The following is a 144,179-nucleotide window of genomic DNA, read 5'->3' on the forward strand; positions in this document are numbered from 1 at the left end:
ACAACACAATTGTCCTCATTTTGTTTGAATGGGTCACACATCGACACGACGGTGAACTCCACGGCAAACACAATTACGATGACGTATTATGACTATATATAGTAAAACTGTTATTGCGGTTGTATTTCTGATAAGGTGTTCTCCTAAAGGTCCGAGGTCCATTAGTTTCCATTCTAAAAACATAGCTATATACATCTTTTCTCTTGCTTATGAAAAGTCTCCAGGCCGAAGCAGAACATTCCGTTCCTCAAAAGCCCTACCATCTAATTCTGGAGAGGGCGTATGGGGAGGGGACATGCCCGGGGGATTTGGCCGTTTAGTCTATAATTATGAATTTAAACAAGGGCCAAGACAAGAGATATGATTTAAAACCAACTTTGGAGCCGGCAAATAAACAAGGAAACAAACAAATAATGCATCATGCAGTTATTGTTGCCTACATGTATGCACACAACACAAGGGCACTCACAATAGGCAATTGACCCCTACTGGTAGCGCTGTGTTGTAGATATAGAAGATGGAACTAGTTAGCGTCATATATCAAAAAGTATAAAAGCTATGATTTTAGTACTTGCTCTATGTTTCAATTACTTATTCTTTTCAAAACATCTGAATTTTCAACTCGGTACACGCTTTAATAACGGGGGACCATACATTTGTATGAAAAAGAAATCCTACCATCTATATCCAAACTCCCGTGTTATTCCAATGCACATTTTGCTTCACCGGGCCGCCCTGGCTTGGTCGCATTTGGAAGAGGGGTGTCACGAAACCATAATAGGTACAAATTTAGTACTTTCTGTCAATCAAGTATGATTTATTCTCTACTTGTTAATCTTTAAATCATTAGCATAGTCCTTATAATAACGGGGGGCCGCCTTGATGAGTAAATGACAGCAAACCATTGAAAAATATCCCAAAACTCGGTCAGTGGAGCTCACCGCCCGTAAGCTCCCGTACATGTCAATAGCATCATTATCGATTGGATTAGTCGACCGTAGCGGACAATTCGATCGCTCATTGGATTGATATTATCACGTGGTAATAAATTTGCACTGGACAATCGATTACTATAATGGTTTAGAACTTACCAACTGCTAACAATGTTTTTGGTAGGCGTACTAGATGGTCTGATAAACCCCCGGCTACCAAAAGTAGTCTTGGTACTGGTACCCCCTCCAGAAATAAACCAGTCAAAGTCATGATCATAAATTTCCAGAGCGTGTGCAATAAAGTTGCCGAATTAGCAATTTGTCTGGATGTAAACAGTCCCGATATTCTCATAGGAACAGAGTCATGGTTGACTGATGACATCAGCAACAGTGAAATTTCCCATCAAATTACTCTGTTATCCGTAAGGATAGGCCTCTCAATGATCATGGCCAAAGATACGGTGGTGTTTTCATATGCATGAAAAATGACATTATCATGTCACATCGTGCCGATTTAGATACTGAGTGTGAAATACTCTGGGCACAACTGGAACTAGTCGGTTCCAAAAGGATTCTCCTTGGTGCTTTTATAGACCCCGGAATCAGGAAGTGATATCTTAGACCAACTACAGTTATCTCTATACAAGATTGATGTTAACAAAGATCGCAACATATGGGTGGCTGGAGATTTTAATCTTTCACATATTGATTGGGAGAACTAGACCACCATCCCGGGTTGTCCCAAACCGCGATTATCAAGGAAGTTGCTAGAAATAGCAAATGACTTTGGTCTAGAGCAGTTAGTTAGAGAGCCAACTCGTGGTTCTAATATACTAGACCTCTTCTTTATGTCAAACCCTACCTTGATGGACAGAGTGAGGATTTTACCTGGGATGAGTGACCATACTGGTATCCCACTGGTCACAATTAACACCCGTCCTAAAGTAAATAGGTCCAAACCTAGGAGAATTCACCTTTATCACAAGGCAGATTGGTCAGCCATTAAAGAAGATCTCACAGACATAAGCAGTGACTTTCAAGATATCTGTTCAGATATGGTCACAGTGGATGATTTGTGGGATGACTTCTGCTCTAGGGTCAAAGGTACCATGGATAAAAACATCCCTACCAAGGTAGTTACTCCTCACAAAAGCCCCCCGTGGTTCAATCGTAATGTATCACGGATCTACAGGAAAAAGAAAAAAGCTTTTATTAAGGCCAAACACTCAAATAACACCGATGACTGGGAGATCTTTCGATCACTTCGCAAAGAATTGAACCGGCAATCGCGTCGGAACTATCGTCAGTATGTCAGAGATACATGTTCAGAGTCAATGAAGAAATTCTATTCCTTCATTAAGAGTCTAAAAGAGACTCCTTTGGTGTCCCAACTTTAAAAAGTGATGGTACTCTTATCTCTGAGAATGTCAAAAGGCTGACATTCTAAACCAACAATTTGAGTCGGTCTTTCGACAGGAAATAGTTGATAATCTCCCACACATACCAGGCCCAAAGTTTCCATGCATGCCTGACATACACATATCCACAAATGGTATCACAAAGCTACTGACCGATCTTGACCCAAACAAAGCGACAGGACCTGACGGCGTGCCTGCACGTATCCTTAAGATGGGGGCAAAGGAGATTGCGCCAGCCCTGGCGACCATCTTTCGGAAATCACTTGAGACAGGAAATTTGCCTGAAGATTGGAGGAGTGCCAATGTTACTCCAATCTTCAAAAAAGGAGATCGCACTAAACCCTCCAACTATAGGCCGGTATCGCTTACCTCTATATGTTGCAAGGTGATGGAACATGCCATCCATTCGAGTGTCATGAACCATCTAGACAAATATGATATATTGAATGACCACCAACATGGCTTTCGCCGAAATCGATCATGCGAAGCTCAACTGATTTTGACCATTAATGACTTCGCCAAATCCCTCGACAAGGGGCGACAGACAGACGCTATCATAATGGATTTCAGCAAGGCATTCGATGTGGTAGCACATCAAAGGCTTTTGCTGAAACTTGCCCATTATGGTATACAGGGACCGACTCACACATGGATTACCAACTTCCTGATGCATAGAAAGCAAAAGGTTGTTCTTGGAGGTGATGCTTCGGACTGGGTACGTGTCCAATCAGGCGTTCCGCAGGGCACAGTGCTCGGTCCGTTGCTCTTTTTATTATATATCAATGACCTACCAGACCAGATCACCTCCACCGTCCGACTTTTTGCTGACGACTGTGTAATTTACAGACCCGTCAGCAGCGACGCAGACGCAGACCTACTTCAACGTGACCTTGACCGACTTTGTAGCTGGGAGCAGATATGGTGTATGGCGTTTAACACTGACAAGTGTTTTGTTTTAAAGATCACAAACTCCAAACACCCCAAACAACACAAATACTCATTAAACGGTACATTCCTTGAAGAAACAAACTCACATACATACCTTGGTGTTGATATTGCTAGCAATTTGAAATGGAATTGTCACATCAATCGCACAGCTGCAAAAGCTAACAGATCGCTGGGTTTTATCAAACGTAACTTACGGGGATGTACTGAGGAAATCAAGAACATTGCCTACAAATCACTCGTTAGACCTTCGCTGGAATACTGCGCAGCAATATGGGACCCTTACACCGTGGACCAAATCTACCATCTTGAAGCTGTGCAGCGCAGAGCCGCCCGCTTTGTCAAAAACAACTATGACAAGCGCAGCAGTGTCACCGACATGCTACAAGACCTGGACTGGCCGCTACTTGCTACCAGACGGAAGATATCTCATCTAAGCCTATTCCAGAAAGCACACGAAGGTCACCTAGCCGTCCCAGTTCGAACCCTACTGCACCCGGTAACGCGCTTTACTCGCAAGTCACACAGCAAGTCATTTATTCAACCACAACCATCCAAGGACTGCTACAAATATTCCTTCATACCACGATCCGTTACGGAGTGGAACTCACTACCAGAAGACACAATAACCATATCTGACCCAATCGCATTCAAAGCTCAACTACAGCAGCTGTTCAAGTAAATAAGCAACAAAAAGCACACACACCGCAACCGGTTCACTTTTCCCCACTTGGGGTGTTGAACTGTAAAGAACCAGAACCAGAACCAGAACCAGAACTGCATATCTCGGTTTAATCTTCACTAAGCGGGTTTATGGCTGGAAAGGTCACGGTGAATTTGCTGTGGACATAACTGCACTATTGAAGTTGGCTATCATTTCTTTTTGGACATGAGAGTGGCAAATTTAACAATTTATGTAGAGCTCCAATAATTCCGGAAGGTTTTGGTAAAGCTGATACGCGTAAACATTTCATTTTTTACTATGACATGGAGTATACAAATGGATTTCAATTGTTATTTTCAATTTGCTAAATGTAAAGGTTTGGTGACTCTGAAAAGAGCCGTTTACTGAAACCTTTAAATTATTGAAACCTTTACAATTTAGCAGATAGGCGAGGTCTGCTTGTTTTCTGTAGACAAAGCAGTCTTCAGTAAACGGCTCTTTTCAGAGCCACCAAATCTTTAAATTTAGCAGATAGGCGAGATCTGCTTGTTCTCTGTTGACAAGGGGCAGTCTCTTTTCAGAGCCATCAGTAGGCAAGGGGCGGCCGTACATGTCTCATTCTTAGGTACTTTGTCCTGAAGAAGTCAGAACTATTCCTGACGAAAGCTTGATAGTTCTAAACTTGTCCGACGGCGACCCCGCTAAAAACCCACTAATTGTTGTGAATTCCCGTCGTAAAAGCCTAACCCACAATTTGACAAATCTTCCAAAATCAAAACGAAAGACTGAAATATCTAAATTTCAATTAAATTCGTCAAAATGCCATTTTTGAGTATTTCCGAAGCTACAACTTTTGTTTATTAAAATGCCTTTTTTTTTTCAAACATAGGGGGAAACAGTTCCCTTTGAGCATTTCCGAAGCCGACAACTGTTGTACTTTTGTTAATTAAAATAATTTTTTTTTTCACATATAGGGACCCAAAAACAGTTCCTTTGGGGGTTCTCAAGGCTATTTTTTTTTATTTTACATTCATTTTAAGTTCAAATTTCCGGAAATTCTCTATACGAAGGGAAGGTGGTATGATGAAGGTCAAATAACCGCACCAAAATGTGCATTTTTACCCACATTATAATGTCATGCCGATAGCTCAATTTCAGCCAGAGGTGGATGTTGCCAAAGGCCGTACATTGTACGGCCTTTGGCAACAGAGCTCTTCATCAGCTTAATGTTACATTCTTAATGGTTTATTGTAGCTTTGGCACGCTATACTCATCCATATCAGCTTGATATTACTTTTATGACAGTTATGGCACGCTATACTTATACTATTTATCAGTTTTGTGTAACCAACACTGGAACCAAAACTCTTGAACCGTATAGCGAAACAATACCTATGAATGAACTATGACCCAATTTATATGCAGCAATGCAAAGATATATATTTATTTGCTTAACGAGTGGTGGTAAAAAAACTACGTTATGCACACCGAGCATGCCGAGCAGGAAAAACAGAACGCATGGGCAGCATTACAAATCACTTGTCATGCTTGTTGACTTTTAATAGTCACATGAAAGATACGATTTAGACTTTGACTGGTAGACCTTACATGCAGCATTTCGATACTGGCACAGAATTTGTCATTATGATCATGATACCGGTAGATGTTATGTTGATGAACAACGCATTCAGTGATGTCATTAAGCTATATGTTGTCGACTTTGTGGAAGCTCTGTTTATTTGATATTAACCACTGGTAACCCACCAGATCAAAGCAATAATCTTTCTAGAGACAAACTGAACCGTTTCTGCATCTGTTTGAGTTCCCTTATTCACAGAATCATCTGTATAGCAGTCAGTCGATCATTCTGTTCATGTGATAGAGATCTTCATTTGTCTAAAGTCTAAAGATCACAATGGCAATGTCTCTTCCACCTGAGCCTCCACCCTCCATAGGTGTGATTGAGGATGACCTCACATGCAGCATATGTTACTGCCTCTTCACAGAACCAAAGGACCTTGATTGTCCGCATGTTTTCTGTTTGCAATGTCTGCAAAAATGGACTAGAAACAAGCCTATCGTCGAATGCCCTGAGTGTCGACGGACCACTCTAGTCCCAAATGGTGGTTTGGCTTCTTTACGCACCAATCTGCGTTTACGAAACATGGCTGAAAAATATCAGACTCACGGCGGCCGGAAACGAAGCAGCGTTCCAAGGTGTGAGATTCACGAAGGAGAAGCAAAACATTTCTTTTGCGAGACTTGTAAAGTTAAAGTATGTCGCTATTGTCTCGTTGTAGATCACCCCAGACCAGAACATGAAGTCAAAAGTGTTGGTCATAGTGTCAAACAAAGAAAACAGGAAGCTGAAAAGCTGTTAGATGATCTTAACTTTAATGTCGACAAATGCATGTCAGAAAAAGCGATCATGAAAGAAATATTGCTTCAAATTGACGCTGACATTGCCTGTGAATACAGCAAAATTGATGAGCGAATTCAAGCTATCATTTTTGACGTGCAAGCAAAAGGAAACGCTTTGAAACTTCACGTGCGAAGAAATTTTGAACATCAACAAGAACATATTGAAGAACAGATGCAGTATCTTGGAGAACGTGTCAAAACCTTGACAGGAGCTCACGCGGCAACGCAGAAGTTAATTCAAGACACAGAAGATCATGACTACATGGGGAAGCACGAACTTGTTGTTAGTAGCTTACACACGGTACTAAATACCAAACTAGACCACAAAACTGGACCATCTACAGAATCGTCATGCGTGTTTCACCCTGGAGCATCCATATCCGAGACACTTTTACTCGGACAATTAACAGTACGACGCGAGTTGCAACTTCTCGCAGAATTCGGTAAGGGGTCTTGTAGAAAAGCTCAAGGAATCGCGTCCAATCCAGAAGGCTCCATCTCAATTGCAGATTCCAGCTGTGGCAGAGTTTGCGTGTATAAATTCGAGCATGGAGAATACAGACGTCAATTTTGCTTAGGATCCTCTAAGGTACCACCAGGTAAGCTCATCAATCCTTCCGACATCGCTGTTGGACAAGATGACAGATTTTACGTAACAGATCGATCCAAAGCTGTCGTGAATATCTATTTCCCAACAGGACGTTTTGAGCGCGCCTTTTCTACGTGTGAAAAATCAAACACCAAAGCCCAACCAGTGAGTGTTGCAACAACTCCTAGCGGCCAAGTGGTAGTTGGAGAGTCCAATAGGAATGCTATTACGATACACAGTCCAAACGGAGAGTTGTTGCGAACATTTCACACAAATATCGAGGGTGTCAACCAAATCGCGACTAATGGAAGACAAATAGCGTACGTCAAAACAGACGTCGGCAAAGTATGCGTGATAGATTTTGAATCGGGAGAAACTGAAGTGGAATTGTCGGTTGCCAATGCCACTGCAGCCTGTTTTGACGATCAAGCCGGGAGTCTACTGATCGCAAAAGCATGCAAACAGGCGGGAAGTGGGACAATAGAACAATACTGCCTCAAGACACATAAGCATATAAATTGTCTTGCCAAAGATTTGTTTATGCCTCTCGCGTTGACCATCACCTCAAATGATAAACTTGCTGTAGCGGACTGTTTATCTGTAAAACTGTATAACATCGTTTGAAAACACTGACCATGCTGACAAGAACCTCAAGTGCTACTTTTGTGCAAGACTTTTCCAAGACGTGTCTACCTCGGACAAATTGTTCATAATTGCTTCACTACGAGTATAAGCTAAAGCAGTTCTATAATTATAATATAATACATTTTTGTAAATATGTATTGAGGTATTAGTTCCAATCTCATCCCCATTTCCCCCAAAATGGTAGACTTTGGTATCGGAGGGAAATGCCCATATTTCAGAGATGCCAGTGGGGTTGTCTAAAAAAAGAGGAAACAACATATTCCAGTAACCAACTAAAGCGTTGCAAGCGGAGCGTCAACGGCGGGGGGCAGTGGCTGCCAAAGACTTCCTTGCGGGGTCCAGGGAAGCTCCTTGATTCTAGCCATTTTACAGGCCAAGGAAAGGCTATTTCCTTATTCAAATTTAAGGAATTTAATTATGAAAAATGTTCAAAAAAGTTATTGTAAAAACCAAAAACCGTCTATGTAAGTGTAAAACCGATATAAACCGAAAAATCGGTTTTTTAAATCGATTCAATTTTTTTACAACATTTTTAATGTTTTTCCTACCAGTACACAAATCTAACACACACCCAAACCTTACTACAGATATAAAAACCCACCCAAGCCCAACACCCTTGCCCCAAACCCCAAAATGGAATCACGGGTAAAATTTCAATTTCACCCCAAAATCAGACCTCTTTGTAAGATGTTTAGTAAATGCATGAATATAATAAAGTTTCAATTACATTATTTAGCCTCATCTCATCAAAATGACAATTTCTTATGGCTAATAATAGGAAGGAGAAACCTTTCACATAATTTTGAAAATTAAAAAAAAAATCTAAAATCTAAAAATACCAAAAAAATACATTGGAGTGCCAAAGCTTTTTTTCTTCTGGGTAAGAATTCTTGTCTTACATGCAACAGCTTTTTTCTTGCAGTTTAGAAATTTGATAAATAGCTCCATGCATGCATTTTGTATATGATGATATGATGACCTATTTATCAAATTTCTAACCTGCAATAAAACAGCTGTTGCATGTAAGAAAAATTCTTACCCAGAAGAAAAAAGCTTGTGCACTCGAATGTATTTTTTCAATTTCAAAATTATGTGAAAGGTTTCTCTTTTATTTTGTTAGCAATAAAAACAACAATTTCAATAAAATGAGACACATACATTTAAAAACATTAAATATAAGTCCGATTTTCAGGTGAAATCAACTCCCTAATTCCCTTTTTTGGGGTAAGGGCAAGGGTTTTTGGGTTAGGTTAGTTAGGCTTGGGTGGGTTTGTGTACATGTAGTAATTTCTTTTTTTGGGGGGTTAGAGTTTATGAAGGTTAATTTTTTTTAATCAGGCTATCATTCTTTAATCCTGTTAATATTAGTGAATAACATTTGTTTTCAATTAACTTAAGGTTGGTCTGAACCCTGGAATTATGGAAACTTTCGGGCCTCATAACTGCTAAATTATTAGTCTAAAGAATATAAAAGTATACATATTTAGAATGGCAGACTTGACAAGTTCTTCTGTGAGGTCCAAAATGCTCATTTTGGCCCCAAATCCCCAAAACGGGTTTTTTTAAAATTAATTTTTACAAACTAGATAAAAATATTTAGGAGCCGTTTTTTCATTTTTTTTTATTTTGACCAACTTCGAGAAATTTGCACCAAAAATGGTCAAAAATGCTGAATTTAAAAAAAATCATAAAGCCAGATTTTCGCCCAAATTTCAAATATTTTTGGTGAAGTTGGTCAAAATTCAAAAATTATTTTTGCCAAGTGGTTAAAACCGTGGTTTTTTCCACCTCCGGCAAAACCTGCGAACCCTGGTACCTATACATGTACATACTCGATTCTTTCATGTTTCCGGCTCTTATGCAAGTTTCCATTTTATATTGAAAATTCATATTTTTATTATTTTACTACCTTGGATAAGTAATCAAAATAAACATTTTACAATGGGATATTATAATATTAAAATGAAAAATGATATAAAGTTTGAATGTTTTTGAGTGTTTCTAAAAAGCCTATTGTAGCCAATAAACAGACAATTCAATCTTCAACAAATTAATCACCAAGTTCAGGAAATACCCAGCAAACACAAAACGTTTGACTGAAAACGTTTTCATGTTGGGTTATATAAAGGGTATAAAACGTTATAATAACATTTGAAAACTTGCTGCAAAACATTCAACATAATGTTATTTAAGTCTTGACAAAATATTTTGCAAACAATATTTTACAATATTAACATTTTAACAATATGCTTAAATGTTGTAGTCTTTTTTCTTGTACCATTTTTATGACATACATGACATTTTAAATGTTCAAAAACGTTTTGACTGAAACCAAAACACAATTTTAACCTTTTAACACATTTTGTGTTTGCTGGGTAGTATAAATAAGAAGCTGTGAGAACATTGTGTACAATTTATCAAAAGATGTCACTTTAATACAAATTGATCCTTTTGAGGAATGCACATTTACAAAATTGAACAACAGTAGTGCCTAAAATGTTAAAGCCTACATCATGCACATTTTAAAACTGCTAACCACATGAAATAGTAAACCGATACAAACTTTGTGTCACAATCAAGCAAAATGAGTCACTTACACTATGGACCACAATGGCCTCATCCTAATGGCAAAGTTCAATAACCTCAATGAAACAATCATAGTGCAAAATTTGACCTCAAGTTGCAGAGTACAAGTTTTTGTACCCAAATTTTCAAAGGTCATTCAATGAATGAACAAATGTATTGGGGTCAAAGAACTGTGCCCTGTTAGATGAGCATGTTGTGGATCCTAGTGTTATATGATATCCCAGCGATTCTAATTTCTGACCAAAAAAAATGATCAAAATCTTTTGCATCTACATTTGTTATTGAGACAATAAAATATTAGTCCAGGAAATAAAGTCAAATTTTGGTACGATATTGTAGACATTCTGTTCAATTGCTTGACAAATAACTTTAGTTCAACCACATAACCATAGCAACAAATAACAACAAAACATTGTGAATTGCAGGAAAACAACACTGATCATCCACCTGATAAGGTGAACGTCCTACATTTTGACTCGTTGCACTATGATCATTTAATTTATATACATATCTCAAAACTGCTGTATGGGTTCATTTTCCAGTCTTGCCAAAATTTGCCAGTTGAATTTTCCCAAATTTTTCATAACTTCTTACAAAAATATTAACAAATTTTTGGGATAATGTGATCAACACATTAAATAAGTTTTATGTCATAATGTGTATGAGAATGGTGCAAAAGTTTTTTGGTCAAGCTTATTTTGACCAAATTTTGAGTTGAGGTGGGGTAAACGCGCATCTGCATTAGATTTGAAAATCTTTGAAAGCTTCCAGACATTTTTTGGTTGGCTCAAGTTGTTAAAAGAAAATGTGATAATGTGACACAATTGACCCATGTGCCATTCATTATTCTTTAACTGAAATATCCTCAATATGTAGTGCTCCTGGATCACATATTGTTTACTAAATCCAAGATTGCTAGTTTGATTGAAATTGATTCACACTGGAAACCATGTGATTTTCCTTCTTTTAACTAATGAGTACAGTTGAAGTGAGCAATTGCAAATTGAAGATCAGGTTGACTATTTCTCAGTTCTCGACTATGAAGCCAACCAGCTGCGCTCCAGGAGTGCTGCATGTTGATGATATCTCAAATAGTTCATTTAGTTCTACATCAATGGATGTGACTGGGAGACCTTGGTGTTAAATAAATTTACACAGTGTATACAATTACACGTAGACATGAATTCGAACCTATTTTGGGTATTGTCTGGTTTTGTTGTATCTAGTTTTGAACTATGCCATACAATCGGGACAAATTATTGCTGAAAACAATGCGGAAAAGAAAACATACAAAAAATATTACTATACAATAAATACATAAAACATAAAACAAGCATGTACATGTATGACTAAATATGCCATTGGAATAACCAGTATGCATTTTCCAAACCCACGTTTCAATCTTAAATTCCAAACAAGAGTAGCGAGATTGCGATTTCAAATGTAGCATCGAATGTACATGGATCTATTCAAAATCCTGTCACAGGAGTGGTTTTGAACAGATTTCGCTTACGTTTGATACGTACGACGTACGTTTGGAAATCGTAATCTCTCTATTAGTATTATCTTGATTTCAAATGCACTATTAATTCAGCATAAACAAGTTATCATCTTTTCACCAAGTTGAAATCAAAATATTTCATTGATACCAAAAACAACACAGTCCATTGTACCACCAACCCACTCTGTAAACATATCAACACTACTACTTTTAAGTAAAGCTGTAAAAATGGTACATATGTGGTGTGATCAAGTAATGAAGTCGAACATATTCAATTTTCAGTTTTTTTACAAGTTTGTATAAAGCAAAGCTACATTTTGCAGAAAACCCCTTTGAAATTGAACATTTAGTTCCAAAGATATGAACAGGTAGTGTTTCCAAAACAATATGTAACAAAAGAAAAAATTATTCTCGGCTACATCTGCAAATCAATATATCCGACTTACGATTGATTTTGCTTGATCACATCACATAATTATAATGAATTTAAAAACTGAATTTTGATTTTGCTCTACAAGCGACTCATTTAGCTTGATCGCATAAAATATATATTGACCATTATCTTGATCCAAAAACGAGGTTCTCCCTGCAAACGCTACGCATGCACGCCAGAAGATGTTTGCAATGCTTACACGTTAATTATGTATGCATAGGGACGCAACATGTACTTTTGGGTAGAACCTCATTTTAAGATTACTGTGCAAAAAAACTGCAAAGGGTCAACAGAGAGCGAGAGAGATACATATGTATCTGATATGTGGATTCCATCACACGAAGTATATCCCCAACTTCCAAAGATTACTTCTTGATGATCTCAGAAATCCTAGATGGCAAACTTATCTGCTACTCCCCAAAATCAGTTTTGATGAGTTCAGTGCAAGGAGTTATGGTGGATTTGGGTGTCTTTGTGAAATTTGACCTTGTCTCAGTTTTACCTTTCAGATTCCTTTCTTTTGTGAATTCAATTGCATCTTAACACAAACATTTTTACAGACTCTACACATATTTGTACATTTCCTGAAACTTTAAAAACTGTTGTACCAAACTTCTCAAATTAATAATTGCAAATTTTCCAATTGACATAATTTATACATCTAAAAATACAACAAAACAAGAACACAAAATTTGATACAAAAAATTAAAATTGGCAAATTTTGTGAATTCATATTTTATGAATAATGAATAACCAATTATCAAGAACATGGTGAAGAAGCTTAGCAGTGGAGGTACTGAATTGTTTCAGAAATACAACACAATATCTTAATGTAGGCATATCTTTTGACAGTTATTGTATTATGTAAGAACATTTGATAAAAACGCTTTACAGAAAATGTTTTTAAAATGTCGGGTTATATAAATGGTTTAAAACGTTTTTATAACATTCAGAAATCATTTGTGAAAACTTGGATGCAAAGCATTCCAAAATAATGTTTTTAAGTGTTGACAAAATATTTTGCAAAAATGTTTGCCAACCAATATTTTGCAATTTCATTTGACAACATTTAGTTTTTTTCCTACAAAACGTTTTGAAATGTTTTTATGACCTTTATAACCCAACATTAAAATGTTATGAAAATGTTTGCACCAAAGCCAAAACATGTTTAAAACACGCTAAAAACGTTTTTGTATTTGCTCTTTATGATAATAACTTCTTATCTGCCAAAAAGAATGCACAACAACATGAAGCCTAATGCAAGAGTTTTCATTTGAATTGTTACCTCATAAAATATAGTTTACTGTTCCATTATGTGATAACTCTGTTGTGATATTATCACTGCCTACACAAGATAAACAAGGTTGTGATGACCAAAACTGATATACCATACATGTACAGCAGAGAAATCTTTGAGATTTTTATTTTTGTGGTTAGATTCAGAACTGCCAATTTAAACAATCTTTTTTAATGTGTAACTGTTTGTAATTTTGAATATGAGAAGCCGCAAAACTGCTTTATTATAGTTCAAATCACTAAATATGAACACCACGAAAATATCATACTTTACAGTATTACTTATTTGCAAGTTGGTTTTTACAAAATGTTATATAAATACCAAAAGTTCGACTTGTTATGTATACATATTATGGCCCACTCTTCCACAAATACATTAAGTCTAAAGGTCATCCTTATGATGGTGAATATTGCATGACTTGTACTAGAACAATACAATATTTACAGTTCTGTCAAACTCAGCATTGTTAGTTCTTCAGTCTCTTTTTGCTATGTCATTGCGTACTCTGTAGAACAATACACTTCCTGGTGGGTGGGTGGACAGGTTTCAAACCACAATACAAAGTCACACCTACATGTTGAATTACATTCTTGTTTTGTCCTAAAATGGACCCATTTGCATTTCCTCCTGTAAAAAAATCAACATAAACAATAAATGAATTAATAATATTGTAAGAACAAGAGTCAAGATGAGCTGGTCATTAAGGGATCTGGAATGAGCGTTTTGAGCGTTTCAACAGTATTTTTTGTGGGACATGAGAGCACATCAGACATATCGAATTCCATTCTGAATACGAAGAATGTCTTTCTGATATCACATAATTTTCATTTTTTGAAATTCACGATATAATACAAATTTTATGACAAATTATTAAAATTTGATATTTTTCACATTTTTGATATATAACAGTCCTCGAAGTAAATTGTATAAATCTAATGATGTATTCTTAAAGTGTTTGTAGCTGGGAGGAAAAGCTGACGATCAATTGAAAATTTTCACCTTTCATATATTGAAGATATGGATTTTTTTCCCAAAAGACCTATTTTTTTTGGTGTTTTGGGCAACAAAATCCATATCTTCAATACAAAAGGTCAAAATTTTCAATTGATCGTCAGCTTTTCATCCCACCTACATACACTTTAAGTATAATCATCAGATTTATAAAGTTTACTTCGAGTACTGTTAAATATCCAAAATATCAATTTTTAATCATTTGCCATAAAATGTACATTTTTCGTATTCAGAATGCAATTCGATATGTCTGATGTACTCTAATGTCCCACAATAAATACTGTCCAAATGTTCATACCCCATCCTTTAAAGACCAATACAGAAATCTTGAAAATGCACCAATGACCCTGGTTTGAATTATGGTACATTCTTCTAACATGATGTGATCAAGCAAATTGAGTCTGAAGTCAGAAATTATATTTTTCTAGTTTGGAGATACAGTCCTGAAGAAATGTGTCAGTAAGGGGACGAAAAAAGAAAACCCTGTTCTACGGGCTCGACCGACCCAGATTTTGAACAAATTGGGGGAAAAAAAAATTTCCTGTACCAATGAATGCCGACCCAAATTTCGGAAATTTCAGGAACAAATTTTTTTTTGTTGGTATTTTCTCAAATTGCAAATTATTTACAGATTTTGGTGATTTTTTGGGTCATTTTCCAAAAAAGAAAAGAAAAGAAAAGGCTGACCGACCGACCCTACTTGAGAGGTCCGTCCGCCCGTAGAACATGGTTTCTTTTTTTCGTCGCCTAATCCCTTTGTTTTTGTAATAACTGAACTGAATAAATTTTGAACAAAAGGTAATAGAAACATGGGGATTTCAGTTGAATCAAACTAACCCAATACTAATATTGGAAATATCAAATTTGGTATTTGGATTGACATCGGACTCATTTTGCTTATAAATCACATCACAAATAGCTCAATTAACAACAACAACAACAACAACAACAACAACAACAACAACAACAACAACAACAACAACAACAACAACAACAAAATAATTTTAACATTGATAAAAATGTTGACAATAATAACAATGATTATAATGATAAACAACAGAATACATTCCAAGACACACAATGAGTTTTAACACAAATAAAAAATGCAGAGCTTTGAGCTCTTACAACAACAACAACAGCAACAACAACAACAACAACAACAACAACAACAACAACAACAACAACAACAACAACAACAACAACAACAACAAAGTGATGACAATAATAATAACAATGATGATTATAATAATAATAAACAGCAGAATGCATTTCAAGACCCAATGAGTTTTGACACAAATGAAAAATGCAGAGCTTTGAGCTCTTACATCAATAACAACAACAATAAAATAATTTTAACATTAATAAAAATGATGACAATAACAATAATAACAATGATGATTATAATAATGATATTGATAAATAGTAACAGTCATAATAATATAAACAACAGTAGCAATATCAACCTCTTCAAAAATTGTGTTTTATTAATTAATGAGGAAATTGGCTAACATTTCCCACCCACAATTCTCTTTTATCTACCTAAAACAACCTGGCATACATTTTATACTTCATTGTTGTTTTTGAAAGGATTGACAAGTTACCAGAAGTTGACTTTGGAAATCTGTTCATGGTTTCCATGACAACATAACAAAAATATAACCTGATACTGATTGACCCCTATTGTATTATGGTTAGTTGAAATGGCTCACAGCTCTCTAGAATCACTGCACTGACTTAGGTCTTTGATTATTTAAAGTTTATTAAAATCAAATTAAAACTTGGAGCATGTGTTTCTAGTAAGTTGCAAGTAGGCCTATCATGAAATCAAAACAATGATATGCAAAGCACTACTCCGAAATCTAGAATAATAGAGCATAACTTTTTTGAATTAAAAAGCTGTGTTGTCTTGTTATGCCAGATGAAACGGGGCTTTATCTGAATCCTTGAGTTTGCCGTAACTGGAAAATTAAAATGCCAGACTTGATCAATGTTTACTTTCAAACAAGAATTCACAATAAAATATATAACTCATTATGTACCCAAAGGAATGTAACATCTAAATACCTGTATTTGGTGCATAAGGCCAAAAAAAAAAAAGGTTTGTCTCAAAGCTTGCGCGCGCATTTGTAAACTCACATTATTTGAAGAAAAAAATGCGGAAATTTTTTTTCATTTCAAATTTTTTTTTTTTTAAATTTTTCCGGAAAAATCTGCCAAACAATCAAATCAAAAAACAATCATTTGTTTTCAAACCCCTCGTGAGCTTTGAGACAAATCTTCTTTTTTTTTTTGCCTAACAAAACTGTAACAAAGGAAATAACTAAAACTGAAACTATAATAATAAGGGAAATCAAGCCACTTCCAGTGTTGTATAATTGATATCAATCTTGTAGTAATAGATTTGTAAGGAATAGACTCAACCAGGAAGCTATTTATATCTGGTTCATTGGCATAGGGCAGTGATATAGCCATGGGGCAAAGGACGCAGCTGCCCCTGTGAAAATAAACTAATCATATGGGTAATATTTTCATTATCATAAAGCTATTTAGATTTATCATAAAACTATTTAAATGTATGGATTATTTTTAGCAATATATGTACAAGATTATAACTACAGCTTAGATATTTTCAAAGTGGGGGGGGGCTTGACAGTCGTAATCGTAACCACGTACAGCACATTTCTTAAATGGCCCCCTGGAGTTAGTTATCTAAATGATGAAATGGCAGTGATGCAATTCTCCCCCTCCCCATCCATTGCCAACAGATCACTGATGAGTTACATCACTGACCTCACATTATCCCAACACAGGGAATTTTTTTTTTCTCTCCCAAGGTCTTTAACTGCAAAATTGAATTGCACCAACATTGTTTCTTGTATTAGTGAGAAAGTGCTGGGGTACAAAGCCTGATTCTTTTAACGATTTCTTTTGCCATGATGATGTATATAATAAGCTTTCTTTTAAAAATAGTTTTCTCAAGATTTTTTACAAATTTGTCATTTCTGTTAAGGTGTATGCCAAATAGGTTTCAAATTGTTGCTCATACCACACCAAATCTCATATTATATATTGTGCTGTTGCGCTTTTGCAACTTGACAATATATGTGTGCCTGCCAACTTGTGAAATCTGCTGATACATAATATTTCCCCTTTAAATATGATAATTAGTTTAGGATCAGTACTACATCAACTGTTTATATGTGTGATGGTTGAAATATAATCACTAGGTGAAAGAACGATGGACATTATGTCATAAATATGGTATGATAATTGATATATGGTATGTATAAAACACAACAAATTGCATGACATGGGAAAGAGACTAGTCACTGATGATGATGATTGGAAAAGAAGGCACTGAAATATAACAATAGAAAACATCTTATGAACTTTTAGTAGTTAACTCTGAAACAATGAAAATGAAAAATCTTATTAAAAAAAAAAGATATTCAAATATCACTTATTGATTGGCTTATACAACCTGTTGATTCAAATATTATTAAGTAAACTAAAGCAGCCACGTCAAAGATGTAGGCAACAATCTTCCTTTTTCAGAGACACCTTTGGTAAGGAAAAATATGGCTGAATTTTGCAGATACCAATCAATATGAAAAACTATAAATCAAAGTGTAACAAAACTCCAATGTAAAATCAATTTTCTCAAAATAAAATTGGGAAACAAGAAATTGATGAACTCGAAACAATTCAACTCTAAACTCGGGACCTACTGAATCAGAGTCATCTTCTATGTTGGGTTCGTCATCTTGAAACAAATCTGGCAGTACGACTCGTCTGTAGCGCCGATTACGATTCAACCTACGAATCGGGGTGATGCTTTCCCCTACATCTCCTTCCATTTCAAGGGGCACAATCTCTTTGGTGGGTCTTTTGGAAGCGGAAGTGGACTTTCGGCTACTTTCCATCTGAAGACGCATACGGTCTTTGGAAGAGAGCTTGGAAGCTGACATTTCACCATTTGCTCTTTTGGGTGTCAGCCTAAAATTGCGCCCCACATCTTGGGTTCTTTCCTCTTGTCTTTGCCTTCTTTGCTCTTTTGCAGCTTTCAGTTTGGCAAGTTCTAAGCTACGTATACGGGGACTGAATCGAACTGGCTACATTGGAGGAAACGAAGAGGACATTTTGAAAAGGTTTAACACAGTACACTACCCTTTGTTTGCTCAGTAATAATTCAAGATGAGTGAATGTTCTTAGCCACCAAGTAGTTGTAAACATAATAATTTGTAATAACTCAAGATTATCTTTATGAATTATAATTCTATATAAACACACAATCCCATGAATTGACTTTCCTATGAATAAAATTAGGGGTATTTATTTATGCAAAATTAGCTTTGAAATTTTGTTATACTAAACTTGAATGAAAAGGTGGCATTTATCAAACCACCTCAGTATTTATCAGTGAATCCTGCAAGTCATTGTATCAAACAAGTGGGAATTTCCCTTGATTCAACCGCCTGCCTGTCAGCTAAATGATTCAGCAAGATTCACTGAGATAACTTAATGTTGATATCAGTCATACTAGCAGTTACAAGACCTCAAAATTCAATTTTCAAGCACACTCACTAGTCACTAGTGAGCAATTTATACTCGATCCCTTTTGGTGAAAATCTACTCCTATGCACGCTATATGTTTACTTCCATTTTCAGAGTATTGCGTCGAGCCAATCATTTGATACCCATCGCTTTTGCAAATCGACATCACTTAAAGGGGGATCCAGTTGACCAGGCAAACTTTCAAGGATACCCCAATTAAGTAGGCTTAAAATATAATCAAGTCAATGTTCACCTCTATACCACCAACTTTGTACAGCTCCCAACTTAATGTGTTTTCCAGATATTTGTAGCGGTAAAAACCAACTACTGAAAGTCTTGACAATAGGCTAATTTTTTACATGCTTATAATAGGAAGTATAGCTCCAGGTTAGAGTACCATAGGACATCCATGCATAGTTTCAATATGGAATTAATCAAGTGTCTCAAGTAAGCTTAGATTTTCACCAAAAGCGATCCAGTATAGCGGCAGGTTAAGGTACATTAGCACTTCCATGCATAGTTTCAACATGGGATTACTCAAGTGAACTAAGGGAACAAACCAAAAGATCGATGACGTCCTATAAACGTAACTAGTTTCATTTCTCAGCAGACCCCCCCTCCCTGCCAGAAACGTAATAATGAAATGTTGAAAATTTTGACATAATAATAATAATGACACATTATTCAGACCGATGTTTTTGTACAAACGTAATCGAGTATTTTTACCCCCTCCCCCCTAAACGAAACTAGTTTCGTTTATAGGACATCATCGATCTTTTGGTTTGTTCCCTAAGTAAGCTGTGTACTTACCAATACTTGCATGGCCTGGCCTTCTTGGAAATCATCTTCCTCTTCTTCTTCCTCCTCCTCTTCATCTTCCTCCTCCTCTTCCTCATCATCATCTTCTTGTGGATGGTGCGCAGGATGTCTAATAGATGGGAGAAAATAGCCAGTAGTGGTTAAATTTTGCTAATTGAAGACACAAAAATGGATCACAACATAAAACACGTAAACAGCAAATAAAACCCAAGTTTTCTGTGAAATGATGTACCCAAAAGATGGAAAACACCGAAAAATGAAACAAAAAACTGAAACATTTTTTGTTATTACCGTACTGACCCAAGATTTCTAGTCATTTTCATTCTGATAATAGGAATTTGGACATGATTGGATTTCCAAACCAACATGTAACTGGCAAATGACAAAATAATGTCACTTTCCAAAGTGAATATTGCTTCCTTTCATATTTTCTTGCTAAGAATGAGGGTTTTTTTATCTTCAATTAATATGCACTTGTGCAAGATTATCATGCAAATTTGCACTGACAAAAACTTGGTCAATGAACTGTCAGATCTTTTGGTTGGTTTCTCACAAAATAGGGCATGACATTATGAAAAACATAAGGCTCTCTTTAGGACAGTACAGTATGTTGGAAAAACAAAAATAGAAACAAACATGAGCAGCATGTATGCTGTATTAATTAAATTAAAAATGATAGTATTTTTCATGTCAAAACAGTCTCATAGACGTTTTAAGGTAACGGAGATCGAGTACCAACTGCAAATAAGTAAAAATCATATACTTATTTTTCATAATGAAAACATTATGAATGTTGTAATTTTCACTGACATAATATCAATGTGCTAAAAATTTCCATAAAAACAGAAAAGAAAAAAAAGAATAAATGTGATCAGAGAAACAATATGAGAAATGTTAGTAGCAAATCAACATACTTCTGTAACAAACAAGAATTCAACAAGAGAGACATTGCTCTAAATCAATCAAAATAAACTAAACATAATCGCCAATACTGTATACTCCCAACAAGTGTAAAATATAAAGCACTTGATATTCAACTTATGATCACCTAGTCCTGGGAGACTTTCGTGTTGGAGCAGGTTTGCTGCTCCCATAACTGCGTCTGTTTCGTGATGCCTTGTTCCTTCTCTGGCTGCTCAGCCAGGACACCGTAGATGACTGAGAAGGATTTTGTGCTCTAGTAGGGGTAAAGAGTGACTTTGGATGAATAAATGGTTACAGGCACAGTGAATTGCTCAATTAGAATTCTTAAAAAATCCTCAAAAATCTGATTTTTGGAACATAACATAATCTGAAGTGATATGACTAAAAGTGTCTAATAAGAATTTATGTTTTTTGTTTTGTATAGACACTGCCAGTAACATGCAATAGGATATTCCAGTTGAAAGCCATATACCTCCTATGGAAGACAGGACCTTTATCTCCCACACACAGAGTTACCTGACTGGGTGACATTATTTGTATGCATTTCAACTGGAATTGCCCATTTCAATGGAGCCTCGCATGTTTTCTTTCTTCCTTTTGTCAATTTTTCACATCTGGAAAAATACCTAATGAAGATTTCTCTTAAAGCCATAGTTTACGGTCAAATTTTTATTTTTGTCATTTGTTGCCAAAATGTATGAAATTTTTTCATTCAAAAGCTGTCAGGAAGGTTTTCTGGTCATTTCAAGCCAAAATAACAAGGTATCTTGGCCGCTTCACTCTGATTAAGACATATAATTCAAAATTGCTGTTGGTCTATAAGCACAATGAATTTTGACTGATTCAATTAGGTGTAAGTTGGGACATGTGTAAACATATCAAATATGCCTTCCCGATTTTTAAAAAACTATTCCAACAAATTTCAAATATTGTGTACACTCTTGCTGGAATCACCGATTACCGTTGATTTACCATAAATACAAGGAATTTAACTTCATTCTTGAATAATCACATGCAATTATTAAAGTTATAGGCTATATGATGTCTGAGCATATAATTTAACAACTATCAACAAAATAAGTACATTTTATTTTATCATGGAAAAAGTTGGGGAAATTGCAACAATATTTTGCAACAACTCATTTTATACTTACTCAAAGTCCCTTTCAGACCCTTGAGATGAAATTTCTTCTTCAGCACGAAGACGTTTGGCTAATGAACTGACTTGATGTGGCTGCATTTGCATGTCATATGCTGGATGAGAGAGAAATATTCAATACAAAAATCAGCACTGTGAACCTCCATGCGATACGTCTTCGCTACTTTCACCAAACATTTGACAAACATAAGTAAGGCAGCGGTGATAATCTTACACAATGATTAATCCAAGGGCAAACACTTCAATCAAAATAGTAAAAGAAATATCTTAGGATATGAAAATACCCTTATGCATAGGTTTACATCTTTGTCCATAACATCTGTGTAGGTACTTTTCTACACATTTAAAATGGAATGCAGTGACTACACGAGAAGCTAAGTGTCCCAGGTTGCACATTTTTGAAACCATGAAAGAATGGTAAGTTAAAGGATGTACCAGAGCAATTCTTACAGGCCAAAGTGCCTGTATATTTTTCCTTTGGTGTTTGCACTACACCCATGGAAAATTTGCATGAGTCTGTTTGATCTTGTTCCAGGACCCATTTATGCACGTAAGTGGTGAGAGGCAATAGAGGTTAAGGACCTTGTCTCAGCCCATAACACTGTCTCAAAAATGGTTCACACCATCCTAGCACTGTAAATCCTATACAGTTCACAACCTTGCAATGATAAGTTGAAGCCCGTTACCTCTGCACCATTGTGCCCTCTACATTTCCACAACAAAAGTGTATCATTAGGCGTAAAATATTTTTTGGTCCTATATAGCGCTATCAGTGCCTGAAGAGATACAGATGGCACTTTTTTTGTACCTTGAAAATGTGCACAGTGCATTTGTTTTTTTATTCAAATGAAAAACAATAACACTATGCAACTGTTAATTATTATGCTTGATATAATTTATTACATCTCCAGGGAGTGATGTTAAGAGCCATCGGTACCTAACCGGGCACCAATAGTTCTAAAGGACCAAATTGGATGTGGTGCCTTACCTCCTTGCATAGCTAGTTTCCTCTTCACACCACCCTTATGTCTTCTGTTAGGTTTCCTTGGTCTTGTCTCAGTCACGTCACCAGTAAGCTCCCATTGTTGTAAACCATTACGGTAACCTCTCAATGCGTTCCATACATCCTCATCTTTCTCCGTCATGCCTTCTTTGAGATGCTTGTCAAGGAATCCTAATCTATTATGTGATAATGAATCAAAATTAAATCCAATTGTTACTATCACTCAAATATTTGTTTGATTCGTATTATTTTTAAACCTTTTGAATAAGAGAAATGAATTTAAATCAAGAGCTCTCAACATCCACACTGTTCATTAATATTCATATTTTTCATGATTCTTGTAATTTCTTTATAATATGGTATTGCATATTTTTCTTGTAATATTTGTGTAATAAATGTATTTAAGTGAATTACACCTGTACATGTATGTCACAGGGCCTCCAAGAATAGCAGTGCTTTTACACTGAAGGAGCTACCCTGTATAAAGAAAGTTGAAATGAATAATAATAATAAACAATTTCACAAAATGCCATAGTATAATTATTTTGCTTGCTTTGACAGTTGGATAAATTCTCATTTTAAAGAATCTGAAATATCCGACATCCATTACATCAACATAACAGAGAATTTGGTTTCAAAACACATCATGAATAACTATTGCGTTGTCAAAATACATTCACTTCAAAAATATCAAATTTTGAACACAAGTAGACTATCCGTCTTTAATGAGCTACACTATATCCTATCTTGCAGGCATGAGACTGCACTTTCCTAAAAAAAACTGAAAAAACTGAAAATGTGCGTGAAATTGGTCAAAAAGTACCAAAAACAGGCTGAAATTAAATAAAGTTGCGTAAATTTTGACTATAAAAAAAACTGAATTCAGTTTTTAAACTGAAAATTCTCATGCCTGATCTTGCCTGAAACACATCTAATTGATGCCTTCTTGTGGCACACACAATGCCTGCTGATCACTAGGAATGTCACAAAAAATGGTTCCTAATAACGCTGTTTTCACACTCTTGTACCAACATTTTGAAAATGGGCAAATGCTATCAAAAGTGATCATCAGTTGTAGCTTTTGCTTCATTAATTTGCATAATATATCCAACTAGAAGCAACCAAATGGTCAAAGCAGCTCACATAATCAGCGGCATAACTAGAAATTAGAATATGTTCAACTCCCAATGCATTTTGCAAAAGTGATAGTTGGTCATGTTTTTTGAGGTGGGACCCAATTGTGTCACATCTTGCAATTTGTCAAAAATCCACTCCTTTTTTGTATTTCTGATTATAATTCAAAAAGTTTTCACTCAAACTATGTAAACATATACATTTTAAAAAGCATATATTGTCAGGATTGCAAATCTGTAAAGTTTGAGTGGATATACAGGGTGTACCAAAAATATACAGGGTGATTCCATTGAAAAATACTGAAAAAAATAAATTTCTTTGCCACTCCAATATTTCTACATAGTATATTAAAATGGAAAATGAACTTCATATTTGGAATGTACACAGTTAGTCCTTTCATTAAATATATAGTTTGTGCTATATTTGTTAAGCCCATTGTGTTATACAGGGTGTGAAAAAAGTTGTATTTTAAATTTTTTTAATTTATGTAAAATTTCCCTAAGTGCCATTAAATTTGGAAAATATATTCAAAATAGTTTAAAGAATTGCTATAATATCCAATTTAAATATCCAATTCCTATATAGCGTGTTCCAAAAATCAATATACAGTGAATAATTAGTAACAAGTACATGTAGGCATATACATGCACAATTAGCCTACATCAATAAACTATTTAACAATAACCAGAGATCAATATGTCATCAGATTAAATCCTTTGACTGTAATAATCTCCTTTGAGAAGATATATTTTATATTTCAAAGATAAAACAATATTTAAATTGATTTCATATGCATGCATGCAAAATTTAAAGCCTGTTGTATTGCATGACCCACATTCCATTGCATTAATAAAAAGCTTGTTAAATCCCTAATTACTACCTTTATTAAGATTAACTAGGCAATTATAGTTATAGAAAGTTAGAAAATAAGATTAACATTATGCAAATGCATTTTTACTTCTACTAGGCAACAAAGTGCAGAAATTTTATTAATGAACACCACCTCCCATTCGCATTACACAGGGCTCCTCCGCTTCCGGCTCCCCCACTTCCGGCACCACCCCTGACTAATTAACTTAATTAAGCTGTTGTAATTAATTCATTCATTTGTTTAATTGTATTTGTTATTAATTCATTAGATTAATAATTTATCTTCAAAATAAGACCAAACCATTTGTTCATAATGAATTTTAGCAAAAAATATAGGAATAAGTAGACAAAATGATTTAGCAAAATGTGACAGCACCACCTTTTTTAGGGTCCCAGTATAAAAAACATGACCAGTTATCAATCCCTTCATTAGCTCTGTGCTCTGAAAATGGAAATACTTGCAGAGTATACATGAAAATCACTTTCTTGCAAAACACAGAGTACAAATTCTGCTTTACAAAAGAAGTTGAATATTTTGAATTATTTTAGCATACTCTGTGCAATACCCTAACTACAACCCTAATCCTAACTCAACATCTATCTAACACACATGGTCCCTGAGGGAAACCAGGGTTATGCAAAATATTATAATATAAAAATGAGTTTGATTTGAATACTTACACAACTTTCTTGTCCTGTTTCATGAGTTTAGCTGTGAATTCTGACAGAATCTCCAGGTATCCTAAATTAGGTGGTGGGCCATCTGGATTATTGGGGTCCTCTATCGGGGTAAGACCAAATAGGATGCCTTCTCTGTAATCAAAAACAAACATGATATAGACAAGGTCATTATTGGACTTCTCTACAATTTCAACTTTAAAAAAATGTCACACGATGGGTTTACAACATAGGTATCATTTTTCAAATTGAGAGGATGCATTTCATGTATTAAACTCGAGTGGTGCAACATAGTGGCTAGGTAAGATTACCTGAATGGGTGACTCCATTTAAAATCTACACCCCCTGTGTGGAAATGTCTTCCATAGGGGTGTATGGACATCCAATGGAATGACCTAATAAATGATTTTTATCCGGGTGCGCCGTCGGATATCACATTACCGGTGCAGCCGGTCAATGTGTGAAAACTACAGTATTGGTGCAGCCAGTCACTGTGTGAAATTGGTGACTTCATCAGTCCATCCGGTCGTGAAAGCCTACAAGCTGTATCAAAATGATTGGTACCCATCAGTTTTTATTGATAATGGATGAGCCTGACACATCAAATTTCAACATAAGATCCAAATAGTCTGTAGTGTAATTGTAAAACAAGTCATAAACTATACATTCTGGACATTTCAAGAGTATCCAATGTTGTATTTGGAAGAGACAGGCTTTTCAATAAACATCAAAATGGATGGGTACCAATCATTTTGATACACCCTGTATCCAGTCCACTTACTTGAATGACCTAATGTCAAACTTACTTGTGCAAAGCTGCCACTGCATCTCTGGTCTTGATTTGATCCAAGCCAAATGTCAGTGAGAATCTTCTGGCCAATTCTTTGATTGCATTCAGCTGAGATTGTGTCCTGGCTTCATCATAACCTTCCTCACTCTTCATGTCCTTGAAGAGCTGAAGAGAAAGGGAAACCAAAAAATTACTATAAAAACTCACTGGTGAAGGAAATGACATTTTACTATGAAAGCTCACTGGTGAAGGAAATGACATTTTACTATAAAACCTCACTGGTGAAGGAAATGACATTTCAGCAGAAATTTCTGAGAAAAGCAGTGAATTGTGAAAAATGTAAAATCAAGGAAATGTGCTCTATACATTTCCTTTGGTTTAATTATTACAAGCACATCCCATCATCAATTACATATATTAATATTGGAGTTTGTGGTCCTCACTCACCAAAATGTACATCTGTGTAAAACTAGCACCGATCATTGTAAATGGCTACACAATGTGTAAAAGAGAGCTGTTGACATACTATATAGTTACTACTAGAGACAAGCGTTAAACTTCTAATAGCAAGATATTTTCCACCACAAATTACTTCCACAATTAATGGAATGACTATAAATAGAATAACAAAAAATTGTATCTCTTTAGAGTTGATTGAATTGATCCCCAAGATGCAAATTATTTTATAGATTGCAAGGTTTTTCAATATTTTAATAGGTTGATGGTAAAGTAGTCAAAAGGTCACAACCTGATACAAAAGTTCTCTCATTGAATGAAAAAAAGGGTTCTTTCTTAATTGTAGTTGACAGTCACATGGGAATAAATTTGTGCTTGGAACTAAATTTCCATTTCATGATTGATCACTGTCAAACCTTTAAGAAACCACAAGTATACTTTGTTTGGCTTATAAAGACAAATTATAATTGAAGGCCAAATTAAAAAGACCTACGCAATACGGCATTTTTGGTTTGGTTGACTGGACGTCATACGCAACTTGTCTTTTTAATTCAGTCTTCAATTATATAAGCTGAGCCAGCTTAAGTTACCTGTGTTAAACTAAGACCAAGTGTCCTAGCACAGCTGATCTTGTTGATTTCCCTAGATTTGGCCAGCGTCATCTTGATGATGTCACCATAATCATTGTAATACTTCATGTAATGTTTAAAGATGCCTGCAGCGTTTTTCATCTCGATTATGTTGAAGACTATAAGCTTACAGAAGGCTGCTAACAGGTTACGTCTCTTGTGCAAGATTTCAATTTTGTGCGAGTCGTCTGCTTCCTCTTCATCATCTAGAGACAGAAATAAATTTGATCATTCAAAATGTAGAAAGGCAAGAAACATAATAAATGTCAATTGGATCTTGCAAGCAATTACTGCCTTGCTTGATATTTCATATCCACATCCATGGGCCTTTCATCAGAAAGTAACTGTTGGAGGGGCAAAGTTACTTACAAAAGGTTTATCCTGTGAGTGACTCACTGGGTAAACCGGTGTAGCATGATTTAGACAACAGAGAAGAGGCAATTACTTATTGTCATATCTGCAGAGCAACTTTCAATAGGGGGTGTACGGATTTCAACTGGAATAACCCAATGGAGTAAACTGTGAAGTCATTACAGGCATAATAGCTAAGTAAGGAGATCCTTACCAATAAGAAATATATTGTTTGATAAAAACAGCAAAAACCTGTTTTTCAGACAGTTTCATCAGTGAACTACAGACTTTCTCAATGCTGGTGTTGTTGTGATCCAACAGCTGACTGGTGGGAAGTGATTAGCATCCGGTTGTGATGTTAGACTTGGTTGAAGTCTCAAGCAGTGAATCATAAATGTGACAGATTGTAGACCCCTCATCTCTGTTCACAACTCATTGACCCCCTCCCCCTGATCGGAATTTACTCTCTAATCCGTTGTGCTTTCCTGTCACCTTCTCTGAAATATATTTGACTCCCTCTGATGAAACTGTCACCAAACACAGTAATTTTTTCACTTGGTTTTGTCCAAGTTAACTTTTTATAATCTACAATTATTATACCCAACCTGATGAACCCGTTGGGCTAATCCATTTAAAATCCACACTACACCTGTGGAAGATTTAGCTAAAGTCTTCCACAGAGGAGTATGAGTTTCAAATAGAATAGACATTTTGGTAACTTCCATTTGAAATACTCACTCCAGTGGTGGAAGAAATAGGTAAAGCCATAATACAGGGGGCCCATTCCATGTCAACTCAGGGATGTGCACGCCTTTCCTCTTCAATTTTTTCTTTTTCTGTGTGGTGGTAGATATTGATGAGAAAGTAAAATCCTGAAAATTTGAGCTTCATACTCCATTTAGCTTTCCCGTGTCATTTATTTGATATTTTGGGGTCAGCGTAAAAAATGTGTACAAGCTCTAGCGATGTTTGGAGGTCCATAAATGTATAAAGGGAACCCTTTAAAACTGTGAAAAGTATGTATCCTGGGGTACTTTTTGGTGTAGAATTCAAATATGCTATCAGAAAACTTGTAACTCCTTTACTTTAAAAGATACAGGGCCCTCAAAATGCAACTTCGTCAAACCAGGACCAAATTTGGGGGCGTCAGAACTCCAAAAGTAAAAATAATTTTAGCGTCAATTTTTTTGCCAGTCAGAGCCCTTTGGTAGGACATTACTCTTATCCAATATTTAGCATATTAGAATACATTTAGCTGAGATATTACCCATACAAAACCACTTTTTTACATTTGACCCCCTGAAAACCAATGTCAGACAATTTGCCCCACCATCAACTTCAGGTATGTTGAAGATATGTTCTTGGACAACATTTCTGAGAGATATTAGCTTTAGATTCTTGATTTCAACACAAAGTAAGTTTGCCTTCTCCATAGAGTTACATGAAATCACTATACATGCAAAATCAAAATGGTTCAACTTTATACATTTATGTGACCTCCAACGCTGCTCTTTCAGGTTGTATTTTACGCTGACCCCCTAAATTTCAAATTGATGCCACGGGAAAAGAAATGAGTATGAAGCTCAAATTTTCAGGATTTTACTTTCTCATCAATATCTACCACCACACAGAAAAGAAAAAATTGAAGAGGTGCTATGTTTTAAAGTTCTTTATACATTTAACATTGCCTACTGCTATGACCCTGGAAAAAGCACATCCCTGAGTTGATATGGAATGGGCCAGGGGAGGATATGGTTTTCAAAATGATTAACCCTGACCAATTACATTTGAAAAACACACTCCCTCTATTGAAGATATTTCTAAAATCTTCCACAGGGGTAGTGTGGATTTCAATTGGAATAGCCCATTTCAAGATGCTTACCTTCTTCCTCTTCCTCAATGAATACATGTTCCTGTACAAAATCTGACAGCATATTCTGCATATTCTCACTGGGTACATACACCAATGGACTGAGCATGGGATTGATGGCAATCTGACGACTGAACACCACCAACAGATCACATATGGTGATGAAAGCTTCCTCTTTGATAGTATCACTGCTGTCTAGAAGTAATGTGGAACAGGTCTTGATGAGTTCACCACTCTGCTTGGTCAACTTCTGCATATCACTCTGAAACAAGAATCACATTTATTCCAACCATTTGCATTTCCATCAGGTCTGTCTTAATATGCTTCGCATACAATTAAAATGTCAGTGGCGTTTTTACATGAAATTTCCAGGGGGGTAATTTCTTGACTATATAGACATTCCTGCAATTGGCAACTTCTTGCCATAAATGGGGTGAACAACAACATCACATATTAAAGAATGACAAAAACTAGAAGGGTATCACATGATAATTTCATTATTTTATAATACCCTTCTTGATCTCACTTTTGTTGTTTTGTAATGCATGATATCAATGTTCACCCCATCAACAGGATGTGCTTATTATAAGAATGGTCTATAGGTGATGACCCCGGAGGTGACGTCACAAGCCGTTGACCTCTGTTGACAACAAATCCGATTCAGAAGTCAAACCAGCAACAAAAATAAAGACTCTCCTCCACATGTTCAGCTTCACATAAAATGCAATTTTCGCCAAGTATTTAACCTTTATTTTACCGAAATCGGCCCAAATATTTGCTTGATTCGAGGTCAAAACAGAATGTAAACAAATTGAGTCAACTCTGCTACAAGTCTTCAACTAGTCGCTCTGCTCCACGATCTAGTGTAGGTTGAAAAGCCTAAGTGTAGGCACTGTAGCGTCATATAAAATAAGTACCCGGATGGCCGGGGTCACCTATAGCACCTAATAATTAACCGAGGTTTGTAACAAAAAAATATGCAAATGCTTGCATGAAGACAGCATATTTTTGAACAAATTGAATTCATTCTCACCTTATCAGGATTGACATCGCCCATTTTACTGAGTTGCCAGACGATAGCATAATGTGTACATGCAATAGCTTGGGTGAAGATATCTTCAGGAAGGTTGCCACGGTTACTCGTCTTCTTTACAAGACCATACAGACTCTCATACAGACCCCAGCCTGTCAGGTCATGACAACTGAAAAAAAGAGGGAAAAATTTAGATGATTAAAATCACTTGATAAACAATAATCGTCATAAACGATGACATTACAGTTTCTAGACAGTTAGTCTGGAAAGTGACCTTGGGACTGGGCACAGTGGGTAGTTTTCCTGTTCATTTGAATGGAACGACGGCGAGATTCTGCAGCAAAGCTTTTTCTTTTTTTTGCAGCTTTGTAATATTATTTAAAGAGTTTCTGTTGATAATATCTTCTCTTTCCTTTAGTAAATGCTTTCAAAATTAATATGGGGTTTTTATAACATATTAAAACTCCCAATGTATAATAATTTATCTACATAAGTTAGGAGTAACTTTGCTGATATTTGTCTACAAAGTTGCTATCCTTTTGTCTATATAATGGTCCAATACCTGAGTGATTTACAAAGTCAAATTGATAAGTGGTTTACAAAGTCAAATTGATCACTTTGTGGTCTTGTTATGGTGGCACCCACAGGTCATGTGCAATTATTTTCAATTAATTTATTTTAATCACCTAAGCTTCCTGAAAAATTAAGATGCCTTTGGTGCCAGCACAGAGAGTATATTCTCAGATGTACCATACTTGACTTAGCGACTGGGTGCATAAGTCAGTCATACTACAATATACTTATACTACCATGTCTTTGTTTATTCTGTTTTGAAAGTCAAAGTGAACATTGCCAATGTAATTCATGCTACAGAAAAAATATTTAATTTGTGTACATCGTGGAACATTCAACTTCGCTTGTTACTCTGCGACTATTCATGCTAATACACAAGCATCCAACGCTACTCTACGCGTCCATATATGCGAGGTTTTCTGCGTACAACAGCTTACAACGCACAGCCACGCAAAGAGTATGTTCCACGATGTACACAAATTAAATAATTTTTCTATAATAAATAGCCATTGCAACTCCAATCCAACCAGATTTGTGTGATTATTTCCATCCACTGTCACACCTACCTGTAAAATGCTGTGATTCTCTTGAGACTTGATCCTAAAGCATAGATCTCATCATCTCCTGGTTCACCAACCTATGTCAAAAGTTAACCAAATTATTTCTAAATACTAATGTATGGTATCAATGTAGTTTCTGTCTGTGGTCACACCAAAGCAAAGAGAAGGTATTTGCTATAAAACTTTCTTAGTGACATCTTTACAAATTCACAATTTTTGATATAAGAGAGACTAGTAAATAGTACTATTGTTATTCTCTGCATTAACCCATTGGCACATGCAAAGCACAGCATATTGTTTGTGCATACTAGCTGTCTTTAATTATGTGACAAATAAGTATCACACACTCACATGTCTGACAACAGATCTCAGACATGGTTGAGTTAAGCTAAAAGCACAGTATTCCATCAACCAAAGTTTGGTAGTGAACCGTGCTTCATTGAGGTAAGACATGCTTATTTTGCTCTGAGCTTATCTTGTTTGCTACTGAGTTCTATTTGAACTTGCCTTCAATTTTTGACTTGAATTTGTTTATAAACTACAGCATGTAGTTTTCGTTGTTTGCTTTTATATTTTGTTGTCTGTCCCTGAAGAAGAGCAGTTTATCTGCTCAAAACGTAGGTTGTTTTTTGTCTGTTTTTTTTGTCTGCTCCAGGTTACTTTTGTACTGTTTTGCTGACACTTCTGTGGGCTCTAAAATTGACAATTTTTGGCCATCGAACTTTGCCTGTTTTGTACCTACATTGGTTGTTTGGTTTACCGAGTCTGTTTATGTGCACAGTGATTTACATCATTGATCCTTGTTGTTTTTGCAGGTTTAGCACTTTTGTGAGCCTTGGAACTGGTAATTTTTGGCTATCAAACTTTACCTACTTCCTATGCCTATATTTGCTAGTTTTGCCCCCCCCTGCATATTGTCTAGTTTGTATTTTACTTGTTTCCCCACATCAAGTTGGTGTACCTTGCTCGTTTTCTTTCCAAAAGTTTCTATATCGTTCCTTCAAAGCCATCAATCACAATACAGCGTTGTATCACCAAGTACTTCCAACAATAATATTTACAAATTTCTCTTTATTATCGCTATTGTTAAGCAACTAAGTCTGAATTCAGCTTTTTACGTTTAAGAATTCAGATTAAGGCTTGCATTATGACTTGAGGGTATGGCAAAATCACCATCTTAATAACCTGATTCAGTTTATTGTCTTACATCTTGGAAAGCTGCAGCACTTCTTGTGAATTTCTCTGCCAGACTGTCAAGTAGCGTACTTCTAGCTACATCTACTCTGGGTGTTGTGCTGTATTGTTCACCCATTAAACATTCGTAGGTTTTGGCTGATGCATCTAGCACCTGGGAAAAAGAAAAGAGTCACATGGTTACAAATACCAACAAAATATGTCAATTCAAAACATGCAGGATTGTAGGAAATTGCAAAATAACTACACAACACGCACTGCACCCTAAAATTTTCTATTGTTCAGATCAATGTAATGGGGTAAAAGTAAAACCACTGGCTTTGCCACGTTTGAAGCAATCCTAATATTTGCTTTATCACTATTCATGTAGGCTTAAATGAAGTTGATTGGTTACACATTAGGTAAGTCAAACATAATTCACACTCTGGAGTAAAAGTGATGGCTTAATTTACGGTTTACACATCCGATTTACAACAGTTGGCCATTATACTCTATATTTTGTAGCTACTCTGTTCATACAAAGTATCCACAGACATATTTTGTGACCATCCAACTTATGCATTGTCCCTACTTTTAATCACACTGACCTCTGTCTCTGTGTGTTTCTCTACTATATCTCTCATCTGTGTGAGCAGGGCATCCAGATGTTTATCCAGTCTGCTGGTGGTATAGATCTCTACATCAAAATGCTGGGGAATCTCCAGCAGGTTGGCTACCTTGTCCCAATCTGTGTTGTACTGCATAGTGGTAAGCAGATTAGCAATTATGAGATATGATTAGTCATCTGATTTTCATTACGATTAGTCATCTCATTACATTACTAGATACAGGGTTCGGTTTTTCCCGGCAAAAGCCTGTTGCAAAAACTGGCAAAAACCTGTTTTTGCCTGGTTTAAACCGGCAAAAATGGCAAAAATAGCAAAAACTTACATATAGTCAGTCAAGTATTAAAAAGTAACACAGAAAGCTCATAAATAGTAACAGTAAAAAAACATATTTTTTGTCTTGTCCTTAAAATGAAAACATTTTGAATTTGATATGACACTTATGCACTAAGAATGCTAAGTGCACTAGTGAGCAATGAATATCCATACATTTAATTTCTTAAAATGTTACTTATAATTACCAAATCTTGCTGTATAAATCTAGGAAATTATTTTTGTGACTTAATTATTTGTTTTGAATTGAAAAAAGTGAAACATTTATCAGTTTTTGCCATTTTTGCCGGCAAAAACTGTTTTTGCCAAGTGGCAAAAAACCTGCGAACCCTGACTAGATACAACAGATGTAAACGAGATTAAAACATGCAAATCACTGAAATTACACACATATTTAAAAACATACACACTGGGATGTGTGTGCTTAAAATGATTTGCACCTATGTAAATAGGGAGCCCCCATTCCATATTATCCAGGTAATGGATAACATCATGCACACTTGATTACTAGTACAAGTGACCAAGGAGAGTAAACCATATCTATAACCATGATAAGCCCACAAAATGTTTCAAAATGCCTTTTAGCTCCATATGCAGTTTTCAGCCTGACCCATAGCATGGTTAGTTTGGGCAGGTTTCCGCACAAAATATAGAAATCAAATTGGCATATAAGATCACAAAATGACAGTCCCAATCTCCACCGCATATGACTATGTGATGGGAGTGTCATCTCTCACATTAATAGTCTGTACTTCAATAAGGCTCATCTTAATCTGTCACTGTGAAGGCTGTGTTGGTCCAAAACAATGAGATAAACCTTTATTTGCTATTTGCACAGATCCGCCATCTTGATACCAAAACAAAGATCGCTGCAAACACATGCGCAAAAAGATCATTTTTATTTTTCACGTTTTTCTGGCAATGAACCAGAAGGCTTTTGCAAAACATAGGCCTACGCGGTAATTAAATCACACGTTTGACAGGCGTTATGTACACACAACACGCACTTTGCGGGTAGAACCTTGTTTTGAGATGACTGTGCAAAGGGTCAATTATTGGTGCTGTTGATGTGACCGACATGATCCAACCTGTCTAATGTTGAGTTGAAAACATATGAAAAAAGGTCCCTAAAATAATCGCAACCAGGTATAATAGCCTCTTGGGGTTATCACTGCCATAACTCAAATATGTTCACCATTAGACTGTATAGATCAGACTGGTCATATTTGTCACAAATAAAAGATGGCATGGATAGAAAATGGCTCCAATGCATCATATTTCTTACTTTTGCCAGTAAATCTGGTAGTTTGATAATGAAGTGCTCTGATAATTTCATTTTGTCATCCATTACTCCTTTCTTCTCTTTGCTGGTTAACATTTGCTGGGAAAAAAAATAATCAAGATATAAAAATATGAAAAGTTGAAATATACACCTGATGGTTTAATTTGATTTATGTGACTTGCATATCACTGTTCCATAATTGGCAAAATTATTTACATAAAAGATCTGTAGAAATACATTTTGCAAGGATAAGAACAGTAAATTGGTTGCCAAACCGCTTAAATTTAAGTTTCCCAACCAGGTTCTAGCTAGCCTAAGTTGAGTGCTGGTTAATTTTACTATCCAAATTAGATAGAGTGCTCGCTTGGGGCACAATCTTTTTAGCGAATCTGAGGGATTGGGGAATAGGCTAGGGGAAAAAAAAAAAAAAAATGGGTGTTTTTTTACAACTTTTATGATGAAAAAATCATTTGCCACCCACTGTTGCTAGAACCCTGTTCCTTATACAATTGTTTCATGCTGTAAGGAGTTATCTGAGTGAAATGAACGAATAAGCACATCCACATAATTACTTATAATAATAAATGACATGGATGGAACTAGTTAAGTAGAACTGATCGCACCTCTGTCATGCACCTGTATCATATAACACAGGCTATACAATTAGTTGAAATATGGTTGTCCTATTGCAACAATATGCCAATGATTGTCTTGTACCTTTTTAGCAGAGCCTCTTCCTACTGGAGGATGTCCATGTGCTGCCTGCCTTACTGCACTCACCATGATCTCTATCAGTGCTGTCTCTTGTCGGTAGTCAAGAGCTATGGAAAAACAGGAATGATTTCAGTTAATATCGAACACTGCTATATGCATAGTGCTTGTAACACAATAAGATAGACTCTTATACCATGAAGGAAGTCTTTTCAAATTGCTGGACCAAATAAGTTCTTTTTTTTAATCTATTCAATTTTATCCAAGGAAATAGTAGAAACACTTTGACAAGTTTTTATTTTTGCCTTAAGTTTTAAAAACTTGTCACCAGAGCTGCCAACCTTCTAAAACAGTTTATTTGAAATCAGTCTTTCCATACAAAAACCCAATATTTTTTACTCTTTCATGTACTAAAGTATCAACAGTATTCTACTTTTTCAGTATCATTTAATGATATTTTGGCAGTTCTGCTGGACGGTCCAGTGCTTAGCAGGCTATGTGCACTTGTGAAATACTTCCTTGACATACTCCCCGAGATATATTCAAAATGACATTGAGTTGCATCTTATAGAACAAAACAAGTAAAAAATAATATAAAATACTAGTCTTGAAGACAGATATTCATAGATCATATCATTTTTCACTCTATTGTGGCAGTGACGTCAACACGTTGAGGCAATTGTTTCGCGCTTCGCATCTATGCAGCGTCTTTAAGCCTGTGCATGTGAACGCTAGCGCTTTGGGAGGACACAATCGATTTGTAAATGGGAACGATCAAGTGCGCGGTGATGTCACTGCCACATCAAGTTGGAAAATGGTATAGTGATAGTGACATGATCAAATTAGGTTCATCAGACCAAAGACTGACAGGTAGAATTGAGTACATACCTTCCTCTCCTCTGCCAGGCTCCTCCAGTAATAATTCTGTCATACAGTCCCAATCTCTCACCATATCATTGATATCCCACAGGGCATCTACTAGATACGCAGCGTGCTCATGAAGCTGAAATACCATCAAGTTACAACATCATTTTACAGAATATATATAAACATAATTGTGAAAATGTAGCTTTAGAATTATATTATGATAGACAAGGAACAATAGGTGACCACAACAAAAGTGTAAACATATTCAAAGTACCTAAAACAATGTAAATAAATAAGAATTCTCATCAGGCAAGTTTTCAAATGAAACATTGACAAAAAGGAATAAAACAAGAGTAGTGAAAACAAAATAGTGACAGCAGTCCCAGATAGGTCATCCGAAGATATGGGTAGTGAACATCATACAAAGTAAACATTCATGTGTGACCATTTTTGTTTTCATTTTCAGCATATTCTGGAAATGGGTCAGTTGGTCTTTTTTGTTTTCTTTTCTGTAAAGTTATAATGACCCTAAGATTTTCATCAAAAGCTTAAAAAAAAAATTTTTGCATACATATTTTGACATATTTTCAGTCAAAATCAATACATACTGCACCAAAATGGTTGATTTTATATATGAAATCTGCAAAAAAAAAAAAAAAAAAAAAAAGATTGTGCTGAGGTGATCAATGTTTAATAAATAGTCATTTTCTATAAAATCTATTTATAACACTCTCTTACCTCACTTTCAATGAAAAACTGCACCAAGTCTTTAATAAGCGGTGCATTTGTACTGCGTCTTTTGGTCCTCTTCGCTTTACTGTCAGGGTCTTCTCTCTTGAATAACCTCTCATTAAGGAATTGACTAGCGGCTTGTGCTACATTACGACTGGATGAGTATACCAACTGGTAGACATTCTCACAATCTTCTGCTGTCAGAATGTCTTCATTATGTCTGCAACAACAGGTGAAAAATAGTTTCAATGTTACAAAATGTTATTGAAATATTGGCTAATTACTATTTCAAATACAATTCGTCGGCTGTATTCCACAGTGTGGCGTATAGCGGGGCACTGCGAAAAAACAACTTTTCGAAAATCAGGTTTGAAGAAATCAGACATTCATCATATTTTGTAAATGATTTTCTGTAGTAATCAAAATAATTGTATTTTTATATATTTTTCAAAATAATTAAATACATAATATTGCTGGTAAACGGAAAACAATAAGTACCGGTACAAAACTATACGTCACTATGGAAAACACGCAAAACCCTAAACTAACGTTAACCTTACGCCACCTCGATCGTCGTGTAATCCCTATGACGTTACTTTTCGTCGGCTTCATTCCATAGTGGCGTACAGGTCCAATACGTCACTATGACATGTAGCGAGGTGTACGTCACTATGACATGCAAAGTTTGTCCTTTTTGCTGATATTTCTTAATTATAAAATGTGTATAAAAAGTGGCGTATGGTCGATACGCCACTATGGAAAACAAAAAATTTCACTTCTTAACTATACACCACATTTAATTAATTAATTACTAATTAATTAGCTAATTTTGACTGATGAGACTTAGAAAAATGAAAGGGAACATCATTAAAAACATATGTGCCAATTTTCCAAAAAATGACCAAAAATCACTAGATACGCCACTATGGAATGCAGCCGACGAATTTACACTATAATCAGAATTTCAAATGGAATTGTCTACTGCATATCCCATGGATAGGATCCCATATTACAAGATAAGATATGCAGACTAATATTCATTCATTATGGAAGAGAGAATAAATTGACTTACTTGAGAACAAGAGTGACAACTTTGATGGCTTGTACAGCAACATCAGTCTCTTTATCCAAAGTCATTGCAACGATCCTATCCTTAAAACGATTTGTGAAGAGTTCCAGTTTGCTGACCAGATCTGAGTGACCAAACAAGGCTTGCAATGCTGACAAACACTTTAACCGCACATCTCCAGTCTGAAAATAACATTAATATCAATTAATTATTAGTTGGCATACTTGATGGATGATGGGCCAATTGCATCACAGGCTGTTTCTTTACTGTTATTAATAACCTTGCCCCTTCCACCCCAATCGCTACCACAGAGTCCTGCTGGCTTGTTAATACCTTTTCATGTGATCTAGAAATTGCCTTTGAAGAGCATAATTTATAGAAAACTGTGAATACTAAACATCAAGTTTTTAGCTGGAGGTTCCCGTACCTTTTATGACTGTACATAACCTTTGAGGGGGCAAAACTACACTCGGTTTCAGAGAAGAATGACAGTCCCTTGCTCAGATTGACGCAAGCGCCCTATTAATGAGCGACACACGTGGAACTTTGTTTGCGCTGACCAACGTTTTGACGTGTAATCGGCCAAGCAGAACCCCACTTCCGTATTTATGCTCTCAAAATGTAAACAAGTGCCATTCTTCTTTGACAGAAACTGTAGGATTTCAATGTTAATTCAAATTAAATGCAGAATCCAGAAAGCTCATTCCAAGCATATCATTTGAAGAGACCTGTTGCCCACAATAATACATTAGAACTTGTGGAAGACTTGACGATCGTGGAGTGAAAATGGGCTTATCTTCACAGGAAATAGTTGATTCCAGTACTGTTTACATCAATCTCCTTATTTTGATTCACATTGATTTCATTGCAAAGAATACCTTGTCATGAAGAGTCCAGCCAAGGTATTTCAGATAGCTGTCACTGAGAAACATCTCACTGTAATTCTTCATCCATATACCAATCTCTCCCATACAAATGGATCGGATTTCTGGCTGCGTATCACTGCAAGGTACAAAGTAGCACTCAGTTAGGCCAATAAAAAATAACCACTCAGTTCTACAGATGGACAGACAGACTTGCCAAGTATGTACCATCTATGACCCTTAAAATTAACTTTTTTCCCTTTTCTTTTTTGTAAAGGTATTTTGAACATTTCCCCTAAAAAATTTCAGTCAAAATCAAACCACTACAGCCAAATAAAAAAACAAAAACAAAAAACCAAACAAACACAGTAGTTTTTAATTGCATACAGCTAAAAAATCCCCAAAATTAAAAATCAGCATTGGTCTGGCCCGTAGAGCAGGTGTTTTCCCCGAAAAAAATTTTCTTGAAAAAAAACAAACACAATATTTTTGATCTTTCTTATTAAGAAGAATTGTTTGCAATTTGAAGACTACCTGAATGACATTGAAAGACAATGATATTACTCATTCCAATAGACAAATGTTGGTGGGCAATAAATGGTTTAACACATCTTTCCTCTCATACCATATTTGCCAGTCACACATGCATTTTCTATTCGAGTACAGTGTACATGGTCTGAAAATTTGTGAGTGAATTTAAGAAAATTTATATCAATAAAATCTTAGTTTTTACTTCAATTCTCACTTGTTTCAAACAGGTTTGCTTAATTTTATTTGTTTAAACAATACATAAAATATTCCTCTATAACATTGCAAACTAATAAAATGCTCATGCCCCCTTACAGAAGTAACATCCAAATGAAAGGCAAATGTTTAATTTTTCTTACCGATATCTATGAACAAATACACCCTTAAATATATTGTTCATCATCTGTTGTACCTCCTCTGTATTCTCCAGAATCTCCTGTCGTTTGGCAAGTAACATCTCAATACGCTCGCTGGCACGCTTTGAGGTCTGTTTAGCACGTTCTGCTTCATGCTGTCTCTGCATGTTGTCGAGATTGACGCTCAAGTTGAGGGCGACATTTACTAGTGCTGTCATAAGTTTCATAGCTAAAAGAACAACAGACGAATATAGTTATTCTCTTCCACAAAGATTTAGCAATAAGATTTTATCCTGTCACATGGTAAGGCCAAAAAAAAAATTGTTGTGTTGCCCTCAAGTGGGAAAATGGGAAATTTGGGACGGACGGTCGGATTTCTTTTATTTTTATTTTTTTAAACCTTCAGTTTTTAAAAATCCCCTCAAATATTAAATAATGCTTCTTCAATTAGGGACATTTGTCAATTTTGACTTCTGGATACCTGTTAGACATCAATTAAAGACTAGTCTTTCAATAAAATATTAATTTTAAGTGAAAAAGTTTTTGAACAAATCTGTAAAATCATCATTCAAAAAAAAAAAAAAAAAAAAAAAAAAGCCGACCCTGATTTTTCAGGATTTAGGTCGGATGGTTGAGGGCAACACAACAAATTTTTTTTTTTTGCCTAATTAGCGATGAGCCAATCCAACCTACATCTGAATCGAATTTTACTTGCTAATTGGCTGATTGGATCACAATCTGTACGATACCAAAAATAACATGTGTAACACTCCTTGAAATATTAATACGGGCGCCCTCTATAATTGGCACTTATCAACTATGACGGATGGCAAATAAGATGACATTAACCTCTTACCTGCTAATGTGCTGGTATGTCTGAATGCCCTGACCTGTGAGTCACATAACCCTGTTAGTAATGAGATGATGTTATCCATCATGTACTGATCATACAAGATGCTGTACTGACATTGTCTGACAAGAACGGCAATGAAATCACAGAAATTGGTGCGGAATTTTTTGTACAGGGGTCCTGTCATGATGAGAGGGTAGTCTCCACTTTCCTGTATGGGCATGAGAGAGAAGTTCCAAGAAAAGTGAATTTAAAATGCTTCATGGTGCAATGCAAGAAGTGGCACACGCACATACATGTGTAGCTATCATACAATTTGTTTTTCGTTTGTTTGCTGTCGGCAAGGTCCTGAACCCCCCCCCCCAATTCTCCGCCATGATTGACAGGGCCCAGAAACAGGACAGTATGATTGAATTAACAGCATTGAAAGATAACAAATACAATATTGCAAAGAATTATTATACATTGTAAAAATACATTGTAAATAATCTTACATGTACATTGTTTTATTGTAAAGATGGATGATTAGGACATCAAATTATCAGTAAACATACAATTTGCATACCTCATCAAATTCCTCCGTCATTCTCCTGATGATGTCACTGTGTTCCATAGTAGAGTGCATCTCAGGCGTGACGGTACCTTTGCAGCCTGAGCTCTGGATGAAGAAGTTGATGATATCTAACAAAGCTGAGTCTCTGTTGACCTTGTATCCCTCAATCCACTCATCTACCACAGTCTGGAAGGTAACAATTTGTCATAAAATTCTTAAACATTTAAGAAACCTGTGTAATTACAATAGGTCCTGCCATATGTGACGCGATCAAGCAAAATCAGTCGGAACTCGGCAATATTGATTTTGATAGCCAAACAAAGCGAATATTTCCTTTTGTTTCCTCTTGTTTTGGAAACACTTTAATTGCTAATATCTTTGGAACTGGTTGTCCAATTTCAATGGGTTTTTCTGCAAAAGCAGCTTTGTAAATGCTATTTAGTAGCCTATAAGAAACTGAAAATTTAATATTTCCGAGTTCCGACTGATTTTGCTTGATTGCATCACATATTGTTACAACACCATCACACCACAAGCATTCAATGTGATGCAAGTACAGTGATGTAAATGGGTACCAGATCCACTTCCTGAAAATCGTAATGGCCCATCATCCAATTCCGGTAAATGCTTATAAAAATGGTACCATATCCAAAATATTTATATCCCTGCTGAGACAAAAGAATTGGTCAAATTCAGTTAATTCCATCTTGTGCAAATCTAGATTTTACTTTTCCTGATCTTTTTATTTATATATCCAGACTCCAGAGTGACTTTTTTGTTTTTGTTTGGGGCCCATTGAACACCAAAACGGGTTGGAAACTGACTGCGAGCTACTTGTACGGCATGGCTCTTCTGTACATGGGAACGACATTTTAACATCCCCTTATGGCTCATAAACCCAACTCTAAATGCACCATGTGAAGAGCTGAAGTCTGAATTTAATCTGCAGATGTTCAAAATTTAAATTTTTCCAGGTCAATATCCCAGCATATTTTCCCCCACCGGGAATTGAACCCGGAAACTCGAGCCACACTCTTCCAAAAGAATGTATTAGCCAAAGTTGTGCATTAATCCTCTCACATGATTGACCAAGCTTGTACAACTCAGTGAGAACATCCATGCACAATGATTAGATAATCTTGAGACCATACCTGTAAAGCTCCTTTGCCTTGCCTAACAATTTCAAACATGGTAACTGGTTCGCCATCCTCGGACTCATTATCTCCTCCTCCTCGCTTACTTTTTTTCTTCCCTCTTTTGCTGCCCTGAAAAATATATAATTGTACAAAATATTAGCTCAGTAATCAGCAGTGATTACATGCGTTACCAACAGGTCGTCATTGATGTATCACACTCCTTACCAAATGCCTTACAGTATTTTGAAATATTTTTGATGATGATGAAAAGGGTAGTTTGATTGGTGGGCATAAAAATGCATTTAAATACTACTACTACTACTATAGTGTTCTTTAAACCTCAAAGTGCTTTTTTATGTTATCTGGAATTAAGTGTTAATATTCTGAACTATGTATTTCCACTGACACTTCCTGGACATTTATCAGCATAGATCTACCTCACCTCAGGCTTGGGGAGCAACTTTAGAAGCACTTGCCACCCCAAACCATAGATCCTTAACCTCAAACTATTTTGCTATGATTATAATCTCAATATCACAATCACCCTGAATGTCCTAATCTTACATTGTAACCTTTTTCCTAACCCTAACTATCATAATAATCTCCCAATCTTGCTTTGCTCTTATGACCTACAGTTTGTGTCTCCTTCTTCCTCTTCCCTTTTCCTCCCTCCTCAATGTCGCTACCATCTTCAGACTGTCCCTGGTGCATGGGATCACCTTCCATTGCTTGTGGTTGCTGCATCATCATAGCACCAGGTTCTTGTCCCATGAGAGCGCCCTCTTGCATCAGTAGTCCCCCTTCCTGGCCAGCCATGTACTGTGGCTGTGGTTCAGGCTCCATCGGGGGCATACGCTTGCCACCTCGTGTGGCTGGCATTATGACGGCTCCTGGTATCTGTGATGTGAATAAATTATCAAATATCAGTTATCTATCTACAGAAACACTGTTTATGAAGATGAACAATTAGCTTTCATGATGTAATTCAATCAGCTAATCAGCACACAGTTACCAGTGTATGTGCTAAAGTGGGTCCTTAGGCAATACACCCAAGCTGCTGAAGTACTCTTAGTTCTGCAATTATTCTGGATTCACTTCAGGCTCATAAATCATTTTTATTGTGATCAGCATTGGTTTATTGACTAAAACAAACATGCATTTACCATTACGACACTACTGGATTACATGCATTATGATGTTATACCATTACTCCAATAGGCAAAAGCATTAATCCAAGCAATTAGATGCATTAAATCCGGGGCACATCAAAAATTTTGGTGGGTATGCTCCCCAGAATTTTGAGGGGTGGGTCTTTGGGAGCTGATGGCGTACCGTAAAGGGGGTCTTTCGAGCTGCGAACCGGGCTGTGAACGAGTAAAATGGGGTCTTTTGGAGCTGCAAAAAGTCAAAATCAAGGGTCTTTCTTGGCTTTTTGGTTGAAAATTGCCTGAAAAAACAAGAAATATTAGGAATGAGCAATTTTTGGGTCTTTTACAGCTGAAAATATCAAAATCATGGGTCTTTCGGAGCTTTATTTTGGTCAAATATAGGGGGTCTTTCGGAGCTGCGAAACCCAAAAAGGGGGTCTTTCCGGGGGAGCATATACCCGTATGGTCATTTGTGTTGAGTGCCCCCCCCCCGATTAAATCTCCCTGAGTCCCTTTATTAATCTTTGCAGCAACCCACAAAATGCAAGCTTGTAGGCCTATTTACAAGCTGTACATTTCTGCAATACTGGTAGCTTAAATGTGTCCATGTATGATCATCATTGTATTTGTAAGCACAAGATTTAAAATTAATATGATAAACACAACATAATTAAAAACGAAAGTCTTCACATTACCCATCATAAATGCTCATGTATTGTTATGACATTGATTTACAAGGTCATGTGCTGCATCTTGCTAGGTCCAATTTGCTACCAATTGCTACAACAAACTCTAAATTGACAAAGATTGATACCAGTATTTTGCAAATTTGAAATGATCAGTCAGAATTGCTAGACATACAACTTGAACTCACTTGCCATGTGAAGCCCCTGTCAATTATCTGAAGTGCTCATACCAAGAGCGGTTTATTCAATTGTTAATTTGAAATGTATGGACCAAATGTCATAATAGACTGGTATCAATTTTTGTCAATTTGGTAGCAATATGGAACCAAATTGGAGCTATGACCATAGGCCTACATGTATGTACCGGTACATTTGTAATAAAATATTCTGCACCCAACCGTATCGATCAAATTGTTATAACATGAGCAGGTTTTGATTTATGATGTCAGGATTTTGATTTATGATGTCAGGATTTTGATTTTGTGTTGTGTTTATTTGTAATTTTGTATGAAAATTATTGTAGTTTTTGTGCACATTAATATTCAACCCAATTGCAGGTTTGCACCATCTCCAAATTAACCACACTAGCTTCAACCATGTTACAAATCAATACGTAACGTAACATACATCAAATAAAACAAACACAATGCACCATGCATAAATTCCAAGTTCTGCTTCGCATGCCAGAATGTATAATGTGTACCCAAGCTAGTTATGTATATGTCTGGTTTTATATTGTCATGCCACTTGCACTTTGATGACAATTTTGATGTCAGCGGCAAACCATTGGCAAAACACTGGCTTTCAGAGTCAATGTGCCGCTGAGTGACTGCCACTTGCAGGAAAATGCAAGCAGCATTACAGTATGAAACCATGACTTCTTGTACCAGGGTCGGATCCAGGAACTTTTGATAAAGGGGGCGCCTTTTGGTCGACGATGAAAAAAATGTGTTAAAGGGGGTTACCCCCTCGAAAACTCAACGGTTTTGGCCCATTGTTTGCTGTTCATGGCCGAATTAATATTTGTTCCTTTTTAAAAAAAATTTCTTACAATTTTTGTATTTTTAAGTTACCGGCGCCCTTTGCTAGTAAAAAAATTGAGGGGGCGCACGCCGGCTGCGCCCCCCCCTAAATCCGCCCCTGTGTACTACAGTGCATTACAAGTTACAACCAACATTCACCATTCCACTTGTCCTGTGTAGAAGATACAATATCATAAAGATCTTAATGCATCACAAGAGCCCAACTCAACATTGTATCTTGTCTCCATATAGATCGGATTTTTGAATGATAAAAAATCAAGTTTTTTGACTACCGGTACTGTTGCCTTTTTGATGTCCTCCATTGCACTTTCCAAAAAACCCCAGAGGCAAGCTTAAAATCATTCAAAAATCACTCAAAATACATCTCAATTTTGGGTTCAAATTCAACATTACATAAGCATGTAAGGAAGTACCGGTATCATATTTTTGCGGCAAAATGTACTTCTAATTTTGTCCTATTTTCTGATACACCATGGCAACACACCCTTCCAGATCTCCAGTGTCCCCAAATCAAATACAGTCCTGAGTCCGGATTTCAGTAAGTCAGGCCTTTACAATGCTTGGAAAATCCTTTATGAAATTGAACTCTTAACTGAATCTAGGGTTATACAGATTTGAGTTTGCCATCACCATCACATTTCTTTTGCACTATTTTGCATTTTCCTTAATTTCTTTAAATTCATTTCCCCCATTTGATAAGCTGTTTACGCTATTATTCACCTTGCTTTTTACATTACAAGTCAAATTCTGTGGTCCAGTTGATTTGGACTGAGAAAGCAACACATGAACCAAGCTTGTTGCACGCATGCAGCTTTAAAACAATGTCAGATTTATACTAGGGATGACCACAGTGCTGTACGGTGCAACCATTTTAGGCGCAGTGGCGACTAGATTTTTTCTGATGCGACTAAACCTTCAATCCATGGCGACAATGGCGACCAACTGTTGAAGCTTTTAATCGCCAGCAAATGCAAAACACGGATGATAATATAGGATAGGTCAAAAGTTTTGATTGTTTTTAAGCACTCAAGATGGTGTCAAAATCAAAAAAAACTTTTTATTTGATGGAGCTTTTGGGAAACAAGAAGGATGATGATGAAACAATTAAATCAGGGAATCCAACAGCAGTTGATACTTTTAATGAACCTACATGTAGTAGAACCTGGAAATGGAAGTAAGCCTAAAAAAACTTAAAATTGTTTTTTTACTTGGGAGCAAAATTTGGGTGCCTAAATTGATAAAGTTAGGAGCCATTGGCTCCTCAATCAGTTTTTGCACCGTACAGCACTGGATGACCATGAAAATTTGAAGCCATGGCATCTACTTTCATGCTCCTGCATAACGCAAATATGCAATACTTTGAAATAGTCTCCTCCGCAGCCAATTTGGTTACGCTTCCTCTACACAAACAGTCTGCCAATGACCATGTATACGCCATTTCTGGTTGGCTAAGAGGGTAATAATGCAAAGTCTAAAACAGAATGTAATTAGAAACGATACATCTGGGAATTTGATTGCCAGTGGGTTGAACTCATGGCTGAATAATCAGATGGCAAGCAGCACATGGTGGATGACATCATGGGAAAAGTGTTTGGCCAATCAAAAAGAACTCATTCGTTATCATTGGCAGGCTGTTTGTGTGGAGGGAGTGGAACCAAACTGGCTGCTGACTATACTTTGAAACAGCTCTGTATGTACAGTTAAATGAAAATATCTGGTTTTTGAATGACTGAAATATGATCATAAAAGGTTGCAAAGTTAAAAAAAGGTTGTCAACAAAAATAGAACAGAGATATGATCACGATTTAGACCTTAATGTACCATTTCCTAACCTGTTTGCAACTTAACACCATGAGTATCTCATCAACCAACAACCACATACATTGTAGCTTGCATAATATACACCATTTAAACATCCAGCCACATTTTTGACCACATAGATACATGACCTTTCAACTTACCCCACTCATTTTTTCTCAGGAATGCAAAATTACACTTTACTAGACAAATTATGTAAAAAAATAAATAAAAAAAGAAATGATTATCACGATATAGCCATTTTAATTTGTATCCCATTTTGTTTTAAATGCCATATGTGTACAGTGAACAGACCAAATTATCTTGAATCACCCTTCAAGGAATCAGATAGCAACATTTGTAGTTTTGTACAGTATTTTTTGTGGGACCTGAGAGCACATCAGATCAAATTGCATTCTCAATACGAGAAATTTTAGTGCCGGGTGAAATTTATATGAAATGGCAAAATAAATTGAAATTTTGATAAGAATTGCTAATTTTTATACTGATTGTTCATCGATTTTAAAACATTTGAGACTGGAGTGCCGGGTATTTGTGCTCAAAATTAACTTGAGTGCCGGGTGGAAATTAAGAATGCCAGGCGGGTCCGCCCGCCACCGCCAAGCGTAGCTACAACCCTGCCAAGGATCCCATTGACCAACTCAAACAAAATACCGCTGCTAGACTGGTCACCCGTACAAAACCTTCTGAACACATCTCTCCTGTTTTGTTTGACTTACACTGGCTCCCTGTTAACTTCCGGCTTAAATACAAACTTATGTTGCTCGCTTACCGTGTTTTCAATGGAATTGCTCCCCCATACATATATGAACTTCTTGACTTTTACAACCCTTCTCGCCCCGGTCTCCGTCTCCGCAAATAAAACCCTCCTTGTTCAACCTAAATCATCTCGGTCATGGGGTGATCGCGCCTTCTCTGTGGCAGCCCCTCGCATATGGAACAGTCTTCCCAATTTTATTCGCAGTTGCTCGTCAATCGAGTCATTTAAATCCTCACTCAAGAAACATTTTTTCGAACTTGCTTATGAGCTGGATTAATTTGTAGTTTACTATGTTATTTTTTACTTCATGTATCTTGAAATGTACTATTGTTGATTGCATTTGTTCCTTGTTTCCATTTTTCCTGCTGGTATATTTTGTTTTGCTCTGTATGCGCCACGAGCGTTTTTGCGGATCTGCGCGCTTTACAAGTGTACCGTAGATTGGGGTGAATAGGGACGCAGGGGTGAATAGGGACAAACATGAGAAAAGTTTTTGAAATCTCATTTTTTCACATTTGGTTAACACTTCTTTTTTTTTATTTCCACATATTAAATGATCAATCAAACAGTGTTCAGAAAATGGTTCAGCAGATGTTGAAGAATAAATTTAGGATACAGGGTGTCCAAAATAAAATTATCTAAAAAAAGTTCTAAAAAATGGGGTGGTCAAAACTTTCCTGCTCCCACGGCCACTATTTTAGAAAATGAGCTGGAAATTCACCAGGACCTAGCCTGTTAGGTCTTACAACTTTCTCTAAAAGATTATTTATTAATTCTGACAGGAATTTTTATTACAATTTTTTAAATATTTTTCAGGTAATGTCACCTAATACGGGGTGAATAGGGACACCCTTGCCACAACCACCCTTACCCCACCACACCCTACACTACCACCCTACCCTGCTCCACCCTTACCCCACTACCCTCATGAACCTACCCCACCACCTTAACCCTACCACCACCACCCTTAAATCACTATACCACACCCTGACCCCACTAGCCTCATTAAACCTACCATCCCCACCGCCCTAACCCACTACCACACCACCCTACCCAGGCTACCACCCTCATCCACCCCTAATACTATCATGCCACTGCCAGAACTCACTACCCCACACCCTACCCCAGCACTCCACCATCCTACCCCACCCATCTACCCCACCACACTATACCCGACCCCCCCACCCTATCCACTGCTCCACCACCACCACCCTATCCACTACCTCTACCACCATGATACCTTTTCTTATGCCCCACCACCCTGATCCCACTACCCCAACACCCTACCTTACCCACCTACTTCCCTATCACCCAGAACCCTACCCCAGCCATCCTTACCCCACCACACCCTACCCCTCCTCTTTTTGTACTTACGAGCCTGATCAACGTTTGTCAAGAAATCAGATTTTAATCAGTTACATGTATGATGGTATGAATTACCTTGACATGTTTCTATTGTTTTTTAAAACTCACTTGGTGTCCCTTTTCCCTCCATGTGGGGGTAAAAATGCAAGTACACTCCTTCAAAGTTGTACTTTCCTTATCAAAACCAGTGCTGTCCCTATTGACCCCAAGTCGGGGGTCAATAGGACACCAAAATTGTATTTAAAAAATATATACCCCCACATATATTCAATTTTTTATAATGGTGGATTAAAGGCATCATGGGTGGACATAATATGCCCTCAAAAGTTTGGCTCATGGGGCTACAGGAAAAAAACTACAATCTAGAGAGTGCCAAAACTGTCCCTATTCACCCCAATCTACGGTACATATTATTATTATTATTATCTGAAAAGTTGATCCTTAATAAAATTTACATAAAAAATGGCCAAAAAAAATTAACACTGCAGATTGCGCAATAAAAAAAGGCAGCATGCATATTAATCACTGTACACCTGGTCATAACTTTTAGGCCAAGTTTGGCAAGCATGCAATGCAACATACACCCAAACTTCATTAATATTTGCTCAACAGACATGATTCATGACCAATAATTTTTCGACGACGATGCTAGAATACCGTATATTGCTATCGTTTTTTTTGTACGACAACATTTGCATTTTTTGCAACAGATGTTATTTCTGAAATGTTGAAGTTATTTCGATGAGTCAACTGTATCTTTTGAGTAAAATTTGCCTCTTTTGAACAGCCTAAAATTTTTTTGAAGTGCAATTTTAGCAACATTTTTTATGCAATCACCTGTCGTGATTGGCTGTGTTCATAGTGTGTTTACTTCTGAACTTCAATTGCTTTACACTGTGTCATGCTTCAGTGAGTCCGACTAGATTTTGAATGAAAATCTCTAGCCTCGAATATGAAGATGATAGAAAAATATATCCTCAATCCAGGCCACTATAACAGACGATGGATAAGAGGATAGAACATGGAGCTATCTCAAAACGCGTCAGAATTAGTGAAGCATATGACACCATGCAGTCATGCACCATGTCCATGTAAATCAATAGAAATTCTGAAGTAAACAATGCCGATTAGTGGTGATTACGACGGGTATAGCGCCTGAAAAAGCTGAAAATGACACGTCGGCAAATTGTTAGCATCTTAACCTCTTAAAAATTACTAATTAGCAAACTTGACCTGGGACTGAATAAGTTTTAAAATCGGCGACAATTGAAGTACCGGTACCGTTTATATTTCCACACTCTATGATAGAACATGAGAAGTCCATCTTCTATCCACACAGTAACTATCGTGCTGCCGTGGATAGATAGATATGGATAGATTTCTCGCTCAAATGTCATGAATGTGAAGGCTTTGCCTCGGATGGTGAGCAAATTTCATTAATTTGTGGCTAGAGCAGTGAGAATGAGACAATTTCTCTTTTGACTGTTTGACTGTGAGGGAGGCTTGCTCAGCTCAACAAATTTTGAGAAAGTCCACACGATATATACATGTTATTTCATTTGGCCTTATCTTACTATAAATAGGGAAATGTTGTATCTATGTATCTATGTATGTATGTATCGCTATAAAGGCTCCGTCAGTTTCGATCCAAATGTCGCCAAATTCATACGGGAGATCGAGGAATATATACGGAAACGTGTTTAAACTTTATTTGGTTGAAAACGGTCAAGAATTGGCTGCAAAAACAGTGAAAATATGGGTAAAACGGGTTTTTTGTTATGAAAATCGGTTGTCAGCATACGCGGCACTGCAGCTGACCGGTAGCGCGTCGGCGCCTCGTGCGTAATGAGCACTACGCCAATGGGCGCGAACGGCGCAGAGCCACGCGACTGCGAGCCAGAGACCAGTGGACATGATAATACGGAAAGAAGGAAAAATAAAGGACAAAAAGGTACATGGACGGGTCACGGGATTATGATAAGTATTGATAACGGGTAAACACGTCTGCAGACACGCTATGAGAGGACGTAATAAATACGGGAAAAAGATGTTTGTTGCACAAACAACATGAAGCGGTACTATAAAGAAAAAGAAAATTAAAACTAGAGCAACTGTGCCCTTTGCAAGGGCACGAGGTAAGTTAGGCGGATGATTGTGATGATCTGATGAAGCAGCAATACTGTGCTGGATAAGATAAGGATCATTGCATTTAAATTTCAGCTCAATTGAAGCATTTTGAAAACTTGACCTTTGACCCCTTTATTGCCCCCTAATGACCTTAAATGAATCTTAAACTATTTTAAACATGTTTAGAATGTCATAAGGATCATTGCATTTAAATTTCAGCTCAATTGGAGCATTTTGAAAATCTTGACCTTTGACCCCTTTGTCCCCTTAATGACCTTTTATGAATTAAAAATATGTTTAAATTGTTTAGAATGTCATAAGGATCATAGCATTTAAATTCCAGCTCAATTGGAGCATTTTCAAAAACTTGACCTTTGACCCCTTTATGACCCTTAATGACATTAAATGAATATTAAAATATTTTAAGCATGTTTAGAATGTCATAAGGATCATTGCATATAAATTTCAGCTCAATTGGAGTATTTTCGGTTAACATGACCTTTTTTGACCCCTGTGACCCCTTGGATGACCTCCGACATTAAACAACCCATAACTTTTGTAGCCATTTAAATTTCAGCTCAATTGAAGCATTTTGAAAACTTGACCTTTGACCCCTTTATTGCCCCCTAATAACATTAAATGAATCTTTAAATGTTTTTAAAATGCTCAGAACATCATAAGGATCATTGCATATAAATGTCAGCTCAATTGGAGCATTTTGAAAAACTTGACCTTTGACCCCTTTATGACCCCTTAATGACCTTAAGTGGATTTTATAATATGTTTTAAATGTTTAGAATGTCATAAGGATCATTGCATTTAAATTTCAGCTCAATTGGAGCACTTTGAAAAACTTGACCTTTGACCCCTTTATGGCCCCTTAATGACCTTAAATGGATATCAAAATATTTTAAACATGTTTAGAAAGTCATAAGCATTATTGTATTTAAATTTCAGCCCAATTGGAGCATTTTTCAGTTAAATGACCTTTTTTGACCTCTGTGACCCCTGGATGACCTTTGACGTTGAAAACCCCATAACTTTTGTAGCCATCTACCCAATACTGCTTGTGACTGAGTTTGGTCGAAATCCGATCAAGGATGTGGCAGAAGAAGCAAATTGTGAGAAGAAAGAAGAAAGAAATGCAAAGAAAGAAATAAGTTAGGCTGCCCGCCTAACTTAAAGAAGAAAGAAATGGCAAGAAAGAAATAAGTTAGGCTGCCCGCCTAACTTAATGAGGACAAAAAAGTACGAGTAATAGGCCAACGGGTTAAAGTAACTAAATGAAACGGGAACAAAACAAACAAGAAAAGAAACTAATCAGGAAATGTAAGAAAAAAGAAGCTAAAATAATGAGAACATAATTAAATAAAAAACATGGAAACGGGAAATCACAAGCAGCAAATAAACAAAGAAGCTAAAGGAAATGTAAGAAAGAACATATTTAGAAAATAATGGGAGCGAGGTTAAATAAATAAATAACATGGAAACGGAAATTCACAAGCTAAAGCAAAAGAAACTAAAAAAGAAAGTGTAAGAAGAGACAGGTTTAGAAAAATAAAATGTACCTTTTCAATGATTCTACCTGTTCAGTAATTATTCCTGTTATGGTGAACGCTCCCATCTAGCGGGGACCCGCGCGAAGCGCGGGTATCCCGCTAGTTATTATAAAAATCTATCATTCATGATTATAGATTCATTGTCTAGCTTTATGGTATGATACAACTCGTAGAACTCATTCATCACTGATTGTGATGAATCTTAGGGATTCATTGACCGTGCATACTCACACCAAATCAGGACCTAATCACTCACTCAGCCAATAAACCAACGTGCCGTGAGGCTATCATAGTAGAAATAGAATAAATGATTCAGTTACACGAATCGATATTCGTCCGTCTATTTCTTCAATCACCATCTTCAAGCCTCAAAGAAACTCATCCCAGCAAGGCCAAGCAATATCAGTGAATCAGTCATCTCCGATCCAGGCCGGCAATTTCCCTACCAATACTTTATTATGTACCCATCACATAATTTGAATTACAATATCCCCCAATCCAACAAAGACTGCTACAGAAAAGATATCCAATGATATCCCTGCACTATCCCTCAATGGAACTCTCTCCCTCCTGTCCAGAAACAAAAACAGCAGCTTCAGCAGTTCAGTGCTTCAAGACTATGCTGCAAGACGCCACCAATATTAACACCAAGTAATGCATGATGCGGAACTGCACGTCAACTAGCCCCAAACATCATGGCCCTAGGCTAGACTCCTTCCTCACCATAGGGCCATGAATGCTGTACGTACGTAGAAACGGGCACCGTGAACTCACGTCGCCCCACTGACGGCATCTATTTATAGGAAGAATTCAAAACACGGTTGTAACATTGACGCACATTGCAACCTTATGACTTTGTACCCACATCCTAACCCTGATATGGATCACAGAGTACCTACACTTGGTTTGTATTGAAGGAATCAATAATGTTAAAGGAAAACCATAGCACAGACCATACAGGGTCAACTTTTCAAAATACAACCTTTTAGTTTTATCTGTTGTGAATTGTGCATCAAAAGTCATGTTACAACCGTTATTGTGTTGCAACCGTTATATTTATGTGGACAAAATTATCAAAATGTAGGTAGGGCATTGAATTTTTGCTCGCTATCTCCTTACTTATAAAGATTAACAATGGCCTAAATTAGGGCAATAAAACCTAGGGGGGTCTCATTACTGTGGAAACACCCATGATCATGATGATGTGCGACATCCGTGATTCGGAAGTCACGTAAAGCCGTTGGTCCCGTGTACAAGAAGAGTCAAAACTCAAACCCTACCATGTGCAGTATTTCGTGCACGTTAAGTGTGACAGAGGTCAGAGCTATTCGAAAAGAGAAGGGGGACCGTCACCATCCCTGGTTCTGATATCTGCAATCAATCCTAGGTTCCAGGATCGTGCATAGGTATACTGTGCACGTAAAGCCTGTGCGTTGATACTTCCTTCCACGTATATGGAAGGAAGGAAAGAAGGAAGATACAATGAAAGTATATAGTCAAATGCAGCAAACCTTCGAGGCTTTGACTAGCGCGACTACCGGAAAAATGTTGCAAATTCGGCGCTAACAACGCGTACGGCGCACAGTTCATTCATAAATTTCCACTCGGCAACAGCAGATCGCCTCAGCAGCCAATCAGAGACAAGTGCGTCCAACGCAGTAAATACGCGATGCAAACAAACAATACTCGCTCGTCAAAGGTTTACTGCATTTGATTTATAGGTAAGCTTACTGCATTACAGTCAGTTGATGTAGTAGTATTAGCGTGAAGCATCGGTGTAGTCGGAGGTTGATGCAGTAAATCCAGTCTTTCAATACACAGCCAGTTGATGTAGTAGTGAAGCATCGGTGTAGACAGAGATTGATGCAGTAAATCCAGTTTTTATTACCAAGCCAGTTGATGTAGTAGTATTAGCGTGAAGCATCGGTGTAGTCAGAGATTGATGCAGTAAATCCAGTTTATATTACCAAGCCAGTTGATGTAGTGGTATTAGCGTGAAGCATCGGTGTAGTCAGAGATTGATGCAGTAAATCCAGCTTTTATTACCCAGCCAGTTGATGTAGTAGTATTAGCGTGAAGCATCGGTGTAGTCGGAGGTTGATGCAGTAAATCCAGTCTTTCAATACACAGCCAGTTGATGTAGTAGTGAAGCATCGGTGTAGTCAGAGATTGATGCAGTAAATCTAGCTTTTTTTTTTTTTTTTTTGATGTAGTAGTATTAACGTGAAGGATCGGTGTAGTCAGAGATTGATGCAGTAAATCCAGTTTCTATTACCAAGCCAGTTGCACAGCCAGTTGATGTAGTACTTAGTACTAGCGTCCACCTGTAATGTAATACATGCGGGAAGCATCGGCGTAGTCAGAGATTGATGTTGTAAATCCAGCTTTTATTACCCAGCCAGTGTAGTAGCGTGAAGCATCGGTGTAGTCGGAGTTTGATGAGACCATTGTCATTGTATTGAATTGTTCAAGATGCAGAATAGCCAAGCTTCAACCAAACCAAAGAGATCAACTACAAGAGGGAAATCCAAGAGGGTCTCTACTGTTTAAACTTCAGCTTCCGGCTCCCATCGGGAAAAGGGCATTAGTATGCATGAACCTGTACCTCTTACTTCAAGTCAGAAGCCAACCACGAGACAAAAGCAACGACAGACCAAATCCAAGTCCAGAAAATACAACAAAAGTGTACAAGGGCAAGATGAAAATGCGGATGAAGATGATTGTACATGTGCAGGTTGCGGAGGCCTAGTCAACGAGAATGTTAAAGCACTACAATGTGAGTTTTGTGGAGTATGGTCTTGTTTGATTTGTACTGGTGTCCCAGAGACCGTGTATGACCTGGCTATGGAGAACAAGATTCCCGGTTTCGTATGGACTTGCAAATCCTGTATTAACGCAATTCCAACAATCAAGAACTTGACCAAGATTATGAGTGGAGTGAAAGAAGAACAAGTATCATGCAGAGAAGATATCAATGTTTTGAGCACCAAAGTCCACAAGTTAGAAGACACTATAGATGATAAAGTGCAGCAAGCTGTAGAAGAATATAGAGATAGAGAAAGAAGAAAATGTAACATTATTATCCATAATGTACCAGAGTCTAACCAAAAGGAACCCAAAGACAGAATTGCTGATGATATTGACAAGGTGGATGATGTATTGAATACTATTAAAGTGAAAGATGTTACACTAACATCAGTGGTGAGATTGGGAAAATATGTTCCAGACAGAAGTAGGCTACTGAAGGTTACTCTGGACAGTGTATCCAATAAGTATCAAGCATTAAAAAATGCTAAGGATCTAAAAGAAACTTTGACATGGAATGAAGTTTTCATCACTCCAGATATGACTCCCAAAGAGAGAGAGAAGAACAAGATTTTACGTGATGAACTAAAGAGGCGTAGAGATGCCGGTGAAGACGACTTAGTGATAAAGAAAGGAGCTATAGTTCAGCGTAAGGAGCGTACATCAAGTACACAGAGGCATAGTGTTATGAGATTGCAGAGACATGGAAAGGAAAGAGAGGGAGATACTAGTGAAGAGGAGATAGTATATTCAAGTGGCGGAGAAGATACAGCTGTGGCCAGCGATCTTTTTCGAAGCTAATCATGATTCTAAGAAAATAAGAGACGACGGGAAGCACATTGTACATGAGTTGATTGATGTTGCACCTTTAAGCACCCCGTCATGCCGTTTTGAAGCACAGCACAGCACCTGATGATAAAATGCAAGATATGAATGGACTTGCTTGTTTGTATACAAATGCAGATAGTCTTCTCAACAAGAGAAGCGAACTGATGGCAGTAATCTCTTCTGCCAAGCCTGACATAGTTGCAGTCACTGAGATATACCCCAAAGTAGAGGTGAAGATTGATAAAGCAGAGCTAGAAATAGATGGGTATGATTGTTTCATCTCAGGACTTACAGGAAGAGGAGTATGCATTTATTTAAGCAAGAGTTTAAATGCAAAGCTAGTTGAAGATTTGACGATTTCAGATTTTGAGGAAAATGTGTGGTGTGAAGTTAGACTGCAAGGTGAAGATAGACTTCTTATTGGATGTGTGTACAGAAGCCCAAACTCTACTGACATAAATAATAAGAAATTATGGGATCTCATCAATGATGTATGTGGAAGGACATTTTCCCACCTACTTGTTGTTGGTGATTTCAACCACCCAGAAATTGATTGGGAGTCTTGGACTTCAAGTGCAGGAGACAACCATGAAAGCTCTCTGTTTCTAGATTGCCTGCAGGATAATTACCTCCACCAGATAACCAATTTTGACACTAGATACCGCATAGGACAAAGGAGCAGCCTATTGGATCTAGTTATTACCAATGACGACACGCTGATAAGTAATTTAACCAGCGGCAGCCCACTTGGAAAGAGTGACCATGTCACCCTATTTTTCACGATGGATTGCTCTATTGAAGCTGACCAAACAGATAAAGAAAGATTTTTATATAACAAAGGTGCATATGATTCACTGAGAAAGGATCTAAGCAATATTGTCTGGGACGAAGAATTATGCAACCTTGATGTTAACGAATCGTGGATATTCTTTGAGAATAAACTTAAGAATGCAATGGATAATCACATTCCTAAGACCAAACCTAACAGATGTGAGAAAGAGCAGAAGAAGTTCAAGCCACTATGGATGTGCAAAGATACTATGCAGAAGGTTAAGAAAAAATACAATGCCTGGAAGCGCTATACCAGAACAAAGGACTACCAGCACTATGTGGATTACACTCATGCAAGAAATGAGGCGACCAAAGTTGTAAGGAAAGCCAAGAGATTGTACGAAAGCAAGCTTGCAAAGGAAACCAAGGATAACCCCAAAGCATTTTGGAAATATGTGAGGTCAAAATGTAAAGTGAAGTCTGGTGTAAAAGACCTGAAAAGGATGATGGTTCAATGCGCTCATGCAGACAGTGAAAAGGCAGAGATATTGAACTCATTTTTTGCAAGTGTATTTACTGATGAAGATTTAAATGACATGCCAGAACCTGATATCATGTTTAGCGAAGAGAAAATCCAGGATGTAGATTTTAAAGCCGAAGAAGTTTTGAAGCAGTTACAGAAACTTAAGCCTGCAAAATCGCCGGGGCCTGATGGCCTACACCCTAGAGTGTTGAAAGAAGTAAGCAATGAGATTGCCTATCCACTGAGTGTAATCTTCAGGAAGTCAATGGATGCAGGAGAAGTTCCTAAAGCTTGGAAAGAAGCAGAGGTCACAGCTATTTTTAAGAAAGGTAGTGCAGCTGATGCAGGAAATTATAGACCAGTCAGTCTAACCTCAATTGTGTGTAAGATAATGGAATCAATGATAAGAAACCAGCTCATGGCATTCATGAAGGAGCATAATGTCATCAAAGACGAGCAACATGGGTTTAGGCAAGGCCGTTCGTGCGTAACTCAACTTCTAGAGATTATGGAGATTTGGACAAAACTACTAGAAGAAGGTGCTAACATTGATGTAGTGTATTTAGATTTCCGCAAGGCTTTTGACTCAGTTCCCCATCAGCGCCTTTTGAAGAAAGCCAAATCACATGGGATAAACGGCAAGTTGATTCACTGGATTGAAAGTTTCCTGGTTGGACGCAGACAACGAGTATCGGTAAATGGAGAGAAGTCAGCATGGGCCTCAGTGAAAAGCGGTATTCCACAAGGCAGTGTCCTTGGGCCAATACTTTTCATACTTTACATCAATGATCTGCCAAATGTGGTGAGCAGTTTAGTAATGATGTTTGCTGACGACACCAAGGTGTTCACATCGGTCAATAATGATGCTGATCGTCATAGACTGCAAGAAGATTTGGATCATCTTTGTGATTGGTCTGCTAGATGGCAGTTACAGTTTAATGTTAGTAAGTGTGGCATACTGCACTATGGGAAAGATGCTGAAAACTACACCTACAGTATGAATGATGGCAGTGATAAGAGAGACCTGAAGATAATTGATGAGGAAAAAGATCTTGGAGTCCAGTTTGATAAGACACTGACCTTCGGTAAGCACATAGGAACAATAGCAAATAAGGCAACCAGAGTTGTTGGTGTGATTAAGAGAACTTTTGACCACATGGATGAGCATGTATTCAAGACACTATACAAGTCCATGGCTCGACCGCATTTGGAGTATGCGAATAGTGTAGGGAGCCCCTACTTGAAGAGAGATATTGATAAACTGGAGAAAGTACAGCGGAGGGCAACGAAAATTGTACCATCACTACGTGATATACCATATGCTACAAGACTGCTTCTTTTGGATCTACCAACACTGGCTTATAGAAAACTTCGGGGTGATCTCATCCAACAATACAAGATTCTGCATGAACCACAAGATCTTGAAGTTTCGAAGATGTTTGATATGACGAGAAATGTAGAAGGCCTGAGAGGTCATGATCTGAAGATTAATAAGCAGAGATGTTTTTCGAGGTTACGGCAAAACTGCTTCTCACAGAGAGTGTGTAATGTGTGGAACAAACTCCCAGCAGCTGTTGTTCATGCCCAATCCACCAACATCTTCAAGAATGGTATTGATGAGTTTCTCACCAAACATATTGACATGTTTAGCTTCTCCGGGTTTTCAGCACAGGACCAAATTATGTGGACATCCAGATAAATCCTGCTCTCACATCACATATCCCTCCTTCCATTGCATTCAGTACTATTGCATTAAGTTATGTGTGAATATGGACGGGCGTTATAAGGCTAAAAAGCCTTCCTTTTGCAGTGCCCAACTCTACAGGTATACAGGTATACAGGTATACACATACACATGTACAATGCATCGAGTCGAGTGTTATCGGCGACTGCAAAATTTAACAATCTTAAAAAGCATGTCTTCGATATCAAACGAAACTACATTTTTTATAATAACACAGATCATTTTGTATTCTTATAAGATTAGGTTGACTTACCTGATCAATTAATCAGTATGCACGGTATTTACCGAATTTTGATTGCTTTGTTTTCGCGGGAAATGAGAAAAAAAATCTACGGGATTCGGATAAACGGGGTCATAGGTCACGTGTAATGTCAATTAGACAGCGCCCTCAATCATATTTTATTCAGGGTGGCTCAAAAATAGAGTCGACCCAGAGAGTTTGCGAAACACAGTTCAAAAGCAGTTAAGTTCAACCTCTAGGGGATATAGCGGATTTAAGGCCTACCGTAAAATGTGGTAACTTTGGGCACTTTTCAGAGTTTTTAAACCAATGCTTCCAAACAAAACCAATTCTTTTTCTAATTAACTCTTTTTTATGACATTAGGGTTCCCTTCTACACCTTGAAGTTGAAAAAGATTTTTAAATAATTTTGTAAGGGTGCCCTAGGGGTTAAAAATAGCCTGACCAAAGTTACCCCGCATTTGGGGCAACTTTGGTCAGAGTATTACATTCCATGATGAAGAAAAAAAAATATAAAAAATTGATCTTCGCTGTATATGGACAAGTTGTGGTTTTTTGTGACATTTGACCCATTGCAAAATTTATCAAGCATGCACACATCCTTGCTCACAAATATCGATTTTAATTTTTTCTGAAAAAATGTATAAAAATGCTCATTTTTGGTCAAAAATCCCGAGGAATTTGGACATGAGCGACTTTTATTTCTTCCAAATATATTTCATAACAAATTGACACCAAGTACGACTAAAACAATATTGCTGTACGAAAATATGACCATTTAAAAAAATATATTTGACCGACCAAAGTTACCCCGCTGACCGAAGTTACCCCATTTTACGGTATGTATTCAAAACTACTCTGCCATTTAAAAAGCCTATGGAAGTCGAAGTTAATGCGAAAATCTATGGTGAGATGTAATTTTTTTAAATCTTTCGACAGCCATAGTGTTAATACTAACAGCCCCTTAGATAATTAGGCAGTGGCTTGGGGGGGGGGGGATTTCCACCCCCTCCAGCACCTTTTGTTTGGCGACAGAATAAGTTTATGGTACAAATGCGCGAAAGAATTGCCATATTGAAGCTGGTGAAATACAAAAATGTAGGGTAAATTGGGGTAAATGGGACGGTGGGGTAAATGGAACGCTGAGAATACAATTCCCTGAATCAAAAAAAAAAAATGGGCAACATCATACCGAGTGTTCCATTTACCCCAACGCCATACGTTCTGCTTTCGTTTCATACCCCAAGCGTGGGTTTACTCAGTATTTGAGTGGAAGAAAATCTCAAATGTTGTCACTGACCATGAAGTGGTGCTACGGTTCAGTGAACATTACTAATTTAAGGGTATTGATTCCTAAATATTTGAATATTGTGCTGAGAGTTGTCTTACAATATTGGCAATATGTTTGTTATCTACAATAACATAAATGTTTTAAACAATAAAATAGCAGATTTTAATGATGAAATTATGCAAATTAATATGCTAATTAGCTAATTAATTAGTTTGGTGTTCCATTTACCCCACAACAGATCCACTTGAGGTAAATGGAACACGGTTGACTGACTTCAAATATATATAACATGTTAATATTTTTTTTACTAATTGGTTTAATTATTATGAAAATCATGATATACTACAAATAACTAATTCATGGTAGATTAGGCCTCCTATTGATTTTTTAAAAATCTGAAAACCATTTTTTTCTGTTATGTAGGCCTACCGAGAGAAAGTGTATTTTTACGCGGTATTTTACCATGTTTATAAAAAAACATGAAAACAAAGTTATTTTTGTTAATCTTTTGTTTAGTCACAAAATACATGTTAAATAAAATATTCTGATGTCTTTTCAGTGTAAATATAGCTATGAATGTAGGCTCCTTGCAAGTAATGCCGCTTGTTCCAATTACCCATCCCACTGTTCCATTTACCCCAATTTGTTGGGGTAACTGGAACACCATGACCATGCATGTATTTGGACCGATACAAGAAACAAAGCCATAAAATGGGAGTTCATCTGTTAAAACAAGTTGTAAAAACATAATATCTACTTATTGAAACAAACAAAAATCATATATGGATACCCTCCTGACCACAGAAAGTGATTTATTGCTTAAAGGCTTAATGTACGATTTCCTTCAAATTTTAAATTTGTCATTATATACTCAAAATGCTGAAATAATACTAGTAATAATGATCGGTAATGGTTTCTGTCCATTTTGAGCTGAAATAACGAGGTAACGTGAAAGAAACAATGCTTGTTATTTTGGCCGTTTAACACGCAGTTCCATGGGCGGACATAAAGTCATAATTTCTTGAATTATGACTTTATGTCGAACTTTGCTCTGTTTACCTACAAACACAACAAATTTGGCTGATTCCATTTAGGTGCAAGTTGTGACATGTGTAAACATTACAAATATGCCAAAAAATCAGGTTTGAAAAAAATTAACCAAATTCATATTATAAGATCGTACATTATGGCTTTAAGGGTGCAGACTATAGGAATAAAGACCAATCGAACATATTCTTGTTTATGCCATAATATTGTAGTCTTTCAACCCTTTCATAACTTCAGCTGTGTAACTTACGAAAATTCCCGCTAAAAAGTGGTTCTTTTAATTTTTGAAAATCTGGATTTTTCGTACTGATCATACTATAATGATCACCAGACAATAATGTTCTAATCACACTATAGACTGTGTTGACATGAAACGTCAATTCAGTATCGAAGTTACGTAATGTTACTATGTCAACAGGATCACGCTCTTGAGTATTGAACCACGATCGAAACGATCACCACACAAAGTGTATGGCACTCGAAGGCATATCAAAATAGCGTGATCCGGTAACCAAGATAATTACGTAACCACTTCGATGCTGAATTGCCAGGCAATTTCGGTCAGCGCACTGAATGGTCTATTGTTCTATTGTGTCCGATTTGAGCGCTGACATATTGGAAAATGTTGCCAATCAATCTTCATGAGAGTGTACATTCCACGCCCAATTTTCGAAATTGGGTGACTTGTGCTTGGCAGGTGTAAAATACATCTGAATGGGCGTTTTAAATACGTAACGCATTAAGGAATTGACATCATCGAATGGCTGCCTATAGTGCTGTTAGTGTTAGGCCTATGTGTGTGTGTGGGGGGGGGGGGGGGTGTTTAGTTGCTATAATAATTATTATAAGGCCTACATTTATTTGTTATTCCTTTCTTTTCCTTTCTCTGTACTTATTCTTTCCTTGCTAAAGTATCACTCCCTCTTCTTATCTCCCTTCCCTTCTCCATCCCCTCATACTTGTTGTCCCTCTTTATCTCTTCCTCCAGCCCCCTCTCATCTCTTCCTCCCTCATCCCCTCCCAAGACCTCTCACAAAAAGAGCTGCCCCCCCCCCTTCAGTACGCCACTGTTTATGACATTCTCCTTCTTAAAATAAAATAAAATGTCAATTTGTGAAACAACTTTTATATAGGCCTATACCGGTATACTTATTATATGTTACATGTATACGTATAGCTATTACCATTATACAGTAATAGACATGGCAGCCTTGATCTGAATCATTCAGCAAGTGCATTCAATTTATTTAAATGAAGCACCTACAGTCAGTGGGGTCACAACGAACTGCATCAGCGGCTAATGTGTGCCTTTTGAGCTTACGGCTACTCAATTACACCCTTGAGTGGTATGACAACAAAAGGTACTTTTCGTTATAGTAAGCGCTTACACGCGACTTTCGTTTGATCACTTATTGACAGTAGTCTGCTAGGTAAAGCGTTAATACACTGTCGGGTCAGCTTACCGATTTAATGGTGGACGCTCTTTGTCCCAAACAAAAGGTACCTTTCGATGAATAGCTTGTCAGATTTCAAATCGACACAAGTTTTCAATGCGTTACATAATCTATTGCCTCTCCATTCTTAATAGCTCCATGATTTCGGTCATATGCCCACGGATATGTTATGTTCAGTACGGTGTACCATGAGTAACATGCTAACTTAAAATAATTTTTGCAAACTTTGATAATTTTTTACAAACTCAAATGATTTTTACAAACTCAAATAATTATTACAAACTATTTTTTTGTGCAAACTTTAATATAATGTATTGTGCATGTAGAGGCCCATTTATTGTCTGATTTCTGTATTTAGATCACGCAGGGGACGCACCATTAGATTCTCAGGGGTGCATGGGAGAATTGCAGGGGGGCAAGGCAGATTTTTTTTTTTTTAACGGCGAATTTTGTATTTTTTTATCGCCTCCAAAGGGAGGATTTATTTTCCATCTCACTAGTGGGCGAAGTTGTTTTTTCGTCTCACTAGTGGGCGAAGTTTTTTTCTTCAAAAACTCCCATGCCCCTGGAAATCAAATGGTGCGCCTCTTAACAACAATTGAGCGCTATTAATACACATTAATGTTTTTAAGCAAATAAAATTCCAAAATATGGTACGTTTTCTGTCTTTGCTTGCCACGTGGTAAGCCTATGTTGAGGTTGCGATTATATGTACAAAAAAAATTCAAGATGGATACCAACAAGTCGTGTGGCCGAGCGGTCTAAGACCCTTCTTTAAAAAAAAAAAAAAATCATATTATCGCATCGCGCATATACTCAATCTCGATAGCCTGAGTCTCGCTGGGAGTCTTGCTCTCTCGTGAAAGTCGAAAGTTTGCAAAAAATATTTCAAGTTTATAAAAAATTATTTGAGTTTGTAGAAAGTTATTTGAGATTGTAAAAAATTATTAGAGTTTGTAAAAAACTATTTGAGTTGTAGAAAATCATTTCAGTTTGTAAAAAATATTTGAGTTTGTGAAAAATTATTTTAAGTTTGCATGTCCCTCATGGTACACCGTAGTTCAGGGACCGTGCTTTTAAAAACCCGCCAGATCGCAATCAGGCCATTGACCTGTGTAGTGGTCATACGTTGCTCGCTCAACCATAACAGCATGACTGTCCCTAATAGCTACTCATTAATAATGCGTTGCATCAGGTCATGGACTCAATTCAATAATTTTAATCCTTTCTTTGAGGTCAGAAAGATGAAAGGGAGACCTTGAAAAACAGATGCGTGGTTCTAGATAATATTTTATCATCCAAGCTGGTTATCTAGGATATTTCTAGGAGGCGACACTTATTAATTCATAACGCTCACATCTTTCTTCATCCAATGGACTTTGGAGAACTGCTGAGATAATAAGTGGATGTTACAATCTAATCGGTTAATCGGCATAGTTGATGATATCTGATTCTGATAATTCACTAGTAGCAGCAAAATTACAGCGCTTTGTATCCTCTGGTGCGCTATATAAATCTTATATGGATTAATGTTATTTATTTATTTTATAAATATTTCTTTTAAACACAATCTAATGTGATGCTCACTACATGTAGAAGGCCTGGTCTGCAAACGTTCATTTCATAAATCTAGTAAAGATAAAGCTTCATGTTTAGTGAAAATGAAATACCAAAGCTGGATATTATACAATCGTGATGCATTCCTTCTTGTTATGGACGACAAGTATTAACTTTGATGTTATTATGGCAATATCCATTCCCTTCTCAATTGATTATGCTTTCTTTTCGAAAAATAAACCATGAGGTCTAGAGGCCATGATATAAACCTATATTCGGTATGCGGAAACCTTCCACGGTTAGGGCGGCGCTTGCACTCGCATATTCACTAAACTGCCGCCTCCTTCAACCTTTATCGAGGGGCGAGTTTGAGGTTTTATAGTCATACATGTAGGCCTACCATTTTTCACCCTTATGGCAGTCAACGTCAGCGCGTTGAAGCAGCTGTTTCGCTCGCGCATCTATGTGGCGTCGTAAGCGTGTGCATGTGTACACCAGCGCGCTGCAGCGCTTTGACCGAATGCTAGTAATTATTTGGCTGTGCCCAATTAACTAAATCCTCCAAGTCCTTCAACATCTACGCACGGTCATCGGGTTGTGCTGAATAAGGCAACGTGAAGGATAGTGGGTAATAAAAGGCGCCGCAATTCTGGGTCTGGAAGGATTCAGGCTATCACTATACTACCACATCAGGATGAAAAATCGCATATCGCAAACCAGCCAAATTTGTCATAGGTTTGAATGCTAGTAGGAAAACCGTGAATATAGGGTCTCAAACTCTGAAACATCTGAGCAGAAACGTGTCCTTTTTCCTATTTTAAAGTGAGTTTGTAGCTGTCGCCATCTTTGGAATATAATACAACATTCTCTGGCCAAACATCGGGTTAAATGTAAGTAAATAGTTAAAATCGTCTAAATTCAATAATATCAAACAGCCACGGACATTAAGTCAAGGCTACATGAGAAGTTTGGTGTAGGTCACGCATTTCCTTGGTATAAAAAACAGCCAAAAGGATGTCAAAATTCCCTCTTTTTATCACAACGCGATTTATTACGAAACAGCATTTTCATAGGGCCTACGCTGGTTCTGTCAATTCTAGTTTAAAATCTGTTCGTCACATGCAGTCTGATTTGGTATCTATGTTATCATCAAAGTCTTGGGAACTAATGTGGACAGTTGTTTTGTTTAAAAAACGGATACTGTTTAAAATATCAGTATTTACGCGAGCGACATTTTGAGTGTGTAAAATGCATTGAAAATGGTCGGCTAAAGAGTGCATAAATTAAAATCGCGAACAGTAATAGCAACAATAACTATCTACATTCCAAGCGGAAACGCTTTTCATAAGCATACCCCACTTTATTCAGCAATCGCTGAAACCTAAATATGCAATTCCAGGCGATTTGTAAAAAATAGCGTCAGCATATTTTACTTTGAATTTGGGACACCGAAACAAATGCTTGCATTGGTGCCAGACTTATTATAATGATACGATAATTAGGCCCCCAATAATGGCTTTCATTTTAACCGTTATTTATTAAACTGAGATTTTTACTTTTTGAGAAATTAATGAATTTATCGAAAAACTTTTCGGAGAACGCTACTTTAATGAACCCATGCCTTAAATAATCACTCATGGGGCTAAATAGCCAAATATGAGATTCATTTGGTCAAAAACCCACACACATATTGAGGGGGGATGATTGTATGGACCATCACCCCATGGCAAAATATTGGAATATAACGGAAAATCTGAAAACTGATACTGAAGACAGCAAGGCCGCAGGGCCGGCAGAGCCGAGGCGTGTTATAGGCCATGTTTTTGGAACATTATTATTTTGCACGTTTTTTGCTTTGCTGGCTTTCTTCTATAGATAGCATTTAGGGCCTACAAAGCAAATAATTAATACCTCTATTTTTTTCCTCTATGTTTAATGGATTTTTTAATGATTATTATTTTGACTATCTACTGAAGTTAACAATGACGGCGGGCTTATAGGCCTAAGATAAAAGGTAATTTCTTGCGTACTGAATCATCATTGTTTTTTGTTTTGTTTTTGTTTTGTTTTTAATTTCTTGTTTTGTTTTGTTTCTTATTTTTTTCCTTCCTGTTCCTGATAATCTATGCTATATAAATGCCGTTTTAAATTTTGGTCAGCTTCTTCATTTTAACTTTTCTTTATAGCTTTGCATTCGGCCTATTGGCTATTTTTTTTTATAAGCGCGCTGCCAATTATAGGGATTTTGCGTACCGGTACTGAATCCTCAGATTTGCCGTACTGAATCATCATCTGGAACGCGTGTTAGGCAATGTTTTTTGGAACATTATTATTTTGCATGTGTTTTGGTTTGCTTGCTATCTTCTGTAGATAGCATTTAGAGCCTACAAAGAAAATAATTAATACCTCTATTTTTTTTTCTTCACGTTTAATGATTTTTTTAATGATTATTATTTTGACTAGGCCTATCTACTGAAGTTTACATTGACGGCCGGTTTATATAGGCCTAATATAAAAGGTAATTTCTTGCGTACTGAATGATCATTGTTTTTTGTTTTGTTTTGTTTTTGTTTTGTTTTTATTTTGTTGTTTTGTTTTGTTTCTTATTTTTTTCCTTCCTGTTCCTGATAATCTATGCTATATAAATGCCGTTTTAACCAGAGAAGATGTAAAGAAAGGAGATAGATCCAGCTATCCTCAAACAAAATATGTGTGTTGCCGCTCATTCAAAAGCAATCACGCTATTTAGGTTTAACAATAAAATACAACAAAAGGGTTCGAACCCATGACGGGTGTGATACACAAGTTGCTGCTTACTATAGTTTTAGGGAAAGGTCAGTGTCTGTATACCATCAATACTATGCATACCATGCATGCAGATCCTAACATGCAGTTTATTTCAAATAAAATATGACCGAAGTTCCATGGCAAATAATAATTTTGCACGCTTGGTTACGCTTTCAACCTCTACGATTTATGATACAGCCTATTTTCAATTATCAAAATATATTTATTAGGTTTGCAGGAAATGACAGGAAAATACATAAAACAATAAAATATAGATGATCAAAAATCATCCCTTTTCTAACAAATTCCTAAAACACTCTCCTAAATAATTAATATATGTTCCAAAATGGACGGATTTTTTGGAATCTTTACAAAACTACATTTCTTTCTTATGCCACGTGTGGCATCCCTTCAGAGCAACATCAGGTACTTAACACATACGTGTCATACTTTCAAGGGATTCTCTATAGAAACATTGGATATGGTTTCAATTCTGGAGTGAAAATTAATCAACCGTACGCGTAGTCGGCAACACACATCACATCAAAGGCTACTTTCAAGTAGATGTGTAACTACTTGAGAATAAAGGACTATGAATAGGTGCGACAGGATTACCTACGGGATTATCTCAAGGATATAATTCCGTTCTCCCTCCTTCTTTTTCAACTTTCCTGATTTTAACATTTCTTTATAGCTTTGCATTCGGCCTATTGGCTATTTTTTTTCTAAGCGCGCTGCCAATTATAGCCGTTTTGCCCCGGATTTTGCGCACTGAATCCTCAGATTTGCCGTACTGAATCATCATCTGGAACGCGTGTTAGGCAATGTTTTTTGGAACATTATTATTTTGCATGTGTTTTGGTTTGCTTGCTATCTTCTGTAGATAGCTTTTAGGGCCTACAAAGAAAATAATTAATACCTCTATTTTTTCCCTTATGTTTAATGACTTTTTTAATGATTATTATTTTGACTATCTACTGAAGTTAACAATGACGGCGGGTTTAGGCCTATATGCCTAAGATAAAAGGTAATTTCTTGCATACTGAATCATCATTGTTTTTTGTTTTGTTTTGTTTTTATTTTGTTGTTTTGTTTTGTTTCTTATTTTTGCCTTCCTGTTCCTGATAATCTATGCTATATAAATGCCGTTTTAAATTTTGGTCAGCTTCTTCATTTTAACATTTCTTTATAGCTTTGCATTCGGCCTATTGGCTATTTTTTTCTAAGCGCGCTGCCAGTTATAGCAGTTTTGCCCCGGGATTTTGCGTACTGAATCCTCAGATTTGCCGTATTGAATCTAGAACGCGTGTTAGGCCCCTAAGCAATGATTTTTGGAACATTATTATTTTGCATGTGTTTTGGTTTGCTTGCTATCTTCTGTAGATAGCAGCTAGGGCCTACAAAGAAAATAATTAATACCTCTATTTTTTTCTTTATGCACTGCAAAAACAAGTGTTTATATTTAAACACCATATTGTGTTTATCAGAGCAACACTTAATAAACACATAATTCATGTTAATGGTCTAACACTAATGTTAATTTTTCTAACACTAATGTTCATAAATTAACACTTGGTGTTCATGTTAAAGGGGGGTAACCCTATCGGTTTAGGATATGGATTCTCTTCAAACTTACACACAATGTCAAATATTGTCCCCTTTATCAATCTATGTGAGAAAACAGGAACAATTTCAGCATAAATGTGAATAATTAGCATATTAGCAAGCCAATACACTGGTACGCGTGCATTGCATTCTGGTCAGGCATCTCGAAACAACGCCCGAGCGCATGTCCCGGTGGAAACAGGAAGTGTTCGCCTTGGTACTGAAAACCGGCTCGCCCCTGTACACTTTTATACCCTCTATTCATACTGATTAATCTTAAAAAACATTACATATCACTGCGCTCATTATCATTCTTGACAAGATAGCCCATGCTGTATTTACTTCGCTTAATTATTTCTTTATTTTTAGCTATATGATGCACATTTTCACATATTTATGATTTTTCTTTGTTTTATTTTTTAACTAATTTTTTAATGGGGGAGGTGCTCTCATAATTTTTTTCATATTCCTCGTATCATGCTTGACAATATAGGTCATGTTTCCTTATTTATTTCGCCTCTTATGTATTTCTTTATTTTTGTTTTTGTTTTAAATCATTATAGCGCCATCTATAGTTTGACATTAGGGGCCTATTTGATGTATTTTGCGGACGAATTGGTACTGGGGTGAAGTCTTCCGAATCTATTCCGATTTCATTCTATGACTACCCAAAACTCCCGTGTCGTGTAAAATGCGAACAACTGGTATACCTGTAAAAACCGCTGTGTTTCATGATTTCTCCGGAAATACATCGACTTGGAGCGTCAAATTTCAAGAAAAAAAAGAGAAAAATAGTATCTATTATGTGATACCAAAACCTCATCAACAATGAAAAAAATCGGGGGATGATGCTGTCGATCGGGTTACGGACCTTTAAGCGCGCTGCCAATTATAGGGATTTTGCGTACCGGTACTGAATCCTCAGATTTGCCGTACTGAATCACCATCTGGAACGCGTGTTATAGGCAATGTTTTTTTGGAACATTATTATTTTGCATGTGTTTTGGTTTGCTTGCTATCTTCTGTAGATAGCATTTAGGGCCTACAAAGAAAATAATTAATATCTCTATTGTTTTCCTTTATGTTTAATGGATTTTTTAATGATTATTATTTTGACTATCTACTGAAGTTAATAATGATGGCGGGCTTATATGCATAAGATAAAAGGTAATTTCTTGTGTACTGAATCATCATTGTTTTTTGTTTTGTTTTTAATTTGTTGTTTTGTTTTGTTTCTTATTTTTTTCCTTCCTTTTCCTGATAATCTATATGCTATATAAATGCTGTTTTTAATTTTGGTCAGCTTCTTCATTTTAACATTTCTTTATAGCTTTGCATTCGGCCTATTGGCTATTTTTTTCTAAGCGCGCTGCCAATTATAGCCGTTTTGCCCCGGGATTTTGCGCACTGAATCCTCAGATTTGCCGTACTGAATCATCATCTGGAACGCGTGTTAGGCAATGTTTTTTGGAACATTATTATTTTGCATGTGTTTTGGTTTGCTTGCTATCTTCTGTAGATAGCATTTAGAGCCTACAAAGAAAATAATTAATACCTCTATTTTTTTCCCTTATGTTTAATGATTTTTTTAATGATTATTATTTTGACTATCTACTGAAGTTAACAATGACGGCGGGTTTAGGCCTATATAGGCCTAAGATAAAAGGTAATTTCTTGCATACTGAATCATCATTGTTTTTTGTTTTGTTTTGTTTTTATTTTGTTGTTTTGTTTTGTTTCTTATTTTTACCTTCCTGTTCCTGATAATCTATGCTATGTAAATGCCGTTTTAAATTTTGGTCAGCTTCTTCATTTTAACATTTCTTTATAGCTTTGCATTCGGCCTATTGGCTATTTTTTTCTAAGCGCGCTGCCAGTTGTAGCAGTTTTGCCCCGGGATTTTGCGTACTGAATCCTCAGATTTGCCGTATTGAATCATCATCTAGAACGCGTGTTAGGCCCCTAAGCAATGATTTTTGGAACATTATTATTTTGCATGTGTTTTGGTTTGCTTGCTATCTTCTGTAGATAGCAGCTAGGGCCTACAAAGAAAATAATTAATACCTCTATTTTTTTTCTTTATGTGTAATGATTTTTTTAATGAGTATTATTTTGACTATCTACTGAAGTTAACAATGACGGCGGGTTTATATATAGGCCTAAGATAAAAGATCATTTCTGGCGTGCTGAATCATCATTGTTTTTTGTTTTGTTTTCGTTTTGTTGTTTTGTTTCTTATTTTTTGTCCTTCCTGTTCCTGATAATGCTATATAGGCCTAAATGCCGTTTCAAATTTTGGTCAGCTTCTTCATTTTAACATTTCTTTATAGCTTTGCTTTCGGCCTATTGGCTATTTTTTTCTAAGCGCGCAGCCAATTATAGCCGTTTGCCCCGGGATTTTGCGTACTGAATCCTCAGATATGCCGTACTGAATCATCATCTAGAACGCGTGTTGGGCAATGATTTTTGGAACATTATTATTTTGCATGTGTTTTGGTTTGCTTGCTATCTTCTGTAGATAGCATTTAGGGCCTACAAAGAAAATAATTAATACCTCTATTTTTTTCCTTATGTTTAATAATGATTTACTGAAGTTAACAATGACGGCGGCTTTATATATAGGCCTAAGATAAAAGATAATTTCTGGCGTGCTGAATCATCATTGTTTTTTGTTTTGTTTTTGTTGTTTTGTTTTGTTTCTTATTTTTTTTCCTTCCTGTTCCTGATAATGCTATATAAATGCCGTTTTAAATTTTGGTCAGCTTCTTCATTTTAACATTTCTTTATAGCTTTGCTTTCGGCCTATTGGCTATTTTCTTTTCTAAACGCGCAGCCAATTATAGCCGTTTTGCCCCGGGATTTTGCGCACTGAATCCTCAAATTTTGCCGTACTGAATCATCATCTAGAACGCGTGTTAGGCAATGTTTTTTTGGAACATTATTATTTTGCATGTGTTTTGGTTTGCTTGCTATCTTCTGTAGCATTTAGGGCCTACAAAGAAAATACTTTTAATACCTCTATTTTTTTCTTTATGTGTAATGATTTTTTTAATGATTATTATTTTGACTATCTACTGAAGTTAACAATGACGGCCGGTTTATATAGGCCTAAGATAAAAGGTAATTTATTGCGTACTGAATCATCATTGTTTTTTGTTTTGTTTTGTTTTTGTTTTATTGTTTTGTTTCTTATTTTTTTACTTCCTGTTCCTGATAATCTATGCTATATAAATGCCGTTTTAAATTTTGGTCAGTTTCATCATTTTAACATTTCTTTATAGCTTTGCATTCGGCCTATTGGCTATTTTTTTTCCTAAGCGCGCAGCCAATTATAGCCGTTTTGCCCCGGGATTTTGCGCACTGAATCCTCAGATTTGCCGTACTGAATCATCATCTAGAACGCGTGTTAGGCAATGTTTTTTGGAACATTATTATTTTGCATGTGTTTTGGTTTGCTTGCTATCTTCTGTAGATAGCATTTAGGGCCTACAAAGAAAATAATTAATACTTTTTTTATATTTCTTTATGTTTAATGATTTTTTAATGATTATTATTTTGACTATCTACTGATGAAGTTAACAATGACGGCGGGTTTATATATAGGCCTAAGATAAAAGGTGATAATTTCTGCATCATTGGTTTTGTTCTTATTTGTTTTATTTGTTTTGTTTTGTTTTCTTTCTTTTTTCCTTCATGTTCCTGATAATCTATACTATATAAGTGCCGTTTTAATTTTTGGTCAGCTTCTTTATTTTAACATTTTCTTTATTGTTTACATTTTGCTTATATCTCAAACACTGGGAAATCCCATTATATTAATATCCAATTGATATTTTCACAATAAAATTATGATGTAATCTGGGAAATTCCCAAGAATAATTATTATAATCATTAACCTTTCACATTACATCACTTTCTGTGGGTTTTTCCCAACATGATGTCATATCCACTTTATATTATCAGGGATTCCCCCAATGGTGCAATACACAGTGAACGTTCTGGAAAAGGTTAGGTAGCCTGGAAAATTATATAGGGCTACCTTTAAAGTAGGCGTGATGATATCTACAGTGTATTAAAATATAACAGTGATCAGACATGAAGCAGAAATCGAACATCAACATTTTGGAGAAAGTAAAATTTTAGTTCCAAATTAAAAATCTAAATTTTGTCAGAGCCAGCGCCGTAATTGATTAGTGTCTTGAGCGCTCTTCTATAATTATTGATATCTAACCCATTTCTCCAATGCTTAATTGACAAAATTCCCTAAAAAGTAAAAGTAAAAAGAAATTTTAATTTCGGATTCTTGGTTCTCAAGTGCCACGAGAATGGTTTCAGGCGGGTCAAGGAGTGTCATGATGGGTCAAAGGGGGTTATGGTGGGCCAAGGGGTGTCTGTCAGCATGGGTCAAGGGTATTGGAGTGGGGCGTCAGTTGGATCAAAGAGTATCAACTGTCATGGTGCGTTAAAGTTTGTAAGGGTGAATGGTGTCTAGTTTGACACCAGGTTAGTGTAAAATGAATGAGAAAAAATGGAATACAATAAAAAACCATAAACCTAATAAATTATGGGTCCCTATTTTTAGGGTCACTCATTTCTCCAATAAAATATGCGTCGCTTATAGTTATACGTTAATTTGAAAATGTCAGTTATTGCTAAAATTCGCTTGGCGCGAGGTCCATATTGGTGCGTGTGCGTTTTTAAAACGTTTGAAACAGGTCATGTTTGGGGGTTTGGTTTTGGTAAAAAAGTTTTAATAACATAATATCAGGTAATATGAAGGTCATGAAAACGTCTTTAAAACGTTTTGCATTAAAAAAACACCACTACAACATTTTAAAAATGTTGTCAAAATGTCATTGTAAAATGTTTTTTGCAAACATTTTTGCCAACACTTAAATAACATAATGGTTGAATATTTGAAGCTAGTTATTAAAAATGTTTTTGAATGTTATGAAAACGTTTTACACCCTTTATATAACCCGACATTTAAACGTTTTTTGGCCACCTTTTCTAATCTTCTGCGAATAATGTTTATGAATAACTTGTTTGCTGGGTTGTTATCCTTGCTTTCATGTCCTGCGGGGCTCTTCTGTATTGGAATTCAATTAATTGTAAGTCTTTACTATGGAAGTCAGTGGCATCAGACCTGCTGGGCTTGTGGCCATTAGGCTGCGTTCACATAGAAGTATACTATTCGGGTATACGGTGCACGTTTTGCAGGTTCACGCGTATAGCTTAAATCGAGCAAGGCAATTTCATAGTACCGGGTCACATAAGGCTACGATCGCATAGAAGTATACTATTCGGGTATACGATGCACGTTTTGCAGGTGGACGCGTATAGCTTAAATTGAGCAAGGTAATTTCATAGTACCGGGTCACATAAGAGCTATTCGAAAAGGCCGTATACCTGCGTTTAGTATAGTATAGTGGGAATCGCGCGTGTTCGATTTTAGTGCAGCGTATACCGTCCAAATTTTAAAAACCTAAACCATATGTGGGTAAATTCATTTTTTTAATAGATGCACTATCTAATTCTGCACATTATGACACCTCATTGAATGCAATGTGACCTCAAGAAGTAAAGTTACAAGCATTTGATAAGACGAATGGGTAAACTGACATACTCGCTGTTCGCTATACGAAATACGCTCATTCGATCAGGCTGAGTTCACATAGTATACTCGGATAATACTCCTATATGAACTCAGCCTGATCGAATGAGCGTATTTCGTATATAACGAATACCGTATACCGTATACTTCTATGTGAACTCAGCCTTATGTATAGGATGGAGTGAGGCGTCTGGTATAGCGGGGTTGTAGCGGGATTGTAGCGGGGCTGTATACACTCTAAATTTTGCACATAGGGCCTGCACTTTGGCTCGACATTTGAAAGGGGTATGAATTCATTTTTGGATACGCCCCTATTATAATTAGGTAATACTCGCACACATTCCCTATATGTATATACATGTACCACATGTAGTAAATCTGTCTGCTTTGTCTGCATTGTGCCGTTCTTAAGCAAATAGTTAAACACGATTTCATCAAACATTATAACAATAGCTCTTTTACAGTGTGCAATCATCCCGGGCAATAATTGGGCAATAATAGAGGATGTGCGTGAAATTATTGATTGGCTCCATACAAAGGATTTGAACCGGTGTCCTTCACCGTAATCATGGCGCAATGCAGTGCATTCAATCAAACGTTGTCGTCAACCTATTTGATCGTATAGTGCATTTGTTATGTGTGTGAGACGAGCTGTCGCGGTAGATTGCAATAGCTTGTAATCATGGTTTTGTTGAATGAATTTGAGTACTCCGCCATATTTACAGTATGATACGTCATAATCTAGGTGATTATTTGCATTGGATGTCTTGAATACGCTGGCGAAGTTGTGTAATAATCGGATTAATGCTATAACAGTAGGTGAATACAAGTTTTGAATATCGCGTTGCAAAGCCCTATTCAGTGATCCCAGCGAAAGTGGGAAAAAAATCAAATTGTTACTTTCATAAATTTTTTTAATGAAAAAAATTGGCAAAAAACCAAGAAAACGGCAGTATCGACGAAGTTGATGCCCCATTCAAATACATGTAGCTAATTTATATATACTGTCAGTATATAAATTACGGATTCACGTAAATGCATTATTTTTGTCTTAAATAGGCCTACTCGGCTTTCGGCTGAACCACTAGCAGAAGATACCAAATTGATGTTTTATGACCTTTGAAATTCTTTTTGTTGCGAGTGACATGGTCAGTTCAATTCACGCCGAGTGTCCTTGACAGGTTTGACTCTGCTTCAGTGGTCATGAAAGAATTCAAAAGATAACCTCTGCCCCAACAATCCCAAGCAATTGTCTGAAACTGCTCTTCGGACGATGTATCATAAGAACTCAGTCGTCAAATGATGATAGTCATATAATGACCAAAAGATTATTACTGACTATATCATTGAAGACTGAGTTCCGCAGTCTAATACAAAATCTGAATTTTGATGATTTTTACGATCGTCCGGATGAAAAAACCACTGAATGGGCCATTAGTACCCTCCTCTCCTTACCCTGGCAATATGAATAAAAGAAAAATAAAGAAAAAATTAAATAAAACAAGAAGAAAAAAAAGTCAAAGAAAAGAAACAATAAAAGAAAAACAAATATGAAAAGTTCGAACAATATTTGGTTTATAAAATTAATGTGACCGTGATGAGGCTCGAACTCACCACCTTCCGATTTAAAGTTCGAAGCGCTCGTGTACCAAATTATGATGCCTTTCCAAGTGAGCTAGAAGCTCCTGAGATACGAAATAAAAATAATTCCATAATGGTACAGTGCAATAGAGCAAAAATGCCCCATATTTAAAAGCTATATAATTTATGAACAATATACACTACACATAAAAATACTAATACAAGGGAATTTCAACATAAGAATCCAAACAATTAAGTACCAACATGCACAGCTTTGTCCTTATATCACATTTGGGTTTTTAACAAAATGTTATCAAACCTCTACTGTGATTGGCAGCTGATAATGGCCATCCATTCAGCAAGTGGCTACTAACTGACCTTGACAGGCTTGAATGAGCACTGTCATCTGCTACAAAACCATCACACTCTAGGACCAATGGTCACTCCATAATGCTACAGAGAGCACAGTACTTTGACAATGGAGTGAAATTGTTGATTAGGTGCGGATTTTAAAAGTACAGCTTCTATGCGTGTATAGCAAAAAATTGGAATAGAATGTTTGGAATCATGTAACTAAAATACTAAATGCATTCTGCAAAATGTGCTCTGACCAATATATAAAGCATTTCATTAGCTTTAATTTGACATATTGTTTGACATGTTTGGAATTATGGTAAATCATTAAATAAAATATTTATTAATTAATCAATTATGTCAATTAATTAAAAATTTAATGCAAATATGCATATTTTCTCTGACAGAATTGTAGGATTTGACAAGAGCCATCTTTCTTGTAAGTTTGATTCTTATAACATACCGGTATCGTATTGCGTCCCGTTATAGTTGCAGAAAAAATACGCGTGCAGGACACACACACGCACACCCACCCCCACCCCCAGGGGATCGTACCGTTTTACAATCGTATAACATTCATTGGCGCTAGTAGTAAATTCCAATTTTCTTTGCTTTACCTCACTTGTTCGGCTCAAAAATTAAAGGGGACATATCTGACAGTAAAAGCTTACATTTTATGGAAATTATGTTTAACTATTTGCTTAAACAGCACAAAACAGATAAAGCAGACAAATTTACTATGGGCCTATACGTATGCCAGGGACTGTGTTGAAGGGACTGGAAACGGCTTCCACCCATTGTCCCATGCGGGTTGTTGGTTTACAAATTATCCTCAGTTGAGCAAGCATGAATAATACGTTGATCGTAGCCCGAATAATCAGTCCCAGAACCAGTGGCGTAGCGTGGGTCATCTGATTGGGGCACCGACCATGATTGGGGGAGCGCACCGGGTCTGATTGGGGGCACAAGCCATTTTTGGCAATTTTCCTATGGGATTTGTAAAATTTTGCAATCGATTGGGGTGCGGGCACGTGCCCCCCCCATGCCCCTATGACGCTACGTCAATGCCCAGAACAAAATATAAATTTCTGACATAAGCGTGCTCTGGGTCTGAACTGTTTCCGTTTGAAATCTTGATGGCAAATTGGACAAAAGAAGAACATGGTTCTACTTGACCTCCTGAAACTTCCGGGCATTCCGGGGAGGGGTCAATCAAGGTCACATGGGGTCAAATTTTCAGAGTGCTCCAACTATGCCAAGTAATATATCAAAATACTCGTATGGTCATGAGGATTCCAAAAATGTATATATATAGTTTGTTATGCGTCAGACCTTTCTACAGTACGACAGCAACTTTGTGACCTCTTTTGTTCGACAGAAAATTTATACGGGTTGGTGAACACGGGTTACGTAACACAATGTTGAAATTTTAGCCGGCAAACGCTTTTTATCAAAACAGCTCCAGAAATGGAAGACACGGGTCGTATATTGCTCCATTTATGTACCCTGACCACAGATAAGATATCAAACATTTGTGTAAAGCAACAAATAACGTGTAAAAGTTGAATTAAATGGGAACAAAGAAGCTTGAACATGTCCAAAGTAGCTCGGAAAATGAGAAAAATTGCATGTCACGAACACAAAAATGTTCATATCATCCAGCAAGAAAAAACGCCGGAATCAAAAATGGGTGTCATGTTATAGAATAACTAAAGTTAGCTTGCCTGAAAATTTCATCACTTTAGGTTGGGGTAGGCCTATATTTCTAGTCGCATATTGAACATGTTGAAATGTTTATCTTTGTGCGTGACTACTGTCACGCCATATATTGTACGGGCGATGTTTTTCCTGCAAAGAAACTTTCATTGTCAATTGTCCATTGCTGGTTATTTAACTTGAAAATAATACTCCCAACGTTCAAACAATTTTAAAAGTCAGTTAATTCATTCCAGAAATAGAATACACGAGTGAGCCACTGAGTGGGAATAACATTGCTATTATTGTCACCGAATTAATCATATCTCTGGTATGGCTTAGTGGTAAATACATGTATTTGGAAGTTCGATCTTGGTTCGAACCCCGCAAGCACCTCTCTTTGATTTTCGATTTGATTTTAACTCATATTTTTAAATCCTAGTTTTCATATTTTATTAAAGCCATAATATACGATTTCAGGCAAATTTGAAGTTTTGTTATTCCAAAAATTATAACAATATTTATAATATTAGTAAATAACTGTCAGGAAGGTTTTCACGTTACATTTGAAGCAGAAGTAGCGAGATAAAAATGAAAAGAAAACACTTAATATCTTGACCGCTTAACTGTGGTGTTCTATGGGGGACTAGTCTTAATAAGTTAGTTGCTCTATCTAGACAACGAACTTGGCTGATTCCAATTAGGTGTAATCCGAGGTGTAAGTTGGACATTGTGTAACAATTACAAATATGCCAAAATATTAGGTTTGAATTCGTGCATCTCATGATTTAATATGTATGCATAAAAGCTCATAAAATATGTTGCCGATAGGGAGGGTCTAGTCCAATTAAAAATCGTGAAAATCTGTGTTGACGTTCCTTTATTTGATAGGCCTATATATATATTCTTGAACTTTTAAAAATTACTTAAGTTTGACATGCTTTATTTGATTATTTCATATTGAAAGCTACTGAACTTAAATGCATTTTTTGTAAAAAAGATATGAACTCGAATGTAGGATTAGGCTTAAACATGCGTTTCTGTGGCATCCACATCTCTCATACCACATTATTAAAATATTATTTTGTAATATTAATATTGGTATCTCAATTGTAAATTATTTGGCTTTGCATTGTTACTAATTTATTACAAAATGTTTTTTTCTATATCATGTTATTTATATGTATGTTTGTTGAGATGAAAATAAAACTGAACTGAACTGAACTGAAATAAATCATGAAAAAAGTGGGCCTTCAAGCTGACATTCATTAGGCCTATATTATTAAAGACAAAAGGGAGAGGAAAAAAAAAAAGAAAAACGAACTGAAAAATTCCACATAATCGATAAAATAACACGGGAATCGAACTCACAACCTTCCGCACTGCACACCTTCGCTCTGTCCACAAGCCATCGCAACTTGTTCGGGCAAAGGGTATTCTTTTGCTATCTTATTTCTCGTTCAACATGTTCAAGGATCTCACTCAACAACAATCTTTTCAAAACTGCTTGTACTTCAGTTAAATGAGATGATACTACCTTCTTTGACGACTACAATATTTTGTTACACAATAGAGTATTTTGCATTTATAAAATATATAACAATAGACGTTTTTAATTGCTATATTAATCAATATAACATGTATAATAGACAGCGCCGGCTGGGATCCATTTCGTGAAGCATCGTGACACTTGCAACGTGCGCTTACGACACGAGGACTCAAAGAACGCAACTTTTCAACCTACGACTAGGTTATTCCACCGCTCATTTTCGCTGAAATTTTAATACAAGCTGTGGTTAATTAATGTTTATCATAACAGAAAAGCATTAGACCGGCGTTTCCTCAAAGCTGTAGATATAACCATTTTTGTTATCGTGACATGCATTTTCTCTCATTTGTTAGGCTACTTCGCGCACCAAAAGCATTTATTTTTTCCACAATAATTCAACTTTTACACGTTATTCTTTGCCTTATACTCATGTTTCATATCTTATCTATGGGCTCAATATGGAAATGAAGGGAGAAACGACTCGTGTATTCCATTTTTTTAAATGTTTTCTGAAAAACCGTATTTTCCACCTGATTTTCAACATTGCGTTACGTAACAGCAGAGGTCACGCCTGTAAAAATTACCGGAAGTGAGCTAAGTTGCTGTTGTACTGAATAGGGTGCTTGCACGGAAGATCATAAGTTCAAATCATCCTCCAGATACGCTCCAGAAGACATATGCAAATGCATGGAGTACAATACCAACCACCTGTAAACTGGTATAGATCAAAGTAAATCTTTGTACTCCATGCATTAGCATATCTTATGGAGCTTGTCTGGAGGATGATTTGAACTAATGACCATTCGTGCAAGCACTCTATTTGACATAACTTTAGAAATATTTGAATAGGGCAACATGAGTAAATAATAAGAAAACAAACATCACGCCCTCGATGCAACTCGCATGTAATCGAAGGCCATAAAAGATAACCTGATAACAATAGCTTGACAATAGCTATCTATAATCCGTTTCGAGTCCCTTCATACACAGTCCCTGGTCCAATGCACATACTGTGTGTATTGTTCCCGGGTATAGTCAATGCAGTCAAGCAAACATGTATTTTGAAAAGGCTATAGTGTATCAGGCCCTATGACGGAAAATGTAGTTTTGAACAAATGGTTGAAGCGTTTGTTGTGCTGTCTTGATGCTACGTACTTTGAATAAACCTGTGTACATACAGTGCCTATAATATGACAATATAAATCTAATAAAACATCCATAAATGTCATTTGTCTTTTGGAAATGGGCTCGTAATTGGTAAAAGTAATTTCTTGACTATTTATATTGCACATAATTCCGAAAAGAAATTGTCTTTTTAACAATTACGAACCATTTACCAAAAGACTAATTTTGACACATGTGGACATTTAATGGTAATTATATCACATATAAGCACTGCATGTACACAGGTTTATTCAATGTACGTAGCATCAAGAGAGTGCAACAAACGGTTCAATCATTAATTTGTTCACAACTACATTAACAGTTGCAAAATTTAGAGTGTAGAGCCTGTAGCGAGGCGTGATCAAGGTTTTCCCATACATATTCGCCGTAGAAGTAGTGATGTAACAGGATTTGTTACCATAACAATGGGTTAACACTATTTTGGAATGTATTGCCCTGCACTATAATCAGGCCGCACTCATTACCTGTGTATGTGTACAATCATTGATTGAACACAATAAGGCTCTTTTCAAAGTCACCAGTCTTACAGGTGCGAGTGAAACATACAATGGACTCCGCATAATAGACTCATAATGTCAAATTTCTTTACGAATTACGATCCCGGCCGTGTGCCCGGTCGTTATCCCTGTTCTTCGACAGCGTAACGACTAGTGCAGGGCAATTAATTCCAAAATAGTGTAAACACGAGCTCGGTCGTTCAACATAGACACCCCCCCCCCCGACGCACAGTAACCGCAGTCTATTGTCCTCACGGAATTGGAGCCTAAGAGTATGGTGTTGGGTTCAAGTGCTGATCATGGTGGAGGATAATTTTAGAGTCGACTTTTCAAAATTAAATGACTCGACTCAGATTTTCTCATTTCCCCGTATAGATTATACAGTAACTCGACTCGACTAGGGAAATGGCTAGAAATGGCTCGACTCGACCATGAAAGGACTCGACTCGTTATAACTCTGTTCCATAGTATCCGTCTCTTTCACAGCACTGCCATTTACATAAGTCTTTGCCTCAAGATCTTCTTCTGATTGTGGTATTTGACTTTTCTGTTTAGATGATTTTACAAAATGAGCCGTGATCTCTTCGAATGTTTTATTTTTTGTTTCAGGTAAGTACCAAAATAATAAGATTGTAGCTATTAATAAACAGCTGAAGTATATTAGGAAGGTGTATCCTCCAATTTCTTCCTGAAAAAAGATAAGAAAGGATTATGCCATTGATATATTAATGAATACTATGGTTATAATAATTATACACGTTGCGTTCATATGCTGCTGGATTAATGGAATTTCGGGTAAAATAGGCAAATTGATCAATCTACAGATAGTATAACACAACCCAAAACATCAACTAAGGTCATTAAAGGAGGACTCCGGCAATCACAACATTATGCATTAAATTTTAGAAAAATAATTATCAAGCACGAATCGCATGGTTTTATTAAAAACAAACTCATAGTGACCATAAAAACGAATAAAAACATCCGTCTCTCAACACGCGATATTCAAAATTCCCGGGCGCCGAAATTGTGGCGTGCAATGACGTCCCAGTATTACAATGAAAGCTGACGACAATTGAACACAAATAACCATTACGTCATTGCACTTAGACAATTTCGGTGCGGGAATTTGGAAGAATATCGCGTGTTGTAACTTGAGAGCCGACTGTTTTTATTCGTTTTTATGGTCAACACGAGTTTGTTTTAAATAGAACCATGTGATTCGTGCTTGATAATTATTTTTCTAAAATATAAGGCATAATGTTATGATTGCCGGAGACTCCCTTTAAACTTTCATAGCATTCTATACCAAGTTTGAAATTAATCGGCTAGTGCATTTAGCCGGGAAGTAGATTGGACGGTACACCCTGTACATGGACATTAGCCCTTTTTCAACTTGTTTTGGACACTGTTAGGGTCTACTAGCAAGAATCTAACAATATTAGTGAAAAATGGTCCACAAACATGACAAATAGCTTCAATCATTTTGCAGCATCAGACATCCAATAACATCTATAGAGTCTATCTGCTGAATCATTCAATAGACCTACACAAACTTCGACCGTAACTAAGTTGCCGGCCAGCATTCTATCGTAAAAAAGACGATTAGTATTTCACGGTTGCCGTAACTATATATGTACATTATGCGAAATAGCATTTAGACTTATTTATCTGTCATTAGAATACGGCTATTTACTATTAAAAAATTGGAAAATAGCTGAAAATGTTACACTTTATACACAAAACAAGTATAGGCTAACGGTAACGTGCCTATTTTCAGTGAAATAGTAATTAAAATTTACGGTAAATAACAGTAAAGTGTACGGGAAAGTACTGTAAATAGAGAGGTTGTGATGTTACCGTCCACGTTGTACCCCTTGCGCCCGTTCATTCGCACGTTCATTCGCATGTTCATATCACATGACAATGCTGTACATCTCAATTCAAGTCATTGTACAGTATATGGTCACATGAGGGTGACAAGTCAAATTATAACGGTCTATAAACCAGGGCTAATATGCCGTTTAACAATCATTTTTCAGTGTTTCCAGAATATTATGATTGCAAAGCAATTTACAAAATAAATGAATAAATAAATAAATAAATTGGAAGATTAAGGACTTTAATGTCAAAATTGATTTTTTTCGTGGGGGGGGGGGGGTAGTCATACTGCATAAATCGCGACATGCGGTACAAAACAGTCCGCGGTTTGTGTCCGTCGTCCAAAATGTGAAATAATATACGACCGATCTCACACACATTTTCAATGTTTTTAGTTTTAGACGGGTGTACGATCACGACGTATGGGAATCGCAACCTCTCTTTTGTGTTATGTCATAATACATACGTTTAAGAGTGGGAATGTAAGTGCAACGAAGGTCATTGCCCACCAAGTTGTTTGAAACATTAGGCTCAAGGCCGCTGGCCGTGTGCTTTGCAACCAAACCTCCGCTGCTATTAGATTTTTAACACTCACTGAAATGACAATATAAACATCGGAGATAAATTCATTATATAAATCCGACAGGGAGCGGACAAGTTAACTTAGGCCTACATGTTACATGCCCAGGCTACATATAGGCTATTAGGCCTACTTGGGCCCCATTAAAATTATTGGATTGCCGTTCCCCAGCCCCTCCCGGTTTCGGAGCCACTGCTGTTATTATATATCCAAGATCATCGATCAGTGACGGATACATACTTTTATTTGGGGTTGAGCGTAAAGTGAATTCGGTTGGGGGGGGGGGGATTTTTTTAATTGTTTTATTGTTACCTGGACCCAGACCGAAAATCGCCGTAAATATAAAAACAATCGCGATGGTCAACCATTTCATCCAATCGAGAGTTTCCTAATAAAATAATAAAAACACAGAAATAATCATGGTAATGTATTTGTACCGTGTTTGAACAAAATATCAAAAATATATAGTCAACAGTGTATCTAATCTTAATAAGTGCAATACAATGCCACATGTCTCCTACTTATTCTGTGACCATAGTGCACTTACGTCCACGGCGAATTCACCGTGACCTTTCCAGCCATAAACCCGCTTATTGAAGATTAAACCGATATATGCAGTACTAAACCATTATATAGTAATCTATTGTCCAATGCAAATTTATTACCACCTGATAATATTGATCCAATGAGCGACCGAATTGTCCGCTACGGATGACTAATCCAATCGATAATGACTCTATTGACATGTACGAACGGAGCCCCACTGACCGAGTTTTGGGATATTTTTCACTGGTTTGCAGCTGTTTGCTGTCATTTACTCATCAAGGCGGACCACCGTTATTATAAGGACTATGCCAATTATTTAAAGATTGACATGTACAGAATAAGCCATAATTGATTGACAGAAAGTACTAAATTTGTACCTATGACGGTTTTATGACACCAATCTTCAAAATACGATCCAAAAATGGCTGCCCGGTGAAGTAAAATGTGCATTGGAATAACACGGCGAGTTTGGATAGATGGTAGGATTTCTTTTTAATAAAAATGTATGTTCCTCCGTTATTAAAGCTTGTACCGGGTTGAAGATTCAGATATTTGGAAAAGAATAAGTAATTGAAACATAGAGAAAGTACTAAAATCATAGCCTTTATACTTTTTGATATATGATACTAAATAGTTCATCCCCAATAGCTACGATACAGTGCTACCAGTAGGGTTCAATTGCCTATTGTGAGTGCCCCTGTGTTGTGTGCATACATGTAGTTAAAACAATAACTGCATGATGCTTTCATAGAAATAGCTTGATTCGTTTTGGCGTGACATTGCTATTACTGAAAATGGACAAAAACTGCATGTGTGTAATTTACAGTACAAAGGCATCATAACACATGGATCCTTTATCACCATCGTCCAGCCGCACTGTGCAATATATTGGAGAAATCCTACATTCTTTTATAGGAAATGCACCAAATTTGGCACAGATGTAGAGCTTACAATGCTAAATAATTCTTGATATGGGATTAAGTGAAACATTTCAATATGATATCAGATATTAAAAAACATACTTTTTATGTGATTTTTAGCAAAAAATTTACCCATAAATTTCATTATTTCAGAGGGTATAACTCTTTCATGGATCCTCCGCAGTAAATTTTAATCTTCTTCATTACGTCGCTGTGGGTTTGCCCATATACTGTGGACATAATTAAATGCATGCTGTGACACTAAGGACGAACCTTCTCTATACTTTTATGAAAAATCCATCTCTGCCGGCATTTCAAATGATTGTCTTCCGCAATAATTGTCTTCAAAACTGCCGCCAAAGAAAGAATAGTTTAAGGTCACTCAAGCGAAGCAAATCCTTTATTCCATACAAGGATTGCTTCGTAACATCATATATAAATAAATGATAGATATCGACTATTTAGTAGAAGTAAGAAGCAAATATACTGCATAACATTTTCCAAATAACTTTGTGCTGAACGGTTAGTAATTGTACAGATTTTCAAAATAGGTTGCTTTGTCAAAACTTGGAATTCACCGTTTTTACGCAATCCTCTCTAACTTCTACTAAAAACGTCCACTTTTTAAAATCTAAAAAATCTGAGAAAGCTAAATATATGTAAAACGTAAAATGCAAAACAATATGACCAACCAAAATGCCCTTCATACCTAAAAAATTCCATCTTTCCCGGTATAAATCATTCTGGGACACCCTATAGTTCAATATTAGGCTTCACAAGTTCTAAGTCCCCCTAATTAAAATATTATATGCCCATCATGCCCATTGCTAGTATTGGTAGCCTATTTTGTTTTACACTGTCGCGCATCGTTACGTAGTGTGTAAACTCTTAATAATTTTAGCGGCCATTTTGTGATATTTTGGCTTAAATACATTTGTTTAGCAAGATACGGCTTTCGAAAGGAGTGCATACGTGCAGTTGGCCTATACAATTGAGTATGTGATTATTATATACGTATTCAATTCGCCACACACAGGTGAACTGGAGATGTCCTCCAACTTTTTCTATTGAACTTAACATTTTTGGCGGGGTTATTTCACCACATACCCACTCCCTGATAGTAAATGCTATACCTGTGTATTAATTGACACTGTCATCCCTACAAGCAAGACAAGTCCTCCAATGAAAGGATATAGTAGTAATGGTCTTCTTCCAACTCTGTCTACTAATAATACCTGTGAGTAAGACAGACAAACAAACAAAAACAAACTACGACGTAACTAACGGTGCATTGGTGTGTGCTAATTTGAAATTCCCCTGGACAAAGAAAACAAATCCGTATACCTTAACCCTCGAGGCAGTAATTTAGATACTGTTTTTCCAGCCATGGCTTAATTCCGAATTGTCACCTAATTTGGGTGTACTTTGTCTTGGGTCCAATCTCTATCATGGAAAGTTTGCTATATCTTTCTAAATATAATGATTGTTTGTTCTAGATTTGTGTTTTAGCGTTTCATATTTGAAAGAACTTATGTTTAATTGCAACATTTCGAAACTACAAACCCAAACTGGGTGCTATGATGTACAAGATTGGGCTACGAGTATGCATTTTACCAAGTTAGCAATAGGTATTTCCTTCATGTTGCCAATGCATGACTTTCTTTATTATACTCAAAAACGGATTTTATTATACATGTACTAGAAAGTTGTTTACGTGCATATAGGCTCCTTCACAGTCGGTTTGTGTTGTGTATGTTTACAACTGAGCCACATATAGACTGGGTTGCCGGGACTACCAGACAAAGAATCTGTTTTTTGACTACAATTTGGCCTCCTATCAGTTTTACTGATAAGATGGCTAATTGATTTGACTATAATTTGGCCTCCTATCAGTTTTACTGATAAGATGGCTAATTGAAAATAAACACTTATTTTGTAAACAGATAATGCTCTGTGGTTATTTATGGATGGAAACTTAGGAAATTGCTATTAATGAAATAATTAATATATTAAACATACATTTTGCTTTGTTAACGATTAAAATCCGTTCAGAAATAAGGTTTTTAGAACATTTTGAACAATTTTGCTCTATGAAAAAGGATACAATTGCACCCCTGCTGATCCGACTACTGATAAGCTGTCAACAAGCATTGACAAGTAAAGTGTGACCACTAATTAAACAATAATAATGAGCATTATCTGACCATTCCCTGATCTGACCAGAGCTGGGTATAAATAGTGCACTACTACCAACACTAATTGATGTTGGGAGTGACACTAGTCGTCGAGGGGGGTGGGGACACCAGTAATTGGGGTAGATAGTGGCTTTGGTTTTATACATTTTTGGTACGTGTAGAGCAACCGGGAATCCCTGGGATTGAGAAATCAGTCTTTTTGATTAGGGCAATGAAAGTCGATTTTGAGTTTCCCGTCACCGCCCTCACTTCATTTTCTGACCCTCATTTGAATTCATTATTGTGACTATTTTTAATATACTTTTGAATCTCATTAGGGCTAAACATCCATCTTCAAGTGAGTGAGTGGCAAATAACAACACATTTTACATTCGTGTTAGTCATATAACGAAAGGCAGAAAAATAATGAATAATGAAAAAGTTACCTCACTTGTTTTCAGAAATCATGTGACGGGAAACTCAAAATTGACTGTTAGTGGCCTTATGATGTGATTGTAACTACCAGTAAACTATACATTGCGAATAAATATATCTGAAATTAATTACCATGCTTCAATATCAAGGTTAACAGTTACTGATAATAGATAATTGGATTGTCATGAAATGTGGTTGATATGAAATTAAGATTTAATTTAAATCTGGTCAACCAGACATACCTATTTTTGACGGACGAACCGACGTTGCGACTGAAACCTTCAGTCTTCAGCTGGGTTGTGATGCAAATGACCTTGAGTACCGGACACTTCCGGTATTGATGACAATCGACGAGGAATGTCCTTTATGATCCTGTCCCAGCCGTGTGATAGTTTGGCCCGGACACCGCCACCGCGGTTGAGGGATGTTTGCTCAGCCCTCACCCAGATTGCCTCTTTCACTCCACGGTCAAACCAACGATGCTCGCGATCTAGGATTCGGACATCCTTGGTGTCAAAATGGTGTCCGGTGGCTTTCAAATTTAAGTACACTGATGAGTCGTTTCCACCTGAGCTGGCTCTGCGATGTTGTAACATGCGATTGTGAAGAGGTTGGGCGGTTTCTCCTATGTAAGAGTCTTGACAGGCTTGCTCTTCAGAACAGCGGACCCCGTATACCACTCCACGGATCCTCCCCTTGGGCTGTTCGGCCTTGGGATGCACTAAGGACTGGCGGATCGTGTTCGTGGGTTTAAAGTGGGTGGTAATTCCGTGGTCGCGATAAATTCTTTTGAGTTTTTCCGATAAATCTCCGTGATATGGGATGGTAATACTTGTTGTTCTCCCCGTCTGATTCGTGCTACTGGCGGTGGGTTTGCTGTTGTCCTTGTTTAAGGCCTTGTTAATGGCCCAGCCCTGGTAACCACAGTTACCCAGTGCTTTGCGAAGATGTTGATGTTCAGCAATCTTATCGGAGTCTTTGGTGATGATCGACTCAGCTCTATGAAACAAGGTGTTGACCACGCCGAGTTTTTGAATGAGCGGGTGATTGGAACCAAATTGAAGGTATTGGTCCGTGTGTGTCTGTTTTCGATAAACAGACACAGCAAGGGAGCGATCTTCTTCCACGGACACTAAACAGTCAAGAAACGCGAGTTTGTTATTTGACAATCCTTCCTGCGTGAACTTGATATGGGGATCAATTTGATTGATGTGGTTGAAAAACCTATCAAGTTCGTTGGATTTAATTAAAATCCAAGTATCATCCACATATCGATACCATCTAGATGGCGCTATGCCGGGAAACGTTGACAAAGCAATGCGCTCAAATCTTTCCATATAAAGGTTAGCGATAATCGGTGAGACGGGCGAACCCATGGAACATCCATGACATTGTTGGTAGAATTGTTTTGTAGAATTGTTTGTTTGGATCATAAAGGACATTCCTCGTCGATTGTCATCAATACCGGAAGTGTCCGGTACTCAAGGTCATTTGCATCACAACCCAGCTGAAGACTGAAGGTTTCAGTCGCAACGTCGGTTCGTCCGTCAAAAATAGGTATGTCTGGTTGACCAGATTTAAATTAAATCTTAATTTCAACATACCCAGATGAATGAGAGTCTACACAGTTTGTTGATATGAAATCCCTTAATTAAGCAGCAAACATTCTTAAGGTTATCTGAATATAGATTGTTGGATTGTTGTAAAACTCAGAGGATGTGATTTCAATTGAGCCGTTTGTTACAAGTATGAATTAAATGTAGACCAATTTAGCACACATTTTCCAATTTAGCTTTCGACATGAAAATTTTGAGTATTTCCTAGTATGTCATTGGTGGTATTTACCAATAAATGCCAATATTTCGCACCCGTTAGTTATGCCAAACATTCAAATTTACTAGCTTTCCAAGTACTTGCAATGCAAAATTATGAAACATGATCTTCATCCATGGCGTTGTCTTTTTAAAGACATTTCTTGTTTATTGTATCTCTAAAAGGAATGATGATAAGTATAAACGTATACATTTTCAGAAAGGAAATGACACAAGCAACCCAACTAACATAACAGGTTCCTGCAGTTTTTGGAGAAACTCACAAAAATAAAAAGAAGACTATTGAGAGATAGCGATGTTCCATGTACGCCTTGCACCTTACGGCCGTTTATTCGTACGGATATTCGTACGTGTACACCGGATACTGAATATATAATTTTATAGGTTAAGCCTTGTTTATTGCCTGTATTAATATTATTTGCTTATCATTTATGACCAAAAAAATGATCTCGACAGACGATAATAGACTTTCTCAGCACCTATAATTGGCAGGGATGCAAATTGTGTGGGAGCGGTGAGCACCGCCCCTAGGAAATGAGAGTTAAAATTGAGGAAATAATACCATGGGAAGAAAAAAGAAAGAGAGGAAAAGGGAGGGAGAGAGAAGAAAAAGAAAAGAGGAGAGGAAGGGGAAAAGAGGAAAGAAAAAGAAGAGAAATGAGGTACACTATAACAGGGGAGGGCTGTGAGGCAGTGAAGCTACTGTTTGAATGGATTCACATTATTGTTCAAGAAATAAGAGCAAAATAGAGGAAGGTGTTGGTGTTAAAATATGGAAATGGGACATGAGGAAATTTACAATTCATCACCATATAGGTGTTCAATGTAATTTACATGGAAAAAAGAAGTTGGATGAAGGCAGGTGGAAACAGGGCACATATCTGAGGAAATTTACAGAGAGGCAGCAATCATATAGCTAAGGAAATTTATAGAGAGGCAGCAATGAGGATTTTATGGGAACAAAAGTCAGTCATGAAGGAATTCAGTGTAATGAGTGTATCAATACTAATGCCACTGAGAAGGGACAAACTGGAAAATATTGAAGAAATTTAAAAAGAAGAAATTACAAGAATCATAAAGCACTGAACAAGTTGTGCTCCCTCTGACAAATATGAAAGAAATGGGGGTGGGGGTAAAGGAAAATAAAAGGGGAAAGAAGCCTCTGTCCCACCAAAATTGATCCCAAACTAGTGTAAAATACCAATTTAAGGCCTTTTTTGGAAACTCGAAGACTTAACATACAGTCGCTCTAAAAATACACACTATGTTAACATTCTCATCTTTTGAAGTGCAGAATAAAGCTATTTTATGCATGGTATGATTGAGGAAATCTTCAGCCTAAAAACCTTGCTCCTGAGGAACAAATCACAATTTGCACCCCTGATAATTTGACACAATTTCCCACTCAAAACCATCAAAAAGAAAGCACCCTTTTCTGTGCCCTTTGTACAATGTTGTATATCAAATTGACCCGGCAAAATGAGCCGAAAACTTGTATTGATCTTTGTTTTAATCTCCATATACTTTGAAAACTTTGCCCTTTCCTTCTCCGTGAACTTACCCCTATTATAGTTGCGATGACATTGATACTACTGTAACCGACAGTTGCTAAAGCAATTTCTTCTTGATCAAGCCCCGCTGATTTAAAGATTTCGGTTGTGTAAAAGAAAAGCTAAAAGGGATGTAGATATCACAAAAGTACATTATATAAATGGGAATTGTGATTATGATCATATTGGCATATAAATAGCTCATAATACTCTCGCATATCAAAATGTACACATTGATTCGCTAAAACAGGCAGAAATTTCAAAAAATAATTTTTGCTAACATACCCTGCAAATTATTAAGACCGATAACAACCTAATAAAGGTTAAATGTAACATTTATTCAATGTTTGGGGAGTTGGACATTGATCCTTTTTGCCAATTTGTCATATGAAAAAGAATTACCCATGACAATTAATGCCTTATCCTTCACTTTAAATTATATCTCTACTATTTTTAACTCTTTTGCATGGATCACAGATAATGCCTGGTGCATAGAGGAATATTATGCCTGAATTTAACGACCTTCCCAAAGGCAGGTAACAAACTCACCGCTGATATGCCAGAGAATTGAAACCCGAAATTCATGAAAAGACATAGCAAGAGCGGCGTCTTCCATTCAGGATTTTTCAGTCTAATAATATCCATGACACCCACACCACGATCAGTAGAGTTACTTTCATCTCGCTGGCCCTCAATTTTCATCTCCGTAATTTCGGTATTAATATCTGCGGTTTTACCTCGAAGCTGCCGTAAAGCTGAAAATATAGGAATATCGAATCTTATCAGTGAAGCAGAAAAATTGGTTATCCATACATTTATTTTCCAATGATGGATAACTGATCAATGTATTGTGATTGAGCGGATTATGGATCATTTATTTCATACTGCATAACGTACGTTATCCCGCATACATTCATACGAAGTAATTATTCATCATACACCTCGTACAACAAGGTACCGCTTGATACTCAACAAACTATCAGAGTGTAATAGAAAATCCATCGACACATATATACCTATCTCAGCATCCCGGTAGCGTTTTCGTCTGAGAAACAGATAGCGTGGACTTTCTGGGCAAAAAGGAAATACAATAATGATACTCGTCCCCATAAAGCCAACTAAAGATAGAAGTATCGGCCATGATTCCTGGTCATAGAAGCACCAAAATCCGACCACCTGTGACAAATAAAAGTAGAGAAGAATTAAAATGCAAAATTTTAGTTATTTCCGCTGTATTTTGTTCTCTTGAATTGTGAAATAGTTATACGATACGTGGGGTGTGTCGGTGTGTAATATAATGTGCATACATGATGGTAGGTATACGCCGTAGAAATGACGTAGTTAAACGGATTCACTGCCATAGCAATAGATGAATACAATTTTGGCTATATCGCCCCGCACTACAACGTTCATACGGTACCGATGCATTGAACCATGGAAATAGTAGCTTATCTACTATTTCCATGATTGAACCATAGATGTCAAAGAAATGCTAATCACTTGCACCTGTAAGATTAGTCTCTTTGAAAAGAGCGGTATTGCATTCAATCTATTATAATGATTGAAGACAGGTGATGAGTGCAACCTGCTGCAGTGCAGCGCGGTATATTCAAAAATTGTATTCATCTATTGCTATGGTAGTTAATCCGATTATGATGTCACTTCTACTGCGTATAGGTGTGACGGGATGAGTGGGTTTGTGTGGGGAGGGCGAGTGTGGGTGGAGGGCATGGTTGCAGGCGCGTCCACATTTGTATGTCTTACATGACTAAGTAGTTGTCCACTGACTCCCATAAAAACACTGAAGACTCCGATTGCTCCACGTAAGTTGACAGGTGATATCTCAGCAAGATAAACAGGTGTGATTACGAGACTAATTCCTGCAAGAACACAGATATGATATGAGCAGTGATAAATAGACAATTTAAATTATGGCAAACTCCTCTTCATCATTCAATCATCATAGTCAATATCATACTTCGGTTACCATTCTATCGTAACTTACCGGCATATATACCAGCCACAAATCTGCCCAAGAATAGTAACCCGTAGATGCCTGCTATTTGACTGAATCCCATTAGCAAACCTGCAATTGGAAGAAGTATGGCACACACAACCAAACTACGCTTCCTAGATAAGACCAAATTTAAGAGTTTCAAATATTATTTTCTATACAAAGTGGATCTTTTTCTTGAAACAAAAAAATAATCTGTTTTGAACAGTTTCAGTCACTTTCATTGACGAAAGTGGACAATGGTGGAGACCATGTCAGTGTATGTGATTTTTTAATTAAGGATGTAAACACGCCAAACATTTTCTCCTTTTGAAGCATTGACGTACCTATTTTAGCACAGGTCCACAAAAACATGCATGGGGTGGGTGTGTGTGTGTATGGGGGGGGGGAGGGGTGTTGGCTGCTCTTAAAATTTGTTTAATACGCGTTCAAAAACGTGCCGCAAGAATATTCTAATATAATTTTAAACACTACTTCCTGATTCCTGTTTAGGCAACCTGTTGCGCTGGGTAAAGACGATGCTGGGGATTAACCACAAAAATAACGATAATAATGCTCAACATGGACAACAAAGTCGCTAACGCGATCACGCATTCAACCCACCTATGACCTCACTCCACTCCTACACAACCCACCTCTCTAACACCCCATACATTAACACCCACACCTTAAACACACCCACCCTCATCTCCAATATCCTCCCACCACACACACGCCCCCTAAACATGCTAAAAGTTCAAACAACAAATACGAACCTTCCTAATGCATCGCTAATTTGTCCTCCAATGATAGCTCCAAATGCACCGCCTACAGTATAGATTGTCACTGTGCAAGAATATATCCAAGTTATAGCCAACTCTGGTGCATTGCCGTTCCATTTCTCTTGATTTGTTACATTAAGAAATTCTAAAATAAACTTGGGGAGCGAAAAACAAACGGCTTTGATTAATATGTAGTTTATGATATTTTGTGTCACAATGTAGTTCATTAAAATGGTTTTTGGTAATACCTATGTGTAATACATATGCAACTTTTCTTCATCATGGACGGAAAGGGACTCATCGGACTGTGGTCACAGTATTTGAACACAAGAGTGCCACCAATATCCATCTTATGATCATACCCAAGTTTTTTCATCCGGCATAAAAAACCTGCGTGTTTACGCCCAAATGACTTCAAGCTAATCGTGGATCCAATTGCGCTCGTTTTAGTGATACACCATCGCCTTACCCAGGGTTAGGACCGGCCATCAAAAATGGCTATATAGAGGAGGGTTGGTGAGCCCCACCATATAGGTTTCTACGGCAAATTCCATGATTTTAATTTCGCTCTTATAAAATTCATTCCAAGAGATATCGACATGACGACATTTTACTATTAGCAGTTAGGTTGAAAAAATAATAGAGAAAATCCGGAGCAGATCGCATGTTCGTAGAATGTTAGCCGAAAATTTATTTTTCCTAAATACATGGTCAGAATTTCCTAATTTTGCGAGGGCGTGCTCACATTATGACGTCATAGCGACATTATGTGTAGAATGTTTGTACGTATGTTGGTATCACGTGATAAAGGAGACCCGTAGCTATACATCGGTACCAAACTATGGTTGGTGATATATGACATTTATTACAGAAAATTAAGGGGGTCGCAACAAATCATTCTTCGAAGCGTAATTTGTTTTACAAAAAGTAGCTCAGTAGTGAACAGGCATACGTCTCATAAATATACCGCAACAGGTATTCAGGTTGTTCTGGATTTCTTATTGCTGAGAATGGGGATTTTGTATTTGTTCTGAGTAATAACCAGTGGATCCGGAACTGGGGGGTGTGGGCTGAGACCGGCACCCCCAATTATTAAAATTTACTTTACTTATTAGTCGTGTTACTTACTGGGGCAGCAACGGTCATAACACCAGCATTATATCCTAAAGGTACACTAGCACCGATGGATATCACTAAAGTAGATAGAGCTAACCAAAATGTCACTTTACCGTGAAGTCTCTGTAAGAAAAGAAGATGTATACAACAATCACGTGCATATACCTGAGATGGGCTCTCTTCATAGTTCTGCGCTCTGTTTTGTGCCCTTCGTATTACATACAATAATAATTTTTAGAACGTATAGCTATGAAATTTTAAAGTTAAAACTGAGTTAAAACTTGCTTTTTGAACAACAAATTGCGCTGCTAGCATAACAGTTCATAACATTACCGAACTAAAATACTTCAAATAGAATAGTCAAAGGTGATACTTACTTTTTTGTTAATAAGAGGTTTCCTAGGATCTTGTTCGATTAAGCCAGCTTCTTCTAGAAGTGCATCAATATCGGCATTTTGTTTTTCCATCATGTAACAGAAATACCGTGAAGCTGAATCAACCGATCATGGTCATCCAGAACGTAATAGATATAATTTAAAAACACCTATGCTAGGATTTAGATTTAACCTTTAACAAGTGCATCGAAATCAATTGATCATTTATTGACTATCTGTTCTAGGACCTTGTACCGTGACGTCTCGTTATTTGTTTTCCTATACGACATGGAATAAATAGTTGACATGGGTTAGTAACAACAATTCAATTTATTTATTATTGACTGTGGTATAAAATATAGCTAATTTTAACGTATAATTTCTGGTACTGCTTTTTATCTTGAACTTCAACGTTGGTTCGGTCAAACATTTATGGAGCACGTTGAAACCTTTTCCTGGTCGCTGCTCTCGCAATATTATATCTAGACCACACCCCCTGATAAACTTTGTGACTAATTGTGCAGTTTTCTCAAAAAATAACTACACACTGGTAACAAAAGTAATGTATATTATAGGGACAAGGAATCCAATTACTTCACTGAAATTTCAGTGATTCAAGCCAAGTTGTTCATTATATGATATATCTGTTAAGAAATGAGGTACATTCTAGCGGTACCTCGTTTCTTATCATAAATAACGTACCGCTTGTCTTGAGTCACTGAAATTCCAGTGTAGTAACTGGATTCCTTGCCATATATAATATACATAACTTTTGTTACCAGTGTGTTATTATTTTTTTGAAAAAAAAATGCAAAAATAGTCACAAATTTATCAAGGGGTGTAGTACCACCTGAAAGGGGGGGGGGGCAAAGATTTGTTTTTGCAGGCCGGGGGGGCAACAAAGTTTGAGGCAAACCAAGGGGGGGGAGCACTTTTGTGACATGGCGTTTGAAATTTATCCCCTGGGGCCTCATAATGATTACACAGTCCCTAAACAAACACATTTGACAACTGTTTAAGAAACATTGTCGCTTGATTGCTATTTTTGTTCTTTTTTAAAACTAAAATATTGGTCGGATCAATCTCTACTGATCCGAGCTATGGCCTGATTACCTATACCAAACCGTGGTTCAAACGAGATTTTATTATGTATATCACAATATGGTCGGAATCACTACTGTAGTTTGGAATCTTGGGGTGGCTGTTTTTGCCCGGAGTCATTTTTGGCAGGCTCGAGTGGACGATTGTCTACCTTTGGAGAGCGTGACTTTGTGGCTAGAGTTCTCGATTCAGTTTTGGTGCACGAAGTCCCAGATTGAATTCTCGGTCTCGTATGACCAACCCTATTTTCACGGAAACAAGATCATCGCGCAGCACCGGCGGTGAAAAACTTGATAGGATATTGAGCTATATTGACTGGGAAAATATTAGGCGGATTTTAACTGTAGATTAAAACGCAAACTTCCGCTCTCCACATGGGTGCAATTAGTGTTGAGAAAATGAACCATTATAGAATTCCGTCCTTCGGAGGGGACTTTAAGCCGTTGGGCCCGTGTGCAGAAGATCCATACATGCATGTGTAGCTCTCAGTCAGTCTTGAAAATAGTAGGGTGTTGACTTTTGAAGATATGCCCTTTTAAAGACAAGTACCCGTTTTTCACTCTGTCCAAGTTTCCTTGATTTCTTCATTTGTGGCAAAACCCAAGATCTTTGCAAACGTATTACTGCTATATTCGCAAGTATCCGGCGCACAAGGTTGTTACGCAACGCAATTGATGCAATGAGGACTAGGGCTGAAACCTGTATTCGTCAAGGAGGCAACCCGATAGAGGGCAGAGCAGCACAGTAAACTCACTTCAAAAGAACCAAAGACAAACTAAACAGCCCTTTTTAGGACTACCTTTTATTCCAAAAAGAGAAATGACTTATGTTGTCAATAAAAAGAAAGCAAGAAACAATAAAGTAAGAAAGTAAGAAACATAATAAAACTAGTGGCAAATGGTGGTCATAGACCACAAACCTAGCTGGGGCATGTTGGTGTTGTGGAGGTATCTGACCCTACAAAATGTTCCAAAAATGCTCTCCTGGTCATGGGGTTTGTTTTCACCGAGTTTGAGTCCCGTACTCCTAACAGATGTCCAAAAAATTCAATTCTAAGATTTGACCCCAGATGACCTTTGACCTGAACTATGCATGATGTTCCATAATGTTCCCCTGGTCTTGAGGTTTGTTGTCACCATGTTTGAGCCCCGTACCTCTTACAGATATCCAGAAAATGAAATTCTATGATTTGACCCCAGATGACCTTTGACATGACCCTTGCACAGTGTTCCAAAATGTTCCCCAGGTCAGTAAGTTTGTTGTTGTGGAGTTTGAGCCCCGTACCCCTAACAGATGTCCAGAAAATGCATTTAGAAAATTTGACCTCTACATGACCTTTGACCTGACCCCTGCAAAATGTTCCACTGGTCATGAGATTTGTTGTCACTGAGTTTGAGCCCCATACCCCTTTCAGATATCCAGAAAATGAAGTTATAAAGATTTGACCCCAGATAACCTTTGACCTGACCCCTGCAAAGTGTTCCAACATGTTCCCCTGATCATTAAGTTTGTTGTCACCAAGTTTGAGCCCCATACCCCTTACAGATGTCCAGGAAATGCGTTTCTAAAATTTGACCTCTGCATGACCTTTGACCTGACCCCCGCAAAATGTTCCCCTGGTCATGAGATTTATTGTATCGAGTTTGAGCCCCATACTCCTTACAGATGTCCAGATAATGCAATTGTAAGATTTTACCCCTTAATGACCTTTGACCCCAATTCTGTGTGCAAGGTATGGGCACTGGGTAAAGCTGATACACATGTGTAAGTGACGTCATTGTGCTATGTAATATGTGACAGAAGAAGCATTTTGAAGATATTTGGTTATATACCGAAAATGCCCCTTTAATGACCTTTGATCCCAATTCTGTTTGCACCATATGGGCACTGGATATAGGCGATACATATGTGCAAGTTACGTAATTGTAGGGTGTAACATGTAGGAGGAGAAGCATTTTGAAATTTGTTGCCAGAAGAAGAAAGAAGAATCGGATAGCATTACAGTACCTAGCTTGGGGGGTTGAAAACCCCCCAGCTAGGTAACAAAAAGGCATAAAATAACCGAGAAAAACATACGTAAGTAATTGCAAGTACATGTATAGCAAAAGAAGTCCCACCCCACATCAATTTCGCCCAAATTAATGACACTTAACAAAATCCATAACCCATAAGCCCACCGGTAAAGCCCATTCCCTAAAATAAAGTTGTTATTTTATAAAGTTATCATCGAGGGCTGTTTTATATTCATACATGGTATATGCACTTTTCAATCTTTGAAGTAGCCAAACCACCGTGGACAGAGTGAAAAACGGATACATTTCTTTAAAAGGGCATATCTTCAAATGTTATGAGCCGATTGAAATAATTGTTTCGGTTTATTAAAGCTAACGGGTAAAGGCTTCTTTACATACCAACATATACTTAATCAACTTTTCTGAAATAGGAGAAAAAGAGGGCGCAATGAGGGCCTCTTTTTGGGCGGACACCCTGTACTTTATTAAGAGTTTTAGTTCACTCTGAATATATTTGCTGTAATTTTACGGCCAGAACGGTCCATTTTCCCAAAATTTACAAAACATTTTTATGGAACTGTGTTCTGGCACATGTTTTAATAGTATTAAGTTTTAGTATCTTCAATAATATCCGTCTCTTTCACAGCACCACCATTTACATAAGTCTCTGTCCCAAGGTCTTCTTCTAGCCCTTTCCTTTTCTGCTTAGGTGATTTTACAAAGTTGGCCGTAATCTCTTCAAAAGTCTTATTTTTAGTTTCAGGTAAATATCGATATAATAAGATAGTAGCTATTAATAAACAGGTGAAGAATATCAGGAAGGTATAGCCGCCGATTTCTTCCTGAAAGAGATAAGAAAAGAACACATTATGCGTTATGTCATCGATAATCAAAGGTTGGTTGTAACCCTGGAATTATGGAAACTTTTGGGTCATAACTGCCAAATTGTTTGTCTAATAATTATAAAGTATATAAAAGTATACATATTTAAAATGGCAAAGACTGGATGAATCCATCTGTGGTGTCAAATTTGAGCAAAAATACTCAGTTTTTGAGAAAATCCCACTAAAATGTATAAATATTTAGGACCCTTTTTTATTACTTTTTTTTTTAATTTTCGTCAAAATTTAGCATTTTTGTAAACCATTTTTTTGAAAAATTGTCAAAGTAATAATAAGCTATAATACTCAGGTGATGATACTAATGTAGGCCTACTTGCAATACATCTTACATTGGTTACGCTTACAAGCACTATAAGTGGTGAAGGCAAAGCCGCTTGCAAGCGCAAAATGTACCTCTCCTGCCTCTTCGATTAAAATATTAACATTAAAAGTAGAATATATAGTTTGTGGTATCAAATTACATAAAGGTTGCTGTTGGTCAATGTTACATTAAGGTTACTGTTGGTCAATATTACATTACGGTTACCCGTAACCTAAATGCAATAACTCCACGGCATTTGCGATTATCTTGACTATTTTAACAATCACTGTAATTATAAACAATCAATTTGAAATACTAGCATCATTGAGAAATAATAAAAAATTAAAATTGTGTTTTTTCATACTTACGTTTAAGAGTGGAAATATAAGTGATATAAAGGCCATAGCCCACCAAGTTGCCTGAAACGTTATGCTCACCGCCGCTGGTCGTGTACTTTGCAACCATAGCTCCGCTGCTATCAGATTTTTAACACTCACTGAAACAACAAAAAACCTAAAGTTCGAACTTACAAAATTCATATTATGTGAGACAAGCTGACATAAAAGTCATGGGCATACATCTATTATATTGGTAATCGGTGGCGTAAACGGATGAGGGGGAGGTGTATCATGGTCATCATGGTCCCTTGCAACGGATACATTTCAAGTCATCGGTACAATGCCGGTCCGGGACCGTGTGTACCAAGTCCGTATTAACAAAATTGGACAATATCTGCTATATATGCTTCTTTCTTTTGACCTATTTCAGTTAAGCATAAGCAGTTTAAGCATATTAATATTGCCAATTTTCCCAGTAAAGTCATGCTGAAATTTTACCCGACACGCCATTGGAAGCTACTGAAGTAGGGGAGGGCTCTAATTACAGTCAGTCTTCGGTGAAATCATTTTTTTTTGGTCGGTATATTTACATTGTTTTGAGTTTGAGCCGCTTCCTCCAGTGGCGTATGGATTTCATCTTGACATTGGGGTTGGAAAAACAAATGAAAATCATGGATTTTACTGCAGAAACCTATGGTGGTCCTCATTGATGGTCGTTCCTACCCCCGGGAAAGGTGTTGGGGGAGAAATTGTATCACTAAAATGAGCGCAAAGGATGGACCTACGATTAGCTTAAGTCGTTTGGGCGTAAAGACGCGTATTATTTACGACGGATGAAAAAACTTGGAATAATATGAGTGTTCTAATTACTGATTATTATTACCTGGACCAATACCAAAAATGGCTGTAAAAAGAAAGACTATAGCGATGGTCAACCATTTCATCCAATCCAGATCATCCTAATAAATGAAAACATATATTATGATAATGTCAATCTAATGTTGTGTACTGTTATATTCGGAGATATCTTCCAGTATTACTTATGATCACTTTAATATAATAGGGGAATTATTGTAGGGATGACCTTTGGCCCCTCTTTGGCAAGCTTAGGGGGCATAGAAAAAATGAATGCAATCCTAGTTTTATCATTTGAGGTGTAAGGATCCAGAAAAAAAAACATTAGTTCCACTATCTGACTATTGTAGCAAGACAAAATGCTAATTCATATACCGTATTACTGCACAAAACCATGTACTAAAGGTGCATTTTTGAGTTACACATGACATGCCCCGACTCTCCGAGTGAAATCGTCGAATGATGTGATTGGAAACTATTTCGTGAAAATATGATAGCACTTAATCATAGTAAATGTAGGCCTATTATATGATTATATATACCTGTGTATTAATAGATACTGTCATTCCTAGAAGCAAGACAAGTCCTGCCATGAAAGGATATAGTAATAATGGTCTCCTTCCAACCCTGTCTACTAATAATACCTGTGCTTAAAACGAAAACAAATGAGTAATTTGATTCATAAACAAAAACTAATAATAAACGACAAAATTATAAAAAATAATGCAACCAGACATTCAACAAAATCAGGCTTGTAACAATCAAAGTCGAGCTAAATCTATACAATTGCGAAATTTGAATCTCCCCTATGAAAGCTGTCTTTCATGATGGGGGAGTCATTACAGGGGCGTAGCCAGCTTTCTTGGTCAGGAAGAGCAAAATAACAAATTCGGTGGCAAAGACAAACAACATTTCCCGGTGGCATCATTTTGACAAGGATTATTGGTGGGATATATATAATTATATATATATAATTATACATTTCCGGTTTTCTTAGAGAGACTGTACATGTAAAGTCTTCAAAAAGAGACTTTACTGGGATGGTGTGCGCGCATAGCTCACAAAAATTGGTATTTTACTCTCTGATTTTAGCACATAATCGTGGTGAATTTTGATTTTCATTTATGTCAGGGGGCACATTACTGCTACTGGGCGTCAAGTTAGCAAGTCATGGTTTTTATCCTCCTCTTCTCGGGAACTTACCCCTATAATAGTTGAGAAGACGTTGACAGTGCTGTAACCCACAGTTGCTAGAGCAATTTCTGTTTGATCAAGACCCGCTGATTCAAATATTTCGGTTGTGTAAAAGAAAAGCTAAAAGGGATATAGAGGTACAGATATCAGAGCAAGGTAGGCTGGTTTTACTAGGTAAAGTGGTTTTCTTTGTTGATTATTGTTCTGTGATTACTGTGTCTATGGGTGCTATAATCACGATGAGGAGTGTGAAATTATCAAAACCTTGCGCAATTCGAGATATCCAAGATCAGTTTACACAGGGGTCAAAATTTAGAAATTGTCCAAACCTATGCTAAATTGTTTCTCTATTCAGAAAATACATAGTTTCCGCTATCTACGACTTACTGTTGTGGAATTATGAATAAAAAGATCGAAGGTTAAAGGCCCATTCAGTGATTTGCTCATCCGAACGATCGTAAAAATCATCTAAATTCAGATTTTGGTACCTTTGTCATTGTCATAGATGTGCTAACATAGCTTGCGAGTGGTTCAGCCGAAAGCCGCGTATTTAAGACAAAATAAGACATTTTACACAAATCTGTTATTAAGATACTGACAGTATTTAAATTAGCTACATGTATTTGAATGGGGCTTCAACTTCGTCAGTACTGCTGTTTTCTTCGTTTGTTGCCAAATTTGTCATTTCAAAAATACCAAATGACAATTTGAATGACTTATCCTTCACTTTTAAGCAATTTATAAACAATTTTAATATTTGTACACTTGCGCTGGGATCACTGAATGGGTCTTTAAATAGGGAACCCCACAGAGTTTAAAACAGAAAATGTTTCCAATTTTGATGAGAATTGATTATTTGTTCTTTTTGGGATAACAACGCTAATAAAGAATAGTTTAGACCACCTAGAATGAATGACTCGTTACCTGGTGATGATATTTCTCTAATCGGTTACCTAGGCAACAACTCGTGACAGGTAATTATAACTATTCTTTCATAGAATTGAGATAACAGTACCAACATTTGGAGATAATATTCATTGGAGCATTTGTTCTGTTCTAGCCCATATTGATCTTCAACTTTAACCATTGACCTTTTGGCTTATAAACTCCGCCCGAAACGATAAGTTATAGGTAGGTCAAACGGTATTTTGTTTTATCCTTATGATCAGAGGAACGGTTTGGTATGGGTTTTAATAAACATTTGAGTAGTTTTGAATATTTGACCCTTGTGTAAGGAGACCTTGGATAACTTGAATTGCTCAGCTGTGACAACTCTACATCCTCATTTTACCCACCGTAGAACAATAATCAGTAAAGAAAAACACTTTAACTAACAAAACCTAATAAAACAATAATAGTTTGCTGCAGGACTAATAAGATTATGATCATGACGACATAATTATACATAATTATAGTTTTAACACTCACTTATCAAAATGTAACAAAAAGTGTTTTGCATAAAATCCATTTAGTTTTATCTAGCATTGTGTCTAGTTTCATTTAGTTGTGTGTGTGGTGGTGTGGGTGCGGTTGTTTGCAGTATGTGGGGCGTGGGATGCGTAGGGTATGTGTGGTAGAGCTTCAAATGCAGGTGGCTCATAAAATGATCAAATCTAAAGATTTTCAAAAAGTTAGGCCCATATTTCTGATCTAACAAACTCACCGCTGATATGCCAGAGAAATGAAACCCAAGCGTTATGAAAAGGCAGAGCAAAAGTGGCCTCTTCCATTCAGGATTTTTCAGTCTAACAATATCCATAACACCCACCCCACGATCTGTAGGACCACTTTCATTTCTCTGGGCCTCAATTTTCATTTCCTCAATCTCGGTACTAATATCTGCAGTTTTACCTCGAAGCTGTTGTAAAGCTGAAAGGTAAAACAGAAACATTTTTCAGTAGCTTCCGAAGAATGCACGTTTCCATTGAAAGCTTACTGATTCGTTTTATTGTCATCAAGAGCGAATTATGAATCATTTATTTTATTTATTCTGCATTACTTTTTAATACTAGCTATTACGCACGTATTTGCTAGTTATAATTTTCCCGCATCATTCATATTCATCATACACCGCATTATTACATCAACAGTAACGTTAGATGCTAAACCAACTGACTAAAGCTTTTATTCACCTATTGTGTCCGATTTGAGGGCTGACATATTGGAAAATGTTGTATAGCTTGTTAATTCATTGTATTCAAATTAGCCGCTGACAAACCACTTTGGGCGCCGCCTTGGAATTACATGGAATGTTCGGGTGCGTGTGACCAAATTGCCGAGGCAACTCAAGAACACCTTGGGTTATGTAATAACAATGGTACCGCTTTCTCAAGTGGTGTGCTTACACATGTTTTTGAGCTAAACTTTCAGAGCGTATATAGATGAGTTTCTATGCATACCTATTTCTGCATCTCGGTAGCGCTTTTGCGTGAGAAACAACCAACGTGGACTTTCTGGACAAAAGGAAATACAATAATGACAACCATCCCCATACACCCAACTAAAGATAAAAGTATCGGCCATGAGTCCTGGTCATAAAAGCCCCAAAAGCCAATCACCTGTAGCAAAGAAAATACGAGTCCCGATACGAGTATAGATATGATAACTACAATACGTTATGCAAATTGGATTCTGTTCTCTGTAACTGTGAAAGAGTGCATTGTGGGTAAGAGTGTATGTGTTCATTTGCTTATGTGTTTGCCGGCAAACGTGGACGTTTTTATGAAGCTTTACATTCCAACCGTGGACGTCACTGCAAGCGATGTGCAATTGACTGCAAACAACCTAATATAATGCATATGTGAGTGCGTCCCCTCAAAGTCAGTCCCGGTTGATAGGTTAAAGTCCAGAATATTGTGTATAATTTGTCTAAAACGGGTCAACATCCCTGGTTAGGCGGAGAAAATCATGAAAAAACTTCCCCGTTTGCCGGCAAATACCTGTAAGGCGTGTATGACAGGCTGCGTGTGGGAAAACGGCGACGAAACCGGGGGAGGGCGCAGGCCATTGGCGCCCCACTTTTTCAACCAGTGGGCCCGGCCCTCCCACTTTGATGTTTGATTCATATTGTGTTGTGTGTCACACGTCTGGGCGAACATAAATAATCAATTCTCTATAGAACCTGAAAGAAAGTGTAAAAGTGATGCACCAAATGGCTTCAATTGTTTTGCAAAAGTTTTCAATTCCCCTATGGATAAACAAATCCCCCTTTTCGCTTCTGCTTTGGACACCCAACACTATGGTCCGTATGCACAAAAGATTTAGACCGGGTCTAAAGTCAGACCTGGTCTAACTGGAATTTAGTCTCAGGAAAAAGGACATTTTCGTTTACATTTGCTTAAGTTATTTTGTAATATTTTTGAACTTTGCATTAAAACCTTCAGAATTTGCTAGCTACTATTGTAAGAAAATAATAGTAAAGGACAATTCGTGATGGAACTAAATTCCGCTTAGACCCGGTCTAACTTTAGACCCGGTCTTACTCTTTTGTACATACCGACAAAAATGTTTAAAGCTATAATTTATACAATAATAGTGAAATCTTCAATTTGGGCCGGCCTCCATTTAACCCATTTAAATACTTTCTAACTAAAATATAGTGCCAAAATGGTCCACTAAATGGCTTCAATTGGGCCCCTTGGGCCTTCATTTTGCAAACGTTTCTCACTTCTGACATGTAGACACTCCCCTACGTCGCGCAAGCGCGACGCGATGGCCGCTTCTACATCCGGCACTGACTGCCCCCCCCCCCCCCCACACACACTTTCAAAAGCGCCAGCAGTATGTCTTACATGACTAAATAGTTGTCCGGCGACTGTCATGAAAACACTGAAGACTCCGATTGCTCCACGTAAGTTGACGGGTGATATCTCGGCAAGATAAACAGGTAAAATCACCAGACTAATCCCTGTAATGACACAACATATAAACATCAGTGACTAACCTGAGAAAGAACCACATTTTGTATTGTGCATTTAATTGGTGGTGACATGGAGAAAGGGAGAGAGTTTATGGAGAGACAGACAGAACAGAAAAAGGCACGGAGAGACAGGCTAACGGAGAAGGGCTGAAGGAGAATATAATTCTTCAAAATACCATTCGATCGTATACTGACTTACCGCCATATAAACCTGTCACAAATCTGCCCAAGAATAGTAACCCATAGATACCTGCTATTTGACTTACTCCCATTAGTAAACCTGCAATTGGAAGCAGTATGGCACACACAACCGTACTGTACTTCCTGTGGATAAAACAAAATTTAAAAATCAAATTTGGACAAAGCGCTATTAGTTATTTTCCGGGGACATGAGGGACTAAGCGTGAATCTTTTTCTTGACTGTTTTAAAGACTTTTCGTGCTCTTAAAAATGTGTTATGACGCGTGTTGAACTGAGCTCTGAAAAAATATTCCAATTTATTTTCTGCACCTGTACCATGTGTACTGTAGGACCTACCCTACACTATTAAACAGACTTGAATTTCTGATACGTTTTTCGGCAATCCACAATTGATGAACATCAAGTAAGATGAAAGAACAAATATAAAACAAGTTGTTATAGTGGACGAAAAAAAGTTGGCATGGAAATTAGGCGCTATTCTTTAAAACTGCTGAAAATGTATATACTAGAATTGTGCTTAAGTGTTGGTCTAAAGTATATAAAAGTAAACATATTTAGAATGACAAAGACTTGACGAACACATCTATGTGGTTGAAATTCGGGCAACATAACAAAAACTTTGTTTAAAAACTGGATATAAATATCTAGGAAACGTTTATTATTTTTTTTGATCAACTTCACACCCAAAATGGTTGAAAATTTAGCGAAAATCAGACATTTTATGATTCCTTTACAAAATTTAGCATTCTCAACCATTTTTTAGTTAAAATTTCATGAAGTTCGTCAAAATGTGAGTGTCGAAATTAGGATAATCTCTAACCTAAATTGTTGCCACACGTTGAAAAAATACAGTGTTCTAATTGGCTAATACCACAACTCGTTATGGAATTTTCGCATCGCGTTGTGGATTGAAATTTTCTGGAATGCGTAAAGGTTCGTTCATACTACCACCGCATTTGCGATGCGGTGCGTTGCCGCACTGCATCGTACTGCAAACTACTGCATTGCGATATCGCAGTAAAGTTAAATACATTTTAACTTGGAAATGCGACGAGTTGCGTTGAGTTGCGCCAAAAGTAATCGATATATCGGCATCGCAAAGCAACGCATCGCAAGTGCGGTGGTAGTATGAACGGACCTTTAGAGTAGACTTACCTTCCTAATGAATCACTAAACCGTCCTCCGACTATAGTTCCAAATGCACCACCTACGGAATAAACTGTCACCGTGCAGGAATAAATCCAAGTAATAGCCAACTCTGGTGCATTGCCGTTCCATTTCTCTTGATTAGTTGCATTCAGAAATTCTAAAATAAACTTGAGCGAAAAATAAAACACAGCTTCGATTTATTTGAATATACACTAATGATGTATGTGAATTGGAATGAAAGCGTTCGTTTCATGCATTTGTAGCATTGATACTTTACCGTTGCTTTAAGGGGGTACTACACCCCTGCCCAATTTTGTGCCTATTTTTGCATTTCCCCAAAAATTATAGCGCATTAGTGACAAGTAAGATATGTATATTATAGGGGCAAGGACTACAACTACTACACTGGAAATTGTATTTCAGCACAGACAACAGTTGTGGAGTTACAGTCAAAAATGAGGGAAACCAATATTTGATCAATAAATCAATAACTACTTGCCTTGATTTGCTGAATTTTCAGTGCAGTAGTTGTAGTTGTAGAGGGAATCTCCAAAAGTCATTTGTTCACAATAATATATTTGTTTAGGGATTCCCTAGATATCATAATACTAATTAGTGCATGACACCATATAGGAAACCTTCAGGGAAATCTCTGCTTAATACATGGTAATGCAGAATGTGAGTTAGGGTCTCTCCATATGAAATCAAGGAGGCGCCCCACCTGACCCCATCAGATTTGCTTTATATTTTAGTCATACGTTGTACCTATAAAAATATTAAAAACCTACAAATTTGAGGTCTGTAGCTCTTACGGATTTTCTGTGGCAGCCATTTAAAGTTGGTGTAGGGGGTTCTAAATTTGGACCCAAAAGTTGCCCTTTAAATAAATTTCATCTTTGGGAGTCTGTGCCTTCTTTATAAAAAGAGAGAGAGGTCTGAAGTTTTTGCTATATCTAATACAGATAATTCAGTTTTACTGGGTTTCGTGTCTTTTGCACAACAAAACCGATGCATGTTCAGAATAACCTTCATATTGACACTCTTCCATAGGTTGGGGGAGCACTTGGTTCAAGTCGTATTAATCGGGTCATCAAATCAAAATCAAATAAGTCGTATGGACATTTTTTGTATTTTGTAAGTATGTACAAGGTTATTATCAAATTGTGCATCTTATTTCCACGTCAAGATGCACCCATTGTTTAAAATAAGGACGCAATAACAAATTGCCCTAAAACATGGTCTAGTTGAAATCGGGCAACTTTCACTAACATTTGTGTGTCTGTCGAACCCTGCGATGTTTTCTTCTCATATAAAACACATTTGTGACGTGTCATGTCAAAAGCAGACAGTTTTGGGCAGGATCGTAAATGGAGAAATAGCCAAAAATCTGCCCGGGTGATTTTTTCACAATTTGGGTTTGTTGCGAATTTGTGATGTTATTAATGTTAAAAATATTGTCTGATACTATAGTTTCAGACCGGAATATAACTGGCATCTTGTATTTTTTGAGACATTTTCCAAGGTAATTCCTACTCTCAACATTGTCAATAATATTTTTAAAGGCCGATATCTCAATTTCCAATTTAATATTACCAAAACTTACGAACTCATTATCTTCGCTTAGGAATGTCCGATTTCATTGGGGAAAATGGCGTTATGGAGTAAAATATCTCTATATTTAAGATATGTAAAAACCTCAAAATTTATGACCTGCCCAAAAGTGTCTGATTTTGACATGACACGTCACATTTCATCACGAGATCAAATAGAAACAAAATATTTTTATAGAGATTATCCAAAGCTATGCTTATTTTTTAACCGTTTCCGACGTACCAAATTTGTATTTGCTTTAACCAACATACTATGACAGAAGCAACCCAAAATCACATTTTCATAATCTTTATTGTATAGCTGAGATGTAAGAGTATAGTCATGGGTAATTTCAATATCCTGGCACGTAAGATAACAGAGATTTAATGGAGATAAAACTTTTTGAATGATCATCGCAATCTCTGTAATAAAAAATGTCACAAGAGTAATAATTCCAAATTGGATATTACTGGTAGACAATAAGAACTGCAGGCAGTTCTGTACCAAGTGTGGTTTATTTGGTGTATGAGAAATGGCAGCAAAGTGCCTTCAAAGAAGAGCACTTGGCAATCAGATAACTTTGGAGCGTGGTGAGCGAAGGTGTTATTAATTCGGTCACTAGAAGAAGGATTTTCTAGATTACGCCATATGTGCAAATCTTGTGAAGAAAGGGATTCTTTATGGCAATTATGCAATTCAAGTCAGCAGTTGACTTTGCCAGGATATAAATTTGCAAGTAGATATTACTTCAGAGACTCATCTTGAACTTGGTGATTTTACTGCTGTTGCTACTGAATGAAAGAACAAGACTTTCTTTTAAGTATCAGAAATATTGTAATTACCATAACCTGTTGTATATAACATGATCTTAATTTGAGTAAAATGATCAGTAATTGTTGAAATTAAACAAGAGCAGTGATTGATTATAAATTATAAATTATATTTGTTTTGAATTACAGAACAGTATGTTAATCTTAATAGCTCGAAGATTATAATTATGATTTTCATATAACTTTGGATAAAGTTGAATAACTCATTGTTTTGATTGATATTCTGGTTGCAGACAGGCGGTTTCAACGCGATTTGGTCAGCACAAACATTTATAGCCTAAAGGACGTGTTATGGGCGTTTCATCGTTGTGACAGACTGACAAGAGATTCGTTTTTTCGGCAAGGGACCCTATTACAGAATCAGTGTTGTAGGTCTCGAGATGGTCTTGACTACAACACTGATCAGAATGTCAGTATTTCGGGAAGAGACCATGTCAAAATGTTAGCATTTCATGAAGACATCCTGTAAGAATGTCAGCATTCCAGCGCATGGTTGCATGTAAACTGTAGTAATTTGAAAGTAAAGGTAAGCAATGATGGTGCTATTTATCTTCAGTTTTTATTTTGTAAGAATGTCAGAATTCCAGCAAGAGACTCAGGTTTAGATCCTGTCCGAATGTCAGCATTTCGGCAAGATACCCTGTCAGAATGTTACCATATCAGCAAGTCGTGATACTTACTGGAGCAGCAACGGTCATAACACCAGCATTGTATCCTAGAGGTACCCCTGCACCGATTGATATTACGACGGTAGATAGAGCTAACCAAAATGTCACTTTGCCGTGAAGTTCCTGTGAGAAAAAGAAGATGACAAAACTTACTTGTCAATATTTCGACAAGGTTCTCTATTGAGCTCATGCATAATTGTTCTCAGTCGCATACCATGCACAATTCCAAAACAGGGACGTTAATTGCAAAGTCAACCCACTGGTGACTTTATCAGGACAAGTAGGTATATAGTTCATCAGTAATAATCAATTTCTTTTTAAATTTACCTTTTCAGTGATTCCTCCTGTTTCAGTAAACGCTCCCATCCGCTAGCGGGCTTCCCGCTGGTACATAATAATAATGCGCATATTTTTCTTCTATACTCGCACTTGCGGCGACTAAGACTATGACAAATTCTATTACCCCGACTACCCATAATTCACAAATTATTCGCACTCTCTGATTTGTTAAAACACATCACGTGAGATCCCTTTATTCTGCAAATGATGGGTCAAACGCCATAACACATTCTACATAGCAATATGCTTGGTTACGCGTACAATATAATCCGCGTACGTTCGTATGTAGTGGCGTAGCTAGGGGTTGTGGCACTCAGGGCTAAGGATACATAATGATGCCCCCTAACGAATTCCTGAAACAATTGGGCGCGGAGCGTGCGAAATTTTTCACAAATAGCACCTACCTCTAATTAATTTTGGTTAAAATGAAGTTGAATATCGGTGTTATGTTGATCTTCCAATGATTTAATGCCGAAATGTGCGTGAAGCGCGCGAAAATGGTTGACTTTCATCGCTTGGAGGGGGCGCAAAATCGATGTTGGATTGATCAATTCAGCGCCCTTAAGGGTGGCGCCCAGGGCACGTGCATTACATTTTAATATACCTTGGACACATTTGGTTGTAAATGATTCGGCATTACACTTTATTTCTTTAAAACACGTATCCAATTGGCACCAAAATTTCTTCAAAAGGACAAACAAATTGACTTTTTGAAGAAATGAAGAGAAATGTTCGGCCTATTTTAACACCACCATATTTACTGCCAGAAAATGACCAACATTATGATACCTAAATGGCGTAATACCAAAACGATCTGTAACGTACAATAATATGAAGTTGAACGAATATAGCTCTGCCAGAGTTGCTAGCTCTAACTAACTTATCGGCAATTTACCGTCTAGTATATGAAGCTATACGTAGGTAACATAATAGCATTAAAACATGTTAAACAGTCAAAGGTGACTTACCTCTTTGTTAATAACAGGTTTCCTAGGGCCTTGTTCAACGAAACCAGGTAGATCTGATACTGAAGAGCAAGCTTCTTCTATATGCGCAGCTATATTGGCAGTTTGCTTTCCCATCATGTAGCAGAAATACCATTAACGCTCAAGCTAAGAAATCATGTTCATCAACAATTTCATAGATAATTATAATAAAATGATAGATAACTTCAAAAATAGTATGAATGATTTAGCCGAAAATTACATGTAGGCCGGCGCATCTGACTATCTGGTCTAAGACCTTGTACTGTAACCGTATCATTATTTGCTATGTGTTGCGTCTTGGCCATTCCCATGTCCAATACCCATATTCTTATCACGAATTAATTAATGACAATATATACGATTGTCGATTTGGTAAAAAGATAATAATTCTACAAATGTATAATTTTTATTCTTCAACCCACTCCCTACGGAGTGTAAGGCAAAATGTACAATAGGTTAATATTTTTTTCGTTCTGACAACATCATATAGTCACGGTTGCATAAAACGAAGACATTGTTTAAAATATTTTTATGATAGACTGAAGGTTACCTTAATAGATAAAGCCAATGATTACTCCATATTGACACTGCGATGATGTCGCATGTTGCACAAGAAACCATAAGCAAATAATGACAATTCATTTTCTTATCAAGATCATACCAATTCAACTGGTAATTTCCAGCTGCTGCCTTGTGCATTATCATTTTTAGAGTCCTGTTGTGGTTGTTTCGATATGAGGTTAAATCAAGATTACCGGCGTGGACTTTGTACTTGATGAAACACTTTCATTTGTTAAATTATAGAAACTCGCTTTGCTGTAAAAATTAAATAAAAAACAAAAACCAAAAAACCAAAAACCCAAAAAACAAACAAAAACAAAACAACAACACCCACACGGAGAAAAAACAACAAAACAAAAACAAACAAACCTGAAAAGCAAGCAACAAATATTATTAACACGAGTAACGTAAAATGATATGCGAACAACAAGAAATTGTTGGCGAGCCGAAAGGAAGGGGCAAATAAATTTTGGCCAGTCGAGAGCGCGGGCGATTTTTCGCACACCTTCATGGGGCGTCTTTTAAATAAAACGCCCCAAAACGGCTTAGGAAAACAGTACTGAAATGCTATAATATGCAAATTTTCAAATTGGGTTTTCAAATGACAATTTTGTGGTTTGCAAATTGGGATCCCAAAAATTTGGCATGTGCAGGGGGGGGGAGATATTTTGGCGGGCCGGGGGGATTTTGGCCACTTCTTCCTTCCAACTTCCAATGCTTTCGCCCTGTTTCTCTTTCTCCCTCCCATTACCTCCCCACACACTCTTTACCCCTCTCTCTCTTCTCTCTCTCTCTCTCTTCTCATTTCTTTCGATTAAAAGTAACTTGAATTAAATTCAACTACTGTCTGTTCAATTAGCTTAGATTCTTGTATTTTTAAGATATTTAAAAAAAAAAAATGTGGTCAAAGTCATCAAAGAAAAGTGTTAGCACAGCCTTAGACTCAACGTGATTTATACTTTTCAAATTCCAAAGTTCAATTTGAAACCCCATTTGTTTTCAATTTTCCCGCGATATTTTTTATAAAAAGCTGTAGAACGTCGGGTACCATTAACTTTTTTGAATCAATCCATTTATACTAAAATGCAGTAAACCTTTGACGAGCGCGTATTGTAACTTGTAAGGATACATCGCGTATTTACTGCGTTGCACGCACTTGTCTCTGATTGGCTGCTAAGGCGATATGTTGTTGCTGAGTGGAAATTTATGAATGAACTGTGCGCCGTACGCGTTGTTAGCGCCGAATTTGCAACATCACGGTAGTCGCGCTCGTCAAAGGTTTGCTGCATTTGACTATAGTGCAATGGGGACGAATGTCATTAGATGCGCTGAGATAGTATTTATTCGACCATCCGCATCAGGAAGTATTGCGTCAGGATATCAGAATAGGCCCAGCTTATATAAATACATTCCTTGCGTATTTATTTGTTAATTAATTAATTGATTATCGATCCTCCTGCATGCGATTATCACACGAATAGATGTGTATACCACTCAAGTGTCTATTCAGTCTTTTGTATTAAATCTGGGTGGAAATATTTTGATGGTCTATATTTTATTTACAAAAGTTCTGGTGTACAAATCCAAAAGTATTTCGGTATAAAAGATGTTATAAACATACCTCAATGACGTTTCGTACTACATCGTAGTACTTTCTCAAATTGACTGGTCAATTCTCCCACTCCTCGTCTGTTTCCTGCTGGAACTCGACGTTGGTGGCGTTTTGGAGTGGAGTAATTGGTCGTAAATGTGGGGGGTAGGAAGTGGTTGCCCTCGTCTCGGTTGAATGTGTTGGCCCCTTTTCCGGATCAAGATGGCTTCCAATGTGTCTCGTTTTCTGTTTTGCTCTCTGTCTCTGATTTTTTGATCATCCCATCCTATGACAAAGGTTTTCCTCCGTCACAGGTCTGAGCCGTTTATTTACCTCTCCTGTGACAGAGGCTTTTCTCTGTGATCTTGTGAAAGCCTTATTTGAAGCCTGGGATTATTAAAAGCATAAGACAGAAGCAGAGACAGAGAGCAAAATCAGAAAAGCCTCGAAGACACATTAAGCGAAAAACCATGCCATATTGATCCGGAAAAATCAGAGACAGAAACCAAAACATTCAACTAAGGAAGCCACGAGGGCAACCACTTCGAGGGCAACCACTCCTACCCCATTTACGACCAATTACTCCACTCCAATACGCCACCAACGTCGAGTTCCAGCAGGAAACAGACGAGGAGTGGGAGAATTGATCAGTCAATTTGAGAAAGTACTACGATGTAGTACGAAACGTCATTGAGGTATATTTATAACATCTTTTATACCGAAATACTTTTGGATTTGTACACCAGAACTTTTGTAAATAATGTATTATGGACAATCCTGATGAATTTATTTACCGATGGTCTATATTGTTTCACAGTGAAATTAGCCTAGGCTTATTGGATTTTCTAAACCACGCTTTTAGATGTAGATTGGCATGTTCGATTTCTCTGCTCGTGAATTTTGCACTGCGAAATGTAAACATTTAAATTTTTTTTTACTTAGATCAGGTACTAGTAACTTCAACCAAGCGATTATGTGTTCACACGATTATTTAACAAATTGAAATTAAAAACCGATATTTCTTGATACACGTTTTAAGTTTCTAAGCAAGGGTACAAACAAAGATATCGATAATGACGTCAGTCAAGAGCTTAAGCAGGATAATAGGAAACCACGTGAGCAAAACCAAATACTAAAACTCAATACTTGAAACGACCGAATGTGTGTGTTTATTATGTGAAATTTTAGTTATAGATTCAAATAGAATAAACAACAACTTGTTTAGTTTCCGAGTCTAGGCTATATACAGAGTGTATAAGCAACCGGCCTTCAAATATGACTTATTTGGCTAATTGCAAATTATGATTTCCCCCTAATTTTGTTTTGGGGGAAGCACTATTTTTTTTATTGCGGATTATATTATTGAAGAGATTCATCAGGATTATCTATATGAATTATTACTAGAGTTCTTATGTCAAATCCTGCCTCCCGGTTCTCACAATTAGTAGTGACGTTTTGCAACCTTACTGACTGGTTGCTTCTTACCTCGCAGGGGTACGAACTATCTCCAGTTTACAACAGCTTGCTGAAATCAGTGAAACCAACTGGCAACTGTTGTAGAAGATCTTCTAGAAACACTGATCTCAGCAGCATCTCACACACCATCACCCACTGAGGAAGGAACCAGTTGGTTCTGAAATATTTGGGAAAAAAATAACCTGGTGAGTGCAGTTGAAAGTTTTAATCTTTTTACTTCTTGTTTACTACCTGCACGTATGAACTTACACAACTGTATAATAAGAAAATCTAAAGGTACAAAACAACACAACACAAAATATGGCATACAAAAAGACACGCCACATTTTGTTTAATTCAATATGAAGTGCATCTGAAATAATCAACAAAGTTGATTTCCTGCTCAATTCTGTTGTTAAAACACATAATATATCCTGTCCATGATATCATGACACAGCATTAAAATGGTGTATTTCACATTTGTTTTTGCTTTGATAGGACTGGTCACCTGTGCATATTGCAGGCTTATCTTCGGGTAATAAGAGTTTTGATACACTGTACAAATCTATATCTGCTGTCATTTTACGGCAGGATTGGTCCATTTTCGTAAAGTACTGCACAAAATATTTACAGTGTAGGCTTGTAAAATCTTATGGGTTTTGACTTAGGTTTTAGTTTCTTCCGTAATATTCGTCTCTTTCACAGCACCACCATTTACATAAGTCTCTGCCTCCAGATCTTCTTCTAGTCTTTTCCTTTTATGCTTAGGTGATTTTACAAAATTGGCCGTAATCTCTGCAAAGGTCTTATTTTTAGTTTCAGGTAGATATCGATACATTACAATAGTAACTGCTAGTAAACAAGCGAAGTATATAAGGAAGGTATATCCACCCAATTCTTCCTGTAAAAGAAATGAAAAGAGAAAACTCGCTAGTTCTAATGCTAGTCTAAATATAAGTTTCACTAGTCCGAAAATTAGAAGGGTTTACTGGTCCGAAAGTAAGGGCTAAGTTTAGAGTTGGGGTTAGGTTTAAGGTTAGGTACTAGTGACATACTGCAGTTACTGTCCGCTTTCCTATACACAATACACAGTGCTCTCACCATTGACGCGTGACCGCTACAAATAGTGTATGTTAGAAGTATAGGCTATTGCCTAGTTAACGTCACTGTGTGAAAAATAACCGGCCAATATTTAAAGTAATCTCTGAAATTCTAGAAAATATAGTTTTGTAACATGTCCTAAATTTTTAGCCAATTTAGGTGTTTGGAAATATTCGCACTTTGGTGTTTTAGGAAGGATATGTAAACGACAGATAACACCAAAAATATGAAGAAATATTTCCAAACCGTGTTAAGTCTACAACCATTATGTTTCTCATTTTCAAGAATGCTGGTTAACAATATGCAGACTTATTTCGTAAACAAAGGGTATTGTTACCTTGCATTTTCTTTATAATCGGTTACCCAACTGAAACTATAATACCAGCTCATTGCAACACCGCACAGGTACACACATGTAAAACAGAAACATGTGTAGTGTGGATTTAACCAGAGAAGATATGATTTAACATAGTTGAGCTGTTTTCAATGAGTGTCATCTTGGTTTAATAGCTTTTAATGGGGTTTAAGTCCTGCAAAGGTCGTGGTGAATTCTACTGTAGACATGACTGCATTATGAACTTTTCGAGTAGCGACGTAGCTACTTGTAGACCGTATAGCCTCCTGGACACGATAAACCTATGACGTGTTTCCTGTAAAATTTACATCCATCTTCATCTTCATTATCTTCATCATCATCATCATCATCATCATCGTCATCATCATCATCATCATCATCACCATCATCACCATTATCATCATCATCATCATCATTATCATCATCATCATCATCAACAACAACAACAACAACAACAACAACAACAACAACAACATTAACAAACACAACAACGACAACAACTAGCTAACAACACCTCATCTACAACATTATTTCCATCCTCATCACCTTACAACAAACATTGAATTGAATTTTTGAATTGAGAATTTTTTGAATTGGGTGTTTTTTTAAATACGTACGTTTAGGAGCGGGAATGTAAGTGATACAAGGGTCATTGCCCACCAAGTTCCTTGGTACGTTAAGCTGATGGCCGCTGGTCGTGTGCTTTGCAACCAAAGCTCAGCTATTATCACATTTTTAACACTTGCTGAAATATCAACATATTGAATACTTGAGTCAAACAAAATAATACATATGATGCGATATATTACCGCATCATGCTGTTTAGCTTTTTATATCTCATTCGCCGTAGAAGTAGTGATGTAACAGAATTAAGTACCATAGCAAATAGGCGTAGAATCCCCCAATATTTTGCACGGGAATGGTCCATAAAATCACCCCCCCCCCCCCAATGTTGACGCTTGTATATGGGTTTCTGACCAAATTAACCTCTTATTTGGCTATTTTAGCCCCTAAATTACCAATATTTGCTGGCTTCGCCCAAATATTATGGTTGTAAAAATATACATTTAGGTAGATTAAGGACCACTACGTGCATTTTCTATTTTGTCAGGAATGAGAAATTCTTAGTATTAATTTTACATACTTGGACCCATGCCGAAAAGCACGGTAAAAATAAAAACAATCGCGATGGTCAGCCATTTCATCCAATCCAGATCATCCTAATAAATGAAAACAGAAATAATAAAAATGGTAGGTGAAGAAAATAATATATGTTGTATATAATGCACAATCACTCATTATTCACTGTTAAGTTGGTGTCCGTATCAGTGTCCGTTGTCGGGGGTGGGGTGGGGGCTATTTTATGTTAACGTGTTCGTGCAGTGAGATTGAAAATCCGTGCAGTGAGAATTCAAAATCCGAAAGGACAGCCAATCTATGTAGGAACTGTGCTGGTACAGTTGGAAACTGACCGTTCTTTCGCCTCAAAGATTACCAATAAGAGGTGGAGAAACTTGAAACTGAGCCATACACACGTGCCAGCCGAAAATCTTTTATCACATACATTCACAAGTCAGCTATCACCGACCACGTTGCCTCTACCGATCATTCAATCAATTGGGAGGACTCAAAAGTTATCGACAAGGCCACCAAATGGCTAAAAGAGGCCATCTGGATACACCGAAAAGGAAAAGACACTCTGAATAAGGATGAGGGGGCCTATTCATTCAATAATATCTTTGACCAACTCATCACGCCCCCAACGGTGGTCCCTGTTGCCTATAAAAGGACACATTCAGATGGTGATGAGCTGTGATGCGTTGCCAGTCTGATGAAACCACAGTAAGCACTACTGTAGTGGTGAAACCTGTCCCGTAAATTAATTTTCGTACCGTATTAGCGGAACGATATGAAAATGTTTGCCCCCCACTTGGCAGGACCGCCTGTGACTTCGAAGTCTACGTGAGGTTACAAAATATGTCAACAAACTGAGTGGTTTTGAAAAATCTCAAAAACTCGGGGAACCCCAATCCGATGCCCACTGCGACAAAAGTAACTACACTTGCCAACGTGCTGTGACGTTTTCTGCCTCTTTTATTTCACTTTTTCTGATAGTGAATCGTTGAAATATTAGACATTAATGTTTGCGAGAATAAATTATAAATAATTATTATACCTGTGTATTGATGGTTACTGTCATTCCTACAAGCAAGACAAGTCCTGCCATGAAAGGATATAGTAGTAATGGCCTCCTTCCAACTTTGTCTACTAATAATACCTGTGCACAAAACAAACAAACACTAAACAAAACCAACAAGAACTGTCTTTATAAAGAGATAGCGCGGTTAATTTTACCCATAGGAAAAATCATTCCGTACTATGCGTGTACATATCACTGACAGTGATGCAAGCAACCAATCAGCATTCGGAAAATCGTTGACCCAATGACGTCATCGCTGGATTTTCATTGATAAATTTGCTCGACTCTCAGCTTCGATTTATCGTGACCTTTACTATGTGTGAATTATTACCCACAATGCATAGCTTGCAAAAGACTGGTGAGATTTGATAAAGTTCAGAATCATTCAAAAACATGAGTTTTAATTGCAAATATTTAATTTGTTTGTGTATGAATGTCAATGTCTATCTCAGTATCTGTCATTGGCATATCCTAGCGTTGAATGCGCTGAAGGTTGTGAAGTGGGTCCGTTGCAAATTTTCATAGGTCACGTAATGGGACGTGTTACGGGTCATAGGTCACGTAACGGGCGAGTTACGGGTCATAGGTCACGTAACGGGGCGCGTTACAGGTCATAGGTCACGTAACGGTGCGAGTTAAGGGTCATAGGTCACGTAACGGGGTGCGTTACGTCTCATAGGTCACGTAACGGGACGCGTTACGGGTCATAGGTCACGTAACGGGGCGCGTGACGGGTCATCGGTCACGTAACGGGGCGGGTGACGGGTCATCGGTCACGTAACGGGGCGCGTTACGGGTCTTCACGTAACGGTGCGAGTTACGGGTCATAGGTCACGTAACGAGGCGCGTTACGTTCCATAGGTCACGTAACGGGCGAGTTACCGGTCATATGTCACGTAGGTCACGTAACGGGGCGAGTTACGTATTATAGGTCACGTTACGGGTCATAGGTCACGTAACGGGGTGCGTTACGTGTCATAGGTCACGTAACGGGCGAGTTACGGGTCATAGGTCACGAAACGGGGCGCGTTACGTGTCATAGGTCACGTAACGGGGCGCGTTACGGGTCATAGGTCACGTAACGCATGGCCGCTGTGTGGGGGTGTCCCGGGTGTGTGGGGGCGGACGTGAATGGGGGTCGGCTATGCACGCATGAATTCTGTTGATACGACCTGCATGTAGAAACACTATGCTGCTGGCTGAGTGTACCAGTCATAGCAGGGTGTAAAATATACAACAAAGTCAAAGTTTATTCTCAAATACATTATGGTGTAAATAATAAGCATTTGAATAATTTAACAATAATTTGAACCTGAAAAAATTGAACATGAAAGTCCATGAGTGATTTTTCAACATATTTCACTGTTGGATAAATATGGGTGCTGCAGCTTTAGAGCTAAGGCAACATGGCGCATTACTTTGAAGTTGGTAATGGGTAATTTACACTGTGGGAGGGTGGAAACCAGTAGACCTACATTATAGAGATGAATATAACGGACTGGTTTGGACGTGAAAATTTCCCACTCAGTCCAGTTGACTAGATTATAGTTCAAATATTAATAGTGCTTTATACCATTGAAGTAAATGTCCGTTAATATGCTGCAAAAAAACACCACTCACTTCACTGACTTCAGGTGCGTTATCAGGACATCATTTGGCGACATATTGGGACAAGGCAATTGATCTGATAAACACACCCACAGTCTTTCCACGATGGGTGCAATAACAATTAGAACTACTTCATTTTGTTGCACAGTCAGTTTATCTAAAGGCCTGGTAATATGCGGTTAAAATCGCAAACAATGCGTAGGGTTTAAGAAATGGTGTTTGTGCAACTATACTAGAAACCACTAAAACAGATCAACGGATTAGGCTCAGAGGAGAGATGCATCGAAATTATCGCTTAGACTATAGCATGCTTAAGATACAAACCAAGAGATCTACAAAGCACTATGCATGACTATGAACGTTTCAGTATTTTGCCTTTTCTCCTTTCGGGAACTTACCCCTATAACAGTTGCGATGAGGTTGATACTACTGTAACCGACAGTTGCTAAAGCAATTTCTTCTTGATTGAGACCCGCTGATTTAAATATTTCGGTTGTATAAAAGAAAAGCTAAAAGTAATTACAAAAGTACAGTACATGTAGTAAAGAGTATTAAGATGATGATAATATTACACAGTCTGGTCCATGGGGACCAAAGGAGGCAATTTTGAAAATTGGGTTACTATAATTATTACATTTTACATGTAATAGGTTATTATTTACTGAAAACACCAAAGGTCTAGCATACTTGATTCTAAAGTTATGAAGTTTTTTGATCTCTATTTTCTTATGTATCGTATTGTTTTTTACTCCATATTTTTACCTTTATCTCAGTTTCAAATTTGCCGCCTTTGGCCCCCATGGACCAGATCGTGAATTTGTCCTTATTCAGTACAATATCAGAATAGAGTTCACCGTTACTTTAGGTTCTGTAGCAGGCTTAATTGCTCCATTACCCAGTAACGGAATGGAGACTGTAAGCAGTTTGCAGACTGTGGGGCATATCAATTTGTAAGCGCTCTTTAGCAAAGTCATAGTTCATTGATTTACAAAACAGGCGAAAATAGTAACTTTTTGCACAAGATTTGCAATTTGAAGAAAATTGGCCATTCAACACTTGATGTTTTGAACTCTTAAAACCTATATTTTGGCCAAAAATGTGCTTTGATAGGTAGTTTCAACAGATTTACCACGTTCACCTAGTTATAACATTGAATTGCGTTATCTGTTGACCTAATGAGGAAAAATTATTTTAGGGGGAAGTGTAAGCTTTCGTTTGATATAAAATAAATTCTCAATTGGATGAAGGAAACGCTTGAGGTTTTGACAAAAACCAATCACAGAGGACCAATTTCCAGCTAGAAGCTCCACAGTTCTTACGATGCTATGCACTGAACCGTGTAGTGTAATCAAAGACTGTGTGGAGACAATTCACTGCTTGCTTGAGAGCTCTTGTGCTCAGGTGTATCGAGGTACGTGGAAATTGTGCGTAGATTGTTTATAAGAGAATTGTTTTTGTATAGAAACCTCTCCATATGGGCGTGTTTGAATGGGGGTAGGTGTGGGGGTGGTGGTAGGCCTTATATGGGGACGTGTGTGGGGTGTGTGTGTGGAAGAGTGATGTATTTGTATGCGGTGGGTAGGAGCATCAAAAGTGGTCTATTAGAACATTTAATGATCTTTCCAAAAGGACAGTTCTACTAAACTCACCGCCGATATGCCTGAGAAATGATACCCGACCGTCAAGATAAGGCATATCAAGATCGGATTCTTCCATTCGGGATTTTTCAATCTAATAATATCCATAGCACCCACTCTACCATCGGTAGAGTTACTTTCATCTCGCAGTGCTTCGAGTTTCATCTCCTCAATCTCGGTACTAATATCTGCAGTTTTACCTCGAAGCCGTTGTAAAGCTGAAAATATAGGAATATTATCAGTGAAGCAGAAAAATGGTTATCCGATGAAAGAATTGTTCCATGATTGAAGGATTAATAATTAATTGAAAAAATTGTACGTCATTTATTCCTGCTACATCACGCACATTGTCCATAGATATCCCGCATCGAAACATTGTAATTATTCATCATACACCTTGTACAACAAAAGAAACGCTCCATCTTCGGTATTAAAGCTACCAGAGATGCATTTCAATATATACCTATTTCTGCATCACGGTAGCGTTTTTGCTTGAGAAACAACCAGCGTGGACTTTCTGGGCAAAATGGAAAGACGACAATGAGAATCATCCCCATAAAGCCAACTAAAGATAGAAGTATTGGCCATGATTTCTGGTCATAGAACCCCCAGAAACCTATCACCTGCAACAGACAAAAGTAAATAATAATCATGATAATTGCAATGCTAGGAAAATTATTAACATGTCGCTAACGTGATGATGTCGCAAGCTACGTCGCAAAAGTAAAGGCTGTTTTGAACTGTCTGGAATTGTGCGTAAGTAGTATGTCGGGGTGTATGTGGGGGTGGTTGTGGGTGTGTTACATTATGGGCGTGTGTGTCTTATGTCTTACATGACTAAGTAGTTGTCCAACGACTGTCATGAAAACAGCGAAGACTCCGACAGCTCCACGTAAATTGATAGGTGATATTTCAGCCAGATAAACAGGTATAATCCCCAAACTAATTCCTGCAACGACACAGATAATGAGTACTCTGAGTGCCCAGAGTGAAGAATAAGGAGCAGGAGGCATCAACTTTTGCAAAGTCATAGTTCATTGAATTTACAACCGTATGACAAAACAGGTGAAAATAGTAACCTTTTGCACAAGATTTGCAATTTAAAAAGACTTGTCCATTGAAATGAACCTATGAAGTGTGCTCTTTCATTTAATGACATAAATTTGAAAAATATTGTAAGAGCACTTGAGGTTTTGACTTTTAAAACCAACATCTTGGTCAAAAACTTTGCTTGAATTTGTCGTTTCAACAGATTTTTCACATTCGCGTTGCTATAAACATTGATTTGCGTCATCTGTTGACAGAGTGAAAAAACGTGTTTTTAGCGGAGAGTGTTAGCTTTCGTTTGATATAAAAACTCTTCTGATTGGATGAAAGGAATATTCGGGGTTTTGACAAAAACCAGTCACAGATGCCGTATTTTCCACTAGTCACCAGCTAGATCTCACACAGCTCTTATGATCTTATGCATTCAGCCCTATAGTATAAACACAGACTGTGTTGAGGCAATGCTCGCTGTGCTTGGAAAAATCTGTGTACTCGGGCCGGGTGTCTCGAAGTGGAAACAGTGCGTAGATGCATTAAGAGAATCGTTTTGTAGCCAAACCTTTATTACATACTTGGACCCATACGTTTATTGTAACTTACCGGCATATAAACCAGCCACAAATCTTCCCAAGAATAGTAACCCGTAAATGCCTGCTATTTGGCAGATTCCCATTAGCAAACCTGCAAGTGGGAGGAGTATGGCAGACACAACCAAGCTGTACTTCCTAGATAAAACCAAATTTGAGAGCTTCAAATATCACAGTGTCCAACTCTCTTTAACATTTCCGTACTGAGCTAGGATTTGTATTTATTTATTGTGGGCATGCAGGATTTCACGCAAAAATGTACGTAATATCAGTTCACACCATAGCCCCTGTCATGAAGAAAATTGACCCGGGTTGATTATTTTGGCTAAGCCTACTGAAAAATGCATAAGTGTACTGGTATATATTCTGTCATTTACTATTATAATAGGCTCTCGGCCTTATTATTCTCATTTTTGATTTTATTTTCACATATGCTAACATACACCCCCACCCCTCCATCCCCACACACACAGCCTGCACCCCCCCACACCGGGGCCTGAGATTGGAATTCCAGTTTCCTTTCTCACGAAGTAAGGGCTAAGAGTAAAATTGTACAATTGTGTTTGGGAGTGGCCTTCTCTCTTTTCTCTTTTTCCTAGCTATTTTCTTCCATTTCTTGCTTTGTTTATCAAAGCTATCTAGGCCAACATGCATATATTAGCCTACACTGGCTATCCAGGCTTGTGCATTTGTATGAGCTTGGAACGGTCCATGGTTTTCCATGGATTAGCATGTGTTCCTCACGGACCAACCTGGGTAAACAAACAAACAAACAAACAAACAAACACTAACCTTCCCAATGCATCACAAAACCGCCCTCCGATGGTAGCTCCTAATGCACCGCCTACAGCATAGATTGTCACTGTGCAGGAATAAATCCAAGTAATAGCCAAATCTGGTGCATTGCCGTTCCAAAGCTCTTGATTAGTTACATTCAGAAACTCTAAAATAAACTTAAGAAAATAATGATTCGGTTGGTATTGTAACACCGTCTTTTATCATGATTATAATATTCCTAATTTGTAATAAACTGCGCAGGTAACGGGTAGCAAGCAAGTGATAGAGACACAAAAATAAATATTGCACTACATAATAATAATAATAATAATAATAATAATAATAATAATAATAATAATAATAATAATAATAATAATAATAATAATAATAATAATAATAATAATAATAATAATAATGATAATTATTATTATTATTATAAAAAGATCTGGAGGTACTAAACATTGGCTATATAAGTTCTTCATCCATGACTATCAGATTAGTATTTTAACCATGTATATCACTCTTAAACAATCTAGTGAAATAAGATCTTACCCCGGGGATCTTACACGATTTCAAATTAAAACAGAAATCCTGTCACAATGTCAAATTTGATCCGATAGTGTCAAATTCGACATGGATTGAGTCAAATTGCTAAATCCACCATTATATTGTACAGTTTTCTTCTGGACCGTGTTTATGCCGGTTCATTGCCTACTACTAGTGCCGGTCAGTAAGACTCAATCTGAATGCCGGTGTTTCGGGCTAAATTCTCTGTCGGAATGCCGGCATTGGGCAAATGTCGAGTTCGTAAACCTCTCAAAATGCAGGATTTCCGGTATTAAAGGCCTATTCAGTGATTTGCTCATCCGGACGATCGTAAAAATCATCAAAACTCAGATTTTGGTACCTTTGTCATTGTCATAGATGTTCTAACATAGGCTGCTCAGTCAAAAGCCGTATATTTAAGACAAAATAAGGCATTTACATGAATCCATACATATATGAACTCTTCGTTCTGCAAATAAAACTCTCCTTGTTCAACCTAAATCATCTCGGTCATGGGGTGATCGTGCCTTCTCTGTGGCAGCCCCTCTCATATGGAACAGTCTTCCCAATTTTATTCGCAATTGCTCGTCAATCGAGTCATTCAAATCCTTAATCAAGAAACATTTCTTCAAGCTTGCTTATGAGCTGGATTAATTTGTGGTATTTTTGTTTGTTATTTTTGCTTCATGTATATTGTTGTTCTTGTAATGTTCTTTACATGTATAGCCCTGCATTTTTTTAGGCTGATTCTAAATATGATCACAAAAAGGTACAACTTTTAAAGTATATTCGGTCCACATACGACATCCATGTGAAAGAATAAAAGTCTCATAGATTAGCCTGGGTATAAGTGTGATTCACTACTCTGTGGAGACGAGAAACAGGTCAGTCTGAACTGATTCGCTCATGTGTTGAGTGCGTTGAACATGCTGAAGGTAAATTCTTTCTTTTGATTAATTTTGATGCAACCAGGGACGCAAATTGGGATATGTCAGCAAGGAAAATAGTTGTACATAATTATGTTTTCACTACCGCGATTTCAAAATCAAAGGTCTTTCATTACTTTCTGGTTGAAAATCGCCTAAAACCAGAGGAATGAGCAATAGGCATGTTAGGAGTCTTTTAAGAGCTGAAATTATAACAATAAAGGGTCTTTTGAAGCTCTTTTTGTTCAAATTTAGTGGGCTGCCTAATCCCTAAAGGGATTTTTCCGAGGAGCATACCCGTACGGTCATTTGTGTTATGTGCCCCCGAGTGGTGCTTGGTGCTTACACGCTTTGTTTTATTATAGGCCAAGTCAGGTTACTTACTGGCGCAGCAACGGTCGTAACACCCAGGTTGTATCCCAGAGGCACTACAGCTCCGATCGATACTACAACGGTAGATATAACTAACCAAAGTGTCACTTTGCCGTGAAGTTCCTGTGAGGAAATAGAAAAAAAAGATGATAATACTGTAGGTTTTTACATTGTGTTGAAACATATCGCTGGTTCGACATCACATACATCTCTATACTTAGGGGTGCACCAGTCCGAAAATCATTTTTTATCAATATTGGGCTGGCCACCGCCGACATGTCGTTGTAATATCACGATTATCCACTTCAAAATCCCTTCAATTAAAATTTTATTTGAGCCCGCAAGCATGGTCCGCAAACGTTTAAGGCAAAGGTTCCAAATGGCCCGCGGAAAGCTCAATTTGCTTATTTATAGCACTGTTTTGCCAATATTTCGATCAGGCTTCTAGTCTTCCTCAAGCTCTAGCCTCCATGATAACTGTGAGACAGGGTTGAATCTTGATAGGACCGGGGATTTCGGGGATAGCACAAGTGTTAATTTGAACAACAAAGTACGCATTTAAAAATATAAGCACTAAAGCACTTTTAAACAGTCAAGAGAGATGCATACTTACTTCCCTGTTAATAACAGGTGTCCTAGGATCTTCTTCAATCAAACCAGGGAGATCATTTTGTTTTTCCATCATGTAACATAAATGTTGTGAAATTGAAACAAGCAACCATGATCATCAACAACTTACAGATAGATAATATAAAATTTAAAATGATTGAATCATTTACAAGTGTATCGAAATTAATTGACTATTGACTCCGGGTATTGACTATCTGTTCTAGGACCTTGTACCGTGACGTCTCGTTTTCGTCATTTGTTTAGGGTTATATCAGGCAATGCGATGGTGAGCAGGCTCTTTGTTATTACAAACCATTTAAATAAATGATACTTATGAATAATTAAGTAGATGTGTTGTTACTATTAACTTAATTTTGAAATAATTATTTCGTAATGCACTGCGAGGACAGACACCGAGCATGCCGATGCCGCAAGGTCATAATTAAATAATGACAATTATTTTTGTTATCACACATACGATCAAGATAAACTATAATGTTATACACCAGCCCGTTTCCAAATGTTATCTGTACGTGACCACTTTTGGGCTATTATTTTATGTTTTTGTTTGCTCCCATGCAAGAATACCATGGCTACCGCGCGTGTACTTTGGCTTTAATGAAACAAGAATTCCTGAAAAGAATTGGTGTCAGTTCCAATTTACAATGTAATTATTATTTGAATGTAATGTTAAAGATGGAATTGCATGAGAAGTTTTGCACTGCAGCACTGACAGGAACATTGTGGTAGTTCATTTATCATTAAATAATTATACACTTACATACGTGTTTTGGCGCAGCGTCAACCTTCTATTCTAGCTAAAAACGTTTTTAAAAATAAAAAATATGCAAATGAGGTAGCTAATTTGCATATTTTGCGACAAAAATCACATGGGATGTTACCCCTTTACCACCATCCCACGAAGTTAAATCTCTATACGCCTCACCAGTTCCAAAAAAATGGCAAAAAGCCTTTTTAAAAATAAACAAATATGCAAATGAGGTGGCTAATTTGAATATCTTGCGACAAAAATCACGTGGGATCTTAAGACTGCCCCTTTACCACCACCCTACCAAGTTACATTTCTATATGCCTCACCAGTTCCGAAAAATGGCAAGAATAAAAAAAAAAAAGGAAATGAGGTGGCTGATTTGCATATTTTGTGACAAAAATAGCATCTGATCTTAAGACTGCTCTTAACCATCACCCCACCAAATTACATTTCTATATGCCTCACCAGTTCCGAAAAATGGCCAAAAGCATTTCGACAAATGAAAAAATAGGCAAATGTGGTGACTAATTTGCATATCTTGCGACAAAAATCGCATCGGATCTTACGACTTCCGCTTACCACAACCTCATCAAGTTACATCCCTATACGCCTCACTAGTTCTTCAAAATGACAAAAAAAAACACCCAAAAACAATGTTTAAGTTAAATATGCAAATTAGCTACCTAATTTGCATATTTTGCGCCAACAATTGCATCAAGTCTTAGGGCAGCCACTTACCACCACCCTACCAAGTCACACCCCAATACACCTCACCAGCTCCGAGAAACTAACCTGGAAGCCAAAGGCATTTAAAAACAAAGAGCTACAAAATTCACACAATACAAATGTATAAGACCCCATTATAGCATAAGGCAATTTATAAGTCGTTTTAAATGATTTTAAATGTGACGTATAAAATTTTCTATAACACAGGGAGATATAAAATGTAGGGATTTGGGTACTTTTTGTTCAATTTTCACAGAAATTGAAGGATTTTGACCCATGTTTTTGTTTGTCTGTTTACCCCAGGCTCGCTGAAACAAAGAATTATATTAATTAAATCACCTAATTTATGATTAATAAAGGACAACAAAAGATAAAAGCAAAAGTATGCTTCATTTAGTTAAAACAATAGTAACGTCCCTGTTGTGTACAAAAATTAACTCTATATGACAATGCAAATCAGGATCAATTCATGGACTAAGTGCTCAGGCAGAGGGAAATGTTGATTTCTCAGCGGATGGAACAGCCATTTTTTCAGAGGGAGTATGTAAATTAAATGGAACAGCTATTTTGGGGCCATTATTTCAGAGGGAGTATGTAATATTGTTAATTCTGTTGAAAGTATGTACATGTATTAGAGCTTCACATTCCAAGATGACTTCTGAATGATCGGTGGGCGAGTGTTCTAGTGAATTTTTTAAAAATTTCATTTTAGGGAAATTGAGCTAGGCGAATTTACGTATGGCGTAGGGTAGTGTGGAGTGTTAGGAAGGACAGACACCTGCTGTGAAGGAGACTACACAAGCTACGAAGGTCTATGTCCTAAGTATGTGCCGTCCGCGGTAACTATGCTAACCAGCGGTAACCAGTTTGTATGAGAACAATAGCGCATGTAATAACGATTACAATAAAAGTAATATCAACAATATACTATTAATGGTCAATAATGTCAATGTCAATAGTTGTATCTACACTACATTATTTGTACAAAACAATTAGTACAAATATATTTTGATTGTGGTGAAATCGTGACGGAATGTTAATTTCACATCATATTGATTATTGAAAATGTAAGTATTTGAGAGTAAATTCTCGATTTTTATTGCCGGTAAGTATACTTATGTTCAACTTATCGATGAAGTGCCATTCTTCAAAGTGTGTCATTGATAATTTATAGTTTTTGACTACATTACATGATAAGCTATCAGTAAAGGCATAGAGGTCTATAATTCCACCAACCTAAAATAAGGTTGAAGTTCAAGGCATGGTCACCACAATGTATTATATTGATATCATTGCCATTGAAACTGCCGGCACAATGATAACGAACATCGCGTCGAACACGATAGCAAATATAAGGCATACAAACAGAGGGAAATTAGTCTGGGTCAGCTAGTATAACTTATGGTCGGTATTAAGACTGGTTTTAAAGTGATAATCATATGAATGGCCAGGCTGCTACAAAGTTTTCACTGGTCGATTCAAAATTGTTAGTTTCAGTATCGATTGTTGTAATGGATAAACAAGATGGCGATATTACGGTGTATAAGAAACCTACTGTTACCATGGTTACTGTTAACACAAATGTAAGTAGCTCCTAGTCTTACTAAATTTGCTAATTATTGAATGTATAAGTTGTTTGCGATAAATTAACATTTAAACGTGAATTTAAGTGAATAAGTAAAGAAGCCAGGCACACCGACATCGCCTGCCTAATAATTACTTTGTCAGCAGAGATACTAAAATAAATACCCAGGATCGATACACGTGAATTTGCTATGTACGAGTTTGATATGAGAAGAAAATCTTAGGATACCGGGGTAGAAAATGATGAATATCTCCCGTAAATGATTTCGTATAAAGAAACCAGATGTGGTCCCTTGCACTTGAATATATATTTTGAACAGATATGATAGTCGTTAGCTTGCGTCTTGAGAAAGAACCGTGCGTCTTGAGTCAAAAACTATAAAAGGCAAAGTATAAACCGCGATGGAAATCACTATACTTATTATCTCCTCGTGAACCGTATTCCAAGAATTTCTCAACTTTATTGTGCTTGAAACAGAAACCAACTTGCCTCGTCCCCCTGAAAGTCTAATGACGCGTCCCTAAATTTGAGGAATTAAAACATTGGCGGAGATTCTGGGGATAGGATGTGAATATCTTACTCCCTTTACCCATGTATTACTCTTGGCACTATTTTTTTTTATACTGATAGCTTTTTGTTTTCGCACCCTCCTCATTAACCTAAATTATTTATGCTAAACTGCTAATATTGAACACATTAGTGTAGTGATTGCGCCATCTGTTATTTTTAAGTATATTTAAGGTTACACAACGATCTTTAAATTAAAAAAAAATGTTAAGGTTACGCAAGGTTGTGTAAATTGGAAATAAATAGGGGCTTAAAAGATTAAGGCTGCAAGCCCGGCAGGGCTGAGGCCGCCGACTTCCATAGTAAAGACTTGCAACTTATGGAGTTCCAATATAGAAGAGTCCAGAAGGGCATGAAAGCAATGTGAATGAAATTGGTGATGGGCTGTCTGTAAGTATGAAATGGATACTTAGAGACAGCCTAACACCCATTTCATATTTTACCTTTTCGATATTTACCCTTCAATCTCCCCCATCCTTAAGGCCCCGCCCTCTATCGGGGGCTAATTTATAATTTAAGCTTGATCGCCATTGTTTCATTTTAGCCCTGCGGGACAACCTTGATAGCTATTGTTTCTTTTTAGCCATAGCGTTTTAAAACCGTGTTGTACAGTGCTTAAGGCAGCTGTGTACTCTAGACATTGTTTCTTTCGCAAAATTGAGTTTTTTTAATATGTTTGTACTTTGTTATGTTTTTTATAAATACAAGGAATGAAAATCCAGATTTGTAAACTCCAACTGCAATATTTTAAGGAATTTATTTCACTATTCCACTCGTGTTTGAAATTGAAAAGGAAAGAAAATCTTTGTTGTACCAGCAGGGTACACGCGCGCAACAACGCATCGCGTTGCGTATCGCGCAATTTGTTAACGCACAAATACGCTACGCATACGCGACGCTTATCTGCATGCGCGGCGCATCTTATGGAAACACCACGGAAGCACAAAAGCCTAGTGGTCAAATGGCTCCGTTTTAGCTGATAAAATGTGGGTTTTTCAAGTTCTTTCCCCGATTTAAATATCAAGTTATGAATGGATTTCGCTCAAACTTCTCAAGGGGCCGTGGATTTACCCGATGTTTATGTAATGTAAGGTAGAAAAATAAAACTGCCGCATTCTCCTGCGAGATTCGATGAAAGTGCAAAATGTGACCACTTTAAACTTCAACGGCCATTATTTCAATGTTCATTTTCTCGGTAAAATGACGATTTAGGTACACGATAACTCATTAAATACAGCATCTATAGGTAAGCAAATATGATCATCGTAAAAAGCATGATCGACTCAAGAAACGGTTTTCTCATTTTTTTATATTTTGGTCTATTTCCGATTTTAGGCATCATTTTGTGCAAATAGGGGGCCTAGGCGTTTGTGAATTTAAAAAAGTTCAATTTGATGCTTTATATGGTGTATCTCAAAAAATAAGGCCAATATCAAAAAAATAAAAAACCGTTTTTGGAATAGAGCCTCAAGATTGAGCTAAAAACAAAATAAAATATTTTGGAAAGAGTGTTTTTTTGTTATGATGTACCTAACAAATATTGCCAAAAACTCATTTTCTTCATAATTGTTGTTTTTACCCCAAATCTGTATTTATATTAAGATTTATTGATATCTTGCCTTCATAAAAATGTATACTTTTATATGTCTTGCGCGAATAATTACAAAGTTATTGCACTTTTACTACATGCATGTCTGAGAGTACACAGCCTCCTTAATATTAGCACTTTAGTAGAGAGACCGAGTTGATCATAATTGCAGCATTATAGCCCTATACACCGCGGTAAAATTTGTGCTTCCATTCTCACCCTTTACATATCAATTTTCGCGTTCCCTCTTAAAATATACATCACACAGCAAATCCTACCTTTGAGCATGTTTAGAGAACTGGAAAGTATTTTTTAATAGTGAATCCTTTTTTGCAGGAACTTGACGGCAAATTAACATTTTGGTTAGCTCTATCGACCCTTACAATATCTGTCGGTGCTTGGACACCCATGGGATACAATTTTGGTGTTATGACCGTTGCTGCTCCAGTAAGTAACTAACGCGTGCACTTGCCCTCAAATGTGTAAAGTATATAAAGTGCATTGTAATGTCAAAATGGACAAAACATAAAGATAAGTAATACGGATGACGTTACCGAAATAATAGCGTGTCGATATTTACATAGCTTCAACTTTTCTTGGGATGTTATGTTGGTTATAGCATTGCGAGGATGCCAGAATTCTGACAAGAAAAGAAATCGAATTATTGGTATACGTCTTACAATGCGCACTTTCATTACTGTAAGCCACCGAGTGTGGAACAAGGCACACCAGAATTAATCCCAGATTACTTCAATGTCGGCATTCCAGTAATTTCTCTTACTGAAATGCCGACATTCCCTACACAATCTCTAGCTGATTTGACTGTGATTCCGACAGTTTCTTCTCGAAAGGTATCTGGGAGATCTCGTTGTAATGCCGCGGCATCCGATAGTCTTTACTGAAAAGCCGGTATTCCAACTGGAGCTCCTGGTGGAATGCTGGTATTCCGAGTGGATATCTTGCTATTATGCCGATGTTCCTGCAAATATTCTTGCAGAATTTCATTTCAACAGAACAGAAAGTCTTGTCGAAATACCAGCATTCCGTTTGAAAAGATCTTGTGTTGAATACCGGTGTTCCGACAGGCGGTCTTGCTGACATACTGGTAGCCATTTCAAGAGATCTTACTGCAGAGTTTCATTTTGGCAGTGGGCCTTTCTCGGCGTAACAATGTCCAAAAAATATTTAACAGGATGTTGCAAAGACACTCTTTGATGGTATTTTAATACCAGCCGATAACCAGTGATTTCTACTCGCAGTCTAAAACAATAAGTTTTCAATATGCTCGGCAATTTTATAGGCTGTGCGATTCATTGATAAATATGTATAAATATTTATCGTACTGTTTCTGCTTGCACGATATATTCAATAAAGTTGAAATAGTGCGATACATGAAATCGGCAAAATATCCCCTTCGTATTTGGTGGTGGAACTTTCTTCATGAGACAGACTCAAATAAATGTACAGAATCAAAAGCAATATAAATATAATTTTGTATCCATAAATGTAAAGAACAAACCTTTATGCCACACACGAGTACCACATATCAGGCATGTGGTGACCCGCAATTGTCACTGAAATGTAACAAGAGATTCATTCTTAAAGGTCATATATACAGCCTGTCTCAAAAAAAATTGTGCAAGTGAAAAGCGCCCTCTTTGGCAATTAGAAAATACCGTTGTGACATAATGCTTACATCTACGTCAAGGGCACAGTCTTAGCTCTCAAATACCGTTTGTTCTGTTCAATTTGCTTGTTTTAATCTCGAGATATGCTTACTTAACAACGAAAGCGTAAAATCACAATTGTGCCACTTTTACTATAGGGAAGAGGGCTGTACATGTAAATCAATGATAGCATCAAGTTTATCGAGAATTCCTTCTGGAAATCAAAAGAATGCATCAATTACACAACAATACAAGATTGTTTTTACTGTTTTATAATGATTCTCTTTTTCCACTTAAAAGATTAAAAGAGAAATAAATATTTCACATTCTGCTGTAAAATGAAATACATGTGCATGTCAATGATTTTATATCATTGTAAAAACAGTTTTCTTGTGTCACTCAAGACACAGATATTGCACACTTTTAGGTTAAAGAACTTAGACAAGTTCATGAAATTTGACAAATTAATGAAATTAAACAAAATAATGCACGCGCGCTGATGTTGATGCATCTAATGCACGAGCCCCGATGGGGGGTATTAGAGTTAGACGCATCAACATCAGCTATCATTGATTTACATGTAACAGCCCTATTCCCTAGTAAAAGTGGCACAATTGTGATTTTACCCTTTCGTTGTTAACTAAACATATCTCGAGATTAAAAAAAGCAAATTGAACAGAACAAACGGTATTTGAGAGCTAGGACAATGCCCTTGACGTAGATGTAAGCATTATGTCACAACCGTATTTTGTAATTGCCAAAGAGGGCGCTTTTCACTTGCACAATTTTTTTTGAGACAGGCTGTATTGCTCGGACAACATCATATCATTGGCAAGCTAATATTATGAGGACAATGAAAATTACTCTTTTTTTGAGAAAATAAAACGTTTAAAATTTATATTCCACAAAAACCAACTTAACCAACAGTTGACGTCATGAAATGAGATGTACCTGCTTTGCGAGAAGGGACTATAAACATTCTCAATGCACAGAACGTATACTGTTGTTGTTCACATGAAAAAATTAATGAAAATAAATTCTGTAAAACGGTATTTTTTAATGTAGAATTGACATTAGACCCCACAAAAGATTACCGCTTTGTTGTTATGATAATCTAATCTTTTGATTTCGTAAATAAAATTAGGGGTCTAATATGGATTCTGGATGCAAATTAATTAAGTAAATTGTGATATTACAATTCATATGTATATTAATATCATGAGAAATATTTGGATTAAGTAATTTGAGCTTAGAATTTCAGCGTGATCAATCTGAGACTAGCATATAAACCGTGTTAAGTCCACAAACTCATATATCTGATTTCCCTGTGTATTATAGTTTCAGTTGGATGAAATATTACAAAGCAAACGTATAGTAACAATACTGTGTGAGGCTTTGTTTCCCAAATGACAACAATAGCCTGCATATTGTTATGCAGCATTGTTATTGTAAATAATAGTACAACTCATTGTTGCTAATGTCAAACTTGTCAAAGTGATAGTGATTGTATCACACAAGTAAATGAGAGCATGATATAGTGTCCGCTTCATTTACTTAAGTCATCAGCCCGCTGCCTTAAAACTTTTTTCGTTTCAAACGGGGGAAGAACACATACGAGCCCGAACTTTACCCACACAATTTCTCCTTTTTCAGGAGAAATACGCATAAAAAAATGTAAAGTAATATAACCACGATCTGAAACTATCCTAATAATTGAATTCTTCTGAACGATTTAAAATAACAATATTTCTTCTCGCTCAAGTTTATTTTAGAATTTCTGAATGTAACTAATCAAGAAAAATGGAACGGCAATGCACCAGAGTGGGCTATTACTTGGATTTATTCTTGCACAGTGACAATATATTCTGTAGGCGGTGCATTTGGACCTATCGTCGGAGGACGACTTAGCGATTCATTAGGAAGGTTTGTAGTGTGTATGGGTGTGTAAATGGGTGGGGTATACGTGGGGACAGGAATGCTCGTTTTAGGACCCTTTTAAATTTATGATTAACTTTTATGTAAAATTAGGACATTTAAGTGGTTGTAACCTTTTGTAGTTATGGCACTATAATCTATAGGATGCCTGTATCTTTTTTAAAATAAGTATCGGTAATTAATATGACATGCTGAATCCGTATAATAATCTACCAACAACGCCGTGTCGTGAAAAGCTTCATGATCATTCAGAATTCTGATCATGTCAGTATTGCTGACAGCATCAACGATCTGTTTTTGAATGTGTCTTCCAACATCAATCATCTGGATTACACAAAGCTTCGATCTCATTTACCTGCTCCCAAATCAGTGCCTCACTGTGTATGGTGAGATCAGAGAGGTTAACAGGATAAAGCATGTGGGCCTGATGGCATCCCTCCAAGATTGGTTAAAGCATTTGCCTATGAGCTGAGTGTTCCCTTATTGAGGAAGTAGTCCCATCTCAATGGAAGAAGGCCATTGTAGTACCAATACCAAAAACAAACCCACCAAGCATTGAGAAGCTAGGTCCTGTCTTGGTTACTGACTGCTTTGCAAAAATCGGGGAGGGTACAAGTGGGGTTTGGAAGATGTTAGTCATAAAATTGACCATCAACAATTTGGTAATGTCAAAGGTGTGTCTACCTCACATTATTTAACTAGCATGCTTCACTTTCTTCATCAAGGCGCTGACAAGGCCAGCAACTATGGCACGGTTGTACTCACGGATTTCTTAAAACCATTTGACTTGATACTATGCTTATAGAGAAATATATTCATATGGCAGTCCGTGAGTCTATTGTCCAATGGTTGTCTGACTTTGTCAGCAGTAGACAACAGTGTGTCCGTTATAAACAGGTTCTTTCTGATTACAAAAATATAAATGATGGTCTCCCACAAGGTACAATACTAGGCCCAATAGCCTTTCAGATTATAGTTAATGATGCTGTATCCAATAGGGGATCCGTGTTTGTCAACATTTTGGTAATTTTTAACTATTTGATTTGTTTATATAGGAAGCGCAGTACGGCATTGTGTGCAATACTCCTTCCAATTGCAGGTTTGCTAATGGGAGTCAGTCAAATAGCAGGAATCTACGGGTTGCTCTTCTTAGGAAGGTTTATGGCTGGTCTACATGATGGTAAATTATTAGAAACTAACTTTCGATAGAAAATATTATTGTTAAAAAAGAACAACACCCATGTCAACCGATGTTTAATACCATGTGGTGTTAGTATAGACCATTTGGATCACTCAAATTATAGTGTACGCGGTTTTTCGCTAAATGGGATGTTTAATCAAAACGTAACCATTTCATGATTCAGCTCGAATTGGTTTACAGATATTTTTGAAGGATTAGGTACTCAACGGTTAGTGCAACAATAAAGCCAGAAATAAATTTCTGAAAGAGGGAACATTTCAAAATGGCTGCCAATACCACGACAAAAAGTTTCATACAACCATTATTTGATACTATGAGTTGTTTGTGTTTGTGTATGAGTGGAATCAAATGTTAAGAAGAAACTCTTTACTCTAGAGGGCGTTTTTAAACTGGCAAACATGTTTCAGAATGGCTGCCAACATAGCTTACAATGCTCAATAAAAATGGTAAAGAAACATGTTTTTGCCCAAATTTTGTCTTTTTCAAAAGTAAAAGTACTTCATAATGTAACATATTACAAATGTATTGCCAGGACATGTTATCCAGGAAGAGTTTTCATTTGACACCAAAAAGAACTGGCCTTATTGGTCTTTTGATCATTCCCTCCATAATCGTTTAGTCTTTCTTTGTAATAATGTATCAAATAAGTAGTTGTCTGGTTTTTTATTGTGAAAAATAAAGTTGAAGTTGAAGAGTGATTGGTTTAGTGTAGGGTATATTGAGTTCAAACCAAAGTGCTTCAATATCATTATCATTTGCAGTTGATGCATTCTTTAATATAACATACAGTCCCACCGTGCCCCATAAAAGTTCTATCGATACGACTTAAATATAACCAGAAATATTGCTTTCATTGTTATCTATGTCAGCATACTCATTGAGACACACAATATAAATACCAGCAATTTTAATCCATTCTTAAACTATTCACAAGAGCACACTCAAAATCACCGTGTGTAATGGTATCAAACATTGGTTGATATGTGTGTTTCACTAAGGACCTTTATAATGACCCGTGTCGATACTCTTTCTCTCTCCCCTCAGTCTCGCTCTGGCTCGCTAATCCCTCACTCCCTTCCTGCCTCTCTTTACCTCAAAGCTCTTTTCATGTCATGTCTCTGTCATTGCAGGGATTAGTCTTATGATTATACCTGTTTATCTTGCCGAAATTTCACCTGTCAACTTACGTGGAGCAATTGGAGTCTTCGGTTCTTTTACATTAACCTGCGGACAGCTACTTAGTCATGTAAGTCACTGACGTACGTACCCCAAACACCAGGCCCGGCCTATCCAACACATAATAGAGTGGTTGCGATTTCCAAACGCCCGTACGCCCGTCTATCTCAAACCACTCTTCTGTGACAGAGCGAGGTTCAAAATGAACGTGCCGACAACGTAGAAAATAAACAAAAATGTGTCTAAATGCCACGTCTTGGCAAGATAATTATTAGACGCTTTGGTAGTTTTACAATATTAAATTTGTAAAGACATTGAATTTACACTTGTTTTGAGTTATATCATAATTAAAGAGGTTGTGCGTGAAATTATTGATTGGCTCCAAACAAATTATTTGAACCGGTGTCCTTCACCGTAATCATGGCGCAAATTATGCAGTCCATTCAATCAAATGTTGCCATCAACCTATTTGATCGTAGTGCATTTGTTATGTGTGTGAGACGAACTGTCGCGGTAGATAGAAATCATGCTTTTGTTGAATGCATTTGAGTAGTCCGCCATATTTACCAACCTCGCAAGGGGCGATTTTTTTGTGCACAATAATGTATTTGTTACTAAATGGAGGAACAAAATCCAATTTACGGGAGTTACTAATGTCATTGTTTTTGTCACAGGTGGTCGGATTTTGGTGCTTCTATGACCAGAAATTATGGCCGATACTTCTATCTTTAATTGGTTGCATTGGGATGATTAATATTCTTGTATTACCATTGTGCCCAGAAAGTCCACGTTGGTTGTTCCTCAAACAAAAGAACTGTCGTGATGCAGAAATAGGTATAGCAATATATCATGAATTACACTATGGTAGTTTATCGAGATTATTGAGCGCTATATCGTTGTTGGGCAGGAAAACCTATGTAAATTTTCATTGACAAAACCCGTAACAGCACAAAATGTCAAATTTGGTATTTTTCATTTATTGCAGTGGACATCAGACGCACTTAACTACATAAATGAAAAACATCATCTTTGAACATTTAGGCGGTTTTACGTACCCTGCAAAGTGCCAATAGTTTCCAATTTAACAAGTTGTTCTGTTCCCTGTTTTGCAGTGTAAAGCTGAACTTATACTCGATCGCCTTTGCAGAAAGGCGATTCTCACGTATGCTCAATGTTTTCAGAGCGTCAAGCCGATCAATCGATACAACTCGCTGAGGCGATGTCGGTTTTGTAAGTTAAGCTCAACTTAAGAGCGATGACGCTTGACACGTGAATGCATCAACCAATCATTTCCAACCAACTGGATCTATTATTTTTTCTAATTAATTTTACCTTTCTCGATTATTAACTTTCGGTGATGAATTAATTCAAGGTATCCTAATAATTATTGACAGCAATGGATGTTCTAAAAATGTATTTTGTGGCATTTAGAATATTACAATTGTCGTCTGCAATCGCTAAAATTCTGCGATTGCCACTCGCTTTCCAAAAGCGGTACATCGCAATCACTCGGTGATCGAGTATAAAACATTGAAAAATGACATAGGTGTTTTTTCCTGCCCGCCGACACTATGCTTTGAGAGTACGAAGTGTATGATTAATAATTACCTCGACTATTATGTATAAAATGCTAGAGTGAACAATAGCCCATGAGGAGTGGCACAAGTCAATAACGTATAGGCACCTAGGCACTTTAAGTGAAGAGGTACAGTAAAGAATCAGACACGTGAAATAGGATATCTATGTACTCTGTTCTTGGTGCGCCGTTGTCAGATATGTCTCCGACTACTCAATCTGGTAGGTTATTCCAAACGTGAACTGCAGTGTGGATGAAGGACCTGCCAGTAGATGTGGCCTAGAAACTGGTTCTGTGAGAGCATAGGAAGACATGGACCCGTTGGAGCGGGTAACTCCCGGGGGGGCACTCCCACTTTGGAGGTGACGCGTATGTAGGGCTGTTAAGACCCCCTTTTTCAGCGTCGCTCTCACCCAAAGACCCCATATTTTTTTACGAACACATGTTCTGTCACCCAAAGACCCCTTATTTTTCCATTTGATCTGTCACCCAAAGACCCTTACTTTTCAATTTGAACAGCAACTTTCATTTATCACTGATTTTGTTACCTATTTTTGAAAAAACTAAGAAATTTGAAGCCTTTTTGAACTAAAAATTTGATTTTCGAGGTTTTTTGACGCTGTTTTTTGTCATGTTCTCACCCAATGACCCCATATTTTTTACATTTTGCTCTCACCGAATGCCAAAAATCATGCTCTCACCCAATGACCCCATATTTTTTACATTTTGCTCTCACCGAATGCCCCTTAGTGCGAAAGTGCCAGCCCTACACCTATATCCATTTCATATTGAAGTGCCCCGGGGTAACTCTTCTGACTACAAATGGCTTTGGCAGCCGTGCCTTCAGATCTGGTGGGTACAAGCTGGTGTGCATTTTGCAGCGGACTATTGCTGCAGGCATTTGACGTCTTTGATGAAGAGATGTGATGTTTAGCTCCCCAGCAAACACAAAACGTTTAACAGAAAACGTTTAAATGTCGGGTTATATAAAGGGTATAAAAACGTTTTAATAACATTCAAATTTTGTTTTTAAATTTGCTGCAAAACATTGTAAACAGAATGTTATTTAAGTGTTGACAACATTTTAAGTGTTGACAAAAAGGGTAATCACCAAGGACATGGAAAACAAGATCAATGCCCTTGCAACATCTTGCTATCAGAGTCATGTTAAACATCAAGCGTGTGGATCGGATTCCAAATGAAACCATCTACAATCTGACTAACACCACTCCACTGGTTGCCAGAGTCAAGATTCATCAACTCAAATTTCTCGGCCATAAACTGCGTCTTGAAGACGACGAGCTTGTGAAAGAATATGCCCTTTATATTCCACCACATGGGAAGATGGAACCGGGACAGCCGCGCACACTGTACTTACAGTATGTCCAGCACCTCCTGGGAGATACTGAAGGGATGCTGCAGCTAAACAAAATGGTTTCGCTTGCCCAAGATTGCAATAGTTGGAGAAAGCTTGTAGTCGCCAGTTCCGCAGCCGACTGATGATGATGAAAATTTTACAATAACGTTTCAAAAACGTTTTCATGACCTTTATATAACCCGACATTTAAATGATATTGAAATGTTTTGAATATAGTTACATTTTAAGAGAAAATTTGTGTTTGCTGGGTCTGTATGCCTACTCGTTTTATCTTCGCTCACACCTATGATTCGAAGGGCCATCCTCTGCAGAGTCTAGTAATCCTAAAGTGGTTGCGCTGGCACTCATCCAAGACAATGAGGCATATTTCATCACACTGCGAACCTTGTAAACGATTGCTCTGTCTCTGATATCAAGTTTATTTGCAACTCTCCTCAGAGCGCCCAGCTTCTGTCCCGCTCCGGATGAGACGTTAGAATGTGCTTTGTCCAGGTCAGCTTGCTGTCGACTGTGACATCTAGGATCGCCAGCTCCTCCTTCTCAGCCAGTTTGGTGGTACTAAACAGAACATCTAGCTTTGTTGGATTCCTCTTTCTTGATATTGCCATTGCCTTACATTTCGATGGCTCGAAGGTCACCTTCCATCTGTCCACCCAGATCCTCATTTTCTCCATGTCTCTGTTCAGGCTAGCAATAACAGCTTCAGGGTTGTCTCTAGATGTAATCTCACAAATCAAGGTGGAATCATTTGCGCAAAGGTAGAGTTGGTTTTCACACTCATCACACAGGTCATCAATGAAGACAGAGAAAAAGGATATTTACAAGTACCGATCATCTTCTTACATGCAAGCTTTCATGCTCAATATCGTGCAGGTTTTCAAATTTGAACAAAACCTAATTAAATGTGTTGCAAAAGACGGATTGTTTAAAAAGAACGAAAACGATTCACCGAACAAAATATTAAGCCCATTGACAGCTTACTATCAGTGCGCATTGTGTTGTACTTGAATGCTTTTTCTTTCAAACTTGGAATGAAGTGAATTGACGCATGCGTTTATATGTAATCGCTCATTTCTTCCCAATCAGTCAACCGATTCAAGTAAAATTAGCGTATAAGATGCATAATAAATGTTTGGATTCTAATGCCTATTTCTTGACTTATGACCAAGTTCATTCACCCGGTAATTTTTTCTGGGATACTCTGTACTTGATGACTAGGCAGATAAGACAACTTTGATGGAACGATCTGTCAGGTACATGTAGCTCCTAATCCTGGTGAGCAGTTTGCCGGATACTCCTTTTGCCATGAGTTTCGAGCAAAGGGTATTATGCCAGACCTTTTATGTCCAGGGCAATCGCACTTCGTTGCCTCTGTCTAGGGATTTCAGCCACTCTTGGGTCAGAATGATGAGGATTTTAGCCGTGCTATGGTGTGGCTTAAATCCAAAATGTCTGATATCTGATATCAGTTGGTTTCCAAAGAGGTACCTCTGAAGTTGCTTCTGTACAA

The 144,179-nt window shown here is 37.1% G+C and overlaps 4 protein-coding genes across 6 annotated transcripts; 1 reads left to right on the forward strand and 3 right to left on the reverse strand.

Moving 5' to 3' along the window:
• Window positions 1-9,908: 9,908 nt before the first annotated feature.
• LOC140154909 (cohesin subunit SA-1-like) lies at window positions 9,909-60,461 on the reverse strand. 3 transcript variants are annotated; one of them, XM_072177570.1, is made up of 26 exons: window positions 60,355-60,459; window positions 47,763-47,801; window positions 43,558-43,821; window positions 42,940-43,053; window positions 41,801-41,974; window positions 41,242-41,446; window positions 40,389-40,614; window positions 39,517-39,640; window positions 38,642-38,820; window positions 37,576-37,789; window positions 36,859-36,973; window positions 35,977-36,080; window positions 35,263-35,358; window positions 33,627-33,776; window positions 33,053-33,193; window positions 31,852-31,922; window positions 30,713-30,881; window positions 29,692-29,941; window positions 27,420-27,664; window positions 26,390-26,538; window positions 25,587-25,718; window positions 22,887-23,077; window positions 21,894-21,993; window positions 20,864-20,992; window positions 19,807-19,924; window positions 9,909-14,058 (listed from the first exon to the last, which is right to left on the reverse strand). In XM_072177570.1, the coding sequence occupies exons 2-26, from the start codon at window positions 47,769-47,771 to the stop codon at window positions 14,032-14,034; spliced, it is 3,696 nt and encodes a 1,231-aa protein (XP_072033671.1). In that variant the 5' UTR covers window positions 47,772-47,801; window positions 60,355-60,459; the 3' UTR covers window positions 9,909-14,031. The 3 variants fall into 3 exon arrangements, with proteins under 3 accessions (XP_072033671.1, XP_072033672.1, XP_072033673.1); XM_072177571.1 differs by lacking the exon at window positions 47,763-47,801 and having other exon boundaries at window positions 60,355-60,461; XM_072177572.1 differs by lacking the exon at window positions 20,864-20,992 and having other exon boundaries at window positions 60,355-60,458.
• On the forward strand, window positions 57,156-58,425 carry LOC140154152 (uncharacterized). The gene is made up of 2 exons (XM_072176758.1): window positions 57,156-58,289; window positions 58,420-58,425. The coding sequence occupies exons 1-2, from the start codon at window positions 57,156-57,158 to the stop codon at window positions 58,423-58,425; spliced, it is 1,140 nt and encodes a 379-aa protein (XP_072032859.1).
• A 39,998-nt stretch (window positions 60,462-100,459) lies between the features above and the next one.
• On the reverse strand, window positions 100,460-113,222 carry LOC140154153 (solute carrier family 2, facilitated glucose transporter member 5-like). Its single transcript, XM_072176759.1, has 11 exons — window positions 113,109-113,222; window positions 111,814-111,924; window positions 108,720-108,880; window positions 107,563-107,687; window positions 107,208-107,351; window positions 105,213-105,313; window positions 103,454-103,564; window positions 102,793-102,894; window positions 102,279-102,354; window positions 101,426-101,553; window positions 100,460-100,696 (listed from the first exon to the last, which is right to left on the reverse strand). Exons 1-11 carry the CDS (start codon window positions 113,220-113,222, stop codon window positions 100,460-100,462), a joined length of 1,410 nt encoding a protein of 469 aa, XP_072032860.1.
• Window positions 113,223-117,397: 4,175 nt separating this feature from the next.
• On the reverse strand, window positions 117,398-128,571 carry LOC140154154 (solute carrier family 2, facilitated glucose transporter member 5-like). Its single transcript, XM_072176762.1, has 10 exons — window positions 128,503-128,571; window positions 127,902-128,012; window positions 126,061-126,221; window positions 125,282-125,406; window positions 124,468-124,583; window positions 124,098-124,257; window positions 123,647-123,852; window positions 122,396-122,506; window positions 120,366-120,467; window positions 117,398-117,634 (listed from the first exon to the last, which is right to left on the reverse strand). Exons 1-10 carry the CDS (start codon window positions 128,569-128,571, stop codon window positions 117,398-117,400), a joined length of 1,398 nt encoding a protein of 465 aa, XP_072032863.1.
• Between the last annotated feature and the right edge of the window lie 15,608 nt (window positions 128,572-144,179).

Source organism: Amphiura filiformis, chromosome 6 (genome assembly GCF_039555335.1).
Source record: "Amphiura filiformis chromosome 6, Afil_fr2py, whole genome shotgun sequence".
Lineage (NCBI taxonomy): Eukaryota > Metazoa > Echinodermata > Ophiuroidea > Amphilepidida > Amphiuridae > Amphiura > Amphiura filiformis.

What these genes read in the sequence shown, in the direction of transcription:
- LOC140154909 (XM_072177570.1), bottom strand. An exon ending in GTTGTCACTCTTGTTCTCAA is followed by an intron (nt 37,790 to 38,641) that starts GTAAGTCAATTT and finishes CTGTTGTTGCAG; the next exon opens with ACATAATGAAGACATTCTGA. An exon ending in AGAATCACAGCATTTTACAG is followed by an intron (nt 30,882 to 31,851) that starts GTAGGTGTGACA and finishes TCTTTTTTTCAG; the next exon opens with TTGTCATGACCTGACAGGCT.
- LOC140154152 (XM_072176758.1), top strand. Translation starts at nt 57,156, where the DNA reads ATGCAAGATATGAATGGACTTGCTTGTTTGTATACAAATGCAGATAGT.
- LOC140154153 (XM_072176759.1), bottom strand. Translation starts at nt 113,222, where the DNA reads ATGGGAAAGCAAACTGCCAATATAGCTGCGCATATAGAAGAAGCTTGC. An exon ending in TGTGACAGGTTTATATGGCG is followed by an intron (nt 107,352 to 107,562) that starts GTAAGTCAGTAT and finishes GTGTCATTACAG; the next exon opens with GGATTAGTCTGGTGATTTTA. An exon ending in TTATATTTCCACTCTTAAAC is followed by an intron (nt 100,697 to 101,425) that starts GTAAGTATGAAA and finishes TATCTCTTTCAG; the next exon opens with GAAGAAATCGGCGGCTATAC.
- LOC140154154 (XM_072176762.1), bottom strand. Translation starts at nt 128,571, where the DNA reads ATGGAAAAACAAAATGATCTCCCTGGTTTGATTGAAGAAGATCCTAGG. An exon ending in TTGGACAACTACTTAGTCAT is followed by an intron (nt 124,258 to 124,467) that starts GTAAGACATAAG and finishes TGTCTGTTGCAG; the next exon opens with GTGATAGGTTTCTGGGGGTT. An exon ending in CAGTAACCATCAATACACAG is followed by an intron (nt 117,635 to 120,365) that starts GTATAATAATTA and finishes TTTCTTTTACAG; the next exon opens with GAAGAATTGGGTGGATATAC.